General features: G+C 45.2%; 2 protein-coding genes and 1 non-coding gene across 3 annotated transcripts; all 3 read left to right on the forward strand.

Annotated features, from left to right (window-relative positions):
• The first annotated feature begins 38,206 nt into the window (after positions 1 to 38,206).
• Positions 38,207 to 38,935, forward strand: LOC135897454 (ubiquitin-conjugating enzyme E2 Z-like). The gene has a single exon (XM_065426065.2). The coding sequence runs from the start codon at positions 38,207 to 38,209 to the stop codon at positions 38,933 to 38,935; it is 729 nt and encodes a 242-aa protein (XP_065282137.1).
• A 10,358-nt stretch (positions 38,936 to 49,293) lies between these two features.
• On the forward strand, positions 49,294 to 49,366 carry TRNAS-UGA (transfer RNA serine (anticodon UGA)). The gene has a single exon. It is a non-coding gene; the product is annotated as a tRNA-Ser (tRNA).
• A 7,601-nt stretch (positions 49,367 to 56,967) lies between these two features.
• On the forward strand, positions 56,968 to 100,820 carry LOC135897476 (E3 ubiquitin-protein ligase RNFT2). The gene is made up of 11 exons (XM_065426100.2): positions 56,968 to 57,404; positions 58,996 to 59,155; positions 65,886 to 66,024; positions 68,820 to 69,098; positions 71,609 to 71,685; positions 86,226 to 86,326; positions 92,492 to 92,645; positions 95,508 to 95,657; positions 97,046 to 97,111; positions 99,400 to 99,501; positions 100,315 to 100,820. Exons 2-11 carry the CDS (start codon positions 59,006 to 59,008, stop codon positions 100,444 to 100,446), a joined length of 1,350 nt encoding a protein of 449 aa, XP_065282172.1. The 5' UTR covers positions 56,968 to 57,404; positions 58,996 to 59,005; the 3' UTR covers positions 100,447 to 100,820.
• The last annotated feature ends 5,363 nt before the right edge of the window (positions 100,821 to 106,183 follow it).

Below are 106,183 nucleotides of genomic sequence, written 5' to 3' on the forward strand. Positions count from 1 at the left end.
GCCTTGGAATATGACCATGATCATTTCAGTATTGCCCAGGCGTCGTGCACCCCCAGTAGTCAATGTTGGGTTGCATTTGTGGAGAGTAAAGGCGATGTCGTCTTCCGAGTAATCTGGGGGCAAGTGAATGCGTCCTCTGGAGTTGTCCATGGGATCAGCCACATTGGTGGCGACTTCGTAAGGGCTACCACTGAATTGCAGACACTGGATGTTGTGGTAGACATCTGCACGACCCATGGCTGGTGTGGTGATTAGAACGGTATTCTTGACGGTGTTGACCCGAATTCGGTCAGAAACGGTGCGGTTGGAGATGGGGAGGGGTGCCCCGCAGCCTTGAGGATGACTTGTCTGAGGATGCATGCATGGATTCAAGCGCAGCTAAGGCCCCCGCGAACTCTTAGGATGATAATATAATCCCTGCGCGGCAGCGGCGGGGGCTTCGGCTCCGCTCTTGATTGAGTCCTATGAGCCACTCGGGGGTGTACTGGTGGCGAAAGATGCTGACGCTGTCTCGTGAGGTTATCGTGGATCTCACGCCAGGTGCGCGCGCCATCGACGCCAGCGGCGTCGCGCTCCGTTCCTGCGCTCATGCTAGGCGGAGTTAGGCCTAGCAGCGAGACGATCAGCCGAGAGCCCTAAAAAAATGGCTGTGGCTTAGCTAAGGTTAAGCCCAGGATGCGAAGCATACTAGCGTTTATTTTAAAGCGACAGCGTTAAGGAGCTCCTGTCGCAGAAAAGCCGGTGTCATCGGCGTCGGCTCAGGCGTGCAGCGCTTGCTCAGGCGCACATTTCGTTGTCGCGCCGAACGCTGCGTTGCTCGACGCTCACCGCGTCCGATGCGGGAGGCGACGCCGCGAGCGACGGCGCGAGTTGGAGCCCCGTTTCTCCTCTGTCGTGACGTCACGGTGTCACGTGGTATTGAAGGCGACACCGCCGCGCCTGAGGAGCTGGGTTGAGCTCTAGTAATATGCTTCGCATAAAATGGCTGCGGCTCGCGTAAGGGACGTCGGAGTTGCTCAAAAAACTGTCAAAAAGTGCCGATAACACACACATAGGTCCAGGCAGGAAATCATGGCTCTTGAAGTCATCGGGTAGGCACAAAAAAAATGTAAGAGCCGAGGTAACATGCGACCGCTAGCAGCGTCGTTGTCTTCGTTTTCCCCTCGAACACTTGAGAGACCGATCAAAAGACCACAAAGACAGATTGGCCGCGCCAACCACAATATCGCGAAATGAAAACACGTATAGAGCAGCGCTCAAATGTCGCATTAGGAAGTAACCAAATCGTCGGTGTTTTTTTCTCCGGCCGCAGGAATATACATAAATTGTGGGCACTTCAATAAAATAAACAAATAAGCGCTTTATACGACCTAGCGCATAAACGAAAACGTAAAGGATTGCGGGTGGTTGCCGTAGCGGCGGTGCATGCCTTTATTTTATTTTGTATATACGCCATGGATGGTACGTTTTTGTTTTTTTTTCTTCAAGCGTAATTTAATAAGAGGTTTATGCTAGGCGTACGATTGCACTGCGCGGCATAAGCTTTTTCCTCGCGGTATTAAGAATAAAAACATATTGTAAAATAATCTGCGAGGGTACCTCGAGACGCTATACAGCTTTTACAAAGTGGCATCTCGTGGGCCTGTGGTAAGTATTGGCTCCAAAGGCACCGCCAACGATGTCCTCCACCTGAGGCTATAAACTTTTTCAAACCACCACAATACTGCAATCAGCCCTTCACGATTGGTCAAACAGATTTCCGATCGCCCCCCGCTTCGCCTGTCTGTCACACGACGCCACGAAAACCACAATAACTCTCCATGTCATGTGACTTGTACGCACCAATTATGTGTGACTGTGCGGTACAAAGGAGAAAAAATATGCTTCTTATTCCACGCTTTTCACCCTTAGGCGTCTGATATTCGTCAAAAGATTTTCGAGCTGCCTCCACGTAGTGTGTCTGTCACGCAAAGTCACAAAACCAGCACAACTCATCGCGTCAATCCGACGTGTACGTGTTCAAGAGGAATTAATATGCCGCACTAAACAGCTTGTTTTTAATAGCCAGAGACATCCCCTTTTTCCGAAAGGAACAAAAGATGGCTGGCGGCCGATCGCTCAAGTGCTGACTACTCGCACCTACGGGTGAGAGCACATTTATTTGTGTATAATAAAATTTTTATCGCGGCAGTTAAAGGTATACCAGTCCTTTCGGTACGCATGCGACATCGCTATGCCAACTTTTCTGCGCTGAAGATCCATTTTAGCAGTATTCTTAATCTTCCATTCCGTGCCACCGCAATTTTCCACCAATTACGACAAGGGGAGAAGGGCAGCGGAACAATCGGAGACGCCGCCCCACCACCCGCCACATCCGATTATCCATCTTTGACTGCACTGGCTTGGCCCCTTGGAAATCCTCCACTTGAGCGTCCTCCTCAACTCTTGTCAGCCATTCAGATAAGACCGCCCTCCACATCCGATTATCTATATTTCACTGCACTGACTCGGCCCCTTGGAAACTTTCCACTTGAGCGTGCTCCTCACATCTTGTCAGCCACTTATTGAGACGGAGAGAAAAGGATGCATAGAAAGACAGGAAGGATAACCAGAGGCAGTTCCGGCTGGTTACCCTGCACGGGGGGAAGGGTTAAGAGGGATAGAAAGAGACAGAGAGAGGAAGGGGTAGATAGAAAGAAATAGAGACGAGCACGTGGAAAACGCGTATACTACAGAGCGGTAGGGGCGGCGTTCTTACAGTCTATCGTGAAGCCCCGCAGACCGCAGGGACCTTAGCAACGCAAGTAAGGCCTTTAGCGTGAATGTCCTGAGGGAGCTTTGAATTCTGATAGTGGACAATTGTCCAACTGGTCCAGTATTCTGCACAACACTTAACGTAAGAGACCCTTATTGAAATAATTATATCACCTAGGGGCTGAACACAACTAAGCCCTCCGCCGCAGGAGGCCATCTCTGCTTGGCGAAGCGGTTTGGAGACAGCCATGGCTCAAATATCAAGTGTCACACCAAGGACCGGAATATCTTTGCGGGTCACGAAGAGTTCCGAAGGAATGAAAAGGCCAGAGCCTTCGGCAGACACCGCCACAGAATATGGGAACGACGGCAGACGAGCACGGTGGTAATGCGCACACAAATCCATGCGCATTTCCTGTAGTAGGTACATACCACGTATGTGTTTACAACCCATAAATATAAAGTATCTTTGCCGTTGAGGACCTTCGGGCCATCGACGTCTGTTCAAGAGTCCTCGTCGTCGTGAAAGTTTGACGAAAATGGATCGCGCAATGCAAAATTAGTGGGACGCCGTTAAGAACAAGCAGGCAACGCCACAGTGCCTGTAGAGGCTGCAGCGCGACCTGGTGGAATTCCACGCCGACCATCCGCCGGGAGTGTTCGTCGTCCCGGAAGAGAGCGACATGAGCGTGCTGCACGCCATCGTCGTGGGCCCGCACACATCGGATTCAAACACTGATCACAGGTCGTTCATCTGAAGCGGTGATAAGTCAACTTATTTAGGGTGTTTCCGAAGGCAATCTGTTAAACACTTAAGTAGTGCTTTTTTCTTCAATAGTTGATTATGCATTTCAATTTTTGCACAACTAGTGCCCACGTCTTTGAGTCTTCGAGTTGACATTTTCTTGAAAAAAAAGTGTTTGCTTAAGCACACAGTATACTGGAAGTTCTAAAGCACTGTTTAGAGGAGGGTGTCACTGCAATATTTTTCGCATTTGTTCTTTATTAGAAGCGATTGGCGAAATTGGAATCACGTGACAAAATGCTGCCAGAAGGTGAGCTTCACTGCCGAATGCGATCCTCCCTCCAACAGTCTCGACAGTAGTATCCCCAGAGGACTTTCCTTAACTGCCTTCTCCCGTACCTGAGCCAGGACTCACGCGAAGTCATGCGTCCCGCCTTCTGGTGTTCTGACTCATTATTTATGTCCGGTGTTTTTTTTTCGCATCACATAATGATTCATTATCATCAGCAACAGCAGCCTCCTATTGCGTCCACTGCCGGACAAAGGCTTTTCCCTGGGATCGCCAATTATCCCTGTCCTGACCAAACTGTTTCCAACTTGCGCCTGCAAATTTTCCAATTTCGTCACCTCACCCAATTTTCTGGAGTCCTCGACTGCGCTTCTGTTGGCACACATTCTGCAACTCTAATGCTCCACCAGATGTACACCTTGCACATTACATGGCTTGCCCAGCTCCATTTTTTTTCTTAATGTGAATTAAAATATTGGCTATCCCGGTTTGTTCTCGGATCAACACCGCTCACTTCCTGTATGTTAACGGTACGTCGAACATTTTTCGTTCCATCGCTTTTTGCGCGGACCTTAACTTGTTCTCGAGGATTTTTGTCAACTTCCAAGTTTCTGTCTGTATGTTAGCACTGGTAGAATGCAATGATTGCACATATTTATATTCAATGACAGTGGTAAGTTCCCAGTCAGGATCAGGCAATGGCTGCCGTATGCGCTCCAACCCGTTTTTATTCATCTGTAGATTTCCTTCTGGTGATCAGGAACCACAGCAAGTAATTTAGCAAGATACACCTACTCCTTTACAGACCCTAGAGGCTGAACAGCCGATCGTGAACTCTTGTTCCCTTGGCAGGATATTCAACATTATCTTTGTCTTGTGCATATTAATGAATAAAACTTTCCAAACCCTAAAAGTGACAGGATCAGCGTAAAATAATCCTGAATAATTGAGCACAATGCTTCTTTCTACATGCCTGATTCACTGCCACGAAACATCATATCTATTTTGTAGCTAAAGCTGACTGGAATTACACAAAGTATTTCAATGATTGTAAACGGTAGGCGGCATTAAAGACTCCATTTCTTTTGGCCAACTATTTCCACAGAAGCACCAGGCTAGACTATATCAGATCAGAACAACTTAATCTCGTAGATTTTTGGTGCTTAAAAGGCTGCCCGGTATCACGGTAATAGATAAAACCTAGTGCTTATTAATAGGAAGCTTTACCTCGGGCCCGACTCCAGCGGTGCCTATTCAAATACATGTAAAATGCAGTGTTTTTCTCTCATAACTCATAGGTCAATTTAAATAAATGCGTTGTACATGAGCGAGAAAGTTAAGGTCTCGTGAATGTTGGAAGCAGAATCTTTATTTATGGCCTGGAATCCAGTACAGACAATGCCAAAGATTCGAAATTTAGAAGCACATTGTTTCCAAATCCGTAACTGTGCGCCAATAACACATATCGAAATTCTGTAGGATGCATCCGTCAGATCATCTAAAGTGGATAAATTTGATATATGAATTTATCTCTTATATGAATATGTTAGGATGTTTACAATGGTATTGTGCCGATTAGCAAGACTTCATTCCGTTTGCAATGTACCACTGATGCAATCTCGACCGAGTGACGTTGGTTCTAACCGCAAAAATCAGGAGACGGCGACGAATGCGGGCATCGTGATCATGGAAAAAAATAGAAGGAATATATTCGCTTCACTGGTACGTGGTTGTGACTATCTGAGCGTCGTGCCGTTCTGCCCGACACCGGTGCCTGGACGGCCTTCAAGAACCCGTAACAAAATTGTTGTGGTCGATGTCTCTTTCGGAAACTTGTGGACATGTCAGTGCTTTTGTCAGCTGGTGAAGTGAACGACCTCTTATCACTGGCGCCATCTCCTTTTGGTCCTCCCTTTGGTGCCTGCTCAGGGCGTAGAGGGGTGACGCTTTTTCAAGCGTGAGGGAAATGATCACGACATAAGAAAGCGCGCTTCAATGTCTCCCACACTTGAGAGACCGATCAAAACACCGGGAAAGCAGATTGTCCGCGCAAACGACATTATCGTGATATGAAAACACGTATTGAACAGCGCTCATATGTCCTATCAGAGACTATCAAACCAATCGTCAGTGTTTTTCCTGTCGGAGGAATATACCTAAAAGTGGTGTCAAAATTATTATTATATATATATATATATATATATATATATATATATATATATATATATATATATATATTTATCAATTGCGTTGCACTTTATAGGACCACTTATTTTATTCGCACTTTATAGGACCTAACGCATCAATGAAAGCGCAATGGACCGAGGGTAGTAGCGGGTTGCAGCTGTGCAGACCCTTTTTTTATTTTGCATTGGGCATGAATGGTACGTTTTTTCTTTGTGCGTGAATAAATAAGAAGGTTATGCAAGGTGTACAACTAGACTGCAGGGCATAAGCTTTTTCCTCAAAGTATTAGTATTAAAGAGATATTCTAAAATAATTTACGTAGCTACCTTGACACCCTACGCAGTTTTTACAATAAGGTATCTCGTGGCGCTGAGGTAACTGTCGGCTCCAACGACGTCCGTCACCAGCAGCTTCCCCGCCAATACTAAATTTTGCTGCTCCAATACTGCAATCACGATTGGTCGAAAGTCTTCGGGCGACCCCCGCCTATCTGTTTGTCAGACAACGTCACTAAAACAGCTAAAGCATGCTAAAGCTCTCCATCTCATATGACTTATGCGCACTATTTTTGCGTGATTAGGCCGAACAAAAGAAAAAGTGTTTCGCATTCAATACTTTTTGGATATTAGCCATCTGCTATTTATCAAAAGTTTTTCGAGCTTCGCCCACCTTGTCTGTCTGGACAAATCACAACATCGCGACAAAATCGCGTCAAGGCGACGTGTACGCGTTCAAGAGGAATGAATATGCCGCACCAATCTTCGTTTTTTATTAGCCGGCGATATCCCCCTTCTCCGAAAGGGATAAAAGATGGCTGCCGGCGGCTCGCTCAAGTGCTGACTACTCGCACCTGCGGGAGGGCACGGATTTATTTGCGTGACAGTATAACGTGACAGTATAACATTAAACAGCCCTTTTGGCGAGTGCACGACATCGCTGTGCCAACTTTTTTGCGCTGAAGATCTGCTTCAGCGGTATTCTTAATCTTCCGTTGCACGCCACCGCGATTTCCGACCAATTACCGCAAGGGGAGAAGGGGCAGCGGACCAATCGGAGACTCCGGCACCACCCCCCTCATCCGGTTATCTATCTCTAACTGCGCTGGCTCGGCCCGTTGGAAATTCTCTCCACTTGAGCGCGCATCTCACGTCTTGTCAATCATTTAGATAGGAAAAACCAATCAATATAGGCAACGCTATTCGTTTTCAAAGCAAACGAAAGAACCTCCTATAAAGCAAGAGAGCATTTGATTCGGCTGTTCTCACAACGCTGCTGGTCATCGCCCGATGCTTGCGTCAGTGTTTACGTAAATTTGACCTTAGGAGATTACAACAAAAGAGATCGGAATACTTCCACGTCATAACGCCCCTAGGAGGCTTCTGAATTTTTCAACGCATAACAACACAGTGCAAAAAGGGCAAGGACAAAGAAACGTACTTAGACAGGACGCCTGCACTTTCTGTCCACTAACCTCTCTTCGTGCTTGTTTATTCTTTTTTTCGCGCTGCCCGCATATATGTTCTTGACCACCAGTCACACCACGACCGATATCTAGCTCCTTGGACTTTCTATAAAATTACTTTCCCACTTAGTACACATTCGCTCTCTGTACAAAACTTCGGCAGAGACACTTAAGACTGCTTACCTGTGGAATGCCAAGGGGTTACAGTGCTTTTCGTGAACAGTTATTTTCATAGCTATGGTACAGAATTTGTTAACTTCATGGTTTAATTTTTCTGATTTCTTTCCCGATTTTTAGCACTTTTTCTTAAACCATGCACCACCTAAACCAAAAATCTGCTTTGAAAAGTCATTAAAGTCTATTTGATTTATATGCCCAAAAGAACCTTATCAAATTTGGTGCAGTGGTTGCCGTTAGAAACAATTTCCCGTTTTCCTAGTTTTTGGATTGCAGTCCCTGAGCTAAAGCTTACGCCTAAAACACATGTAATATATTACTGGATTAGAGCATAGTAATACAGTGCTTATTATTATTACGTTACAATATTATTTATCTCTTGTAGAATTCTGGTTTAGAATGGAGGCGTTCGCCGCGCATCGCCCTTGACTCTGCGGTTTTAACACCAGTTGTTAACCTCGTCACTAATTTTAGGGCACAGCTCTTAGGCACGAGTTCCTGCGTTTTGCTTTGGCATCGTCCCTCGGCCTCCTCGCGCTGCAAAACCGAGCGAAACAGTACAGCGAAGGATGAAAGAGCAAACGTGGAGCCCAATGGAGGGTGAAAGACGGCGATTGCTAAATGAGCATCAACAGAAAAGCTGAGAAGGAGGGAAAGCGGAACCATGACGCTGAAAGCGGTGGAGGAGGTTATGGCGAAAGCATGAGAAAGGCGCAGTGCCGTGCAAGACGGTCTCTTCGTCCACGACCCCTACGAGATGGCCCCAGAGTACGGCGCCGTCATCTGTTCTCCGATGACGCAACCGATAAAGCTTGCGGCGAGCGCATCCTCCGCTACCATATATGGACACCAAGCGCTGCATGAACCGCGGTTTGTCTGCGGTGGCTGCTGTGATTCGCAGCCACGAATCACCCACGCGCTGCCTGTCGGGATCACCCGATTTAGTGAGGCAGCGGCGCCACACTTCGCTCCGTTTGCCAATGTGCCGGACGAGACAGATCGTTCGCCCCAGCCATGCTACTCAATGCGTTCTCATCCTAATATAAACCATGTAACTATGAAATCCTGAAATAAAATATTAGCAGGCACACTTCTTTCACGAACAGAGCTACGCTTAAATTTCGCATTAAGGAGTATATACTCCTTAATTACGATATCGACCGATACGACCGATGATTACGATATCGTAATCATCGGTCACGTTTTTTTCTTTAATTGCAGGCCTGCGTTGGTTAAGAACGTCAACAGTAGCCCAAGGCGGAAGAGATGTGTGTTGAGATCTGAGGCGAACACAATGATGTCACCGAGATAGCATAAACACGTTTTCCATTTTAGGTCGAGGAAGATGTCCATCATTGGTTCAAACGTCGCAAGCCAATTGCATAGTCCCAAAGCCATCACGTTAAATTGCTATAAACCGACTGCAGTAATGAACGTGGTTCCAGATCTATCAACTGCTGACATCGGGACCTGCCAGTAGTCCGAGCGCCAATCCAAGGAGAACAATTGAGCTTTTAGCAAACTGTCCTGAGCATTGTCAATGTGAGGTGGAAGGCATATATTTTTGTGTTATCTTATTAGGGCTGAGACATTCGGAGACAATGCTTTCGAAAACACCACCGCAGAATAGGGGAACAACGGCAGATGGGTACGTTGGTATATCAATATCTTCCCCAAGGACCAGCTTACCATGATGAGAAGGGGCGGCGACGATGTGATCCTCCGAGAGAGGCGATAGCTCAACCTCAGCAAGCGTACAGTTGATGACGGCCTTGTTTCGTGCGAGAAAGACTCAGCCAAATGTAAGGTCCTGAGAGAAGCACGGGAGAAACACAAACACGATAATGTAGAGAACACCATGAAAAACAACTCTTGTGCATGCGGCTGAAGGCTGAACTAACCGGGCGCTTGCTGTGGGGAGAGAAAACCAAAAAAGTGGCGTCGGAACTTTTCCTAGAGAGCGAGAGAGGCGTTCGTTCGGTACAGACATGGCTGGTACATTATCAGTTAGCGTAACGGTATGGACTCCGTTAACAGTAGAATAAACAACGTGTGAAGGCGACAATGTAGGAATTCTAAAGATCAATGGTGACGCAGCTCCTGTCTTCTGAACTGTGGCCTCGAATTTTCCTCTGGCGTGAATGAAAGCCGCCGACGCATGGGAGACAACGAGGAGGGACGCAGGGAACGTGAACGACGTGTAAGTAACGTGCACATACCTGGTGACCTTCTCGACTGCCGACTTGGATAAGCGGGGTGAGTAGGTTGCACGTCGGCGTGGCGAGGTGCTGCACAAAGCCGTTAGAGTGCAACATGCGGCGGCGAGAACGTTGTGCAACATGTCCGGCTATACCACAGGCAAGTAATATCGGCCTATTGTCCTGCGTACGCCAAGGATTTACAAAGACGGGAGCAAGTCGACTAACAGGACGAGAAGCGGGTGGAAGCGACCGTGGAAGAATCGCAAAAAGTGGTCGGCGACGAGAAGCGAGTTGATCGGCAAGGAGGTGCTGCTGATGCAGCATTGGTAGCGCCTCAGGAAATTGCTCTTCAATAATTAGCTGGAGCTCCGGGGGCGCGCAATGTTTAGGGGGTGGTTGTGGCAGCGGCTCCAGTTGGAGAAGTTGCGCGAACGGTCGCCGAGAAACCGGACGTGCGACTTGCTCTGGCACTAATGCTTGGGTTTGGGTTAACAAGGGGAGGGATTAGGGAGGAGGGCCATAGCAGAGGGGGCCTCATCAGCCACTGCATGATGGGCAGCATTCCGATTCGCACGGCCTCCTCATCTCGTTGTAGCTTTGGCAAAACTTTATGAACTCCGCTTCCGTACACTCAGACTCTACGCGATCAACATGTGAGAAATGTCGCCGGTTACATCCTTCAATGTCTATTTCACCTTTCCGTTTTCGGGCATAGAAGCATCAACACCTTTGCAAAGGCATAGATCACCTCCAATATAACTGGTAAATGTTTCACCCAGTTTTCACCCTTGCTTTCCAAACCACTGCTCGGCGAGCAACTTGCGATTCCAAATCTTCAGTGTAATTTCTTGAACGCTGACCAGGACAGAAAGTCAACTTCTTAATTTCTATCCGCCAATAAATCATGACCACGAAGTAGAAGGTATTGAGGTATCCTTTAATTTTGATATCTATGGTGTGACCACGTAGTCGTTACCTTCCGACGGTTACGCGACCTTTGTAGCTGTCCTTCTTACTATGATTTGCACTGAATAAACCATGGCTATTCAATAAATAAAATTTGTACGATATTTTCTTTAAGAGAGAGTTTCTTCATCTCTTTGTTTCATTCCTGTAAGTATAAATATTGCTTCGTGTCAAACACACAATTCTACGCTCATTCCCTGTAGAGGGTAAGTACCATAGACGTGTTTAGAACACATCATTATCAATCACCGCTGCCGTTGAGGACCTTCGGGTCATCGACATCTGCTCTGGAGTCCTCGTCGTCGCGAAAGATTGACAGAAATGGCCCGACCAACGCAACATTACTGGGACACCGTTAAGAACGAGCAGCCGACGCTACAGTCCCTGCAGAGGGTGCAGCGGGACCTGGTGGAGTTACACGCCGACGCTACACCGGGAGTGTTCGTCGTCCCGGAGGAGAGCGACGTGAGCGTGCTGCACGCCATCATCGTGGGCCCCTGGGGCACGCCACTCGAAGGTGGCCTCTTCCGCCTGCAGTTGAAGTGCCCGCCCGACTACCCGATGCGGCCGCCTCGTGTGCGTTTCCTGACTGGCGCTGGGAAAGTGTCCTTTGATCAACTCGCACATCCGCGGCGAGCACATCTGCCTCAGCCTACTAGGCACGGCTCCCAATGGACCGAGTTGGAGTTCCGCCCTGAGCGTCGGCAGCCTGCTCGTCTCTATACAGTCCTTCCTGGCCGACGGCGCTGCGGAGATCATGCGCCACAACGCGATTAGGGTCGCGGTGCGTGACACGCTCGAAGGCTGTCTACGAGAAGCATCCGAGTCTCCTATGCCACCGGCTCTCACGCAGAAGGTGCTCAAGTACTTCGCCGAAAACTACGCAAATTACGAGGACGCGGTCCAGGCGCAGATTAATTCCTGGGGAGTATTCTCGTGGATTTCGGGTGTCGCGTACGGCAGTAACGAACCACTGCTGAAGCGACTTCGCGACATCAAGGAGAAAATTGACGAAAAGAACGTGACGGCCACCCGGCAAAAAAACAAGGAGTGACGCAATACTCCCTGGTTACTCGATTCCACGATCACAGCGTCGATTCTGCATGTGCCCACGTGCCCTCTGAACTTAAAATTAAGGACTCTTGATCTCTTACGGACATTAGCTAGATAATAAAAGAAGCTAAATTAGGCCGCTGCCGCAACTAAGGAAAGCGTGTTTCCCACAATTGAAATAAGGCGTTCAGATGTGCCTTTGGTAGCGGTGTGGGATAGATTGATTATTTACGTGCTCATTACTGGGCCCCATTGGAAGTTTGGTTAAACAGTTGGTTTTCTGAAGCACAATGTAGAAAGCACTTTATCGCGAGATCCTTTTATTCTTTTAATTTTTCTTGCTATTCGAGAGAATCGTCGAAGCTGACATGTGCCGCAGTGCCAGCAAGAGAACTTCACTGCCAACATCGGCATTCTGCATCCCAGAGTCTCGACTTCAGAGTCCACAGGAGACGATCTTTCCCTACCTGCTTCGATGCAATGAGCCGAGGGATCTTTTTTTTTTTTGCTTGAAATGAAAATTTAGACCTCCTCAAGACAGACAAATTAGCGGGCCATGTCAGATAATCCTGATAAAGTTTGCAACAGTGCTTCTTTTATTACCTACTGACCCGAAATATTGGGTTAGTCGATTCCGCAGTTCTCGTGGTTGTCTGTTCTCCCGTCTTATGTCCGAGTATAAGGCCGCGTTGTTAGTTACATTTTCAATCGTGTTTCGGTAGATGATGGTGCGACAAGAGCCCTGCATTTCAAAAGTGAGCTATTATATATATATATATATATATATATATATATATATATATATATATATATATATATATATATGTCAAGGCCTACTTTCAAGAAAGGTTCAGAGGAACCTCAATCGGATGGAGTCTTCCGACAGGTGGCATGGTAGGTTTCTTCCAGCGCTGGCACATTTTGCAAGTTGCGACATAACGAAGGACACAGTGGTAGAGACCCGGCCAGAAAAACCGGCGTCGCACGCGGTTGTATGTACGCAAAACTCCAAGGAGTCCCGCCGTCAGCGCATTGCTAAATTGTTCGTGAGCGACCGATCACAGATGATGAGGAAGAACAAGGAGCAACTCAGGGCCGTCAGGGTTGACATTGCGGCAGATGTCGGTGTGCAGCACGAACAGGTGGAATCGTCCGTTGGTGCTGCCAGATCGCAGTCCGGCGATGATGGACTGTAAGGATTCGTCGCGTTGTCCTTCAGCGCGCATGTGGATCATGTCAGTAAAAGCCACCACGCAGATCACCGTATCATGCGCAGTAGGATCAGGAGGATCCACGGGGTGACGAGAGAGGCAGTAAGCGTTCTTGTGGAGGCGTCCAGACTTGCAATTGACAAAAAATGAAAATTCCTGGAGCCGCAAAGCCCAGCGACCAAGCCGTCCTGTAGTAACCTTCCACTACCTGGTGCACTTTCCTCGTCCCCAAATGCGTTAGTGGTCAAGCGCTGTACGTTGCCCTTTAGCCATCGCGAAGTAGGCCTATATATATCCACGCATTACACGTAGTCCGAGGCCTATTATCAGAGGGAGCGGGAGATCTGAGCGTGCATATTCAACGGGCTAGCATGCGATCTCGAGCTCAGGCTTTCTAATACGATGCCCCCTCCACCCCCACCCCCACTCCATAACTTTATATTGTCTCCGCCTAAATATAAATGTGTGTCGCGCAGTTATTTGACGGTCGTCCACCCGACCTGGCAAGGCGCAAACGAGGCGCAGATCTCGCGGAGCTGCTTTTTCTTTCGTCTTTTTTTAGCGTCCGAGGCATTTCTGAAACTGAAACATGCATAGAGACGGGCATACAAAGCTGTAAACCGCAAACTCCTCTGACGTAAGAATACACGCTATGCAGTGATAATTATTTCCAGGTAAAGCCTATAGAGTAATATAGCAAACGTAAAGAGCGGACACACTCACGTATAGGCACCTGCAACCAACTTTCGCTGCGCACCTAGCTGAATCGGCGAAATGCACCAATCGCAGAGGTCAGGATTTCATTTTCGTTTTTTTAATATTTCTTTTTTTGTGACTAATAACCTTGCGTATAAATCGAGCGATTTCATGCAGGCGCTTGTGCCGCTGTTTACACGTTCCGACGACGAGGGCACAAACGTGTTTCATTTCAAGCTAGTTTTATTCCCTTGAATACGCACGATGTCCTTCGGCTTTGCAGTGTACTTTGAGAAAGGAATAGTCGAGATTACTGTGAAACGTAGACTAGCAGGCATAAGGTAAACAATACTGGGGGCTTCAAAGCTATTGAATTAAGACGCTACGTTCCTTCTTGTAATGCATATGTTTCTTATCTAAGGTGAAGAAAGCTGTGTTATAAATGCTTAAAAACAAGAAAATTCCTGCAGTGAGGACTCCATAAAAAAAAATTAATATTTGAAAACATGTATCTTCAGCCCAATGCAAAACAGCTTCAGCGCAGATAGTCTGCTACAGAGGTTGAGAGAGCGCGCATTATTGCCATACTGCAAATATGTGACGTGTACCGGTTTAGAGATGGCCACATTTCTGTTGTAAAAGTGGCGCACCATACTTTTTCAGAAGCCGCTGCACGTAACACAAAGCTCCCTGCACCAGACGGCATGAGTTGTCAGGCCGCATTTCTTAACGAACCATTTTATTTTCTAACTTCGTCACTGTTTCGAACTTGCCTCGTAGCTTGGACGCTGCCGCCTGACTGTTATCGCTGGCATCACCACTCATTGCTGCGCATGAGGAAAAAAAAAGAAAGCATGCGAAATGAAATTCGGCGTTGCAAATGGGCAGCAGCTGTTAATGGCTTCAAGGCCGCATCACTCGTTCCGCGATTCGTACATGCGGTTGACGGTGACATAACGAAATACGAAGAGAGTAAGAAAATAACTTCCTGCGGCCTTACCGTGAAACAGCGACGAAACAATAGCGTCCGAAGCTGGCAGAAGAACCCAGCAATGATCCTCGGGGACATTTTACAAAATACCGACGCCGCGAGCCCGGCGACGGGGCCTGACTGGGCTTCGCACGTGTTGGATCGTGCCGCCTGTCAAGCTGCTAGCCACGGCCGTAGCCACCGCCACATGTTTCTTTATGTGCTCTGCCACCTTAGTTGAATCGGCGAAACTCCGTAGCTCGACCGCGAAAAGGCTCGAGTGTCCAATCTTGTCGATTACTGTGTTACTCTGTGGGTAAAGAGCTGATCCACTGTGATTGCTTAGTGACTTCGGCGTTGCCCTGCTTGGCACGACGTCCCACGAACAAATCCCGGCCACTGCTGCCGCATTTGCATGCACGCATTACGATAGGGGCCAAATGCAAAAACACCCGTGTACTTGGATTCAGCTGCACTTTAAAGAACCCCAGGTGGTCACAATTAATCCGGAGTACCCCACTACTACGTGCGTCATAGTCAGATCGGGGTTTAGGCGCGTAAAACTCCATAATTTAATTAGTTATTTCTTTAGGCAAAGAGCGAGATGCAACCTAATGTGACGCTTCCACTGTACTCATATTATTATTCTTGTTACCACTATTATTGTCAGCGCCTTTGTTCTTGGGCTGTAGAAGATACTATCAAAGTAATATTAAGGACTTGTATTCAGATTTGAAAGAAATGAGTTGATGTCCAAAGCCGTCGTAGGCCCTTCTCAATTGATCTTACAAAAAAAAACATGGAATGGTTCAGTCGCCGCGGCCCATCGGTATATAACAGCGTTCTCCAGCTGAGCACCATTAAAGTCATGGGTGTGGCTTCCGGTGAAAGCGCCCGCATTACGATGGGGGCGAAATGTGAAAGCGTTCGTGATCCCTTGATTCAAGTGCATGTTGAAGAACTTCAGGTGGTATAAATGAATGCTCTACGTCGCGTCTTTCAAAGCGCTCACATGTAAAATTGCTTTGGAACGTCGAACCCCGTGAATGAATCAATCAACCAATTAACCAGCACTGAAAGGTAAAAAAAGCATGTGTAATTCAACTTCCCCCTCGTTGAATCAATCATGGCGTATGTGCTTGTGGTTGGAATTTGGCCGCCTCTGGAAGCACTTGGCAACGGTAGTATAGCTTTCGTCACTTATCCTTGGCTAAAATCTGCTGTTATGTTAATAAAACAACTTTGAGCGTCAGGTCCCTCTCGCTAACCTTGGCAGGAACTCATATTGCGTCATTATTGTTTCCTCTGCGGCCGACCTACTCGTGGCACGAGCGAAAGTGGAAAGGTGTGATCAAAATTTAATCATTAGTGAATGCTCCTTCTTTTTTCTTTATTTACTTTCATCCTGACTGCTCAAAATATGGCCGACAAATAACACATGCACAGTGTGCACACGCACAAAAGTTATCTCGCCTTTTTTTTTGTCCACGCATTAAGAAACCGAAACCAACACGTGATTATTATCCGCTTAATGCATACACTGGTGGCGCAATCTGCAGGAGGGGCCAAACCCGTCTCGATGGTGCAGATGCTGGCGTTGGAGCACGAACCGATCACGGGTGCGAATTTTCCTACACCACAATTAGTCGATGCCGTCAGCAAGTCGGGCCGCAAAACACACCAGCGCCCATTCGGTAGCTCGGTGATCACGCCAAATTCAAGTCACACCGCCTGTCGAAGCAGTTTTTCCAATCGAACACATACATACATACACACACACATGCACACATACATACACACACATGCATACATACATACATACATACATACATACATACATACATACATACATACATACATACATACATACATACATACATACATACATACATACATACATACATACATACATACATACATACATACATACATACATACATACATACATACATACATACATACATACATACATACATACATACATACATACATACATACATACATACATACATACATACATACATACATACATACATACATACATACATACATACATACACACTTTTTCATGTTTGACAATCGTAAAGCCAACGAATTGATAACGGTACAGTGAATGTGAACACACTCGCAAATGACTGTTCGCTCATAGTCACAAGCGTTCGTACAGTCCAATCGCCTTCAAGAAGTACAGCATGGTTTCTCGGCCTTGTGAATTCAAGTAGACTTCAACCTAGTACCAGGATCTTCTCCATCAAGAGTGGTCTGTCAACCAAGCGGCTCAGTAGACAGCAGAAAAGCAACGTTGTCGCCGGCATCCACCGTCAACACGTATCATGTCTGCAACTGTGACCCGCAAAAATCGAAAATGATATCCTTATTCTAAATACTACGCCTCTGGGGACATCTAAAATGGATAAAATTGATGTATGCAAGAATTTTTCTTAAACTGCGAGGCGTTCTTCCTCAGAAACCCGTCTGGTTTTCTCTGTAGCTTCGGCCTATAGAGTTGGATGTACGGATGGGCGGACGGACGGACGGACGGATGGATGGATGGATGGATGGATGGATGGATGGATGGATGGATGGATGGATGGATGGATGGATGGATGGATGGATGGATGGATGGATGGATGGATGGATGGATGGATGGATGGATGGATGGATGGATGGATGGATGGATGGATCCGGGCTCAGGTCTCCCACGGGGGAATGTCAAGGCCCTGCCTCAACGCCACCTCACCGGCTTGCTGGACTGCTCACGTCTGGATTCCGAGGTCTGAGCTGCGCAGAGCGGCGGCCCACCTCGACGACAGGTTCTCCGGAGTAACTTCCATCCCTCCTGTAACTAAATTGCATTCCCATAGCATGTGTGTGAGTGTTGCTGGTCCTACCTGGCACAATTTGCACGTGTCGTCCTTATGCTTATCTGGGAAGATACGTTTCAGACGGAATGGATTAGGCAAGGTGTTCGTCTGGAGTTGTCGCCAGGCGACAGCCTGCCTCCTGTTCAATTTGGGACTCGGTGGTGGGTATATCCTTCTGGCGTTCAAATATGCACTGGTTATGTCGTTGTATCTGGTGAGCCTGTCCCGTTTAGCTCGAGATGCGTTCGCTATTTTTGCAGAGGCGTTGCCCTGTTCGGCGCGGCGGGTCATGTATCGGGCCGTCCGGTGCGCCGTCTCGTTTAGGTTCGGGAGCGCGTCGCTTTCCGTGGTGACATGCGTGGGTAGCCATATGATCCTCGAGCTCGTGGTTTTGGATCTGCCCGCTTTGGCCAGAATGGTCAGGGCTTCCTTGCAAATTCGACGTTTGGCGTAATTCTTTACTGCTGTTTGCGAGTCACTTAGTACGACTTCGCATTCCTATTTTGTGAGGGCCAGCGCAATCGCTACTTCCTCTGCTATTTCCGAGTGTTGGTGTATACACTGCATGTGGTTCTGATTTTGGACTCTGCGTCTATGACTACAGCGGTTAATATTTGGCCGTTCGCATATTCGGCTGCGTCGACAAAGCGCGCGTCTCTCTCCCGGATTAATGAAGGGAGCAGAGCCTCGGCTCTTGCCTTTCTTCTACTTCGATTGTAATCAGGGTGCATGTTTCTTGGGATGGTTGCCACCGTAATGGTCTCTCTGAATTTGTTGGGGATTTGCATTTTCTGGCAGTGCTGGTTGTGGTACGTTATGCCGAGCGTGTTCACAATGTACCTTCACGTCGCGGTGGTCGACAGGCGTTCGAGATGCGAGATGAGTTGTGCTTCGGATATTTCTTCGAGGGTGTTGTATATGCCCAGCTGAGCCATGAGCTTGGTGCTCGTCCATTCCGGGAGGCCCAGGGCTATCTTGTACGTTTTCCTTATGAGCGTGTTGATCTTGTTCTTTTCCACGACGTACCAGTTGTTGTAGGCGGATACGTAGCCGATGTGGCTGACAACGAATGAGTGGATCAGTCGAATGACGTTTTCTTCCTTCATGCCCGCGTGTCTATTGGTTATTCTCTTTATGAGTCACGTGGCGCTAGTGACTTTGCCTTCGATCTTCCTCACGGTTTCGTCGTTAGCTCCGTTTGCCTCAATGATCATTCAGAGGATTTTGATCTGTTTGCTTTGGAGATTGCGTCTCCGTCTTGGGTGTACAGGCCGATTTCCTCCTACTCCCAGGGTCCTGTGTAACTCTTTGTTGGCCTGCCTCTGCGTGTGGGCCGGTATAGAGGAACAGTTCGGACTTGCTTGGTGAGCATTTGAGGCCCGTTCCTTGGAGATGCGCTTCGACTTTGTGAATGGCCGTTATTAGTGCGTGTTCAATTTGCCCGTCAAAGCCGCGGCCCGCCCAAATCATTACATCGTCTGCCTATATTGCGTGGTGGATTCCTTCAATTTCCCGTAGTTTGCTCGGGAGACCCAGCATGACTAAGTTGAAAAGGAGCAGAGATATAACTGAGCCCTGGGGGGTACCTGCACTTCCCTGGGTTGGTTCTTCGGACTCGAGGTCACCAACCGTCAGGGTGGCCTTGCGATCGTTCAGAAAGTCCCTCGCGTAGTTGTAGGCCCTTTCCCCCAGGTTCAGATTAGACAGTTGTTTAAGGATCGATTCGTGAGCGACGTTGTGGAATGCTTTCTCCAGGTCTAGTCCTAGGATGGCTCTGGTGTTTCTTATCTTGTCGTCAAGGATCTGGTTATTTAGCTGTAACATGACGTCCCGCGTGGACAGGCGGGATCGCAAGCCTATCATGGTGTGGGGGTAGGCTTCCGTGTCTTCTAGATGGCTATTGATATGGTTCAGGAAGGCGTGTTCCAAGACCTTGCCAAGCACTACGGGAGCGAGTTTGGGCGTAGGTTCTCCAAACTCAACGGCTTTCCGTGCTTGGGTATGAGGATAGCCTTGGACCTCTTCCACAGCTCCGGGATCCGGCCTTCTCTGCAGCACTTGTTCATATAGCCCGTGAGTTTGGTGACAGATTTGTCGTCCAGGTTTTTGAGCGTTTTGTTGTTAACCTTGTCCGGTCCTGGGGCTGACTTGCCGTTGAGTCCTTGGAGTGCCGTTCTCGTTTCCGCCTGACTGAAGTCTTAATCTAACTTGGGACTAGGACTGCCAGTGTACCGGCCGTGCTCGACCGTGGGTCGATGACATTTTTTTTTTCCTTTCATGAACATTCCTCCCGTTTACAGTCTTCCGCTCTTCCGCAGGGGTGAGGGTCAGGGCCAACCGCAATATAGCGATATGAAAGCACGTATTGAGCAGCGCCCGAATATCCCATTAGGGAGTATCCCAATCATCAGTGGTTTTTTTATATCGGATGAATATACCTACACGTGGGCACGTCAATAAAAAATACAAATACGCGCTTGATACGACCTACGCACCAATAAAAACGCAAAGAAACGAGAGTAGTTGCCGGTAACAGCCATACAGACCTTTATTCTATTTTGTATTGGCCATGGGTGGTAGCTATTTTTTCATGCTTAAAAGAAGTTTATGCCACGTGTACAACTATACTTCCGGGCACAAGCTTTTTCCTAAATATATTAAGGTTACAGAGATATGGTAAATTAATCTACGTAGATACCTTGAGACGTTATGTGGTGTTTAGAAAATGGTATGTCTTCGCGCTGAGCTAAGCATTGGCTCCAACGACAGTACCCGTGCTCTGCGACATGTCCCATTCTAAATTTTGCTACTGTAATACTGTAATCACGATTGGTAAAAGTGTTCGGGCTTACATCTCTTATGACTTATACGCACTAATTATGCACGTTATCCAGTGTTTAGAAAATGGTATGTCTTCGCGCTGAGCTAAGCATTGGCTCCAATGACAATGCAGTCCTAGCGCCCCGGATCTAGAACTATTCTAAATTTTCCTACTCTAATACTGCAATTACGATTGGTCGAAAAGTGTTCGGGCCTACATCTCACATGACTTATACGCACTAATTATGTGTAATTAGGTCGAACAAAAGAAAAATTATGCTTTCGTATAACGCATTTGTTGGCCATTAGCAGACTCCTATTCGTCAAAAGTTTTTCGAGACGAACCCGCTTCGTCTGTCTGTCACGCGAAGTCACAAAATCACGTCAAAGCGATGTGTACGCGTTCAAAGGGTATTATTATACCACAACAATCTGCTTTTTTTCTTTAAATAGGCAGGTGCATCTCCCTTTTTCGAAAGGGATAGGAGATGCCTGCCGGCCGATCGCTCAAGTGCTAACTACTTAGCCCGGCGTGAGAGCATGGTTTTATTGGCGTATAATAACACATATATCGTGACAGTATAACGTTAACCAGCCCTTTCGGCAATATGGGACATCGTCATAACAACTTCTTGGCGCTGAATAATCGTTTGAGCGCTATTCTCAATCTTCCGGTGCGTACAACCGCGATTTCCGACCAATTACCGCAAGGGGAGAAGGGGAAGCGGACCAATCGGTGACGCCGGTACCCCCCTCCTCATCCGGTTATCTTAAACTGCGCTGGCTCGGCCTCTTGAAAACTCTCTCCACTTGAGCGTGCATCTCATGTCTTGCCAATCATTTAGATGAGAAAAACCTATCAATATAGGCAATGCTACTCGTTTTCAATGCAAACAAAAGCAACCTCCTATAAAGCAGGAGAGCATTTGATTCGGTTGTTCTCACAACGCTGCTGTTCACCGCCCGATGATTTCATCAGTGGTTACGTAAACTTGACCTTGGGAGATTACAATATAATAGATTTGAATAATTTCACGTTATAGGGCCCCCTGTGAGATTTCTGCATTTTTTAACACATAACAACACAGCGCAAGAAAGGGCAATGACACAGAAACGTACGTATACTGGAAAGCCGCACTTTCTGTCTATTTACCTCTCTTCGTCCTTGTTTATACTTTCTTTCGCGCTGCCCTCTCATGTGTTCTAGACTAGTAGTCAGACCGCGACCGATGCCTTATTCCTTGGACGTTCTATAAAATTAATTTTGCACTTCGGCAGAGACACTGAAGGCTGCTTACTTGTGGAATGCCAATGGGTTTCACTCCTTTTCGTGAACCGGTATTTTAATAGCTGTGGTACAGATTTGTTAACTTCATGGTTTCGTATTTCTAATTTGTTACCCGATTTTCTGCACTTCTTAAGACATGCGCCACCTAAACGAAAAATCTGCTTCGAAAAGTCATTACGGTCTATCTGATTATATGAAGAAAAAAAAACCCATCAAATTTGGTGCAGTGGTTGCCCATAAAAACAATTTCTCGTTTTCTTAGTTTTTACATAGGAGCTCCTGAGCTCAAGGTTACTCTTAAAACAAATGTAATAAATTACTGGATGAGAGCACTGTATATTATATATCTCTTGTATAGTTGCGGTCTCGAATGGAGGCGTTCGCCGCTCATCGTATTTGACTGTGCGGTTTTAACACGAGTTGCTAACCTCATCACTAATCTTAGGGCATAGCCCTTAGGCGCCCGTTCCTGCGTTTTGCGTTTGGCGTCGTCCCTCGGCCTCCTCGCACTCTAGAATCGAACGAAAGAATACAGTGAACAATGAAAGAGCAAACGCGGAGCGCAATGGAGGATGAAAGACGGCGATATCTAAGGGAGCACCAAGAGAAAGGCTGAAAAGGAGGGGGCAGCGGAACCATGAGGCTGAAGGCGGAGGAGGAGGGTATGGCGAAAGCGTAAGGAGAAAATCGTAGTGCCGCGCAAGACGTTCTCTGCGGTGACGACCGCTACGAGATGGCGCCGGAGTAGGGCGCCGTCGTCTGTTCACCGATGACGCAATCGATAAGGCATGCGCCGCGCGAATCCTCCAATACCATATATACACCAAGCCCTGCGTGAGTGGAAGTGTGTCTGCGGTGGCTCCTGTGAATCGCGCCCACGCGTCACCCACGCGCTGCCTGTCGTGATCACCCGATTGGCGAGGCAGTCGCGCCACACATCGCTCTCTTTGCAATGTGCAGATCGAGAAACAAGGCCCGCGCCAGCCAGGTTACTTTCAGAATCCTCGTGCTAATATAAACCGTTTAGCTAGATTACCATAATAGAAAGTATTGACACGCAGGCTTCTTTCACGTATACAGCTCAGCTCAAATTTCGCATTAGGGAGTCTCGTAATCGTCGGTGATTTTTCTTTTATTTTTTGGTTAGATTGCAGGCCTGCGATGGTCAATCAATTTGGAGATGCGTGTCGAGATATTGGGTGAATTCAACGATGTGATCGATGTTGCATAAACACGTGCTCCATTTCAAGTGACGTAACATATTGTCCTTCACTAGTTCAAACGTTGCGGGGCATTGCGTAGTCCGAAGGGCATCAGGATAAATTAGTATGATATGATGATATGTAGTGTTTACTGGCGCAAGGGCCAAGTGTGGCGAAGGAGCGCCAAGGCAATCGAAGGAAGTCGAAGACTGTCTACAAGAAACATCCGAGCCTCCTATGCCACCGGCGCTCACGCAGAAGGTTCTCGGGTATTTTGCCGACAACTACGCAAAGTACGAGGGCGCGGTTCAGGCGCAGATCAATTCCTGGGGTCAAGTCTCGCGGATTTTGGGTGGCGTACGGCAGTTACGAACCACTCCTGAAGTGACTTCGCGACATCAAGAACAAGATCGACGATAAGAACGTGACGGCCATCGGACTACAAAATAAGGATTGACTCAACGGTTCCATGTACCTTTTTTGTTTTGCTTTTTTAGTATTGCGGAACACGTCAGCTGAACAACGAACGCTGCGTCGGTCCGGCATCTGCCCATATTCCCGCGAAACGCAAAATTAAGGACTCTTCAAGCAGCTCGCGAAATTGGCGAAGTCTTAGGCAAATATTAGACGACCGCTGCAATATAGGAAGGCGGCCTTTCTCATGGTTGAATAAAGCATTTGGATGTGTTGTAGCTTGCGCGAAAACGAGACCTTGAATCTATAAGTGCTCACCAGCTGGCCCCATCGAAACTTTTGGTTAGACAGGTGAAGTTCTAAAGCGCCATCTAGAATACACCTTACCACAACATTTTTTTTTTGTCATACTCCTTCGCTATTAGAGAGAAGGGGCGAAATTGAAATGTCGTGGAGCAGTGCAGGCAGGAGGTGAAATTCCCTGCCAACATTGACACTGTCGATACACAGCTTCGACTTTACGTTCCACGGGAGAAAATCATTCTATGCCTCTTTCGATTCACTGAGCCCAGAGACCCTTCTTTCCCTTTTTTTTTTGCTTCTAATGTAAATACAGACCTGCCGAACACAAATTACCTGGCCATATATATCCAATACATCCATATATATCCCATGGTCCCGAATAATTTACCGCAATGCTTCTTTCTATAGCTTAGCGGCGTGTAAATTCGGCTAGGTTAAATTTATTTATTTATTTATTTATTTATTTATTTATTTATTTATTTATTTATTTATTTATTTATTTATTTATTTATTTATTTATTTATCTATTCATTCATTTACAAAAACCTCACAAGCTCCAGGCATGAGTATGATGTGAGGAGTGTTATGCATTCTCCGATTCTCGTGGTTGTCTGTTCTCCGTTTTGTCTTCTTCATAAAAAGCAACGCTGTTACATTGTTGCATTTTAAGCTATGTTTCTGTAAAGCCTTGAGCCTCTAAGGTCCCACGTTGGAGCATTGTGAGGCGGCCTTCACCAACCCTGTCGTAAAGTACCAGCTCGCCTTTACAGACACAGTATGCGAGGTGGCTGGCTCCCTGGTGGCTCGAGAGCAGAAGGAAATCAAGAGTGACGCACACTGTTCAAAAACAGAAGCCTTTGTAGAGCAATAATAAAGTTTACTTTCGTTATGTATATACATAAAGCATGTTTTGCTACCTTCCGCAGGAGGTGACTGCCTCATGACGTCATGACTGTCTCTTTCCGATTCCGTCCAGTGATCGCTGCAGCTTCCACAGGCGAGTACAACTATTAGACTCGCGCAAGGCTCTATTGTTTGCATTTCAGGACCAACGTCACCAAGCTGAAGGCTTATTGCAGCACGACGTCAGTAAGGTTTGCTATGTCAGAACATGACGACAATGTCGATGACGCCCGGGTAGCACTTTGTGAGGAACCTTAGTACCAAATTGTAAACCATCACGATTTTCACCTTTCACCATATGCACTTGTCAATCGCAGAAGCTACTACACGTGCAGCAAGATCTTGGCAAAGCAGTTCTTGCGACTTAAGATATATTCTCGGTATACATCTAACCTTAAACTTTGCGTCGGTATCTCCAATCTACAAGCATACGAACGGAGAAATTGCTGTGTTCGGCATCCTCTGCATTGAACTTAACGATGTAACTTCTAGTTGAAAGATAAAATAACTAAATAAACTAAATAATAAAAATATAACAGAGAGTTTGCACGCTACATATACTATTCAAACATCGATCATAGGTCGTTCTTCGGAATCAGTGATAAGTAAATCTGTCTAGGAGGTTTTTGAAGGTAATTAGCTAAATACTTCATTAGTAAATTTTTGTTATATAGTTGATTGTGCACTTTAATCGTTTGCGCAAGTACTGTCAGCATCATTGAGTTGACCAGCTCACGGACTATAATTGCGCTATCTGTTGGAGCCAATTTTTTTTTAAACAAAGTGTTTGCTTAAGCACACTTTATACTGGAAGCTCTAAAGCACTTTTCTCAGGGAGTGTCTTACTGCAACTATTTTCCGCATTTGTTCTCTATTAGAGGGGATAGGTGAAGTTCTAATGTACTGTGACAATGCTGCCAGCAGGCGAACCTCACAGTCAAACGCGACCCTCCCCTCCGATAGTCTCGACAGTAGCGTCCCCAGAAGATTTTCCTTCGCTGCCTTTTCCCATATCTCAGCCAGGACCTACGTGAAGTGATGCGCCCGGCCCTTTGGCGTTCTGACCGTCATTTCCGTCGAGTGTTCTTTTTTTTCCTCGCATCAAATGATAATTCCTCATCATCAGACACAGCAGCCTGCCTTTATGTCCACTGCAGGACGAAGACCTCTCCCTGCGATCTCGAATCACGGCCGTCCTGCGCCAACTGATTCAAACTTGCGCCTGCAAATTTGTGCATTTTTTCACCCCACCTAATTTTCTGGCGTCCTCGACTGGGCTTCTCATGGCACACATTCTGTAATTCTAATGGGGCACCTGTTATTCACCCCTACGCATTGCATGGCCTGCCCAGCTGCACTTTCTTCTCTTATTGTCAATTAGAATATTGGCCATCCCCGTTTTGCTCTCTCATCCACACCGCTCTCTTGCTTCCTGTATCTTAACAGTACGCCGAACATTTTTCGTTCCATCGCTCTTTGCACGGGCCTTAACTTGTTCTCGAGGTTTTTGTCAACCTCCAAGTTTCTGTCCACATAATAGCACCCGCAAAATGCAGTGACTGCACATCTTTCTTTTTAATTACAGTAGCAAGTTCCCAGTCAGAATCTGGCAATGCTTGAAGTAAGCGCTCCGACCGATTTTTGTTCTTCTGTAAGTTTCCTTCTCGTGATCAAGGTGCCCAGTAAGTAATCAACCAAGCTAAACCTACTCCTTTACAAGCTCTAGAGTCTGACTGGTGATCGTGAACTGTTGCTCCCTTGGCAGGATATTCAACATTATCTCTTCCTTCTGCATATTAATGATGAATAAAACTTTCCAAACCCTAATAATGACAGGACCAGCGTAAAAGAATCTTGAATAATTGATCACAATGCTTCTTTCTACATGCTTAATTGACAGCAACGGAACATCACTTCTATTTCGTAGCTAAAGCTGACTGGAATTACATAAAGCACTGTACATAAATGACTGTAAGCGGTACACGGTATTACAGTCTCTATTTCTTTTGGTCAACTATTTCCAACAGAAACGCCGTGCTTGGTTATTTTGGATCACAACAGCTTAATCGCATGGATTTTTAGTGCTTAAAAGGCTGCCCAGTATAACGGCAATAGAGAAATCCAAGTGCTTATTATGAGGAAGCTTTACCTCGGGCCCAATTCCAACGCCGCCTATTCGAATACATGTAAAACGCGGGAATGTTCTTCTATGATAACCCACAGGCAAATTTTAGTCAAGTGTTTGCTACATGAGCGAAAAAGTTAAGGTCTAGAGACAGTCGGAAGCAGAATCTTTATTTATCGCATGGAATCATATACACACATTGCACCAATTTCTAAGTATGAAAGAAATAGACGCACACTGTCTCCAAATCCGTAACTGTGCAACAATAAAACATATCGCAATTGCGTAACCTGCATCCGCCAGAGCAACAAAAGCGGATTAACTTGATATATGAATTTATATGTTAAGTGAATATGTTACGATGTTCACAAGGGTATTGTCCCGATTAGCCAAGCAGTCGCGCCACACTTCGCTCCATTTGCAATGTGCCGCTGATACGATCTCGTAGGTTTTACTGCAAAAATCAGGAGACGGCGACGAAGGCGGGCATTGTGATCATGGAAAAAATAAAAAGAATATATTCGCTTCACTGGTACATGGTTGTGACTGTCCAAGTCTCGAGCAGTTCTGCTCTACACGGGGGCCCGGACGGCCTTCAATAACCCCTGACGGCCTTGTTGTGGTCGATGCCTCCTTGGGAAACTTGTGGAAGTGTCAGTGCTTTTGTCAATTGGCGAAGTCAACGACTTCTTATCCTTGGCGTCACCTGCTTTGGGTCCTATCTTTGGCGCCTGCTCAGGATGCAAATGGGTGACGCTTTTTCGAGCATGAGGGACATCATTTCGACATGGGAAAGTACGCTTGAATGTTTCCAACACTTGAGAGACCGATCGAAACGCCGCAATGACAGATTGTTTGCGCCAACCACAATATCGCGAAATGATAACACATATGGAGCAACGCTCAAATGCCGCATTAGAGAGTAACCTAATAGTCAGTGATACTTTTTTCCGTCGGAGGAATCAACCTTAAAGTGGGCACATCAGTCAAACAAACAAAGGAACGCTTTATACGAGCTAACGCATAAATAAAAGCGTAATAGACCGAGGGTCTTTGCAGGCAATGGCGTTGCAGACCCTTAGTTTATTTTGTAGTAACCATGAATAGAACGTTTTTGTTTAGCGTAAATTAAATAAAAGGTTTATGCTAAGTGGGTAAGTGCACTGCGCCGCATAAGCTTTTTTTTCGTAAAGTTATGAGAATGAAAAGATAATGTAACATAAGCTTCGTAGGTAGCTTGAGACGCTATGCAGTTTTTACAATTTCGTATTTCGCTGGCCTGAGGTAAGTATCGGCTCCCTCTAGAATTCGCTCAGTACATATACGGTTGAAAACGGTGCTTCGATTGCATTTAAGTGAAAAAGCACGGAACAAGCGGTTCTACCGACGCCCCTGCGTGTTCCACGTCGGGGACGTCCACCTCTCACGCCATGGCGCCTACAGCGTCATGGACTCCCTCGAAGGCCCACGTCTTCGATGTTGTTGTCCCTACGGGGAATGGTCCCGAGACCGTCGTCGACGCGACGGCCTCAATAGTTGGCCTCTCTGAGGTCTACTGCGTTCAGCACATGGGAGGCCTCAACTTCCAAGTCACCGTCAAGAGCATGGCTTCCATGACTCTAATCGTCGATGCTGGCTGCCTTGTCATCGGTGGCGAGCGTTGTCCCGTCGTTCCCGTTGGCCCGCAGGTAACCAACGTAACCTGCCTCTTTTTGCCGTCCTTCGTTCCGAACGAAGTCCTCGTCCAGGCATTGTCACCATACGGCAAGGTTCTGTCTGTCAGCGCTGGTCTCATGAGCGGACGACGTGGCGTGCTCACGGGCACACGCTTCGTGCGTATGGAAATGAGCACCACAACACCTGTCCCCAATTATCTGCGAGTCTCTGGTCACCGAGTGACGTTCGACTACCGCGGCTTGCAACGCGTGTGTCGTCGGTGCGGTTCCAGCGACCACTACCGTGCACAGTGCACCGCAGCGTTCTGTGGCCGTTGTGGCGTCCATGGCCACGAAAGCGACGGGTGTGACCGTCCTTGTCGGCGTTGCGGGGATAGTCACCCTACGGTCGCGTGCCCTGTGCGGCGTTCATACTCAGACGCTGCTACTGGAGCCTTTCCCCCTTTACCGCCGGCGTCAACTGCGGTTGCGACTGCGCGTGACGCCACAACCAAAGAAATTGCACTGACACCGCATGAACTAGCGTCAAGAAATGAAAAAGAAGAGGCATGCAGCTCGAGAAGTCACAGCGCGCCATGTTCGCCGGCCTCCTCTACTGAAAAAGAGGACCGTGACGTGGCGGATCGCAACACGCCATGTTCGCTGGCCTTTCAAGCAGGGGACACGCGTGCTGTAGCCGAAAGCGCCTCCACTTCGGCTGTTACCATCACTCCTCCTGATCCCAGCAAAGTTTTGAACGCGGATATAGCGTCTGACCCTGCGATCGCCGCACTAGATGTACCCACGAAGTCTGCTGCGGCTTCATCAGTCTCAGTTGCATCTCCTACAGCGGCGCAGCCATTGCATCTGGGTGGGCCCCCGGCTGCCGAGGTTGTCGATGACGATGAAACCAATCCCGCCGTCCTACCGCTACCGACATCATGCTCATCAGAAAACAGCTTCAGCCTCGGAGTTGATAGCAGCGTTGGACTCTCGCCGAGCCTGGATGAACTCGACATAGAAATGGCAGCCCCACGAGACGTAAAGCGCGCTCACGCGTCAGCCTCTGGCTCGGACGGCGGCCCCGATCGCTGTGCCGAGTTACAGCGGCCCAAAAAACCTCGGCCTTCTTCGAGAGGGTCGAAGAAGTGACGCGTGGACTGCTTAACCCCTGGACTTGTTCCCGGGGCGCCGACTTGAACAACACGACCAGGTCAGTTTGGTGATACATTTAATTAATTATGGCTGACACCCTGAAAATTATTTCATTAAATGCACAGGGGTTCCGAAGTCCTGTAAAACAAGCCGAAATTATTAGCGTGGCCCGCGCAAAACAGTGTGACATACTGTGTTTACAAGAAACAAATTTTTTCACCATTGGACATGTTCTCACTTTCAAACGCACTTTTAACCTAGACTGTTTCTTCTCCTTCGCTACATCACGATCTAGCGGAGTTGGTATTATTATTTTCAACAGAGCTCTCTTGCGAGATCATCATGTCTTTTATGATGGGACTGGGCGAATATTGGCATTTGATTGTGTACTATCTTCATTTAGGTTACGGGTTTCGTGCATATATGGACCCGCGCAGGCCATTAAGTCCAATGATTTTTTCCGTGACCTGGACGTGTATTTCCTTGACGGTCGTCACGTGGTGCTCGTTGGGGATTTTAACTGCGTCTTAGACACGCGAGCAGATGTGCAGGGCCCGGGCTGGGGTCGCCCTGATTGGAACGCACGGGAGTTGCGTCGCCTCGTCCAGCATTTTTCGTTGCTAGATACATATCAACTTTTTCATGGTTCTTTCTTTGCCTGGACCTGGCGACGCGGTGCGTCGTCAAGCAGGTTAGACCGTGCCTATGTGCCAAGTAGTTTAGCTCAGTATGTCACCCAGTCTGATGTGATAACGTTACCATCATCCCCTGTTTATATTTCCGATCACAAACCAGTAATACTTGAAATTCGCTTCCCTGCTTCCTCATCAGTAAAACCCTGGCGTCTGGACATGCGCGTTCTACATGACGCACGCTCGCGCTCTTGTTTGTCACGAGTTTTGGGCGCCTCTGTTTCTAGATCTAACCGAGAGTCATGGGATGCGCTTAAGGTGCAGTGGCGTCTACACTGTTCAGTTGAAGGACGTGCACTCAGACGACGTATGTCAGAGGAACTGGCGGATACTGCCACGAAGCTCCGCATCGCCCTTCGGGTCAATCAACTGACTCCGTTGATGCGGTCCTGGCAGCGTGAGCTGCGGAGGCGTTTCCAACGCCTCATCGCGGCGTCGTCTTTGTCAGCTGCTGCTTGGCGATGCAGACGTAATCCGTGTGCACACCCCGAAGTTCTGCGCTTTTCAAGAAACTCGCTTTTTAGACAGCCGAATGCATTCGGTTCTGCGGCCCCAAGAGCACTTCCTGTTACACCACCTCCCACACGTGATTATTCGCTCTTTGTAGCGCATTTTGAAAACATGGCGTACGACCATGCAAATAGATTCTGGCTCTCAAGGACTTCATACTTTGCTTAGTGGGCTGCCTCAGGTTCCACCTGAGGTAGCTAACCGTCTTTGTGCACGACCATCAGCCGAGGAAGTGAAGGCAGCATTATCTTCAATGAAGCGTGGCTCGGCCCCAGGGCCGGACGGGTTACCCGTGGAGTTTTATCTAACGTTCTGGGAAGATATTGGTGTCACTTTCGTATCGGTTATCAGCCAATGCTTTGAGAACTTTGATTTCCCGTTCAGTTTTCGGGACGGTCGTATTGTGCTGATACCTAAGCACGATCCGTCATCAGTTCGTCCAGAGGAATGGAGGCCAATCACGCTTCTCAACGTTGACTACAAAACCTTCACAGCTGTTCTCACCCGGCGCTTGAGAGGCCTGATGCCTTCCCTAATAGGACACCATCAGGCATGCTCAGTCCCTGGCAGAGAGATACACAGTCTTTCGTTCGTTACTCGTGACATAATGACATACACGCTGACCAGGTCGGCACGTGGTCTCTTAGTTTCACTGGATCAAGAAAAGGCATTCGATCGCCTTGAACATAACTACATTTTTAATGTACTGACCTCGTTCGGCTTCTCGTCAAATTTTGTTCAACTTATTAGGAATACCTATTCAAATATCCGAAGTACATTGTTCCTTGATGGTCGAGAAAGTGCACCATTTCCCGTTACTCGTGGCGTTCGACAAGGGTGCCCTCTATCCCCAGTACTTTTTGTGCTCAGTCTTGAACCATTTCTGCGCTCAATAGTGAGAGACCCTTACGTATGTGGTCTCCCACTGCCTGGTAGCGGTGTTGTAAAGGTGACAGCCTTCGCCGATGACATCACATTATATCTCAGGAATGAAGATAGCTTAACCCGTAGCCTTCGAATTTTCACTGAGTATGGAAATATTTCAGGTGCTGCGCTAAATTTTTCAAAATGTCGCTATATGTTCATTGGTTCACCACAGACACGCCTAAGTCCCCTTTTCCGTGTTCAAAAGAGCAATTCTCTTCGCATTTTAGGCCTTGACTACACCTCTAATGGCATATCAGACTCTGCGTGGCTCTCAATTCTTGAAGATATAAGGCGAAATATTGAAGATGTTCAAGGTTATGATTTACCCCTATCAGAAAGAAGGTACTTAGCGCAGTCTGTATTTTGCGGCCGAGTGTGGTACGTTTGTCACGCCGTACAGCCACCATTACGGGTTGCTAGGTCCTTGCAGTCCCTTCTTGGTGCCTTCTTCTGGTCGGGCCGTACAGAACTAGTCTGTCGCGCGGCGCTTGGGCAACCACGCTCTCGCGGTGGGTTCGCCTTCCCATCCGTGTCTGTCCGCTGCCGGCTGCTTGCTCTGCGATTTCTGCTCCGTCTGTTACAGCATGATCAGTGTCCAGCGCGTGAACTCGCTTGCTTTTTCCTTGGCACGAAAATTCGCTACATGTTACCGGGCGTACACTTAAATCGCGGCCCACAAGTGTTAAACGCGCCTACATTTTACTGTACGACCGTGGCATTTTATCGACACATACAACAGGTATGTCCTGATGTAGACGTTCTCCAAAACCGTGTAGTAGATACTATGTCAGCCTTACTGCTTCCTCTAGTTCCCCCAGCGCGCCTCGCACGTTCCAATAATGTGTCGTGGGATGCGATAACGGCGTCATTTTTGCCTGGCCACCTACGTGACTTCATGTGGCGTCTAGGGTGGCAAGTGCTTCCAACTCGGGACAGGCTTGAGCGGTGGGGCGTTGTCCCATCTTCGCAGTGTCCCAATTGCCCCCTTCAAGAATCCAACAAACATGTACTGCTGCAATGCGTCGTTGCCAGGATATTTTGGAGGGCCGTGCATACCGGATTTCGTGGCCTTGGAGTTAACCGCTTTATTACATCTGGTCGCTGCTCACGTGGCCGCTTCGCGCGACTTTTAATTGCTGCGGGGGCCTTCTGTCTATGGCGTAACCGGTGCGAGGCAGTTGCCATGGGACGTCGTCACCGCGCTCTGTTTCCACTTATGGGGAGGCTCTACTCTGAGCTACTGTCGTTTCTGTCGGAGGAGTTGTTCTTCCTTGGAGAAGAAGAGTTCCTTCGACAGTGGTCATGTCGTTTCCTGTCGGTGGCTAATGGACGCGTATGGCTGAATTTTCGTCCAGCCTGGTTCTTGTAGCCAGACCATCAGAATTATTCATTTAATGCACATAGAATGCAGGTGCCCGTGATTTCTGTGTGTGTGTGTCCTCTCGTATACATGATCATTTTTGTATATACACATCTCGTGCTCATCACTTCAAAATTGTGTAAAGAGTTCTATCACATCATCATTGTATATAACCATTGTGCACACTGTATATATTGAAAATCATTTTATACATGTGGCATTTAGTTTATGTGTAACTGTACCTTTCCGTGGGCATACGTGTTTTTATGTTGGTGCGTGAGGACTCGGACACTACTCGCGTTGACAACGCGCTGTGTTTCGTGTCTTACATGTTATCGTCCACGTGGAATTGTGCCGTGATTATGACTCAGTGTTCGTGTCGTCTCTTGTCGAAATAAACTTTTTCTAAACACAAAATTTGCTACTTCAAACCTGCAATTAGCCCTTGAAGGAATAGAAAATAGCTTCCGGCCGATCGCTCAAGTACTGGCTGCTCGCATCTGCGGAAGAGGATGGGTTTATTTGCGTATAATAAGCCTTTCCGCATGGGTGTATATAGTTAGCCAGCACATTCAGCACGTATACGACACCGTTCTGCCAACTTCTCTGCGCTGACAATCCCTTTTAGCGGTATTCTTCATCTTTCGTTGCATGCCACCACGATTTTCGACCAAGTACCGCAAGGTCACAAGGGGCACCCTCCTAATCCGGTTATATGTCTTTAACTGCACTGGTTCTGGTTCACCCCCTTGGAAACCCTCTCCACTTGAGCCTGATCCTCACCTCTTGTCAGCCCATTAGATAAGAAAGACCGCTCAATGGAGATAATGCTATTTTTTTTAACGCAAACAAAAGTAGCTTCCTATAAACCAGGAGAGGATTTGATTCGGCTGTTCTCACAACACTGCGTCCGATGCTTGCGTCGGCGGTTACGTAAATTTGACCTCCGGAGATTGGAATGGAAAAAACTAATTCGGATTGTTTATCGTTCACGGGCCCCTGGGAAGTTTCTGTCTTTTATAGCATGTGACAGCACAGCGGAAAAAAAAGAAAGACAAGGACAAAGAAACTTGTGTACACAGGATGGGCGCACCTTCAGTCCACTTACCTCTCTTCATCCTTCCCCCCCCCCCTTTTTTTTGCGCTGCCCGGTTATGGGTTCAAGACCACCACTCACACGATCACCAATATCCTGCTCCTTCGAAGTTCTATAAAAATGCCTTTCCACTTTATACACATATGTTATGTGTACAAAACTTCAGTTGAAGCACTTAAGGCTGCTTACCTGTGGAATGCCGAAGAGTTATAGTCGTTTTCGTGAACAGTTACTTTATTTGCTGTGTTGCAGTTTTGTTAACTTCGTGGTTTCAGTTTTCTCATTTTTTTTCCCCATTTTCCTCCTTTTTTCTGAAGCATGGACCATCTAAACCAGAAATGCGTTTTGGAAAGACATTACACTCTATTACATTTATATGCGAAAAACACCTAGTAAAATTTGGTGCGGTGGTTTCCGTGAAAACAATTTCTTCTTTTCCCTGCATTTAGATAGCAGCCCATGAACTAGAGCTCCCTCTTAAAACACATGTAATATATTACTGCGTCAGATCACTGTATATTACGTCTCTCTTGTACTGTTGTGGTCTCGAATGGAGGCGTTCGCCGCGGATCGTGCTTGACTATTGTGTTTAAATACCAGTTGATAACATCACTAATATTAGGGCACTGCTCTTAGACGCCCGTTCGCGGTTCTTGCGTCGACGTCGCCCCTCGGCGTACTCCCACAGCAGAACCGAGCGAAGGAGTACAGCGAAGGATGAAAGAGCAACCGCGGAGCGCAACGTCAAGACGGCGATAGCCAAGTGAGCAGGAAGGGAAAAGCGGAGAAGGAGGGGGCAGCGGAACCAGGAGCCGGAAAGCGGAGGAGAAAGGTGTGGCGAAAGCATAAGAAGAAAAGCGCAATGCCATGCAAGATGGTCTCTGCGTCGACGGCCGCTACGAGGTGGCGCTACAATAGTTTGCCGTCGTCTGTTCACCGATGACGCAATAGATAAGGCATTCGGTGAGGGCACCCTCCCATACGATACACGGACACCAAGCGCTGCATGAGCGGTGGTTTGTCTGCGGTGGGAACTGTGAACAACGCCCACGCGTCACCAACGCGCTGCCTGTCGTGATCGCGCGATTAGCGAGGCAGCCGCACCCCACGTCGCTCCGTTTGCAATGTGCCGCGCGAGACAGATCGTTCGCCCCGGCCATGCTACTCGATGCGTTCTTATCCTAATATAAACCCTCTAACTATATAATCATAAAATAAAATATTGGCAGGCACACTTCTTTCACGTATGGAGCTAGGCTTAACTTTCACATTCCGTAGTATCGTAATCATCGGCCTTTCTGTTTCTTCAATGCAGGCTTGCGTTGGTTAAGAACGTCAACAGTGGCCCAAGGCGGAAGAAATCCGCGTTGAGACCTGAGGCGAACGCAACGATGTCACCGAGACTCCATAAACACGTTCTACATTTTAAGTCGCGCGAGATGTTCATCATTGGTTCAAACGCCGCTGACGCATTACATAGTCCGAAAGCCACCACGTTAAATTTCTATAAACCGTCTGCAGTAATGAACGTTTTTCCAGATCCATCAATTCCTGACCCCGGGACCTGCCAGTAGTCCGAGCGCCAATCCAAAGAAAACAATTGAGGTCTTAGCAAGCTGTGCAGAGTGCCGTCAATTTCATGTCGAAGCTAAGCGTATTTTTGTGTCATCTTATTAGCACTGAGACAATCGAAGCAGAAGAGGGTGTACCCAACTTTTTGTGGGACGAGGACCACCGGTGATGCCGACGGACTTTCGGATGTTGGAATGATGAAACGTTGAAGCATGTCGTCTTCGTGACCACTGGTCGCATGACGCTCCTTGGCTGAGAAATGGTAATGGCGCTGCCACAATGGCGTGTTGGAGAAAATATCGGCGTGGAGTCTGGCGGTTTATGTGCTGCCCAGAAAGAAGATTCAGCGACGCCGAAAGAAGAACGAAACAAGCAAAGCAGGGGAAGAAGCTGTGAGCGTTGCTTGGAAATGAAGTCACTGGCAACGAAAGGAGAGAATACCTCAATTGATGGCGGGGTAGAAGCGAAATGTGTGCCAAAGTCAGCGAGTTCTGAGTGGAAGGAAGCATACGAACATTTGGCACGTCGATAATAATGATATCACCAAGGGGCTGAACATGGCGGAGCGCTTCGCCACTGAAGGCCATCATTCCGTGGAGAAGCAGTTTGGAGACAACTATGGCTCAAATATCAGGTGTGGCAAAAAGGAGCGAAATATCTTTGCGGGTCGTGAAGAGTTCCGAATGAGTGAAAAGATCAAAGCTTTCGGAGACACAGCCACAGAATGCGGGAACAACGGCAGACGAGTACGGTAGTATTGCGATGTCTTCCCGAAGTACCAGCTTACTATGAAGAGAAGTGGCGGCGACGACGGGTATCTCTGAGAGAGGCGATAGCTCAACATCAGCAAGCGCACAGTTGATGACGGCGTTATTTCGTGCGAGAAAGTCTCAGCCAAACATAACGTCGTGAGAGAAGGACGGGAGAAACACAAACACGACAATGTAGGGAGCCCAATGAATAACGACTCTTGTTCATGCGGCTGAAAGCTGAACTAACCGGGCGCTTGCTGTGCGGAGAGAAAACCGAGAAAGTGGGGGCGAAACTTTTCGTGCAGAGCCAGACAGACGTTCGTTCTATACAGACATGGCTGATCCATTATCAGTTAGCGCAGCGATATGTACTCCGTCAGCAGTAAAATAGACAACGTTCGAAGGCGACGATGGAGGACTAGTACAGATCAATGGCGACGCAGTTCCTGACCCCTGAACTGAGGCGTTTAGTTTCCTCTTGCGCCAGGGAAGGGCGCCGATGGATGGTAGACAACGAGCGGCGACGCAGGGAACGTGAACGACGTGCAAGTAACGGGCACTTGGCTGGTGGCCTTCTCGACTGCCTTCAAGGGTAAGCGTCGTGGAAAGGTTGATCGTCGGCGGGGCGATGTTTCTGCAGAAACCCGTCAAATTGCAACATACTGCGGCCGCAATGTCGTGCAACAAGTCCGGGTATACCACAGGCAAAACATATGGTCCTCTTGTTCTGCGTACGCCAAGGATTTACAAAGACAAGAGCAGGTCGACTAGCAGGACGAGAAACGGGTGGAAACGGCCGTGGATGAATCGCAACGCGGGGTCGGCGAGGAGGCTGGGCGGCGACGGCAAGCGAGTGGGGCAGCAACAAAGTACTGCTGATGCGGCATTGGCAGGGCCTCAGGCACTTGGTCTTCAATAATCCGCTGGAGCATCGGGACGAGATGTGTAGGGGGCTGTCTCGGGGCAGCGGCTGCTGTTCGAGAAGCTCAGCGAGGGGTAGCAGAGAAAGCTTACGCGCGATTTGCTCTCGCACTCATGGTTGGGTTTTTTGTCGACAAGGGGAGTGATCAGAGAGGACGGCCATGGCAGACAGGCCGTCGTCAACCACTGCATGAAGGACGCCTGGCCGACTCGCCCTGCCTCTTCATCTCGTCGTAGCTTTTGGCACAACGTTATGAACTCTACGTCAGTGCACGGAGACTCTACGCGATCAACGTGTCAGATATCTCACCGGTGATGTCCTTCAATACCTATTTCCTCTTTCCATTTTTGGGCATAGAAGCATCAACACGCTTTCAAAGGTCTAGATTATGTTCAAAATGACTGTTGAATGTGATCACCCGGTTTTCACCCTATCTTCCCAAACCATTGCCGGCGAGGAACTTGCCAACGGCGTGGTGACCCAAATATTCAGTGGAACTGGTCTTGAGCGCTGACCAGGACTGAAAGTCGACTTCGTAATTTCTGTCCGCAAGTAACCTAGGACCGCGAAGTAGATGGCATTTAACTATCCTGTAATTTTGATGTCTAATATGTGACCACGTAGTCGTTACCTTTCGACGGTTACGTTGTAGATTTCCTTCTTGCTATGATTTGCAGTGAATAATCCGTTGCTGTCCAATATTTTAAAAAAATAGAATATTTTCTCTCCAAAGAGGGTTTCTTCATCTCTTTGTTTCATTCCTATAGGTATTAATAATGTTTCGTGCCGACGACAGTTCAAGGCTCATTTCCTGTAGTGGGTACGTAGCATAGATGTGTTTAGAAAGCATCATTATCATTCACCAGTCCCGTTGAGGACCTTCGGGTCATCGACATCTGCTCACGGGTCCTCGTCATCACGAAATCTTGACAAAAATGGCCCGACCAATGCAAATTTACTGGGACACCGTTAAGAACGAGCAGCCGACGCTGCAGTGCCTGCAGAGGGTGCAGCGGGACCTGGTGGAGTTCCACGCCGACCCCCCGCCGGGAGTTTTCATCGTCCCGGAAGAGAGCGACATGAGCTTGCTGCACGCCATCGTCGTGGGCCCCTGGGGCACGCCCCTCGAAGGTGGCCTCTTCCGCTTGCAGTTGAAGTGCCGGCCCGATTACCCGATGCGGCCGCCTCGTGTGCGTTTCCTGACGGGCGCTGGGAAAGTATCCTTCAACTCGCACATCTACGGTGAGCACATCTGCCTCAGCCTACTAGGCACGGCTCCTAATGGACCGAGTTGGAGTTCCGCCCTGAGCATCGGCAGCCTGCTCGTCTCCATACAGTCCTTCCTGGCAGACGGCGCTATGGAGTTCATGCGCCACAACGCGATTAGGGTAGCCGTATGCGACACGCTCGAACTCTGTCTACAAGAAACATCCGAGCCTCCCATGCCCCCAGCTCTCACGCAGAAGGTCCTCAAGTACTTCTCCGACAACTACGCAAAGTACGAGGACGCGGTCCAGGCGCAAATTAATTCCTGGGGGGTGCTCTCGTGGATTTTTGGTGTCGTGTACGGCAGTTACGAACCACTGCTAAAGCGACTTCGCGACATCAAGAAGAGGATCGACGAAAAGAACGTGACGGCCAACGGGCAACAAAACAAGGAATGAGACAATGGTACTTCATTACTCGAGTGCACGAACACAGCGTCGGCTCTGCACCTGCCCACGCGCCGTCTAAACTCAAGATGAAGGGCTCTTGAACTGTTGCGGACATTACCTAGATAAAAAACATAAATTGGGCCGCTGCCGTTACATAGGAAAGCGGTTTTTCCCGTAATTGGAATAAAGAAGACTTTGTAAAGCAACGATAAAGCTTAGAACCCTTCTATATTTTGACTCCTTGTGTATAGATATTTTTTAATCTGACGATGGTGTGCGTGCATTTCACCTCGTCCAGTGCACAACATCTGAAGGTTTGCAGTGACGCCTGACACCGGCAAAAGTTGCCGGGAGCGAGCGGCGCTATAGTAATTAGCACTAATATTGTAGCCATTATTGTCGTCGCCCTTGTTTTTGGGTAGTTAGAAGATACTATCAAAGTAAAATTAAGGACTTGTAGACTGATATGAAAGAAATAAGTTGATGTCCAAAGGAGTCGTAGGTCCTTTTCAATTCCTTTTTATAAAAAAAAAGCTAGGAATGGTTCAGTCGCCGTGGCCCAATGGCTATGTATAACAGCGTTCAGCAGCTGAGCACCGGCTCGATCGTGCACCTGCTCGCGTTGGCGTGCGAACCGATAATTGCTGCGAATCTTCCTACACTGCAATTAATCCATGTCTTCAGCAAGTGGGGCCGCCTTCTGACGTTCTGACAATCGTGTTCCGGTGAGAGGTCCCTGACTAAATTAGCGCAATGCTTTTTTCTACAAGCTTAATTGCTAGCAACGAAACATCACTTGTAATTACCTTTTAAAGCTAACTGATATGAGAAAAGGTACTTAAATGATCATAAGTGGTAACCGGTATTGCAGATTCTGTTCCTGTTGGCGAACTATTACCACAAAGGTGCTGGGCTGAATTATTTCACATCAGGACAACCTGGGGAAGCTGGCACTAACTTTAAATAATGAAAATAATAAGAAATTCCAGAACTCGTTCTTGTATGTTCCCTAGAGAACTGCTACAGCTCATTAGAAAAGGTCTATAGGTTCGTTATTTTTTTCCTTATTAAATGTTCGTAGGAGCCTAATTAAATAGATGTAAAACGCAGAGACGTTTTGCTCTGATAGCCGATGTTCTAATTTCAATCATATGTGTTGCATTTGAGAGAGAAAGATAAGGACTACTGACTTATACAAGCAGTATCTTTATTTATGGCTTGGAATCATGTACACACAAGGCTGAAAATTTGTGAGCTTGAAAAAAAATAGAAGCACAGTCTTTACAAATTCGTAACTCTGCACCAATAATACGCATCGAAATTCCGTAACCTCCATCCTTAAGAACACCTAAGTGGATAGGTTTGATATATGAATATAAATCTTAAGTGGATTTGTTACAATGTGTACTGAGATATTGCCAAAGCCCTACACACATTAGTGGTTTAATGGAGAATCATGTATAATACATAGGATAGGATAGGAATAACTTTAATAAAGTGCCGGCAAACGACGATTTAACGAGTCGTGACGCTGGCCAAGCGTCGACCCGGGGTTATACTCTACTCTGCACTAGCCCCGTTGGGCCTGTTTGTAGTGGGTCACGAGGCTTGTGCTTTTCGAGCGCACCCCGGGCCTGCTGGACGGCCCATAGTTGTGAGTCCTTGTCTGTAGACTGCAGCGCACTTTGAAGTTCTGGCGGGTAAGTCCTGGAGGTAGCTGCCGTCGGGAACCTGGCACAGTCCCACATGATGTGCCATTGGTCCGACGGACCCGCTGCACAACCACCGCACAGCCCACTCAGATAGAGCTCTGGGTGAAGCACGTGCAGCATTGCGGGGACGTAATGAAAATGGCCCGATTTAGACTTACTAGCTGAACTTTTTGATGGGCCAGTTGGTGCATGTTACTGAAGTACTAAGCCGCCAAACAGACGACACAAGAAGAGACAAGGACGAGTGCTTACTAACAACTGAGGCTTTATTGAAAGAAACAGTTGTTAGTAAGCACTCGTCCGTGTATCTTCTTGTGTCGTCTGTTTGGCGTTTCAGTACTTCAGCAGGCGTACAAGTCGGAGCCATTGACCGAATTGTGATATCCTTTAGAGCGCAGGCCTCACACGCCCGTTCCTAGGTTGGACGTCGGCATCCCTTCACGTAACCGCACGAATGCGCTCGTGGCACTGCTCGTGCTTTTAATAATAATAGTGTAATTATATAATAATGCCTTTATTTGTGTCCCATAAGAATACACGACACTGGAGACCTGCAGTAAAAGCTGCCATCAGTGACAGCTTGACAGAGCCGTAGGCCCCCTATACACGGGGCAGTTACATAACGACAAGAAAAACGCATATTATACATGGTCACGTTTGAAATTGCACTTCCCGAGCATACAATATAACGTACGCAAAATTGTGATGAAATAAGGCAAGATGGATATACAAATTACAAGTTCACTCATGTAACAAAAGAACACAATCAACTACGGAGGAGTTGATTGTGTTCTTTTATTACAAACAACATAAATGCAGTTTCACTTATCCGCAAGAAAAAAAAAATTGGCAGTGGCTTAGCTCGGTTATGCGAGGATATACGTTGCGAAAGCTAAGGCATAGCATGGTTAGCCTGGGTAATCTTGATTGCAAGTCCAGGTTAGTCTGGTTGTCTAGCTATGTTGCGGCGTTTAGCCAGTCGTTCGGTGCGATGTTCGTCTGTTTCCTGGGCGATTCCTTTCCTCTTCATCTCGTTCCGATGTCGATTCCAGGCCTCCTCCTCCTTATCAGGATTGTCGCTGTCCACAGTGCCGCCTCAACTGTGGTTGCGGCGCACGCAAAGTCTCCTTTTCAATCCTCCAACATGTTATCAGGCATGCGACGCAGCTGACGAAGCTAGCGGAGGCGAACGCAACGACGAGGAACGCGTGTGACGTCATGTGCCCCTTCAGAGCACGGCCACGGCGAAATCGCAAGTTCGCGGCCAGTAAAGCTTTCGCTTTAATAACAGTAATACTTATACAACGATGGTAAAGAGAAACGAAACAGATAAAGCACACATTGTAAATTGAATGAAGGGAAGACGGAACCATTCTCTCACCATGTACATTGTTAGAGATAACGGGGTAAAGAAAAACTTGGTTTGCAGAAACAAAAAGTTAGAAAGTTAACGGCCTAGAATTTGTTAAAGTGCTGTCGGAATTCTCTGAATGTTATATCTTCAAGTTTAACGTGTTCATTATTAAATCTATTAAGTAACCTGGGTAATTTGTTCTGTAGTGTCTGTAGACCATACGTTGTTTTATAAGTTCTCACTTTCCAGGGCAAAGCGTTACGTGTCAGGCGGGTAGAAGGGTTTTCCTGTATGTTAGCTAAACGTTGTAAAAAGAAGCTATTATTTACTTTTTAGTTTTTCAATGCTTTGCCTAAGATGTAGTCGAACAATTTGGTAACTGGGATTAAGTTGTACTTGTCAAAAAGGTGCTGTATGTGAGAGTAATAGGGCAAGCCCTCAACAATTCTAAGGAACTTTTTCTGTAACCTATGAAGTCTGTTTAACTTTCCCTGTGTTGTGTCAGACCATATTAAATGACAGTAGTTTATTCTGCTGGAAAACAATGAACTATAGATTAACATAATTTTCGGTAGAAGTATATGGCGAATTCTATATGTTAAACCTATTACTTGCGCAAGTTTAATTGCCAAGCTATCCACCATTAAAAAAAAGTAAATTATGGGGTTTTACGTGCCAAAACCACTTTCTGATTATGAGGCACACCGTAGTGGGGGACTCCGGAAATTTGGACTACCTGGGGTTCTTTAACGTGCACCTAAATCAAAGTACACGGGTGTTTTCGCCCCCATTGAAATGCGGCCGCCGTGGCCGGGATTCGATCCCGCGACCTCGTGCTTAGCAGCCCAACACCTTAGCCACTAAGCAACCGCGGCGGGTGGCTATCCACATGAGCACCCCATGACATATGTGCATGACAAGTGACACCTAATGTTTTAATACTCGAAGTAATCTCAATAGGTGTTGCATTTAAATAGATAAGTTTGCTGATTGATATATGTTTGTTTTAGCTCGAAATATGGCAGCTTTTGTTTTATTCTCATTAATCAGGAGGCTATTTCCACGTGTCCATTCATCTAACTTTGCTAACGTGAAATTAGCGTCGTCGACAAGATCATCAATACCTTTACCACCTATCAATATGCTGGTGTCGTCAGCGTACATGATAACTTTCCCACTTTTATTAACTTTATTTACGCGCTTCAACGGAAAATAAGCGTCGTATATTGGTTTTAAGAGGATAAAAAAATCTTTATAAGCGTCATTTGCATCTTTTGATTCAAATACAGTATTCCAGGCTGTTCGCAGGGTATTGGTACGAAACATAAAAAGATTTTGTTCAGTTATTGGTCGAATAAGGTGCGTCGACTGTGATTCCCTATTCTGTAGATGACCCTTGTACCATAGAAATATTGGCATATGGTCGCTCAAATCCGACACGAATACGCCAGCTTTAACTGAATCTGTATTTATATTTGTAATGAATACGTCGATTAGAGATTACGTATTCTTGGCCACTCTGGTAGGCAGTTTGATATTATACCAGCATGCACCGCATATTGATAGCATTTTAAGCCTGATTATTGGCGAATCATTTTTCATTATGTTAATGTTGATGTCTCCACCAAAAATTATGTCTCATTTCACTCGTGGAAAAGTATTGGACTATTTCTCTGGTCTTGTATTGAAATTCTGCAGCCATTTCTATTGTTTGTGGAACACGAACATTTGACAGAGACGAGAACAAGACAATGCGAGGACGAGCACTTGCTTTCAACTGCTGTGGTTAATCTTGAAATATCAATTTACGTAGGTAGAAAACTCATAAGCCTCCGTGTTCTCTTTTTCCTGTTTCTCTGTGAGATGTTCACACTTTACACACAATACCATGCAAGAACCAGCCCAATTAGTTATGCAGTGGAGCTACCTATTGTGCATGTCAGTTCCAATGGCTTGTTGTAATCTAACAGGGCCGGCTGCTTTGTTTACATTTTTGTGCAGATGCATACGAGCACTTTGTTTCAAAGACATCGAGCACTGTGGGCACAGAGGCAAGGAGGCTGAAGGACCTGAACAAGCACCTTGCCACCATGCTTCGGGATGCAAAATAAAGATGGTTCGTGTTAATTGTGGGCCCTAAAATGTGTCCTCTTTGTCTCTGAGCTGGCACATCGGCCGACTCACGTGATCGAAATTAATCGCTGTAATGTTGGCAGAAGATGTTACTGTGTGGAACTTCACCAAAAATATTGCATGAACAAAAGAAATTCAACACAAAGGAGAACACTTGTATAATGCAGCTAAACAAGAATAGTGTCAATTTGCATACCTGAATGAGAACATTTTCATGTAGCATACACAAACGAGAACGATATCGTTGAGCATCGCCGTGCGAGAGCTATCTCGTCAAGCATAGCTACGTGAGAATAATCTCGTTTAATATACCCACACGAGAACGATCTCGTTCAGTGACGATGTCCACTCGTACACATGGGATGTACGACGTCGTTGAGTCTACAGAGCAATAATAGCGTACAGAAGTTCTCGTGAAATTCTCATACATATTTTTCAATAGGGTTGCTGTCATTAATGAACGCTACAACAGTATCCAAGCATTAATGAAAATGTGTAACAGAACCACTTGGAGGGCGATAACAAACAGAAAACACTGTGTTATGAAGTTTTACAGTCAGTAACTCATAGTCCAGAGTTACCATAGAAAGCTCATTCAATAGTTCACACTCTAATTGTTTTCTAGTTAAAATGCACACACAACCCCCAGGACCTGCTGGTCGATTCAGATAGAAAGTATTATATAATGGAAGCCAGCAAATATTCACGTCATCAGTACACCAAGTTTCCGTCAGCATAATAACGTCAAATGATTCTTTCGTTTGTTCAATAAAAAGTTAATAATAATAATATTTGGGGTTTTACGTGCCAAAACCACTTTCTGATTATGAGGCACGCCACAGTGGAGGACTCCGGAAATTTTGACCACCTGGGGTTCTTTAACGTGCACCTAAATCTAAGCACACGGGTGTTTTCGCATTTCGCCCCCGTCGAAATGCGGCCGCCGTGGCCGGGATTCGATCCCGCGACCTCGTGCTCAGCGGCCAAACACCATAGCCACTGAGCAACCACGGCGGGTTTCAATAAAAAGTTGTATGTCATATTCCTTTTTAGCAAAAGACTGGATGTTTAGGTGAAAACATTTGAAAGACTACAGAAATGTTCGTTCTAAATTACTAGTAAAAGTTTGCGGTAGTACATAACGCGTACTGGGTACATTTGCCATAGTAGTGTTTCAGTTCAGCAGATTGTATCACTCAGGTTTTCGCGGTCGCTAGAATTAGAAACGACTACTGCGTTTGCCCAGTCTGTTTTCCGCACGATAACCTTGCTGTTGTTTCCCATACATAGTTGTATTTGTTAGTTTTGGCCCAGAGCTTAGTTTCGAAAACAAGGCGCGTGACCTTTTAGTAAAGTTCTCTGACAATAAAGCACTGTAATTTTCACTAGACAGTTTTTTCCTGCTTGTCCACCATTTACCCCTGATAGCCTGGTTGGAAAAACGACAGATTATACCGGTGTCTTATCTGCATTTGAAGGCAGATGATGGGTGGCCACTAAATCATTTTCCAGAAGCCTTCGGCAAGTTGTTTAGCACAGTCAGCTTATTTATTTCAAGGAGCAAGTATTCATTCTGCACCGGCTTGATTCCATGAAATTCAAGGTTAAGCTTTCGATTCCTCCGTTCCAAATCGTCCACTTCCGTTTTCAGTCGCATCATTTCACCATCCTTGACCTCAGCCCTTTCTATTCTGTGCTTTAGTTCTTTACTTCACGTTCATGCTTTTCTATTATTGTTAAGGGCTCGTCGTACTGTTCACTCATGAACTGTACCGTGTCTTCAACACTTTCAACCGTCTTTTTTAGGGCAGAAGGTATTCCAGTTTTTCATTTATGGATACCAACATTGTTCGAACGCTCTGCGCATCTGAGTCATTACCAGATTTGTCGGGTGGTGGAGCACGACACTTTGAACGTCTGCAAGTTGCACAGCCCCACGCACTACGCTACTGCTCCCCTTTTGCTTTACTTGTAGCATTAGAAATCCCTGCACACTTTCCCGTGTGATGCGTATATCCACAGCCAGTACCATCTATTTTGAAATCTGATTCATTGAATTGCACGCCACACAGCGAACACTCTTTTTCTAATGGCATGACAGCACCTTGGCAGCAGCAGTAGGAGCAGCAGTAACACTGTGCGAGAGACTGTAATAAAACGAATTAGTTACTAACCTGTAATAAGCAGAGAAACTTCTTAAAAATGCACGTCCCTTGCCGCTGCTGCCGCCAGTGTGACAGTTGCAGGTCGCAGTGTATCCTTTATAGATTGGTCCCACTGGGGGCGTGTCGGCTGGTGGTGGCGATGCAGGACGAAAATTCCGCTTCCCAGCGACCAACGCACGTTGACGTAGACGATGGCAATCAAACGCTCCGGGCTGCCTAGGTCGGCCAAAGCATGGATGGATGGATGGAAACAACTTTATTCTGAATCCGGCAAATTTGACGACCCGGGCTCAGGTCTCCCATGAGGGGACTTCGAGGCCTTGCCTCGTCGCCGCCTCTCGGGCTTGCTAGACAGCCCACTCTTGTGTCTTGAGGTTGGAGCTGCGCAGAGCGGCGGCCCACTTCGACGCAAGAGCCTCCGGAGATACTGCCATTGTAGCTGATGTAACCCGACATTCCCACAACATGTGTGACAGCGTCGCTCTAGTTTCCTGACATAATTTGCAAAGAGCAGTCGGGTATTGCGCGGGAAAAATGTGCTGCAATCGCACCGGACTGGGGAAGGTTTGTGTTTGCAATTGTCGCCAGATGACTGCCTGGCGACGTTTCAGCATGGGGTGAGGTGGGGCATCAACCACCTGCCTAGCTGGTAGTGCTTGGTGATGTCATTGTACCTGACCAGGCGTTCTCGCGTGTTTTGAGCCAGCAGTTCCGAACTCGAAGAGGCGGTCTCCGATTCTGCGCGGTGGGTCAGTTCTCGCGCAGAGCGGTGTGCTACCTCGTTCAAGTTAATGAGGCCCTCATTGGTGGGGGTGGCGACGTGCGCTGGAAACTATATGATGGCGGTGTTATCGAAGTCCTGTCGACCAGCTTTCCTTAGAATCTGGAGAGCTTCAGAGGAAATGCGCCCCCGCGCGTAGTTGCGAACTGCGGATTGTGAGTCGCTAAAAACTACCTCGCAGAGGGGGTCGGTAAGCGCAAGCGCAATTGCTACCTCTTCTGCTGTTTCGGGGTATTCTGTTGCGACACTACACGCGTGCGTAAGCCGGGAGCTAACGTCTACGACTACCGCCGTGAACCGGTGTTCTCGTGTGTATTCTGCGGCGTCTTCAAAGCGCGTAGTCCTCTTTCCACCCAAGGAGCGCAGCAGTGCCTTGGCACAGGCCTGGCCAAAGCATCGTATCTGTAATCAGCAGAGAAACTTCTTAAAAATGCACGTTCCTTGCCGCTGCTGCCGCCAGTGTGATTTCTTCGTTTTCTTCAGCACGTGGCTCCGACGCTACCCATCATGCAACGTTTGCATACTGCCCCTCCATCTTTGAAGGCGCTGAAGGCACTGGCCCACTGCCATTCGGTGCGGTGATTTTGGTCTCAAATTTGTTGCCTGAATATACTGCGAAATGAAAATACGTATATAGTTGCACTAAAATTTCGCATTAAGGGGTATTGTTAGCGTCAGTGAATTTCTTCGTCCGACGAATACCTACAAAATAGGCAAATCAATAGGGAAACAGCGCTTCATACGACATAACGCAAAAACGGTAACTGATCGGCGGTTGATGCCGGTAGTGGCTGCCTGACCTTTACTTTATTTTGTATTAGTTATAGAGGGTGCATGTTTTTTGTTTTCTTGCGTTAATTAGATAAGGGGATGGTGCTAGGTGTACAACTAAATTAAGGAACTTAAACGTTTTTGCAGACTGCTAAGATTTAAAAAAAAGATATTGTAAAATAATCCACGTAGGCACTGTGAGAAACTATGTAGGTCATACAATGTGGTAACTCGTTGACCTGCTGTAAGGATCGGCTCCATAACACTGCTGGACGTATACCCTGGGATCTCTTCTCGCGCACATCACTCCAAAATTTTGTGAAAGTTTCCTGTCTTATTGTCATTATACATAACCATTGTGTACACTGTATATATGGAACATCATTTTATACATGTGACAATTATTTATGTGTGACTGCGCCTTTCCATGGATCTATGCGTTTATATGTTGGCGAGTGCGGACTCAGACACTACTTTGAAAGTGTGCCGTATATACAATGCTTTGTTTTTTATAAGTTATCGTCCTGGTGGAATTGTGCCGTGATTGTGACTCAGTGTTCGTATCGTCTCTTGTCGAAATGAACTTTTTCTAAACACATGACAACGCAGCTAGGATGATGCAATGACCAAGAAAGGTACGTGCACAGGACGGACATAGTGATGATGATAATAAACCTCTGTCAAGGCTGAGACCCACTAAGGGGGATAGGTCCAGAACCGCGCGGCAGGAAGCTCTGTGCACTCCTTCCTTCGTCCTTGTTTATTTCGCGCTACTTTGTTATGTGCTGAAGACAATCACAGACCACCACCCATTTCCTGCGCCATTGATGATATATATATATATATATATATATATATATATATATATATATATATATATATATATATATATATATATATATATATATATATATATATATATATATATATATATATATTTATTTATTTATTTATATAAATGAGAAGAAAGGGGTTAACCGAAAAAAAATTAAATTATGGGGTTTTACGTGCCAAAACCACTTTCTGGTTATGAGGCACGCCGTAGTGGAGGACTCCGGAAGTTTTGACCACCTGGGGTTCTTTAACGTGCACGCAAATCTAAGTACACGGGTGTTTTCGCATTTCGCCCCCATCGACATGCGGCCGCCGTGGCCGGGATTCGATGCCGCGAACTCGTGCTCAGCAGCCCGACACCATAGCCACTGAGCAAACCACGCCGGGTCGGCGTAAACCGAGGGGTCCGATTTTATTAGTCATATCATAAGAAGCCAACAAACACTGACACGAAGGACAACATAGGGAAAATTACTTGTGCTTTATAAATGAAATAAAGAAACGATAAGTTAATGGAAATTAAAGTGGATACAAAAACAACTTACCGCAGGTGGGAACCGAACCCTAGGGTTCCACTAGGACACATAAATATTCAAGAAAGTCGATGGGAAAACGGCGCCGCGGTAGCTCAATTGGTAGAGCATCGCACGTGAAATGCCAAGGTTGTGGGTTTGATTCCCACCTGCGGCAAGTTGTTTTTTCATCCACTTTAATTTCCATTAACTTATCGTTTCTTTATTTCATTTATTAAGCACAAGTAATTTCCCCTATCTTGTCCTTGGTGTCCGTGTTTGTTGGCTTCTTATGATATGACTATATATATATATATATATATCGATATCATATCAATATCAATATCAATATCTTATTTCGATATTATATCATATCAAATATTTCGATATTTCGATATCACAGTAGTTGCACGTGTTGTGACGTCCTCACAGGTTTGTTTCCCCCTTTGGTCCTGCGATCACTACTGCTACCACACGCGAACTCAACCAGAAAACTCGCGCACAGAGCTATTGTCTCTATTTTGAGAGCAACGTCATCATACCTAGGCTTACTGCTACGCAACGTAAACAAAGTTTGCTTTGTCAGAACATCACGATGATGTCGATGACGCCCGTGTAACATTTTGAAACGACCTTTAGTGCCAAATTATAATGTAGCACGATTATTCACCTCTAGCATTTGTGCTCGCTAAGTCTCAGCAACTAGTGTACGTGCTGTAAGCGCTTTGTATAGTAGTTATTGCAACTTATATAATATGTGCCGGTATACTCATAAGCGGAAACATTACCTCATAATCTATGTACAAGGTCGACAACAGAGAAATTGCGCTTAGCGTCGTCTACATTGAACTAAATACGCGGCAACCATGCATGAGTGTGCATCACTGATCACAGATCAGTGGTGTTAATCGGTGATAAGGCAATATTTCATTTCTGTTCTTTCTTTTTTTTTCTATTGTTGTTGCCCAGCGACCATGAGGCCCATAACCACGACGAGGAATCGGCCACAAAATGGTTAGGTTATTCCAGGTTCTAATCAAAAATAAGATTACAAGAGAAGAGAGAAAGCAAGGGTAGGGAAAGACTGCTACAAAGTAAGTGATGTTGAAAGGCGAAATTGCATGTTAGAATGAAAACAATAATAGTTGGATGAATCAATAACTACGAATTGAAAACTGCGCCAAAAGAATAAAGGCAAAGGCACAGCAGGGCATTCGGTTGGACTCCGTGAGAATTTTTTGGACGATGCAGGAAACATCGCTGTAAGTGAATTCCGGTGTTTAGCTTTACTTTCGTCCTTGTGGCTTGTCATCTTGCTGTTTCTTTCTTCTTTGCTCCCCTTCTCCTAATCTTCCAATTCCTTTTCGTATTCCTAAACCTTCCTAAACCTTCCTAAAGAGCACGCACGCTTAGGGCTCATTCACACCGGCGACTTGAGGAGGTCGCGCGACCATTTGCGACTCGCAATCAAAATGCGAGCGAAGGCGACGGATGTTCACACCGGCAAGCCCGGCTGAGCGCGACCCGCAAGTCGCAATCCCGGTGATTATCGTTCTCAGCGAGAACTCTCGGAATCTACGCGGAATTTGAACGCGACGCCGGAGGAGGCCGGATGTAGACACACGAAAGATCACTTCCGGTGCGCCGCTGATTGGTTTATCAGTTTTGCGACCACGGTCGCGCGACTGAAAAATCGCGCAGAGAGCGACTGGCCCAAAATGGTCGCTTTTCAAGAAAGGCGACCGTTTGCGACCATTTGCAACTGGTCGCTTTGCGACCAACTTGGTCGCGCGACCACTGTCAGTCGCCGGTGTGAATGTGCCCTTAGTCGGTGGCAGTTGACAACCTCCTCCCCTGTTTTCCTCTCGGTGTGTGAATGTGTGTTTTCATCCCGAATAACATTAAAAATTCCAAATGTTTATTTGCCTGCCATTCGTTCACTTCTCCTTCTTCACTTCTATCAGATTCCTGCTTCTACGTAGCCCACCAAACTTCACCGAATGCGCACGCTTTGTTCCCATTTTCCTTTCGCTTCTTTCTTCACTGATCACACGTACCTACGTTAACTAAGCACACACCCATCTATATCTGTTTGTCTCATTCATATAAATATTACGTTCCATGCAACCAGCTGATTCTAGGCGCTGTTCCCATTGTGGGTACGCGTATCATGTTTAATCATCATCATTCGTGGCCGCCCTCAGATCCTTCGGATGATCGACATCTGCTCAAGAGTCCTCAGTCGGCGTGGAAGTTCTGCTGAAATGGACGGCTGGCTGCCAAGTTTCTGGGACGCCACTAAGGGCGGAGAACCGACGCCGTGGTGCCTGTACAGGTTGCAGCGTGAGCTGGCGGAGCTCCACGCCGACCCTCCGCCGGGAGTGTACGTGGCGCCCGAGGAGAACGACATGACCACGCTCCACGCCGTCATCGTGGGTCCCTGGGGCACGCCCCTGGAAGGTGGCCTCTTCCACCTGCAGTTGAGGTACCCGCCCGACTACCCGATGGTGCCGCCCCTCGCACGCTTCATGACCGACGAGGAGAACGCGTCGTTCAGCAGCCACGTCAACGGCGAGTCCATCTGCCTCAGCCTGCTATGTACGGCTCCCGGACCGAGCTGGAGTCCCGCGCTGACCGTCGCCAGCCTGCTCGTATCCATACAGTCCTTGATGACTGACGACGCTGAAGAGAGCGCGCGCCACGACACGGTCCGGGTGGCGGTGTGCGGCACGCTCGAAGACTGTCTGCGGGAAACGTCGCCTACGATGCCGCCGGCTCTGTCGAAGCAGGTTCTCGAGTACTTCGCCGAGAACTACGCAAGGTACGAGGACGCTGTCGAAGCGCAGATCAATTCCGGGAATGTACTCTCTTGGATCATGGGAAACGGTAAAGATTACGAACCGCTGCTCAAGCGACTTCGCGATATCAAAAAGAGGGTCGACGAAAGGAACAGGACGGCCGATGGACAACAAAACGGAGAGTGACGCATTGGTCCTTTCTCCGTTTTCGAGGGAACGCGGAGCTCGCCGGCATGATGAACGAACCACTTGTCAAGTTTGCTCGTACCTCTACATGTGCCAGCGAAACGCGAAATTAAGGACTCTTGAAGCAGCTGCACACATTGGCGTGGCGTGTGCACTAAATTAGGAGGCCATGCCAGAAAACAGGAATGGGTGATTTCTATGGTTGTAATAAAACGTTTGATACGTCCTTGCTTGCGTGTGTACAGAACTCGTATCTGGTAAGAGGAAACAATGATCTCCAATCTGAATACAGTTAACACCACTGAGAAATGGTTTTCCTCGAACACAACTATATTATTGATTTTGATGGGGTCTACTGCTTAGAAAGGAAACAGTTCAGATCTAACTATTGTACGTAGTAATTTTTGATAGTTCAGGTCTAGCGACTGTACGTAGCAATTTTTTTTATTTAGAACAATAATTTTATTTTCGCAAATGTAGTTGAGAATCATCAGACAAAAAATAAAAGCAGCAAGTTCACAAATCTGTAACCTAGAAATAAAGTAAATATATTACACAATTATGTAAGGGGCGCCGAGTGAGACATCTGCAGCTGACAAAATCGATGTATTATGAACCGCTGTGAAGTATAGAGTTTGGGGGTAAGGTTTTGGCGAGGTCCGTAAGAACATTTTTCGAGTGAGCGGTAAGCACGTATATACGCATATTTGTCCGCCTAAGATAGATGCTCTAACAGATTCAGTTTACGCAATGTGTTTGTTGCAGATCGAGTTAAGGATTTGTAAGTTCCGTGAAAGTGAAACCGATTTTTGGCAACTTTTGTAAAAAAAAAAAACTGTACAAGTCCTACACACACCATAGAGTTTATGTGAAGCGAAGCTTAAGCTTCTGAGACGCGGTTATGAAATGCCGTGAATTTACCCGTTTCATCCCAGCGTATTTGGTGTAAAAGGAACTGGCGCATTCGCAATTTGATCTCGCGCGTTCGTCCGACACAATGTAACGCACGCGCCGATCATTTCTAGAAGCTGGTTGGCGATGGCGAGATGGAACTTTAGGTATACGAGTGTGGCCGCAAACTTAGGCGTGTCCAATATCGAGTCTCGCGACATCTCACGAAAATGAAACTGCCTCTGAAAGTTCTCACCCGAGAGCATAACCGCTATGGGGGGCCTAGAAAGTACAGCCCGGGTTCGCGGAGCCATCGGGCTGGGATGGCGCCAACACTTATACAGCTGGGGCTGAGGATGTGCAATTCACAAAGCAGTGTGCCCGGCTCTTGTGCCTTTACGGCGTACAATCATCACTGTGACTGTGCTCTTCAGCTGAAGGGAGGTCGACGACAATGTTCGACAAGACCATGCCCGTTGGACAACGGACAACAAATGCACTTAAGTTAGGTGTAGATGTGGAGCCTATATGTTAGTGGTGCATACTCAGTAACCGTTAAGTTCAACGTAATTAACAATATCAAAAAAAGAATGACAAAATAATGCAAACAAAATTGTGAATAGGTATATGGGAAACAGTTCATAGACTCTAGCTTATAATTTCAATAGAATGAGCAAATGAAACAAGAATAGAGCTAATCTAATCGAACTTGTGTAAATAAAACGAAACCGTTCGCTCTGATTTCTGCAATAAATTTTGGTAGCGACCATTACGTGTTCGAGACCCGCTTCAAAGTCGTCCGAAGTAAATCCAGAGAATTCACTGTCGCAACAACGACAGGGCACCCGACCCCAAAGACCTGGAAGATTGGTGCGAGCGAATCAAAGAGTGACGCCGAGTCATATACTAAGAACATCGTCAGCGACCAGGAAGTAGAGAAGATGGACAGCAGGCTGGCCCATCTGATCGAGGCCAACCAGGCGCTGCTTCTCCGATGGAAGGGACAAAGGTTTAACCGAAGATTGAGGAAAAAGATCTCAGAGCTTAACGAGGTCATTGAAGATCACTGTCGGACCCTCGGTAAGCAGCAATGGGACGAGGTCTGTGACTCGATTGACGGGCATATGCGTAACGGCAAGTCCTGGGGCACGCTAATACATCTCAACGAAGGCAGCACCAGATCCAGTCAGAGACACACGCTCGCCAGAGACCTGCACGAGGCTACCACATCCTGTTCCGGGGACGAGCTGGTTGCCAAGCTCATGGAGAAGTACCTTACCGTAAAGCACGGGGACGAGGAAGACCGGTTTCCCGACTAACTCGGCCCAGCCCGTCCGGAATGGGACGAAGACTTCACTGCGGGGTAAATTAGACAACCCATATTTGCGCTCAAGGAAAAGGGGGATTCTAGCAACGCAAAGTGATTTGCAATGTCTGGCTAATATCTGTGGACGTGAAGGCAACAATTTAGGTTTGAGATTTAAGAAAATCAGGTGTGATGGTATTCAATGAAAACAGTGAACAGACAGTGGCGATACAGGGCCAGGAAATACCTCGGGTAACAGAATGTAAATACCTTGGTATATGGATAAACGAAGGTAATAGACATATGGAAACACAGGAAAAACCATAACAGTAAAGGGGAAGAGAAATGCAGCCATAATGAAGCACAGAGCGCTATGGGGATACAATAGGTGCGAGGTGCTCCGAGGTATGTGGAAAGGTGTAATGGTTCCAGGACTTACTTTTGGAAATGCGGTTGTTTGCTTTAAATCAGGGCTACAATCAGGACTCGATGTGAACCAAAGGTCAGTGGGTCGCCTCGCATTGGGCGCTCACGGGAAGACTGCAAATGAAGCTGTGCAGGGTGATATGGGCTGGACTAGTTTTGATGCGAGGGAAGGTCACAGTAAAATTGATTATGAATAACGACTGACGAATATGGAAGAAAGCAAATGGGCTGGGAGAGTGTCGAGGTATCTGTACAGGAAAAACACTGATTCACAATGGAGGAAAAGAACTAGGAAGCTTACCAGCAAGTACGTCCTGTAGGGTGGGCAACACAGCAACAAAGAATGTTAAGCGGAAAGTCAGAGAGGCTGAAATAATCTCACGGGTGACGGAAATGGAAAATAAACCTACCATCAGTAACTACTTAAGAGGAAGAAACGAAATCAGGAAAGAAACAATTTATTATAACTCAAAGGGAAGCTCATTAGTTTTCGAAGCGAGATCGGGATGCCTGAGAACACACACCTATAAAGCCAGATATAAGAAGGAAGAAGCATGTGCTTGCTGCGGTAAAGCTAGGGAAACTATGGAGCATGTTATATTAGAATGTGAAGACGTCTACCCAGCGGTCGATTTAGGCACCACTGTCCTCCTTGAAGCCCTTGGGTTCAGCGAGAGCAGTGGAAAAATAAACATGTCCGAAATAGGGATTAGTAAGAGGCGATTGGAGAATTGGTGGAAGAAAAGTAGGGAAACGACAAAAAACGGAGACGTACAAAAGCACAGTTCGCAATAGGAGATCAGAAAATTTGGTTGTGGGAGTTCATAGTGTTTTTTTTTTTTCTTAATTTAACCTAGGTAGGACATTAGGCAGTATAATAGCAAAAGCCTGGTGGCGCAACACACCGCCCCGTTTCAAAGGGGACCCTCATAACATCCATCAATCCGTGAGACTTCCTTTGTCAATTTAAAATTTTATTTCCTACATTAATCGCGAGTAGCGTGCTGGATTCTATCACTATAATTCATGGTCATTTCATTTACAACAACGTCTCACATCGCATTCTGACTAGTAGTCAGTCGCTTTAAAGGGACCCTAAAGGCAAATACTGTGTCGACGTGGCCTTTTTAAATACCATTCCAGAAACCTCGCAATGCTTGCTTCAGGCCAAGGAAACATTTATATTTACGAGAAAATTGCATCTGACGGGTCCGAATACTTTTTCGAAATTAAAATCACCCGTCACCCAACCGGGGGAGTGGTGACGTTGCATACGCCATCACTACCCTTTGCTGCCGTAGGTATATAGTATAGTGAACTATAATATTCAATTAATTCTAGTTTACTATACCGTAGGCGAGCAAAACGGCGCCCGACAGACGGCGGTACCGAGTGAAGACAGAGCGGCGGATTCGCCGCTGCAGCTGCTTTTTGATCAAGTGGCATACACCGTTTAGGCATTCCACGACATCACATGGAAGTTCAATTCTCTGCTAATTGGAGCTTGTGCGAGTTTCGCGAGCCAGCAGAACCAGCGCAGCACTACTACGCGATAACGAAACTACAGTTCACTGTAACGAAACTACTGAAACGCGAAACCGTGGCCGGCGCAGAGCCGAGCGAAAACGAAACATTTCCGCCGGCCGCTTCGTATTCAAGAGTAATTTCAATGAGTTCTTTTTTCTAAAAAATAAAATACAACCGGACAAGCAGTATCTTATTTTATCTTATGATACAATAAAGGGATGTTTTTTTGCAACGGGTGATTGAGTACTAGTGAGAAAATTTGACTGAGTAGTGCTTTCGTCATCGGGCAAGTGTTTAAATGTCCCGGGGGAGTCTCTAATCATGTTCTGCATTTGCCTTAATTTTTCCATTGTAAAGGCTCCGTTCGCGATAATATTGACGCTGGAGAGATTCTTGGGCATTAATCTATCACTTTAGATTGACACCTAGGATGCCGCTAAAGCGGCCACCGCAACAATTCGTTAGCGTCGGAGCGACGGGTCGCTTCTCTCCCCATGGAACGAGCCCATATTTCAGAAACCCACATCAAAATACGACACGCATAAAGCGTACGCTCAAATGTTATCGCGATTTTTATTTTTGTCGTAATGCGAAACCGAAACCAGCACGTGATGGTGATCAGCTTACTGCATACGCTGGTGGCGCGATCTGCCGACGGTGCGAGCCGTGGCTCGATGGTGCGCTGCTCGCGTTGGCGTACGAGCCGATCATTGCTGCGAATTTTCCTACACCGCAATCAGTCAATGTCGTCAGCAAGTCGGGCCGTGAAGCACGCCAGCGCTTATTCGGTAGCGCTCTGATCACGCCAAAATCAAGCGCGCTAAGCGAAGTCACAGTGCCCGTCGTAGCAGCTTTCCCGATCGTGTGTCCAATGTGGTCGCCCCCAGCGCTATCAGCGTCCGGCGACGCTACGTAACCTCTTCTTGCTCAACGCATGTTAGTGCAGTCCTGCAATTTCGTCTCGTAGTCGCGGTAACACCTACGTATTTCAAGCTGGAACCGTCGCAAAATCCGCCGGCTTGCGTCCACGGCACTCCTCAGCCCAGCAGCGGTAGTGCTGGTCGATCTTCTCCTGACAACAGGTTGGTGGTTTCTGTTTTGTTTTTGCGCGAGTCGCCCGCACCACCAGGCGCGAGCTATTGACACGACGACGTGTGCTGTCTCATTGTTTTCGTTCCCTTTGTGCTGCCCCGTTATCGTGCCTCGGCCTAGTTGCCCTTTACATGTAACGCACATATATCGCACCAAAACAAGCGTACCGCACCGCGCCATCGCGCGTTGTTGTTGAAAACAGCACAGCTGCATTTCTCTGATGCAACCACACGGCAAGCGTACAAGCCTACGCCTGCGTTTTGAGGCGGTTTCATTGTGTGTCGTATGTGTGCCCCTGTCAAAGTCACTGTCGAGTAACGCCACCGAAACAGCCGCCGCAACGGCTGCGCTATTTGCAATCGCATGACTTCAGTCGCTCTAATGAGGTGTGTACTGTACTGCGGTACCGGGTTGTGCGCGTACGCGTCTTGTTCCGGTTCAGCACATAATTTGCCTCGCCGAACGTGAGCTGTTTATAGCACCTTAATCGACACGTGTACGAAACCCAGGAAAAGTATTTGTACTGCCTCTTTGGCAGAATGTAGGCGATGTCGCGGTCCTGCCTTATCGATGCGAATAGAACGCCGAATTTTTTAGTTTTTAGTCAGATTTCTTGCCCTTTCTTTGGTTTATCACGTTATTACCAAACCCAAAAATAAACGTCCCAATTCCCCCAGTAGGCCACATCTCGAAAGGACGATTGGCTCATTTTTGATCGCGCACCAGTGGATTACGTAGTCTGTGGCATTATTTCCACATCAGATGACTTTCGTGGTTGCAGTTGCTGTTCGTAAAATCGAGGCACTTCCTGAAGTCCTTATTCGAAGTTTACCTTCGTATTTGCTCGCCTGCTGTCTTGTCTCTTAACCTTTAAAAAAGAAAAGAGAAAAATTTGCTATACTGACCAGACACTTGATCACGTCATGAACCTTGAGCAGTTGTAAATGTGGGGGCCCATCTTAGTAAGCATTGCATCAAGCTTTTTGTTAGGGTGACAAAACAAAAGTTTTATGTTGTGCCTTGTCGTGTACATTTATCGACTGCACTTCTACGGATGTGTTGAACACTGTTTACTCACACATCATAGTTGGATGCAGGTAGCAGAATTTATATCCATGTACACGAACAGAAGGGACGATCTGCCCAAATTCATTTAGGTTAAAGGCACTCATGTTTATGTATACATCAGTGTTAGCATGCTTCACAGGCCGGCGGTTATCACTTCTAGTAATTTAAAGAAGATAGAAGCCTTGTCTGAAGAGGCTAAGGTATCCTTGGCTGCTATAACTTAAAATTATTCTAATTTGATTTTACTCCAAATCTGCCATTAGCCCTCTGCGATGGGTCAGAATGGTTCGAGTCCAGCCCATATGGGCGGCCGCCACGCCCATATTGGCAGACCCCGAACCATTTTGTCTTATCTGGGAACACTAACAGCTGATTTGCAGTAAAAACAGATTTGAATACTTTTACATTATACTGGCCTTTGTTTCATGGGCATCAGTAAATAAGAAACTTTTGTCACTAATAGATTATAATTTATCAACTGTGGAGTTTTATTCATTGCTGACTGCATTACAGAGACGCAGTCATGGCAGAAGGGGGTCCTGCTGGCGAAGGCCAGATGGGTAACAATGCCCTGCACCGCGTGCTCGGTTGGTCATCGGTGGCCCGCTCCTACAGCGCTGGACGAGGGCTGAACCTGACTGGCTCAAGGAACCTGCGGCGTGACCTTCATCAGGTAAAATGGTGTAACCACTCGCAAATAAACCAAGGGAGCCAAGAATTGTAGGCTCTACGGTTCTGATGTGATTGTTGTGGGCTTTGCAAGGTGTTGTAGAAGGCTGTTGAAACACCAGTCACACTTTTGTTATACTTTCCTGTTTGTGATCTTGTATCAATAGTGCTTCATGATTGCATTAATGCTGCAAGCTTTCTCTCCTCCTAAATATTGAGGTAGTATCTCATAAATTTGTTTCCTGACCAAACATCATTCTGTTCGTGATATGCTTTTGTTTCCTGCGTGATCCCCAGTACCGCAAAAAGCTTTGATTTTTTCATGTATTCTTTTAGAAGCATGGCAGGAGGCAATGATTCTTATTGGAAAAGCAATGCAGTAACTGTTTTCTTTTTTTTTTCAAGGTTGAAGTTGCACTTATGAAGTTGTACATCGGCATGCAGAACACACTATGGGAATCACTTGTAAAAAAAAAAAAAAATGTGCAACAATTGTTTAGCCAAGGGTTAAAACAAATTTGTACACGCACTATGGGAATATGAAAGTTGAAAAAGATGTAAGGTGTATCCTGTTCCTTTTTAGATAGTTGTAGATAAGCTTTTTTTATGCAGCAACGGTTTGGAGCTCAAAAATTTATTTGTAATTACTGTGTATTCATCCACCTCATCCTTTAAATGGATAGCCATTGTCATCGTTATGTCATTGTAGCGGCATTTTCTCATTCTCAGCTTCACCCTTGCTGTAGGGCAAATATAAACAAAACTTTGCATCTCCGCTGGTACTTACATTTGTGTCCCCATGGCAAGTGTAGTTTGAACCTAAACACACTAACTGCTGTACTATTGCAATGGTCCAGCATATGATAATTTTTCTGGAGCCTTGCACGCAGCACTGACTGTGGGATTGGTGGTGTTTCTGCCAGGTTGCCGGAAATGAAAAAAAAAAAAATAATAATAACTTTCATTTGGGTTCAGCATGGTCCGATTTCGTTCTGGTTCAGAGAAATAAAAATGTACTATAATGGTTTGTGAACTGGTTTGCAACATTTAAACGGTTCAGTAACAGGCTCTATACAGTAAACTGTATGCCTGCCCTATGGCGAAATGCTGTGTATTGCTATTGACTTGCCCACATGGCGCATGTGCAAGCTTTGTCAGGAGGTGAAAGAAATGGGCTTTCTGGCCCATAAGAGACAAAAATTAATGTTTTTTACAGGAACATAAATGAATTTTAATCTTGTACAGCTACAGCAGCCATGCACAAAAAGACGGTCATCTTGGGCAGTGTTACCTCAAGAGCGGGTTGCGCATGGTTTGGTGCCTCGAGGCATCTTCTGTCTTTCTCACACTTCTTTTTATTCTCATCTATACTGACTATGGAGAAAACAGGAGGAACTTGTAGGGGTGTTCAAATCGCAACATTTTCAAATCGAATTGAATACAAGTATTTGAGAAAAAGCACCGTCCAGTGTCAAATAGAAAGTTGAATGTTTCCAATTTCTAAAAAAAGTGAAATGAAAAATTACATGGAGCTTGTCCAGCAGCAGAAGGCTTGTTTCCATTATTCGATACATTGTGCACTGTGATACAGTGCAATCACATATGGTGCGTGATGACGCTGAAAGTAATAAAGAAAGCAAGGAGGTTCCAAATGCATGTGGTAGAGTGCATAGTTCTCGTTGAAAAAACAAACCGTTTCACCACATAGCCATGCATCATTTTGAGGAACTTGAAACGTAATGAGATTGGTCAAGCAATATTGCATAAATTACATAAATATTTGTATTACATATATTACTACTCTAATCTTCTAGTGTGTAGCAAACAAAGAAGCCAGCAAGTGACATTTTGGTCAGTTTTCTGCTCGTTTTACTTAACTGAAAGCAGGTGGGGACATTGATGCTTCTGAGCCATGAACAAGGACAGTTTGTGCTAACTACCGCAACAATAATTTTTACGCAGCTGCATGTGGTGCAGAGTCCTGCGCTGACGAAGCGTGGATAAAGGAGTTCATATCATGCATATTGTGCTCGAGGACTTATTTGGAGAAATCGAAGGGCATTGTAGTGTGCTTGGTGTTGCCAAACGGGTGTTGGTACCATGGCACGCAACAAAACCATGTTTCCGCAGCCGTTTGCAGCTGTCGTTACCCCGCAATGAGACGATGGCAGCATTCATTAGCGATCGCAGTGTTATTCTTACAAGAAGCTGTGCTGATGAACTTGTTGGTTTCCCCATTTTCTCTTCTTGAGGAGACGTTCATTTTCACGCTTCTTGTGTCCTGGGATGTCCGTTTTATGGTGTATCTGGTAATAGTAGAGAGCTGACCTAACTGCCGAAGTAGCAGCTTCAACATAAACAGTGATTCTGTAGTTCCCCTGAAATAGTTAACATTTCAGCAGCGGAACACGACTGGCGCGGCCGAGTTCATTAGTGGAACTGTCTCTGCCGATGTGGCTGTCTCAGCACGTGCTTATTGTCTATCCCCATTCTCGCACATAATGCAACGCGTGAGTCGAAACAATTCTCGTAACGTGCACCGACTGAAAAGTGATTATATTGAAGAATCGATTATGTATTGAACACCCGTTTGCACCCTATATGCTTGAACCGGTTTGTGCCAAACCGGTAACCGGTATTGTTTCAGTTTAGGTTTAGTGCGGGTTCAGGCACGTTCTAAGAATATCTGTTTGGGTTTGCATTCTGTAATAGCTAGAATTCCAGTTCAGGCATGTTTTTCTGTTTGGATTCAGTTCGATACCATAGTTTGTTTGCTTATATTTAAGGCCGCACTGCTCATTTAATTAATTTCAATTGTTTTACCCTTACAGCCTTTAGGCATTCTATTTGATAGGCTCTGAGTTACATTATCCACACAACATCTGCATATACATAAAATCGTACTAAACATTATCTGGTAAAGGTCATGGTGTAAGACATGGTAGAATAATACACAATATTACAAGTGTAAGGCAACAAGAAGCTGCTAGGCAAAACAACAACAACAAGAAAAATGCCAGGTGCATTTATGCAAAAGATAGTGTTGCAAAGTTATTCAAGTTCAATACAGTTAGTTATACTAGTGCAACATGTTTAAAATGGCACTCGTCCATGATAACCACAATAATATCTGGGAACAGCTTTAATTCATTACAGGCTTTAAGATTTAATGAGAGAAGTTGCAGTTTTGCTGTGTAGAACAAATGCCTTACGTTGCATGGTCAAGGCAACGCAGTGTGAATTCACAGTGCAGATATGAAAAAGAGAAAAGATATTGGTTTTGGTATATGTCTCACGGAACAGAGTAAGACACGATATCTTGGTCTCGTTCATCAGCTTATCGCACTCAACGCTTTAGGGGACGCGGACGACATTGTGTACATTGCAAAGGAGTTGTGCTTGAGCAGATAGTGGCGTCTGCTCCGATCGCATTCTGGTGCTGTTGCAAGATGACATTGTGTACATTGCAAAGGAGTTGTCCTTGAGCAGATAGTGGCGTCTTCTCCGACCGCCTCCTGGTGCTGTTGCAATAACTGAGTTCGGAGTCGAAGGAATTGCTGAAGCCTGCCAGACTTTTCCGTTGCCAGTCACAGGCAATGCTTAAAAAGGTATTTTTCTATGCAGTTCATTGAATGGGTGCCTGCGTGCACAGGTGCACGGCATGTGATTTACAATCCCGTTATTCCGAGGCAAATGACCTGCAGGGACTTGTACCACTGTTTGTGTCAGGGTTTTCTTTTTTTTTTTACATTCTTGTGTTGTTCTTTTCTTTATTTCTTTCCTTTAAGAGGAAGCTTTAGCTGTAGCCCACCTGGCTCAACTTCTCATTTCCGTTTGTTGAATACATCTGGAATGCAGAAATGCAATCATTCAGCAGTTGTTGAACAGATATGAATTAAAATTGTTGTCTTTCAAAGAAAGAGTTGGTGACTGACAGCAGCGAAAGTTTGATTTTTACCCTTAAATACCCGTGAAAAATATTTGTTAAAAGATTTTAATAAATCCAACTATCAAATTCGCAACTCGGTAACCGACTGATGAAACAGATGTTGTGTTTATTAATGAGACCTGAGTGACTCAGTGCATTTAGATGTACAGGTTTTTGTCCTGCAGATAACAGAATTGAATGTCTTGTGTAATAACAAAAGGAGTCATAAATTTCTTTATTGTGTTATTACATAGCATTCTATATTGTGTAGTAGACCATATGTTCCTGTATTCACATTGCAAACAGGTATGCTGAGGCTTAGCATGTTTATTCTGTTCCTCTCTTCTGCCTTCAGAGTGACGTACAACATACTCTGTGTGCTTGAAATATTGAAAGCCAACTATTTCTGAAAATGACAGGCCTATGCATCCAGGCACGAAATATCTGCGGCACAATACATGAATCCCCAAGTTCTGTCCAACTTATTATGAAATAGTAGGCATGTGCAAATATGTTCTAAACTTTCAAGTAACGAACCGAATAGTTCGTATTCTCAAATTCAACTATTTTTCGTTTTCTTGGAGATTTCTTTTATTGCAGATTCTAATTCTTCTGAGGGACCTATTTCGAAAAAAATTTACCGCAATGTTTCTAGGGGTACCGTAAAGGGAGAAAAAAATATTTTGCGTTGGTATATATGCACTCTTTATTCATGAATAACAACAAATAAGAAAAAGAAATAAACTTACAAGAATTAAAAATTTTATGCATTGTTATAGTTCAAGGCTTAGAACATGCACGCGCGAGAATATTTCGCAAGTCTCAAATGTTCCTGCTCTTACACTAATATTTACATCCATAGCGTAATTGAACTGCGTAGGGGAGCGCACTAAAAAAACTGTGTGGTTGTGCGCCCGTTAAAAAGCAAAACGTGCGACAAACTTCCGCTAATCTTCATCTTATCGCCAACTAAATGCAGTTCGATATTGCGAGTCTTCCAAAAAAGAAAGTAAAAGGAAACGCATGCACAGCAGCATCCTTCCTATGCGCACCCCATTGAGGACTAAACAAGCGAGAAACAGGCGGTCGCCCTTTGAGCGATTAGTAACGACATAATAGCCATCAGTTTTGCGAGCACAAGAAGCCAAAACCGCCCGCGGAACAAAACCCAAACCGCCGTCCGCCTGCGTGTGCGCTAATGCACGAGCAGTAGTATATAGTAGACGCGCCGGAGCAAACTAGCTCTAAAACAAACCATGCAATGAAAACCGAAAGAGGGAGGCGCGAGAAAAAAATCTGCCGCATTCCCACGTAGTGGCAGCACATGCCAGGAAAGACAACATAGAATATTGCCGCACTTTTTAAACGTGCAGATGGCACCGTAAATATACGGCATCGGCCATTTTGGACTTGTTCACGGAGCCGTATATTTATGTCATCGACCCTGAAAGGGTTAAGCAATACTTTTAATGACACTGCTGTCGTCACTCTGCAGTGCTAATAATAATTATGTCATCATGGCCACCTGCCCAGGCGGCTTTGGTGTTGTGCTGCTAAGCCCAAGGGTGCGGTATCAAGTCCCGGCCATGGCGGTCGCATTTCTGGGGGGGTGAAATGCTATAATATCTGTGGTGCCGTGCATTGAGTGCACGTTGATGAACCCCAGGTGATCAAAATTAATCTGGAGTTCCCCCACTACGACATGCCTCGTAATCATGTCTGCCTCGTAATCATGCCTCGTAATCATGGTTTTGGTACGTAACAACCCAGAATTAAAAAGAAAGATTCATCATGCCTTGAGTAAAATGGGAAGACCAAAAATGAGGAATCACCTCACCCTGTAGCTCCTGGGATTGTCCCTTCAAAAGAATGACTCCGACCAAGGAGACGGCAAATGTTGCTCTCGGCATTGACATTGTAAAGCAAGGGTCATGAAGCGGGCTATAGTGCCGAGGCTTGGGTTACTGGAGCTTTGACAGGCTGACATATATTGTCTTTTTTTTTCCCACTCTTACCTTTTTTACCTTGTAGTATCGCTACTGGTGAAAATTAAACATTGATCGAATGGCAAACGAAAGTGGTGCCAAGTTGAAAAAGTTGAAAGAGAAGTGACATGACTTTTTGACTGAACGAAAGACCAAGCCCTTCAAGCCCTAGAAAAAAAATACTGGCAAATGTCAGAGCACATTGTATAATTTACTACAATACTGGTAATCTCTGTTAACCAGTTCCGATTTCGGCATCCAAGAGGTGGATGCGCCATGATGTCCTGATACACAGGTTCCTTTTATATCTGTGATCACTGCAGTTGCCACACATGTGCACAAGCAAAAGAAACACACACACATCGCTCTTACTTATGTTTATGAGCAACATCATCTGTCCTAGCCGTACTGCTTCATCATGTCAGCAAATCTGGCTCCGTGTAATGCAATCACGATAATGTTGATGGCACCATGTCTGGCCTATTGAGAACAACTCTAGCATTGAATTGAAATATCCTTGTTAATGGCCGTCAATTCACGTAGAAGTATATGTTAAATGTTTCTGCAATTTCAAAAATGTACGTCGTCCTAATGGAAGGCGAGCCAGAACAGAGAAGGAGGAGAAAAAATCATGGTCCTCCAAAGCGGGTCCTTCGTGTGCTCTTATAAAGACTGTTTATGGCGACTGGTGCTGCGCTGGTTGGTGTGGATCGCGCTGCACGTAATCATGCCCAAGCTATTGTTCTTGCTGCCTTGCAATTTTTTTTTTCTTCTTCCAAGTGCAAAAGTGCTTGTTCCAACCTTTGCCGCCAACGTCACAGGTTCTCATGGGCCTGACCCCTCTGATCGAGCAGTCACCTCTGAACGTCCAGCCGTCACACCTCTGGCGACAGGCACAGCAGCACTATGAGAATCCGCGCCCGCCCAGCTCTCCGAGCATTGCTTCATCCTCTTCCTCAGGTGGGTGCAACATTGGAAGCTGTTCCATTGAGGAGATTACAGCGATGGAGCACTTCCGCTGTGAAGAGGTGTCTATTGCCGTGCCTGTAGTCCGTTTCAGAAATAGCTGGCAATGCCATAAAGGCTGGAAAAGACTTGTGCCGGGGGCCTGTGTAACTAGCCTTACTAAATAAGCGAGACTTGAGTTCTTGCACTTTTTGATATAAGTGCAAAGGGGCCTTTATACTAAATTGACCTGTTTTGTGGTTCTCAGTGGAGAGGTTCTGAGGCGATGTGTAGGTAACTTTCTGCTGCAGTGGTTATCTAAAAAGAAAGCAGTAATAGCTTTTCCTTTTTTTTTTGCAGCGGTCATTCCATTCCATTCATGAACATTGTCTTTGAGTATGCATACATTGAGGGTACAGTAGTGAAAAAGTAAGATATATTTTGCATATGGGCCCTGTGAGCTAAACTGCTCAGAATGTTGCTGCTGTGTTATGCCAGAACACTAGCTTAAGGTGATAGTCTCTTGAACACACACTGCCTTATGTTATTTTAAGCGCGTAGCCCACCCACCGTGCTCACAAATTGCGTATCCCAAGAATGTGTCCCGAAGAAACCGCATACATCAACCAGTATGCCAATATATGTGTGTACTCAGGGTGTCTACCAACCGGGAAAACCGAGAATTCTCAGAGATTTCGAGTAGTCTGAAAAAACTCGGGGAAACTCAGGGAATTTGTGCTTCTATCAGGGAAAATTGGCTGTAAATTTATTGAAAGGTAATCCAAAGTCACGGTAATGCTGCCCCGAGTAGCAGAGAGGAATCGTAACGAATGGTCTTTGACGCCGCATCGTCTGCTCGAGGAGTTGCCATAGTGCAGCCAACGGGCAACTTTCCGGACGGCAGATAATTCGGACGGCTTTGCAGCACCACTACGTACCCCATAGGGTCAGTGTATAAAAACGCTGAAATTTCGTACGCAAGAACACTTCGCCGTCTGATTTTCCTGACTTTTTGCCTTGACCGCAGGTCCGAAACGGCATTAATAAAAGCCACAACCGCCGCCATTTTGATAACCTCGCCGCCTCGAACCGGCACACTCGCACGCAGATCCGCTGGTTGCCGTAGCCACCACCGCGGCATTGATAGGCCTAGCTGAAGCTTCTTGCCGTTCTGTATCGTGTTTTTCATAGAAAGAATTCGCCGCTGTCAGCAATGGCACCGACACCGCCTTTGTGGTCATCGCGAATGGCTTCGAAGTTCGGAAAGCACGGCGCGTTGCATAATTCCGGTTCCCGAAAGTTAGTTTCACCGCATTACAGAAATGTTACGCTGTGAAGCATAACAAGTGTGGAAAGGGGCAACTGTCACGGGACGCAGTACGTATTCCTTAATTATACACGCGTACACCCGCCATCTTCTGTCACAGTACGAGCACCGATATGCCTAATAAGTGTACTTGCCGGCCTTCAGAACTTTTTCGGGTGTGCCTGTGGCGATTTGAAGCCTTAAGGGCTGTAAAAGACGTGCATTCATTTTTGGGACGTTTTGTTGACCCCCTTAGGGAATCCGAAAAATTTGGACGCTGACTGCACAACTGTCCACAAGGATGCTTCAAATAGTCCGTGTGGCCAATGTGCAGCCTAACGAGAACAAGAAGACAAAGGACCTGTGCATCGAGAAATGAATGGGGAAGGAAGCACACCGCCGATATTTTGAGGGAGCTTGCACTCTAAAAGCAGTGTTGGCTGACACGGAGATGCAGGTGTCCTTCATCCAAGTAAAAAAAAAAATCTTTAAAGCAGTGAAACACTACACTGAGGTGTTGTGCGCAGGCTGAGTATGTCAGGACAGTTGAGGTTGACTTATCAGCTGTTGCGAGAGAATCTCACTTCTGATAAAGTTTGGTCCTCATACCAGTTAGCTTGCTATTACTTGATAGAAATAGCTCGTTAGAAAATATTCTGTATGCATCTTTTTTTATTCGTAGTTGAAAATGTTCGACCCAGTATTTCCTTTCAAAGATATTTTATTCGCTGTGCATTTTACTAACCCCTCCCTTCTGTTTTCTGAATAAAATAAACACTACCCCTTACTATTCAAACTGGATTAAGTTTTTTTTTTTAACATGCTTACTAGGGAGTGACACCATTGGGCGACATGATGTAGGGAGACCGTCTTGACATAAAACAAAGTTCTGTGTCACTCAGGAAATATTGCAAAGGCACCCAGGAAAAACCTGGAAAATTCTGGGAATTCGGAAATGTCAACTTGGTAGACAGCCTGGTACTGGTGAGATAAATGTTAATTATAGGTGGAGAGGTTAGCCAAGCAAAAGCCTTGACGTGGTACTTCAGGTGAAGTATATAATGAGATCAAAGGACGAAAGAAAAGAACGAAAAAATTCCCACGCATTCACTCGTGCACAATCTCTGAAACGGGCAGCATTTTGCACCATAGAAAGAAAAAGTGGAAAGTGAATGTTTTTGGCACCATCAATGAACAGATTAATCAAATGAACCTCAATGCAATGAACACACATATAACAAAGTAAATCTATAATTTGGTTGGCCACACTTCAACTTGTTGAGCATTCTCCTGTGACTGCAGCCGAATTTCGTTTATATATATATATAGAATTTTGAATTTCGAGTATACATTTATGATAAAGATTCAGTATATAACGGAGACACTTTTGTGATGGATGGGACTTCATTATAGTGAGGTTTATAAGATTCTAATATTTGTATGTGAATAGACACTTTTGAAGGAGTGTTTCTTAAAAAAGAATATTTTTTTTTTCTTTCCCAAGTTCAAGTAAATGCAGGTGCGGGCTCGTCATATGTGATCAACATGGAGCCAGAGGCCTCGCCAACACCTCCGTTGCCCAACACTCGCAGCTTGTCCGATGTGGTCGGCGGGGCAGTGTCCGCAGCGCAGCAGACCGGCCCAAACAATGCCGAAACGGGGACGGGCACAGATGATAACGTGACCGCCACACCTGAAGTTCGGGCCTTTCTCATGCTGGTGGACAAGTACGTCACCTTCGTGCTGATCCTGCTCCTCAAGCTTGCGTTCGACCATCGTGTGGGTAAGTCACTTCGTGTGAGAGCTTAAAGTCACTTAAAACAGAAACACCAAAATAATTTTGACTGATGGTCAATTTTTTTTTTTCCTATTTATATGTCTGTTAGATATGCAGTAATTGGCGGATTATTAAAAGAAAAAATGAGCGTCTAACACCGGTGCCGACATGTCAGCATGACATCAGGGTTTTCAAAGCATTTTTACTGAAAAGTATTCGTATGAAAAATTGAGCAGGATGCTGTATAGCATTTGAAGCTTTGCTCACTGCTATACATTAGTTCAGTAGTTAAGGTCATGGTGCCACAAGGTTGTTGAATAAGGGGGCAGGTCTGAAAAACCACTCAGCAAGTGTAAACAAGTTCGTCTTTGGCTTCTCGTGGCCATGAGCTGTATTATGATAATGCAACTCGCTCACCATAACCAAAACAATCATTTGTACATTTTTAAATTTATACAGTCGAACCCACTCATAACAATCCCAGATATGACAATCTGTTGGTTATAAAGACCGCGCTTCAGTGCATTTATGATTTTTCGGCCTTCCTTATGGAAACTGCTTCCAGATATAACGGAAGTTTTTTAAATCGCCACACTGCTACAACAAACGCTTCGAACCCGCTCACGGTAAAAGGAGGGCACGCACGAAGTGCCAAAGCACGGAAGCACAACCAAACTGGGCGCATGCTAGCATGCGCTCAGCTCTAGTCCAACTGCGACAATGATACGGCCTTCGAGATCAGTGAGCGAGCAACCGCCTCCCATGGATTTCGGAAGCCGCAAAGAAGGTAACGCGTTTTCGAGGCATGCCTTCAGAGCGAGGCGTCGCATGCAGCATAAACAGTATGGTGCGGGGCTTGCACCACCGCGTGCGCCGGTGCAATATAGGATGCCACAGACACCACTCTCGCTTTTGCACAGTTGTTCATGCGGCACCATGCGCATCACACCTGTTTCGGCTATTTGGAACGGCCGTCTGTATCTTCCGATAACGGGAACAGCGGCTCCTCAGGCGTTCCTGTCGACAAGGCCAGAGTTGGCGACAACGCTGCACCATGCACTCCCGCCACTGGCGCTGCACAAAAGTTGTGAAGGGTCGGCAGTTACTACGCTGTTATCAGGAGATCACAATTCGGCGGTGCTTCGTTTAAGCGTTGCCGATTGCTGATAACTGCTCGCAGTGGCCTTTTACCTTTTGAAGATAGCATTTTTTCTTTCGCGCGAACCGACCTGGGTAAAGTAATTTTAGAGCTTTTGTGTGACTGATACACAGTTGTAATGCCATGACCATGATGTGGGAGACCATCGCAGAATGGTGGCATGTCATGGTAGCTTACACAAAAGTTTTCTATTCCGGCCAACTAGAACACATCGCTCTCATGTGCAGAATGCAGTCATGTCCTGCTAGTAGTAAAGTACATCACGAGCTCTCGAATAAAAAAACGCCGGCTGCGCTTACAGTTTCGAAGTGATAGGTGATCAAACCTGGCGCCATTCTGTAAGATCGAGCTACCCACCGCCGCATTTTGTTGTTTAGATGGGTGTTCCTAATCGAAGTTTGCAGCTAGGTGCGGGAACGCACCGGGAACAAAAGTCACACTGAAAAATCTGGCTTTCAGACCAAAGTGCTGCTGTATTGTAACTGCTGATGCCAGCTTCCGTGGGGTTAATTTTTGAGCATTTCGAAGGGCGAGTCTATAATAACTAACTACTAATATAATGACTGCTTTTTGCGGAACATTTGAGTTCATTATAAACGGGTTCGACTGTGTTCATTTGTTTGAGATGCATCAAAAACTCCGAATACTAAATTATAAGCTGGTGTGAGGATAGAATAGCGTGATATTCCATTCAATATCTGAAGACGTCAAACATTTGTATATGCTTACTTGAAGCCCACGAAATACTAGCCAGCGCCAGACAAGCCTAAATGATTTAATGTAATGCTCATTTTTAAACGCCTAGGTAGGTTTTGGCGCCTAGGGCAGATGTATGCGTCATGGCATCGGGATACACTGGCGCGCTCCGCTCTTGCAAGTGCAGCCACGAGAAATTCGCCCAGCACGCTTGTTTGTTTCCTAGTCAATATCATCGTCGTACATAGCCTTATTGCGTTGTAATGTTGGCAAATTTTACTCTGTGTCATAACGTCGCAAGAATGCCGATGACATCAGGTGCGGCATCACAAGACCAGTTTTTAGTATCGAGACAGAGTACTGTATGTTTTACAACCTTTGTGCTCGCTGAATGTCATTCTTTCACCTGTGGGGAAAGTGTGGTACCGATTCCGCAACTTCGGCAATATGTGTCTGTACTCATTAGCAATGCAGTAGCACCGATTCTCTTAGCATATTTGTCGGCTAATATTTTAGTTTAGGTTGTGTGGAAGTAGTGCAGTTGGGCAGATCATGTAGTGGGCAGAGCTGATAACCGGCAGTTGTCAGGATCTTGACTAACTCGCGCATACAATTGTTTTTGCAAGGCGCTGAGTAGTTGATGTCCTTTTTGGTTTTGCAGGCATGCTAGCAATCTTGGGTCTCTTCATCACATTTTGCCATGCCAACTCTGTTATCAAGCGCGAGGTCAGCAAACAGGTGAGTGTTCACAGCATGTGATGTGCTTTTGCATGTATCACATTTCTTTTGATTATTAGGTGGTCACAGCTGCAAGGTGAGGGTGGCAGCTCTGCAAGTGACCAGGTCGGCCTGTATTTCACCCATTGTCATGCCATGACCATGTCCAGGTGCATGGTTGGCGATTGCTCCAAACCTGCACGTCCCCTGTCAAGATCGGCTTATAGCCGACCGCTCTCTGCTAAACAAATGGACCACAGTTTTTTTTTTATTTATCATTTTCACTGGCCATTCAATTCCTTGCTTCTTGGCAGCACTCATTGACGCTGACATTAGAGTGGAGCTGGCACCGTTTGAAGCCACCTGATGGTTCAGTGACAAAAAATTCGTAATGAAAAACAACAAAATCTGGGAAAATGTAGCTGCTTATCTTGTTAATGGGGTACTGATGGGATATTCTTGACTATTAATTTCTTGCATTAAATGAAGGTTCTAGACATCTAAACCGTAGAAAGAAAAACTGTGAAAAATCTCACAATGGCATTAATAATTCAATACAATAGCTTTTCTACAGCCACTTTCAGTTTCGATCCCAGGAGGACATTGTGTCACGGCACAGTATGTGGGAGCAGGACACTGCAAGTTTTTGACACTCGCTCCAGCTCACTCGGTCATCAGCCATGCTGTTACATCGGCCCTCGTAACAACTAGCAGCATAGCAGACAACCGAGCTAGTCAGAGCAAGTGTCAAAACGTTTCAGTGTCTTGCTCCTGCTTGACCACATACTGTGTCATGACGTCGCGACGCTGTATCAATCTGGGAAACGAAACCAAGAGTGGCTGTTTAAAAGCTATTATATTAAATTACAGGGCTCTGAGGTTCATCACTACTTTTTTAAGAGTTTCCAGTTCTAGGACCATCACTCAAAGCAAAAAAAATTTTGAGTAGTCCAAATTGTCATGTCAGTACCTCTCTAACCCCTTTGAGGGTAAATTATTGTCACCAAATGTGACCCCCCAGGGTCGAATTTATTTTAGAGTGACCATAAGCTCGCAAAAAAAAAAAAACATTTCCCGTAGGTAGTCATGCATAGTTCATTTATGAATGCAGATGGGCTTCCATAAATACTTACAATAAAAATAAGAAGTAGATACATTGAAGTAGATATAATTCTGATTCAGTAATTGGCGTCCCAGCGTAACCCAGCCTCCAGTCGTGTGTGAACTTTCTGAGATCCTGGGGCAGGTGAACCGGACCCACACTAAGCCCTATGGGGAATCCACTTTCGGACCTCACTGGTATCGCTTTATTATTTCAGATTAAGTACAGCTTCTTGTTACCTTAGCATGTGAGAACCGTCATGCAGAAGTGATCGTTAACATTACTAGCATGCAATAAGGCTTGCCAATGTGCCTAACATCTTTTAATATACACTCATTACAATGATTTGCAACATGCAATTTCTATGTTATTACGGTCGAATTAATGACACGGCTGCTCACATAACAATGAGCAGCCTATACATTCAAATCTTGATATTACGAATCACGCGGGACTGCCGAAAATCGTTCGTTATTTTGAAATATTATTGTAATAAAAGACTTGCGGTTAGAAGCCAGTGGACAAGCCTAGGAATGAAAATGACGTACTTTGGCAGTAGACGCGTGTGCAGGCAAGCATACTCTCAAATAAAAATGTCTCACTCACTTCAAAGCTGCTTTAGTTGAAGAAATTAGCGATTTTCTTCTGGCGCAGCAGCACACACGACCGATTAGGAATGCGTCTACATCTTCCGCTTTGCACAATACCTCATCGGGTATGTCATTGCAACGAGCGATGAAAGTGTGGACTTTGTTCATGTACGCTAAAACATCAATGTTTGACACAATCTCATCTTCTGTGTTAAGTGACCCGCAGTTGTCGTCCTTCGTGTCGTCATCGTCACTGGAGACGTCGCGAACGCAGTGAATAATCTCTTCGGTTGTCAGGTCCGCCGCCGTTAGTGCTGCGCTGTCGCTGTCCACGTAGTCGTTGAAGGAAGAGATAGCAAGCGGCAGTTTCGCAACCTCGGTCCACAAGTCTCCTGGGTTGTCGTCGGTCACCTCCCGGCCATCTTCAAGCTCCACTGGCGCTTTGACAAGCCCTGCTTTTTGCCAGCAGTTGCTAATGGTGTACGCCTTCAAGTTCCACCAAGCTCCTGTGAGCATTTCTGTGAGCATTCTTCATCCTGACTAGTTTCCGTAGCCAACCTCTTCCAGGTGTTATTGGTGACAAGTGAAGAGACGACACTTACTGCCTACACTTTAGTGTCGTCGTTGATGGCTTCGTTTTCCGGGATGGGTCCGGTTGTTGCACGTGACAGCATGTCGGCGAGAAGCAGTTGCTTCCCTGGTGCGAACTGAAGTCTTACGTCACAGCGAAGAAGGCGCAGGAAAAACCGCAGCAACCTCAGAGGCATGTCTCCAATGGCCTTCTGTGAGATGGCGATCAGGGGTGGTGATCAGTTTCAATAAATGGCCGAGCATAGACAGAATGGTTATACTTCTCGCAGCCATATGCGACTGCCATCGCCTCCTTTTCAATTTGCGAGTAACGCTGTTCGCACTCTGCAAGTGCCCGCGTGGCATACGTGACCGACTTCCATGTGTCCTGGTGGCACTGCAATAGCACTGTGCCGATTCCGTTTTGCGATGCATCACATGACACCTTTGTTGCTTCTGCTCGATCGAGCACAGCTAGTAAAGGCTCTCTACTTAAACTTTCGCAGAGCTGCCTCCACTCTTCAGCGTGATTAGGCGTCCATTCAAACGCAGTATTCTGCTTTATAAGATTTCTGATGAGTGTTGTCCTTTGGGCCAGTGACGGCATAAACTTGCTGAAATAATTCACAGTTTCTAGCAGCCTCTGTACAGCGAGCTTGTCGGTCGGCGATGAAATTTGTACCATTGATCTTGTCAGTGACGGGCTTGGTTTGATGCCTCCTGGTCAGTGACGTCACCAAGAAACTCGATTTTGCCGACACCGTTGTCACGTAGAACCATTGCATGGCATCGTCACGTAGAACCATTCCATAGACCCTTTCCACGCACCCTGTTCCTGTGCACAAGTGGCGAAAGTTCAGTGCGACTTCCTCAGAACTGTTTTGAGATATTGCGTGTATGCGTGACACAAGTCCAAGATTTTCGCTAGCCTGTATAAGCCCAGGATGGCCTGATGCCCCTTGGACACCACAAAGAAGTCGAGGACGGCGCAACAGTCACCTAGAGCTAATTGTGTACGAATGACAACATCATGCTTGATAATCCCTCCGCCATAGGAACGTAACACCCCACTGCTTGGTTTCAGGGGCGGCTTGGCGTGAATTTTACGGTAGCATCAGAAAGGTAGTAGATTTGCTTGCGCTCCTGTGTCGACCTCAAATTCAAGTGGTACATTCTTGATTTGGGCGACAACTGTCCAGTCATGTTGGCTCGCTGCGCAGCTTGACACGTCCAGAATGTCAAAGTTATCTTCACCGCCCTGAAGTTCGCTCATATCGGCAAATTGTCTGCAGCAGATAGCAAAATGGTTAGGGCATTGACATTAGCGGCATGTTTTCCCGAATGCAGGACACCTTTGTGGTGGGTGCATGTGTGTGCACTTTGGACACTTGTAATGTCTGGGCAACTCACTTTGTTTACTTGGGTGATCCTTATGCATCGTGTGAATGTGGCTTTCCTCCCATGCCCAAACTTTTTGTTGCACTGCTGCCGCTTCAGCTGCTTTGGCAATCTGCTCAGCCTTCAGTAAATTCAGCGTAGTTTCCCGCAGCAACCTTTCCCAAAGTTTCTCATTGTTAGTTCCATAAACAATTTGGTCTCTTATCAATGCGTCCATTTGGGAGCCAAAGTCGCATGCTCATGCCTGGTTCTTTGTCTCGCAAAAAAGGTTCGAAAAGCTCACCAGGGGCCTGGACTCGCACGCAGAAAACGTAGCGCTCATGGACTTCGTTCTGCTGTGCCGCACAATATGCATCGAACTTCGCAATGACAGTGGCGAAGTTATTCCTGCTCTCGTCTTCGCCAAAGCTGAACGTGTTGAAGATCTTGATGGCTTCCTCGCCTGCAACGCGCTCAGCAGAAGTGCTGTCTTGCATGATTCCGTTCGAGGCTTGTCGGTTTGCTGTTCTGATGCGGCGAGAAAAAATTCAAACCTTTGCTTGAATGCCTGCCAGTTCTTGGCAATTTCACCAGCCGAGCTCAGCGGGCCTGGTGGATTCAGGAAGTCCATGGGGCTAGTGTTGTAGTACAATCTTTGGTTCACCAAGACTGGACGTCGGCATTAATCCCCTTCTGACACCATGTATTGTGTGGTGCCGCAGGCGAGGCATGACCAGAGGCTCCAAGCAAGGGGAGCGGAAAGCGTCCCCGTTTATTCAACAGCCGTGTATATATACTGAGCGGGAGAGGGTGTGTTCCCTCACCACCATGTGTAATGTGCGATACAGATATTGGTCACGTCACACGTGCCGTAGATGCGAAGCCGGCGCTACGCCAGATACGATGCATAGATACGATACAACATAGGGTAATGGGTATTACATATGGTAATGATGTTCCTTCGTTATAAAGGGGAAACTAAACTATGTGCGTTATTCGGAAATATGCACTGTATTGAAATTCTTAGTTATGAAATATTCTTACATTGAAAATATAGGCAATGTGGCAGGGTTGTTTAAAATATTCTTAAATTTGAGAAATTCGTTAATGTGGGGTTCGTAGTAATGAGATTTGACTGTAGGTAGTGTCAACTTGTGTATGTGTTCTAAGGTAAAATACCTCGCTTAATATGATGCTCCCATACTGCTTTATAGGCTATAACAATAACATCTAGAAACTGGGTGTGTGTGCCGAAAGAAGGAAGAACACAAAATCCCCAGGTAAAAAAGAAATGCAAGCTACATTGTCACACCTGCGTCTCTGCCGTGCACCACGCACAGCATGCCTTTACAGCTATTTCACAATTCGTGCAACGCTCTGCATTACTTAGATGTCGACTACAGTTAAGTCTGCCAGATCTTTTAGTGACTATGGATCGTATGTTTTCCTGGTTAGAATGTTTCTTCTTGCATTTTCTCTAAAACATATGGATGAGGTTCTACTGTATAAGTATTACTAAAAGAAGTTTGATTGAAAGTGTTAATCTGTGTCAATAGCTTATATTTGTAGGTATGTAAACTTCACAGAGAACTTGAGAAAAAGTATTGATTGCTTTTGAAAAGCATTTGTAACCTTTAATTTTGTAATATCAAGAGAACTAACATAGTAACCCATAATTAAGCCCTCATTTTTCTCCAAATCTCAGACACTTGCTATATGGGCAGTTTGCTTAAACAGGGGCTCAATGCGAGCTAGCTGGAAATACATCCCGTATTTACTCCAATCTAAGCTGGCCCCGATTCTAAGCCGACCCCCGAATGTCCGAAGCTAGAAAAAAAATTTAGAAACTTACCTCGAGTGTGGGCCGAACAATAAAATTGAGGACAGCGTTAACAGAATGATAACAGCATTTATTTAATATGAACATGCCGAGCTCACGCTACATTGTCACCACCGTTAGCCTTACGCTTGCGGGTGCGCGCAAGCTCCCGTCCGCGCGCTCATGCATATGCGGACAATGCGGCATCGCACATGTCGAAACGCAGCACGATCTCAGTGAACAGCTCCTCTCTGTTATCACACACTTATCTTCCTTGTCGCTGTCATCTCATTGATGCTGAAGTCGCGCATGGCTTACTGTGCCTCTGCGGCTAGCACAACTTTTCGTTTGAAAATGGCACTATAGTGTGCCATTATGATAATGCCATGCCGCACGCCGATACCATAGAACCAGCTACGATACGGCAGAGGTCGGAGCGACAACATCGTTCATGCACTTCAGTTGGCTACTGGCCCGGCTAGTAGCGGCTGCGATACTGACTTTTTTAGATGGTGCCAGCTATGGACCATATTTATCATTTTCGGTTACAAACAGGTGCATATTTTTTAAATATCCCCTAAAATCTATGCCGACCCTAGAGTTTTGTATATTATTATTTGGAAAAAACTATCGGCCTAGATTCAAATAAATACGGTAGTTACAAGCACTATTCATCCCTTCATGCATAGAGTTTCATACAATAATTACTAGAGAGAACCCTGGTGCTAGTGTCTATGGGAGCTGCAATAAGAAGGGTTGTACCAGCATGGGAATTATGGGAAGTACATGGATTTGCCTAAACTTCGTCCTTACAGCTTCAGACAGCTTTGTGAGTTTGTAAAGGATCATTTTCAACAATGTACTGCGTTATAAATAATTAAGCATCGTCAAAATCGTCCGACAGCAGGATTCAAACACAGGAACTCTAGAACAGAAGCCTAATATTGAAACCATCAAGTCATGGACAGATGTATCGACAAGTGAATGCAACGCCCTTATGAATTTATCGCGGTCATGCCACTGCCTTGAGATGCTTGGCGCATTTCGATTTGGCCACCTGGACAAGCTTAATCGTTGCAATTGTGCGTGTTCGCGGCGCTTTCTGCACTCCGAAGAGTATATATTGCGCCGGAATTTATAACGCTAAGATTTATATAGCGTAATATACAAAGCCACAAAAACGTCTGAATCCACAAGCATGAAGCTCGGACAAATCCATGTACTTCCCATCATTCCCATGGTGGTACAATGACTGCAGCGCCAGAGTTCCCTCTAGTAGTTATTTTATGAAACTCTATGCCTTTGTGTACCCTATTTTGTCTCTATAGTCATGTAACATCTTTGCAATGCTATAAAATTATTCAGGGTGTACTTAGAAATAGTGTTGGCAACTAGTAGTTCACTACTTCTTATTTCTGAAATTATGGTAAAAAAAACACAAGGGTATGTAGAATTGCTAGATGGTAAACAACAAATATGGGGTTTTATATGCCAAAAACTACGGTCTGATGATAAGGCACGCTGTAGTAAGGGACACTGGAAATTCGTCTCACCTAGGCTTCTTTAACGTGCAATTACATCTAAATACACTGATGTTTTCGCATTTCACCTCCATTAAATGCGGCCGCCGTGGCCAGGATCCTCTCTCGCGGCCTCGTACTCAATAGCCCAACACTACAGCTGCTAAACAACCATGGAGGTTTTGCTGGATGGTGAATACCATGCTTTGTGGCAAGTGTTGGTTTTGTTTGTTTTTGTAGAAGCAGCAGTTATCAAAGAAGATGTAGGGAACTATTTTTATATCAGTAGGTAACCATCTTATCATAGCATATGTATGTATCGGTGGAGGTGAAAAAAATTCCCAGAACAGTGCATTAAAAACGAATAGATTTTTTTTTAGCAATGTGAATCATATTCATGGCTACAGTCATCACAGTTTGACTGATATGCGTACTAATAGTTACCTGACTAATCAAAGCTTGCTTCTGAATGTCTTAGTCACCTGAATGGATTTTTCACGGTCATGGACTTACCCAAAAGTTTGTCGGTTGTGAATCCTCGCCTGGCTACCTGTCCACATATTGAGACATCAGTGCAAATTTTGAGATTTCTGTCCCCAAAATGCATGTGGCAAAACATACATCAACATTACATGTAACGTCTTGAAAAGCTTTATGAATGCACTTCGTGATGGAACTGCCGGGAGTGTTCAATGTGCTTGTGGTTTATTTTGGAGATTAATGTCTTGAAATCATTAATAAGGCATGTTGGGTGGTCTTTTTGTATGTTACTGAAAAAAATGCATATACTATGTGTGGTGTGAGCAAGATCAATGATGTCGAGGAAGTGCACCTGTTCTTGTAATCTTCATCATCATTCTTTGTATTGCTTCCACCACAGTGTGTAGCTTCGAGGTTACAAATTCAAGGCACCACTAAAGAGGAACACTAAATCAGTTTCAAGCAATAAAGTAGCCTTTTTTTAATCTATTTTCTTTGAAGGGGCTCTGTACCACCCCTCGGACTTGGTGAAATAACATAGTCCGCAGGTAGCATACGTTGCTGTGAATGTCTCAGCTAAGTTTTGCTGACATATGCAGTGCACGGAGCTTGCAAGCGGATTGCAAAGTCACTTTTCTCTCAAACTCTCTCTCTTCAACAGAAGGCCCTGTCCTCATTCTCTTCTAGACGCTTTATTTTGTCACCAGACGCTTTATTTCGTAATTGCTGTGGACGGCTGCTATTGGCTAATAGCTGACATCAAGCTGCGGTCGACTACGTGGCGTAGATAGTGCGGCCACCGCGGGGTGCCACCACGAGTCCACTGGCTAAGCGCATTACTGTTCACTGAAAAGAACTGCGTTTTGCTTATTTTTGGCACGTTGTAGGCACGAAAGGTGGAAGTCGTGGCATGTGCGTTAACACCCAGAATTAAATTAGCGCTGTGCGGCACGGTGGCATTTAGAAGGGGGAGCATTGTGGGCACGCCCCACTGCGCTGTAGCCTTCGCAGATCAAGGCATTAAAGAAGGAACGAGAGCACAGCAAAGGCTGTGTTTGATTACCAATAACTCCACTTCTGCTGAATGCACAGAAGTACTTCTTGCGGCAAGGTATTTCTGAAATAGCCTATTTTCACTTCAAGTTCCTTTCTCCACTTCGATAAAAAGTGCCTCAGGGCCCCTTTAATTTCACTGTGATAGGTTGATTGCTAGAACAGACGAAGGTCAAAGTTCCATTTTTTTTAATTTTTCACTGAAACTTCAGTGCTGGTACGTCAGTGTGACGTCACAGATTTCAAAGTATTTTCTTCTTTTTGAGGCTTTTGTGGTACAGTAAGAGATGTCTAACCCAGGGGTTCTCAAGCATGTTAGTCTGAAGGAACCCTGCTAAGCTCCATGAAGTGCCAAGAAACCCACCCTCCCCCACGCCCCTAATAGGGAACTTAGGCACAGCAGACAACAGGTTTAGGGCCAGTTGTGGTGTTGGGCAAGCTACTCTGATGGCTACGTGCAACCCAGGTGGTCCAAAATGGGTGCAGTTGTTATGAGCCAACAGCAGACAGTATCGTAACCAAGGCATGCTGAGAGAGAATGACAATTCGCAGTGGTAATCACACAGGGTCACCTATAATATTTAATTACAAGAGGTCTTAGAATTAGTGTGGACTTCACTTCGAGTATAGTAAAACATCTTTATTTCGACTTTTACGGGACCAAATAAAATGACTGAATTAACTGAATGTCGAATTATTGAGGGTATCAAGAAAACAATAAACAATGTTTACATCAACATGTGTTTATTTACTGAATGAATAAGCAAATCCTGTTTCAGTTTTGCATAGGAGCAGCGCAGAAGCTGCGATTCTCGTCAATTTGTGACTGACTAGTGCTCACAGCGGCGAAGGCCTCGCGACTTCTTTTGCTGTGCGGCCGCAGCGGGCGTCTACATCTCAGGCATGCTTTTGAATACCGTGCGCATGTTTCGATTATTTTTTCACCATTGAGCTAGTCGCCAACAAATCGTTCGTCTATCGTGATGTAGCCGGTGCTCTTCATCATTGACAGCCTTGCACCGAGTCAAAACGAAACTACTGTTTGTCGCAACCGCAGTGGTTATCGACGCGATCATGGATGGCGACTATGCAGTTGTGGAGGCATGCAACCAGCCGCCAGTTCGGTTTTATGCGTGGCAATAAACGCAAGAATAAAGGCTTAAGGATGCAATTAGGCACGAAGCGTCCCAGCGTTGCTTTCAGTCGCGTACCACGTACGATTTTCGCTGATGACTATGGCAGTGCAGATTCCATTGCTTCGTTTTGGTTGGATGCTAGCGCAGTTTTAATGCGCTAGCGTTAAGGAGCCCGTGTCACAGAAAATACGGCATCGGCAAATAGATTTTCGAACCACACATAGCCAGGCCATTTACGTTACGCAAGGAATTCACTGAAACAGTTGAATTTCATAAGCTAAAATATGTGGAAATCCGTGAAAAGACTTACACACAACCTAGACATGATAGCTCTCAGACTGTAATTTGAATGTACGAGAAAACATAAATCTGTTACACGAAAACTCAGACAAACCGCTTTACCACCATTTCTAGAAAGCACAGACTGGAGACGGCATCTGCCATTTGCACATGCCGGCGCATAAATATCTCAGAATTCACGGAGGAGCACGCCCACTTCCTTGAAGGACTTCCAGATGGCGCTCGCCTCCACCACATAGCGGCCCCTGCAAAAGGCTGCATTTCGACCAGAAAGCCCGCGTTCATGCATAGCGTTAGCCGCAGGTGTTTTCTAGGAAACATTATGGTTACATACGCTGCAGTTGCTGGGAGGTGCGAGAAGCAGTCAGGGGTCATTGAATGCTCTCGCATTCCACTCTTAAAGGCAAAGCTTAAATGTCCTCCATATTTTTTTGCTCTTTTGCGTCACCCATTTGCGATGCTCCATGCTCAGCAAGCTACCGCACTAGAACCAGCTGGGTTGTGCTGCTTCGTGCACTTAATTTTTAAACCTCTGACATATACGTCGGCACACACGCTAGCATTACCGACCTGCAAATGGCAGTAATGCGCATGGTTCGCCGTCTTAGCCACTTGGCGGGGGTGGAAACAGGGAAAATATATCAGTGGCTCAAACCTCTGACGCATACGTCTGCACACACGCTAGCATTACCAACCTGCAAATGGCAGTAATGCACGTGGTTCGCCGTCTTAGCCACTTGGTGGGGGTGGAAACAGGGATAATATATCAGTGGCTCATGGAACCCTGAGGAGGGGCCTGCAGAACCCACTTTAGAGAACTCATGGTCTAAGCTTGTTCAGTCTTCAGCTGTTGTAGTATTGGACGTAGTCCATCTTTAATAATAAAAAAAAAGAAAATTGACTATGCCCAAGCAGATGGTGTCAAAATCCAAGACGTCGCAGTGAGCTAGAGCGGGAACTTAAAGACAGCATCACCAGCTGTCTATTACTTTTGCGTCTGTGCTGGCTTGCCAGGCCCCTTCTCACAGTAAGAATGGCTTGCTTTGATATTGTAGAAGGGTAATTTAATAATAGCACAGCTCAGGTTATTTTTCTTTTTTTTTTTTAGCGCTTCTTCAAAAGGTTAATTGGTAGGAGGATTAATGCGCCCAACAGGAACTTCCTTGCATTTTGTGCTGGCCCTAAGGCGTTGCCGAAAAGTATTCGCCTCAACATCACTCCTGCGCTGTCTTTTCCGAAGTTCTTTCGCAGCTGGAACGAGGTGGTGTGTGTTTTAAGATACGAATGTATGTGCTGAGAAGGTAAAAAAAGACTGCTGTAGATGGGGTCAGGCTTACAGTTGCAAAGCCTCGAGTTATTGTCCTTCCTATGAGGCTAGAAGAAGACAATTTGAATATAAATCATGTGGCACTATCTGCATATGCACTGAGCACCTGTATGAGTCTTTCTTTTCTTTTTGTCAATTTCTATTTTTTTTTGCACTTCGTTTTATTTATTGAACTTAATTCTCAATTGACCATGCGCATGTTTAGTCCTAAGTCTTCATCAGTGCGCTAGGACGTTTATTTTAACTGCACTTCAGAAGCCTTCGCTGCAGTAGCAGCTTTATTTTAGCTTTCCATATTTGGTCTAATTAGTCTATTATTTCTCACAGAGCACTATTAATTGTAATGAACAGTCAGAAAAATAAAAGCAAATTATATTTGAAGAGCTGTGTGATTTGACTCAAACTTTCTAAAATTTTGTTTTCAGCACATACTTTCTTAATGATTCTCCACATAGCTTGCTTAGTTAATGCTGCAATTTAATTTTTCATTACAAATGTCCCATTTGCCAATCAATGTCATTAAGATATGTCAATCATTGTTATTACACTTCAATAGTTCAGCATGATAGTTTCATTCTTGTCTTGCATGTTTTCTTATTCGATGCACTATTTCTTTGATACCAGCATCGCAAGATTCAGAGCTAAGCAAATGCTGTTATTAAAGGTTTCACTAACTGTTTAAGAGAGATTGTTTGAAATCATTTAGTTTCCTAACGTTTAAAATGCAGGAAATATTTTTCATTCTCTTTTCACCTCCGCATGACTAAAATCTTACTTTTAAAATTGCAGCATTTATTGAAATCTCTTTGCCAATTTTGTGCCTATGTTCTGAAAATGTGTCATAGTTATCCATGTGGATTGACCGCAAGAATAGTCTAGTCTTACGTGCCTACTTAGTGTGCTATTTCTCGGGAAATATTGCTGTAAGGAAAACTGCACGTTGAAGTCACAACTATGTAAATAAAGTAGTGTGTGCGTGTGCGCACATTTTCCCATTGGAATTTCTTTCATTTTCAACACTTGCCTTTCTTGAATTACTGTTGGTAAGCCTTCTTGTTATGCAGATTGTCTTGAGTGCATTGGTTAGCTTAAGTAAAGCCACCTTTGAATAATTCATGTGTTTCAGAAACTTCTTACAATTCAGTCATTGTTACGAAGGTATACCAGTTATCCTTATTATTGTACAAACCGACTAGGCGCATGTAGAGCTAGAAACAATAGTGGCTATATTTCTCGTCCTTCATATTCGCTTAGCAAGCAATATACTGTGCTGGCAAGGCATGTAAGCTTCTTAGAAAGAGCAGCCTTTTTCTTTTTCTTTATATGTTCTCTCTTTCTGTTTGCCTCCATACGTGACCAACATCTGTTGCCGCCTAGGAAAACAGCTGTGCCGCTCTCTCGCAGCGCAGCTTAGCCTGTTGCTGTCATTTCTATCTTTCTTGTTCGAGGTCACATGCTCGACGGAAGAAAAAGATTTGAGGAGGGTGGGGGAAGTGGAATCGGGCGGAAGGTAAGGAGGTTGCTTCGTGCTAAGTCTACAAGATGTAGAGAAGCAAAGAAAAAGAAAAACAGTTTGCACAAGGCCATAGAAAGGAAACGTTCTTTGCTGCAACCGGCAGGCTTGTGTGGAGAGAGAGCAAGGAGGTTGAGGGAAGGATGGGGGAGGAGGTCTTTCAGTTGGCCTTGTTGACGCAGAGAAGGCATGTGGCACTTCTCTCTTGGCTGCTTTGACATCTGCTCACTTTGCTTCTTGAGCTGATCTTTTCCTTTCACCCCCTCTATTGCTGGTTTCGCTTGGGACTTTGTCTCTGTCTCGTAACTGTTCGATTCTCTCTCTATTTTTTTTTTTTTTTTACACTCCATATCATTCTTACTCTGAAGGCGTTTCGTCTGGTTTGCGTAGTTCTCGGCTGTCACCTGTAGCGTCTTGGATTGGGTTGCTTGCGTTCCTCGTCCAGCGTGTCACCGGATTTCCACAGCTGTCACTTGGGATACCTTGTAGCCGTTGGTTGTGCAGAGATTTTTGTGTTGCGCTGGCACTTAGCCTTGTGTACATGCCAGGCAGTTTGCCTGCCTTTTAGGATCCAAGGAATTGACATATTTATCTACATTGTGGTAGCTTTCTTGCAGTGTTTTCCTTGCCTGTCTTTTTAGGCCTTACGACATGGCACAGCGGTGAGTGCAGCATTCACTACTGAAATGCATCTCTTCTTTCACTAGCTTTAGCAGGTTCCCATCTTGCACCTCTGGCAGTACTTGCACTGTGCAAGTATAGTTATTGTTTAGAGGTTGCAACTCAATTTGCAACAGGAGGCAACAGTTTGTTCCTTATTACCTATTACTCCATACAAAGCATCACTTTTGCACTCTGACTGCTTATGCATCTGTTGGGGCTTATCAACTCTTGTTTACACAACCTGCTTAAATAGAAAGTGCCTGAAGTTCTCATTTTCTCCCTCTAGGTTTTATTAGCTTTCCTGATGAGCGTGGTTTTATGTAACTGATTGTTGCTTACGTAACTGTAGTTATATGTTGCACTTTTATTTATAGTCTCCTAAGGCACTCAAAGGAGAGCTTCAGGAGCCTGTAGCTCTAAATATATCTATTACTAGCAGTGGAATATTGTTCCTTCTCACGTATTCAATTGCTTACTGCTTCCAGAACTGCTTGAAGGCCCCTCTCTGCAGCTTGTCTTGTCACTCACAAACAGGAATACCTCTGTTGTCTTTGAACCTTTCCAAGGTAGTACTAGTGCTTTGCCAGGATTCAATTTTGTCTTGCTCTCCCCTTCTTTCTTTCTACTTTGAGAGGCACATTAAGCTAAGTATACGTTTCAAAGCTAGGACTATAACTTAGTGACTATAGTGGTAGTCTGTTCTCAGTGCCCTTCCTTTGAACACGTGCCACTTCATTCTTGTGCAGTTTCTAAGCCGAGTTTTGGCCTAAGCTACCTCACACAGCTCTTAGACGACATTCCTTTCTTGTATCTACGTATTTTTCTAGCCTCTTCTCTTGCCCTTGCAACCATACTGCTGCCTTCAGCCAGGAAGCTGTGAGACCTAGTGGTCACAAAAGTAGCCGTCCCTCTCAACACATTCCTTGTGGAGCTGGTATCCTCAGTTGCATATTCTAAAAACAGTTTTTCTTTCCTCTTTCTCTCTTTTTCTTCTCCCTCGCCTGTCCACCCTCTACTTTCTCCATGTTGGCCTACATCGCCCTGCTTGGCGTGCTGCTGCTGGTGTGCCTGTGGTGCTGCACTGTGACCATGGGGTCGCCCACCCTGGCAGGCGAAGCGACATCTTAGCAGCCTGCTCATCGTAGTCACCAACGTGTGCACCTGCGTCTGCTTCGTCTACTTCCTGCTTGCCGACAAAGGCCTCGCCTATGCGTAAGTCCAACCTGCACTACACTGCACACTCTTGTGGCATGTTACCTTATTAGTGGACCCTTAAATTTGCGCGCACGTGTGTGTGTGCGCAAACACGCAGTTGAACCCCGCAAGAATGAAATCGGCGGGGACACTGTCCAGCAAGTCAAATAACATCGCCGGCTTTGACGTCCTACAGTGCTGAGCTGTGATAATTAACTGAAAATGATGCCACCTGTTCACTAGGGAGCTTTGGTTTGGAGTTCGAGTCGTTTTATTTCGCTAAAGCGTATTTCTGAAGGTCCGTTACATGTCCAACATGTGGAGCTGGCTTTTTCAACCAGTTCCGAAGAGTTTCGATAATGCTTCTCTCCTAAAATCCCGGCAAGGGGCGCTGCCGGTGTCACTGCGCAGTTATCGAAAGTTGCTCCCATGGCATATTCCCGCACAGCTATGTCGCGAGAAAAGCGTCGTGCTCAAAACTATGCTGCACCAGCACGTAAATTTAGTGATCAGGACTCAAGTTATGATTCTGAAGATGACAGCAAAGCAGATTCAAGCTCGAAGGACAACAAAGTATTGAGTCAGCATGGGACCTCCGCAGCTGTTCACCGGTGAGTTTCATTTACGGCCTTGAGTGATCTCCTTCCTTGTGCGCACTTATTTGCCGATCTTTTTGCACAACCTGAGCGCTCTACTGATTATCTTCAGGGTGCCTACTTCGCTTGATTATGATGTGCTGCCGTTAGCAGCAAAGAAACTTCCGTTCATGCCAAGAAGGCCGCCCGCAGCTCATATTGGCCCAGCACTACTGATAAGCGAAAGACAGTTTATAACAGGGTGGGAATTCTTTCTGCCCTTCTTCTCTGCAGAGGTGATAAAGGCAATCTGCAAAAATGCAAACAGATATGCTTGGATGCATAACCTTGTAGTTCTTCAGTTACGCTGAGAGCGATCGGTCCTGGAAGAAGTGCATGACTTTAGACGAACTGGTCGAAAAGGCGGAACTGCAAAATCTGTTACGAAGGTCGCAAGGTTGAAAAAAAAAAAACTAGACATTTTGTTGGAAAAGTGTGGAGTGCGCCAATGCTTCACAAAATCAAGGAACTGCTTCGTCGCATGGCATAAGCGATGAACTGGTCTTAGTCCCCTTTTGTGTGTGTGTCCAAAAAACGGAGGTGTACTGAAAATTTATTTTTTCAGGCACTTTTCCTGGATTATTTATCTTTGAACTGTATATTCTGAATTTCCTTTGATATTATTGTTCTTGTAGAAAGCTTGCTTTATATTGTTCTTATTAACTGGCAGCAAACATGGCGCTTTCTAGAATTTTTGTTTTACCTAATAGATATTTTTTTTTTGGCAACGTATGTTTTTGGAAAGAGCATTTCATTATGTACAATATGCTACGCTGCAATGTGTGCTGGCATATTATATTGGTAAATATTTTTTTCCGAGACATAAAAACTACCATTTTCTCGCGGTATCGAAAGAGTTAAACAAAACAAGCCCATGGAATCTTGCACAGCTGTATTATGATCTGGCTCGTTTGAGCCCCTGCAGGCATTTATTACTTTTATGTCGGAGCAAATTGTGGATAAATAATAAGGATGGCTGGTACAGTTTCCTGCAGTCCATTGCTTGATTTTACTGTTTTTGCTTTTTTAAGATTACAAGATGATTAATGCTGGACATAAACTAGGATTGATTACAGTAAATGCACTTTTAATCATGCAAATTTTTCATATGCAGCACAGGTGTCTTTGTACACAATATTTTAAGTGAAATTTGCAGAAGCACTTTAGTGGAAAGCAATTTCTCTATGCCCAATAGGTGCACTGTAAAAGAAATATATATATATGTATATGTATGTATGTATATATATATTTATTTCTACAGCAACAGCAGAGCACTTAAGATACCTTTGTATGGCTGAGAAAATTTTTAAAAAAATTATTAGAACAGTTAATTTTTTGTGATAATATTTTCCTGCTGCTTTCAAACCGCAGTGCCGGCATACATTCGCAGCAAAACAGGCTCACAGCAAATTCTAAATAAATGATGCCTATTCTGTTGGCAAGAAAATTATTTCAGTGCATTTATGCACCTTCTGAAGCCACAACCCTCTAAAAAATTAGGAAGGAGACAGCATTGCCAAGGTCAGCACAAAGCACAGGAAACTCTATAGATCCATTCTTGCTACAGAGAGCACCAATGCCTTTTCTTTTTAATTTTTTTAAAACATTTTGTGAGATGGCGGAACGTTCCTCTGGTGGAAATAATAGTTCCCATGGCCGGCCCTGTCATACGCACACATGCTAGGTGGGAAGTATGCTTTGCACCACCCATAAAGGGGGTTTTATGTGGAGGAGGTGCCTCAAGGGCCTCGGCAACAGCCTGTTCGGTTCCCTCGCCTAATTGCATGATATAAACCACGCAAGTAAAACAAGCCCACATTGGCTTGTTTATAGTAGTTGTATATGTCCTGCTTCATTAGGCCCCCGGCAGCATTTTCTACTGCGTGTAAGTCCTCGCAGTAAAATTATACGAGTCAAGGCAGAAGGTCCGCCAGGGCTGACTCGCATGTAGATTTAGAGCGGAGCAAACAGGTGTGCATCACAAGAGTCCGCAGCTGGCGTGGTTGTTCGTGGAAGGCTGGGTGTGTGCCGGCATACTCAATAATTCGATGACTCATAGCAAGCTATCCTTGGGAGATGCAGTAACGATTATGTTATTGTATATTAATGCAAAGATTTTGTAAAGGTGTGCTGTGCTTAAAATATATTTTGTAGGATACTTATAGCTACAAATACAAGTGGGTCAGATGGGGAGTTATAGGCAACGGCTTCTGAACAATAAGTTTGCTAAGCCACTACTGAAATTTCTTTGTGAAGCAAGCCTCCATGCTTTTATTAAAATAAACATGTATGCCACAGTGCAAGCTGAACAAAAGAATAATGACAATCAAACATTTACATAGGTGATACTGTACTAAGCACATGTATGCCTTTACATAACACTGTTGTCAACACAGAATCCATGCTGTCAATATAGCTATTAATTGTTGCCCTGCTTTGTCAGTATAAATGCAAAAAAAAACATTTTCTTGGCAAGAACAATTCAAGACTTGAACAAACTGACAAATTGCTAGAGATATTGACTACCAATTTCAAAAATCATTAACTAATTGTCTTATTATGCTGATGTTATTCTTGTCCTAGTATTAAGATCAGAATGACTTCTTTTGTAATGTGGTGGTTGGGATGTGTTACCTTCTTGTCATGCAAGAGGTTTACTGAAGTGACGGTCACACCATTCTGACTTCTCTTCTGCATGACTGCACGTTTATTTTGTTCGTTATGTTTGTTATAACTACCTTGTGTATGTGATATTTGCTTGATCTTTTGTAAAGTCTGCAATATCTTGTAAATAAATAAATAAATAAATAAATCGTAGTACAGTATATTAGTATTGGCTTAGTTGTATAAAATAAACCATATTACCGATACAATGCCGTGACAATGACGGCAGCTAAACAATGGCTGATAGCTGCTATGGCCCATGCTTCACACCTGTTTTTTCAGAGCATGCTTTTTTTTTTGCCCCTTGTAAAGAATGAAATATGTATATAGTATATGCATAGTTGTGAGCACCCACTGGGTGGCTCAAGGAATGCGGGAGAGCCATTTTTGAGAACGATCATCTAGGGTTGTTCTTCTTTTCTCTCTCTCTCTTTTTTTTTCATTGTTAGGCGATATGCATGGGGGTAAAGCTTCAGGCACCAAGAAAATTGAAAAGAAAAGCTGTGTGCCCTTAAAAAAATATGTGCTTGGTTTACCCTACCAGAGAAAAGCAAAGGCCATGAGAGACGCTTTAGTGAAAGGCTCTCGATTGCTTCAACCACTTCAGGTTCTCTAACGCACACCCGAAGCACAATACACAAGTGTTGTCGCATTCCACCCCTGTCAAACTGCGGCCACTGAGAGCGCTTTTACACAACTACCGAAGCACTGGCGGTGATAGGCGGCGTAACTCTGGATAACCGTCGTTTGTGACTCTTTTTACTTGTCGTTTCGCAACTTTTGAGGCGTCATTCAAACAGTGCACCATGCTGGTTCTCCGGCCTCCTTTTTCTCGGAGTTTTTCACTGCTAAAGTAGTTCTTGTCACACTTCTCTTTGCTGCCCAGAAATAATCTCTGCGCGTGGTCCAGCAAAAACACAATTGCTTACTGCTTTCGCAAACAAATGTTTGCCTGCATCGGTCAGTTTCTGAACATGGTATACTTCTTTGACACCATGTGTGCATGTGATAATGTTTTATGTTGGCAAGACTGGCAATCTTGAAAGATGATCAAAGCAATGCAACAATTGTGGGAAAAAAAGTGCACAACTGCAAGTGTCCTGACAGAAGAAAGCGTAGAGTTCACAAGTCACTAAATTGACTGGGGCTAGGCATGTACTAATGAAGAACAGACAACCACAGTACAGTTGATCAGTACTACAGTAAATCAGCAATCCACAGTTCATCAATTATACAGTATGATTCAGATTATTGTGTGCATACTGAACTGGAATGATGGCGACTTTTCACTTGTCTATGCCTATTGTCCCTGCCACGTGTTTAAACCTACTTAGGATTAATTTCTCTTAGACTTGTGTTGAACAAGGCTCCTGTGTGAGATTTGAAACATTTTCTCATTGTGTGACTTGTTGTGGTTAACATAATTTCTTGGATCTTCTACCTTGGATAAATTATTTGATGAACGATTGCCATCAGTGTTTTTGTACTACAGTCATTTTCTTGTTCTAGTTAGCTTGATGGCATAGTCATCTGGGGATTAGTATGCTGCGCTGTCACACAGCAGATGCATGTTTCAATTCTGAGATGGTATATAAGCCTGCAGCTAGTATCGTTTGCATGAAAAGTCATACAACGGCTTGTACCGTAGAAGAGCCTGCAGCAGCTTTTGCTGCAAGAAACATTGCATTTCATCTCGTAGCACAGTTGCAAATATGGCACAAGGTTCACATTTAGGCTAAAGATTACAAGAAGTTTCACTACAACCGTGAAAATTCATATGGAATGGAAAATGGTAAGCATAACATTAAAGGATAGAAGCACTGCTGCCTGGATTAGTGCGAGCAGCCAGCACAGGTATCAAATATTCGAACTGGTACTAACAGGAAGCTGCGGAGTTGCTTAGGTCATATAACACATTGAGCACCTAACTGGCTGTCTATTATTTATTAATTTGACAATACTGTACTGCCAATATTATGTAAGATCACTGCAGGAAGGACACGTACTCAAATACAAGCATGTATTATCATAAAAGAGAAAGCCAAGCACGTCTGCAGTGTGCAGTTGATCAGGCATAACACAATGAAATACAGGACAACTTTGAAACTTCAGCAAGATCAACTAATGCAACTAGCCTTCTCAATCACATGAAAAATCTACAGTCAAATTTATTTAAAGAGACGCAATAACATATAACCTTGCACTAGTAAATAAACAGCATGACAATGCGGTATATATACAAGTGTTGAATGCAATCGATGAGCACAAGAGAAAAAAGAAAATAGGGAAACCATGTGTACAAGCGGTACTCCACATAGGAATTGGCATTGAAGACAGGATATTTATTTAATGGCCGGCAAATGAAAACAATTTCTCCTAGAAAAACAAATACAAGTAGCACAGTAGTTATCGTAACTGCAATGCAAGCATTTATTTTTCTAGTAGGAATGTGAAACTGCTTAAGGAAATGGAGTAACGGAGGTAGAGTAACAGAACAGATGTCAAGGGAAAAGAAATACAGTTAGAGCTTTAGACACCCTTGGATTGGGTGTCTGCCCATGACACTGCTCATGGAGGGAGTTTGCTAATATTCAGCACCTCGCCAGAACACGTTAACAAGAGGAAAGAAATAGCTGACACAAAGAGAAAGAAAGAAGTGTGGTGATCAAGAAAATGGGGCATAGGAATTCTTCATCTTTTTGCTACAATAAATTATAAGTAAGATGCGCTGCTCTGGGCTCTTCAAGCATATTGTACTTCACCATGCTTTTAAGACTGGTCGACTGGGCAAAAGGTCTTAGAACGTTGCTTCATCTTGCAGTAGACAGAGACTGATGACAATGAGAATAAACTATACATGTGGTCTGTGTGCTTTATCCTTCAGGCTCATCCTGGTGCCTCCGTATACCCAGCCCATTGGTGGGCTGGAAGTATTATGGATCGTGGTGGTCACTGACTTCGTGCTCAAACTGATTACCATTCTGGTCAAGGCAGTGATCCTCGCCCTTCCTGCCTGCCTCACTGCTTTCCCAAGAAGGGTGCGAATTTTTTTTCTTTTTTTTCTTACCCTTGAATCGCATTGTCTGTATTCATTTATCCTTAGAAAGACATTTCTTTCTCAAACATCTTGCCATGCACAAATACAGTCGCACCTCGATACAACAAAGCAAGTTTAAGATATTTTTCTTTAATATCAGTAAGTAACAAATACATGCTTGTACCTAAGATTTGAGATAACGAAAGTATTTTTGTCTCAAATGATGAGGCTCAACTGTAGGCATCATTTTGTTTAAATGCAGAAAGGAAGGCAAACACTGCAAAATGAACAGTGCAAGGGAAATTTATATGTACGCATGGCTTTGTGAGATAAAATACAGCTGTATAGGTTGGAAATCAGGCACAAGTTGATGACAAATTTAATCCTAGTTGATAAGAAATAGAGCCGCAGGTAGTTATGGAAGAAACAACCTTAGTCTTTGAAACATAACAGAATGGGTTCCAAGGGAAGGGTAACTCAGTTTAGGGTTTTATAAGAACAACAACCACCTGTGTTGTTGTTTATGTTTCTTTTTTATCTGCTCATCTTTCTTTAGTGATGAAAATGTCAGTCAGTGCAGGCTAGGAAAGCACTTGATAGAGTGCCGAGATTTCAAAATTTTTGGGATTGTGGGAGGTTTTGGTCTCACAGGACAAGGAAATGATCTTTGGGAGAGATACTTGGGGTAACATATTCAGTTTCTTGTGTTTTCACTTACATTGGTGTCCCGTGTAGGGTAGGCTTGCTCTAGCATCAGGAGGACTGCATCTTAATGATGATGTGAGCTGCTTTCAAAATACATTCAATAAATTATGCCAGGATGCGTTGAGGTTAGGGTCCGTGAAAAATGTCCAGCATAAAGTAAGTCGGGAGAAAGTCAGAATGTTTGAACCATTGAGTTTCATACTAATGTACTAGAGGGAAATTCAGTGCTAGTGTTTACATGTATTGTCCGAATGTCTATTCTATCAACATGATGCTGAAAAGAATAACTGTACATAGATTTGTAGATGCTCTGGTCTTCTGGCATCAAATGGCCTTGTAGGTATTTGTAATAACCTTCTCAAGGCTCATGTTCTGTTGCATGTTAATTGTGTGGCAATTATGTGTCTCATTTTGTCTCATTTCTACCATTCAGTAGTTGTGAACGTCACGAAGTGGTTATTTAGATTATCAAAAATAAGTGCATACAGTGACCGTCAGTCATCATCAATATGGTGTGACACATGCTCTCAAGCATTCCTACTTATTTACGCTCTGTGAATTAATAAAATAAGTTAGTTGTGCATAAAAAATAGTTAACGCTCTTTGGTCTGAATTTTATCACTCGAGTGAGAAATTTATATTTTCTGCATGTAAATGAGACAAGACAGGCAAAAAAGTAAACAAATAATAATAATAATTGCCAGCAAATCTGCAGGTTTTGGAAGTCTGTTAAGGTTTTGAAAACTGCTTAATTCACAATTATAATGGTGCGATGTATGGCTACAAAATATTTGAACAATACTTTCGTGCCACTCAAGGCAAGTCATGTGACTTAGGCATCATACTTCAACGATGCTGGGCAGAAGCCTAACCATAGAGTGACGGGACACTTGTTTGTTTACAAAATATCAAGGAAAACCATGTTTATCTGCGGTATCAAACTGATGGGTTATGTAATTAGAGTTGCAAATGCTCAGATTTGTAAGATTGGTTTTACTGTTTGCTTTTCGCCACATTACAAGTTTGTTGGAAACTGGTACTCCCTCCAATAATGTGTCTCAACGATTCCTGCAGGAATCATTAAACCAGAAAGAAGGGTGAGCTGTGCCTATAGAAACATTGTGAGCCTTGAATGCAACACGTGAAGTATCAATAACAAAAAAATTAAAAGTTTAGCCATGTGCTTTCTCAACGAAGCCATGCCAAATCGGGAAAAAAAAAGGTCATGTAGTATTACATGTGATTTTGATGGTTTCTTAAGGTACCCTGAACCACCCCTCAGGCTTGGTGAAATAACGTAGTCCGCGGGTAGCTTATGCTGCTGTGAACACCTCAGCCAAGTTTTGCTGCCGTACGCGGTACGTGGAGGTCGCAAGCAGATCACGAAGTCATCTCTCTAACGCTCTCTTTTCAACAGAAGTCCTCACTCTCTTCTAGACACACTGTTTCATCATTTCCTTAGAAGGCTGTTATTGGCTGATAGCTGACATCAAGCTGCGGTCGGCTACATGGCGTAGATATTGTGGCCACGACATGGTCCTCTCTGGGCTGCCATGAGTCCACTGGCTAAGCACACCGTGGCTTGCTGAGGACTACCGCGTTTGGCTTATGTTTAGCACATCATAGACAATAGAGGCAGAAGTCATGGCATCTACTTTAACATCCAAAACGAAATTTTAACTGCAAGCCATGGTGGCATTTAGAAGGCGGAGCATTTCGGGCACGCCCCACTGCGCCTAGCCTTTGCAGTGCAAGGCATTGAAGAAGGAATGGGAGCACAGCGGAGGCTGTGTTTGATTGCCAACAACTCCGCTTCCGCTGAATGCGTTGAAGTACTTTTTGCGGCAAAGTGTTTCTGAAATACCAGCCCATTTTCACTTCAAATGCCTTTCTCCACTTCAATAAAAACTGGTTCAGGGCGCCTTTTAACAATTGCAATGCCAGATTTTCTTCTATTAATTTTAGTGTGAGGCTGACATGGCGAAGTGGTTAAATATTTTGGCAGACAAAAAGTGGCCTCGCCTTGCATAGCTATTGAGAGGGGAGACCTCAGATCCTTGTGGTTGTGCCGTATACCCCACGTTACTGCACTGCCGTGCAGTCAAAATACGCCTTACATTAGTGATTAATGTTTGATTTTATCTGCTCTCCATTGCAGGGTCGCTACTACCTGTTTGTGGAATGCTGCTCGCAGCTGTACCGATCTGTGATGCCCATGCAGCACTGGCTGTACTACTTCTCGGAGTCGTACACTGGCACGGGCAAGATGTTCAGCATGATCCTATCTGGGGCATACTTGCTCTGCAAGGTTTGCACGGCGCATTGTCCGGACTTATAGTGATGTGTGAACAGCCAAATGATTTCTGCAGAAATTTGGAAAGAAAGCTGTCGCTTGCTCTTCCTTCTCTTTACATACTACCTTGAGCGCTTTGATCTTTCTCATAGCTGCAGCACCTTCTTTTCATCATGCAACACTACAGTAAAAGCTGGCAGTACACCAGTGTTGCCATGATGCTTTCTGAAAACGAGATTTAAACCCACCAGTACCAGGGCTGGTAATATTTGGTGATCACTCTCAGTGATAACTTCACTTTTGTGAGATTTTGCAGGTCTAGCAATGAATGCATTGTTGTTTACAGGTGAAAGCATTCCTGGCACTCGTCTAGGACAGCAGTGTCTGCTTAGTTCCAAGAACACTGTATAGGCCTGTAGATGCTGATGTGTGTGGCATTAGTCGCACGAAATCTCATGATAGGGAAAGTATCCTCGAGTGTGACCGCCCAAGAGTATCACCCTAATGTACTTGCCAGTACAAGCACAATCTCAGGAGCACCCACTTCATCAACGCTACCTTGATTTTCCTTGCAGCAGGAACGAGTGAAACACATGAACCAGTAGAAACACCACCGCTAGCACAAGCTCATATAAGCTCACTCCACTAAGGTGTTGAGTTTCCTTACAGCAGACAAAAGTGAAATGTGCCAGTACAGTCACCAGCACTTGTACAAGCCCCCAAAAGCCCTTTACTGCGGTGGTCTTGATTGCTCGAAGGCTTGAGTACAAGAAACAAGTACCTAGTGCTTACCACTACCTTAGAAGCCCCCTCTCCTAAAGTATTCCCGACTGTCCCTCCTGCTAAAAAAATTCCTGGCTATGTTACTGCTAGTACCAGCACCAGCTCACAACCTCACTACTCTTATTCGAGTTTCCCTATAGCAGGCATGAATGAAACATACCAGTCTGCATAGTACTTGCACAAACCCCCACAAAAGCTCACTTTACTGCTGATTGTTCTGAAGGCTTCAGTTAAAGAAACCAGTACTTAGTTCTTACCAGTACCTGAGAAACTCATTCCACTAACATATTCTGACTGCCCCTCCTGCAAAAAAAAAAAGAAAAAAAATCCTGACTGCTCCATTGATGTGTTTCTGCTGCCTGTTTTAAGAGGCAGTGAGGATTAAATATTGGTGACAGATTGAAAATCCATGCTTAATCTCCAGTGTGAACAATTTACAAGAATGATTTCATCCCACTCCAAGTTATGTGAATGTTTGTTTTGACAAGGTTCACTTGTGGGTAATAGAATGATAAATAGGCTTGGTCACTTCAGATATCAGGTGACAGCTTGTCTTAATTGGACAGCCCACTGGCATTTTGTGGCCATTCAGCAAGGTAATGTGACACTTTGTCTTACAGTGCACAGACATTGTCTCCAAGACCAGAGCTTGGAAAAGAGGCCTCATTCAAGCTATGTCAAATGTGGTAAGTCGGACACTCTAAAACAGCATTACACCCTTTGGGTTGTATCTTGCCACCCAACAATAAACATCATCTGTCTTGTCCGCATTTGCTTTTTTAACGCTGCGAGCCTGGTACTTCCCAGTAACGAACAGCACGTGCATTATCAGCGTGACATAGCATTCCCGACAGGGAAAGTAGCGGGCACGGCGTTTTCAAGAAAAGAAACGCAAGCAAGACAGTTGACAGGCATTGTTGTGTGGCAGATATACACCCCAAAGGGTGTACCTTTGTCTAAGAGTGTACCATTGGATTTTTCACTAGACATGTCCTTCAGCATAAAATTTACTAAAGTAGACATTAAAGAGAATTATTTTATTCAGCCTTGGACAGATAGGTCACCTTTTCCAAAACTCATTCTGCACTTTCAGCGGAAACAAAATAAGAGTTGTTGCTTATCAGCACAGATATTGATAGCCAAATCTACCATCTTGAATCACCTGCCCTAACTACAGTGCTGATGTTGTTGCTGTGAGATCATGAATCTTGTCATAGTATTTCCTCACGTTTGGCTCCTCATTGCATAGGAAAAGACGATGAAAGAAGTGCGATTCATTTCATTCTTATTCCTAAACAGTTACTTTGCCTAAATTTGAATTTTCAAAATTTATTGTCATGAAGAAAACCTTTTAATGCAGCATTCGTCCCCCTTTTGTGCGTTTTTCTGGCTTACCAACCCTTTGCTTCTTGTAAGGCTGTTTTATTTTCTCTACCAGGACTCTAAGCTGTCATTCTAATTTAGTCTGATTTCTCTTTAATGTCCTTCTAAGCAGAAGCAGTGTGCCTCAACTATATGTCTTCTTTGTAGTTTTCAAGTGAGTGAGCAAAAGGAACTCGCTGTAGTTAAGAACTGCTTGACCTCATAATCCCGTCATTCGTGCTCATGGAAACTCACCACAAATTTATGAATATCTGCATTTCTTTGGAGCCTTGCATGGGCCTCATGACTGCCCATTCCAGACAACCAAAGGTACCAGTAGAAGAGGTCGTCGTTAACAAAAGGAAGGTTTTGGCATCACCTGTCATGCATGCACAAAACTGGCAATTATCTTGGAGGTTGTAAAGCTGCCCAGGGCGCTGCAAAAGTAGTCTGCGTTTTTATTGAGCCAAGTGATCCAGTACAGTTTGCTTGTAAGTGACATTTCACAAAAATGGAAAAACGTGATTGTAATTATCAGCTATTCTTAGATCTGGACTAAACCCAAAACTGTCACAACAACTTTTTTATGAGCCAGTGCGAGCTCAGTGCTGTTGGATGGGCACGGTGCCGGCAGAATGCAATGTCGAAAGTGCATTCTCATTATGATAACTCTGCCCTGTACAGCAACCCGAAAAATGACATGTCATGCAAATTGGACTACAAAATCTTAAGACTAGGGGTGGTCGAATGTTCGAAGTTTCATATATGAATGGGATATTATGCAACAACTGTTCGTGTATGAAAATCATATTTGGTATTTTCAGTCATCGAAACTAACCAGATAGTTTGCAACCACCGACTGTTAAAGTCTTGTTACTGTTCTTTGTCTGCTAAAAATAGTATCTGAAATTATCCGAAGGGAAAGAACAACAATTCAAAGCAAGGCAGTTAAAAAAATTGGTCATTAAGCATTTCTTCTTTGTTCAGTTTCACAACGGAAGCATGCATACATGGCTACTTGTGATTTTGCTTGTATGTAGTAGTTTCATCTTTTATGCTATGACGAGTGATACTCTCCCGATAATGAGCCCTTACACTAGCATTCTTGAAGCCCTTAGGTTCAGTGAGAGCAAAGGGAAAGTAAACATGTCTGCAATAGGGGGGGGGAGATTAGTAAGAGGCAATGAAGATTGGTGGAAGAAAAGTAGGGAAACGACAAACAACGGAGCACGAAAACAAGAATCACAATAGGGGTTCATAAACTTTGGTTATGGCAATTAACTGTGTTTTTTTTTTCCATTTTTAACATAGTTACCCGTAGTTTACATAGTTTTTAACATAGTTTTACATAGTTTAACATAACCAGGACGTGATTGATTGTAAATAGATATTTCAGTGTTTTTTGTGCACAAATAGCAGTCTTACAGCGTGAAATTGTGTCATCCTTCACTAAATGTTCGCCAGCAACAGTCACTTGAAGTTTTATTACACTGCAATTTTTCCCCTATCATCTCCATTTATTCATATTCTGGCACAGTCCTATAGTTGAACTATATCAGCTGTCCAAGTCTGCTCTGTTTTGTATCCCTGCATAATGATGGTATCCTTTCAGAACTACGGCCATCCGCCTACAGCAGAGCAGACAAAGGCAGTTGGTGACACATGCCCGATATGCCAGGATGACTTCAAGCGTCCCGTAGTGCTGGCGTGCAATGTGAGTAGCGCTACGACAAGCATGTGACTTTGAGGTGACCACATCAAGTATTTAGGTTTACTTACCAAATGCAGTTAGCTGTATGTAAATAGATATTTCAGTGTTCTTTTGCTTGCACTGTTTACGCGTAGGAGCTGTTGCCCAACACAATCAGTTGGTAAGAATGCCTGTCTGTCAGTTACCGATGTACCATATACAGGGCATTGTGTTACTTTGCATTCTTTAGTTACTCTCATACAGGTCATTTGGTGCTATATTAACAGTACTGCTACAATGAGTAATATTTTGACTTGCTTGTTTTCACATGTTTCTGTTTTTCTCCTGCCATGCTTCATTACTTGTTTGCTTAATTTTTACTTGGCTTAGATTAGGCTGATGCTTTACCCAAAACACTAACCGTAGTTAATGCTCATTGAGTTAGTTAGCTTCGTTCGACGTATTTTGACATTTCACCCAATTTGTGTCTTATTAATTATCTGCCTTGGAAATTCACTGCATTGCTCTAAACATGTTCATTCATGTTTACAGAGTCTTAAACTTGGGCCAGTAAAGGCATATAGAGCACAGTAAACAAAGCCACACGAATGTCCGAAACCACAAGCACAAAGATCAGACAAGTCTATGTGCTACCCATGATTCCCATAATGGCTGCCGCGCCAGGGTTCCCTCTAGTAATATTAGTAAGCAATTTTATGGTGTTATGACTGAACGAAGTGAGGACTAGATGAAAGCTTTACTTCAACTCTGCTGAGCTTTCGAAGTGTTGATCAGTTGCCGCTTTGTTCAGTTTCTTACTTCTCGTCTACTTTCCAGCACATCTTCTGCGAAGAGTGCGTGTCGGTGTGGTTCGACAGAGAACGGACTTGTCCCATGTGCCGAGCGCAGATTGCAGACGACCCGACATGGCGTGACGGCTCGACCACATTCCTCATCCAAGTCTTCTAAACTGGGACCAGGCTGCCAAGCCCCGCTCACTGCTTTTAGAAAACGAAGACGACGAAAAAAAAACTAGAGAAGAGTTTAAAACGCCTTACTGAAAGAGCCCTCCCCGCCACCGAACGTGTGTGGTCAATGCCTCCATCGTGGTTGCATATTTTCCTGCGCTGCTTCACTTTGCCAAGCCTCAGTTGAGTGACTGTGCAAGAAGGGAAAAAGAAAATTTTTTTTTTTTCCGGTGTGTCGTTGCCGAGAGGCTCCCCCCCTCCTTTGACTGTTGCATGTCTGTGTGTATGTGTGACGCACAAATGTACAGTGTAGTGATAACGGTGACAGGGCACATGTGAAATCTAATCAATAAAGGAATTTATGGCAACTGTTTATCAACGAGCCGGTCTCCATATTAACCTGCAAGTGAACATTGTGCATATCATGTTATCATGTTCCATGGCATTCGCAGTAAACCACCATGTTGCTTCAAAGGGCACTGATGATAAAGACGGAAGATAAACTAGGTTGGTATGCATTTTGTTTTTCTTCAGCACATTTAAGAAAATAGCTTCTAGTCGTGAAATAGGTAGATTTCTGGAAAAGGTAGAATCTGCCTGCATGAGAAATCTCAACATCTAGATATGTTATTAGGAATATTCACTAATAAACCTCTAAAATGCAATTGTGGAATTGAAGACAACGAATAATAAAGTCGCGCCTGTTTAATAGTAATCCATAGGCTGGGAGCCATTCTGACATATCCATCCCAAAGTCTGAAATGCACATATGAGTTTGAATTAGGATTATCTGCAACCGCTGTTGTGATGGTATTCGGGATTGTGGCGACCGACCTGGACTTTTAAAATGGTCAATAGTTGTCACCTTCCTTTAGTATTTTTCTCATCTACTTTCTGAAGTCAACACAGCTTTACTACTGATCGGCTTTAATTTTGGCATCTGCAACACAGACTCGTGAAGTTAATTAACTGAAAAGTTAATCACTGAACCTTTCGAATTCGCTACCCTACGTTTGCTTCTGTGGTTCTAAGAAAAAATAGAGTCCCTTATTATTTTCATCACCTGGGCATTGCGATTTGCCATGCAAGTAATGTCAACCCCTTATCTCTCTCTCATTTGCATTGTTGCCATACTCAGAACGTGGTGCATTGCACCTTTGTAATCGTATAGTGCCATATATATACTGCATATAGCAGATATGGGACACTTAGAAAGAAGATTCCTTCTAGAAAGTGGGCACGGAGAAATCCATGTAAGCATCCATTGCACTAAATTTCACGGAGCTTGTTGCATAGAAAAGCAAAAATGAACTATTAACTTGAGGAATATGATTGCTTTTTATTTTTTCGCCATAAGTTTGCTACACATTTTTTTTAATATATTGCATAAAAAAAGCTGAACGAGGAAGTTTATGGCTCTAGCTCATGGATTAAAAACAATGTGACATATGTAAACTGGACCTATACTGAGGCATATGAAGTGTACAAAGTTGGAGTATTGTTAGTTAGATCTTTGAGAACCGACTAAAAGTATTGTAACGATTCCATGTACAACTCGTAGAAAAAAATTGGCCCCTTACTGGTTTTTGTGGCTTTCTTTGGTAATTTAAAATTATAACTCCTACTTAAATCACGGACAGTGTGCTCGAGCCCATCGCTAGTAATCACAGTCTCTTTTACTTCCATCAAAGTCTCGCAACACATTCTTGCCAGTTAATTATTTGTCGCTCCCTTGCAAACCGATTTTCGCCAACTTTAGTAAAATATTTCACATTCTAAATCAAAATTGGCATGCTGCTCAGCTTTCTCAAGTACAACAAATTTCATTCAAATCAGTTCAGCGGCTGTCTCGTGAGAATATATTTCGGCGCTTCACATATATCTGAATAGAGAAATCAGGAGTTGGCCTTGCGATAATTACCCTATGTACTCGTGCAAGGCCCACTTGTGTAAGGCCCACACCCTGAAAATTTCTGAAAGTCTGAAAATTTGAAGAATAAAAAAAGGTCCACTAACTGGTTAATTGCCGAAAGCCGTTGAAAGATGGGACTAGTCCGTGTCCGAAAAATCGGTTGGTGATTGTAAATGTGTTCTTAGTGGGCCGCATTTGGTTACATTTATTTGCATAGCAGCCGTATACGCATGCTTAATGCAAGGCCAGCACGCGTTATAAATTCTGAAAAGAAAGGCAGTGCGGGCCTTACACGAGTAACCTTTTATTTTATTTATTGATACCTCAAATGCACCCGGTGCAGGGTTTTACATCAGGGGTGGGATGTTACATTTGTGCAAGGTCTTCGATGAAGGAACGAAATATGTGTGGTGATGCCATGAATCTTGATAGCAAGCTAGCTAGCTAACAGGAAACGTGCAGGAGATGTTCACATGATCGCCCACGCTTGCTCGCATTGGTATTGGGCAACCATCCTATTCAGTTTAGAGACCACAGCAAAAAAGCTACTTTCACATTGAGAAGATAAAGACACGGGCAGGCGATGCACTCGCTACTAATTCATTATAAGAAGCCACGCTGAATATAATACCTGAGGTGCATGTGCGCGCACAGGCAAAAAAAAAAATCGAACAAAGAGGGATGTGCCACGAACAATTCTAGATCAAATGCACGAGGTAAAGCAGCTGATTATCATGTGGCGGAAACAATTATGTCCTGAGTATAGAACCCGCCTCAAAGCTCCTCTTACATCAGTATGCACCATTCGTGCAGCTTTAAGAAGAAACTAACGTCCTCATAAACGTCACATTCAGGATGAAGGGATCGCGCCCTGTTGGGCAATGTTCAACACAGCACAGTTATTGTTCTCTTTAAGGCACAGTTGAGCAGGTGGCCCGCAGAGAACAGAGGGTGTTCCGAGATTATTTTATTTCCGCAAAGCTTTTTATGTACTGCATTTTATGCGAAGCATACTAGCCGCACAACCACGCTCTTCCTTGCTGCGCCGCGCGCGGGCGCGTAGCTACCATATGACGTCACAACAGCTGCAAAAGCGGAGGCTCAACTCGTGCGCTCGCTTGCGGCCGCGTAGCTACATAGCCGGGTCTCAGCTCGTGCGCTCGCCTGCATGAGTTGTTTCTTCGTCTAGCCGAACCAAATATAGCCAAGCAACAGCAATTCACCAGGCTAAACAGTGGTTCAACAACTAAAATAAAGGCTACTATGCTTCGCATCCTGGGCTTAACCTTAGCTAAGCCACAGCCATTCTTTAAAAAGCCCCTCCATAAGAAATGAAATGGTTCAACCTTAGGATTGAGGTCGAATTTCAGGTAAATGATGACAGGGAGCATGGCTTATATTGAAAAGTCACAGCTGCCCTCTTCTTCAGAGTAGCTTCTTTGCCTTGATTTATCGTCGGCGTCAAAGAGTTTGCCGTTCATGCTACCACAAATGTTCTTCAACAAAATGTTAGCACGGCACCATAACGCATACATGATGACAATTACACTGGTGCACCCTTGTTCACGTTCGTCTCACATGTATTTATTTCAGTCTAGATAAAGCTCAAAAAACGAATAAGTTCGCTTTCGAGGCATTATTACATACAGTACCACAGTCAACATATTTACAACACCTCAAATGAGTTTAGCAGCGGAGATACAAAACATTCGTGCAACTATTTACAAAGAAACAGCTGCTTTATTTAGCAGAATTTCAACTTTTCCTTGCCTTAGCATTGGCACCCAATATTCTGTCATTGATCTTGCGGAAACATGAACGCATGATTTTTCGGCCTCGATTTGTAATTGCTCCAGCAATTGGGCACGGTGCACTTATTAGGCATATCCTGGCATGAACGTAATCCACATTCCGCGTCAATGAAGGCTTGCCGGACACAACCGCAATCGCGGCACAAGCGCAGTGACTACATGCACGGTTCACGTCCAGAAAAAAAGTGCGCTCGGAGGCATGTCGCAGCATGTCAGGACTTTTCTAACCCCGAGGCTATTCAAGGAGCGGCTGGGTTCCCGGAACTAATCGAATTGTTATCGCGTCGTCGCCCACTCGGTCTTCCACGTCTCATTTTCAACACAGCTGCGTAGTTCGTAGCTTCGTAGCACGCTGCACGGAACTTCTGTGTGCGGCTCTTTTGCGTGACGTAGCTGTATGGGAGAGGGTACAGCCAGAAGGCTTTAAGTTCTCTAGAAGATGTTGGCGCAGCGCACGCAACCGGCATGCATGGAGAATCGAGGAGGAAAGCGCCGCGGGAAGAAGAGCGTCGCTACTTTCAAATTATCAGGGGGTTTTAGCCACCAGTAGTGTTCCTGTATATGCTCCCTGCGAGAGCATATACACGGACATTAGCCACGTTAGAGATGCACGAAATCATCTGGTGGTGCAACTGGTGCCACAGGCAACAGTGCTTTGCGTCACGTGAGCGAACTGCCATCGCTTATTATTGGAAGCGCACGCGCCATCGCGTGCTCTTCCGCCAATGGAAGCACTTTATTTCTCTCGTCTCTCTCGCTGCTGAAGGCGACAACGGTGTGAAACTGAGCAGCGAGCGAATGAAAGCTAACGCTTTAAAATGTAGTAGCGCAATTTTCGATCGAGGACATAACCAGAAAAGCAGCGCTTATACTTTTCCTCTCTTCGGTTTGTGTCCTGGCCCGTAGCCGGGAAGTTACATTATTGTAATTTTCGGAGCTATACCACTCGAGTCGAAGTGCGAATGGCGTTCGGAAGCTCTATCGCTAGAAGTGCAGAACTTCCCGGCTAAGGCGGCATGCCCAAGGGCACGCTGCTTTGATCTCGGTTGTTTCAATTCCTGTCATTTGGCATATGGGTTAACCTCACCGTATGGAGATACTCGCTCCTGTTCTATATGTCTTGCTTAATTCGAAGAAGCTGTAGCGCACTAACAACTCGCTTCTCCTGCTTAAAAGACCAGCATTCACTACAAAAGCATGCGCATTCAGACTGGTTTGTTCGTAACTTGAGGAGAAACAATACAAATGAACAGGCGTTAAGAAGAGAGAGACCACGGCACCATCGTCTGTTTCTTTGCCCGTTCCTTACCAGTGGTGTAGCCAGAATAACTATTTCTTTTTTGGGGGGGGGGGCGTGGGTTGAGGTCGAGGGCTGTTACTTGAACGGGGACGGGGACGATGAAGGCGGTAGGAGGGGAGGCTGGGCAGGCCGCATACTAACACAGAAGTTGCGGGGTGGAAGGCACGTGCCCAGTGTGCCCTCCCCCACATCCCTGATTATTGCACTGTTCTGTACGTCATATCGCCCTGTTCCTTTGCGCCGGTTTCAAAAGTTCTTTCGCAATCTGTTTTCGTAAAGCTGGCTTTGCCGAAGTGGGAGAAGTTGTGCGGAAAAGCCCTATTTTGTAGTTCCTCTCGTTCTGCATTGTATCCAAGGAGAACAATGTATTCGAGGTGCTGTAGCCAAATTCATCGTTTCAGGTGAAGGTGAAATGAACTTTATTTATTGTTTCAGGTGCAGTGTATGCAAAGGAAGCTCAGGCATAAAAAACAAAAACAAACAAAAGAAACTTGCCTTGCGTAAATTGCCACTGACAAAACCAACTAAAGAAGAGAAACCGTGCCATGGTGGCGTATCATATTTCGTGGCACCCATGGTCACCACCAAGAAGTTAATCTTCCCGTTCTCAGCTCTTTGAGTTGGGTTTTTCTGCGTTTTAAGTAGCTCCAGGTGATGCTTCTGGACGTTCAAGATCGCCAATCGATCAGTAAATTGGTCGGGACAGACAAAACTG

This window comes from Dermacentor albipictus, chromosome 2 (assembly GCF_038994185.2).
Source record: "Dermacentor albipictus isolate Rhodes 1998 colony chromosome 2, USDA_Dalb.pri_finalv2, whole genome shotgun sequence".
Classification (NCBI taxonomy): Eukaryota; Metazoa; Arthropoda; class Arachnida; order Ixodida; family Ixodidae; genus Dermacentor; species Dermacentor albipictus.

Excerpts from the sequence above, each read along its gene's own strand:
- LOC135897454 (XM_065426065.2), top strand. The coding sequence starts at position 38,207 with ATGGCCCGACCAATGCAAATTTACTGGGACACCGTTAAGAACGAGCAG.
- LOC135897476 (XM_065426100.2), top strand. The coding sequence starts at position 59,006 with ATGGCAGAAGGGGGTCCTGCTGGCGAAGGCCAGATGGGTAACAATGCC. Across the intron at positions 66,025-68,819 it reads TGCTTCATCCTCTTCCTCAG|TTCAAGTAAATGCAGGTGCG; the intron begins GTGGGTGCAACA and ends TTCTTTCCCAAG. Across the intron at positions 86,327-92,491 it reads GACAAAGGCCTCGCCTATGC|GCTCATCCTGGTGCCTCCGT; the intron begins GTAAGTCCAACC and ends TTTATCCTTCAG.